The sequence below is a fragment of the Phalacrocorax aristotelis genome, chromosome Z (assembly GCF_949628215.1).
Source record: "Phalacrocorax aristotelis chromosome Z, bGulAri2.1, whole genome shotgun sequence".
Classification (NCBI taxonomy): Eukaryota; Metazoa; Chordata; class Aves; order Suliformes; family Phalacrocoracidae; genus Phalacrocorax; species Phalacrocorax aristotelis.
The window spans coordinates 51,156,656-51,286,880 of record NC_134311.1 but is presented as its reverse complement, the minus strand read 5'-3'; the positions used below and the strand labels follow the sequence as shown (position 1 = coordinate 51,286,880).

Genomic DNA, 130,225 nt, shown 5'->3' with positions numbered 1-130,225 from the left:
CTATTTGATCTAGCTAATGTAAAGTTGTGTTTAATACATCTCAGCAAGCTGCCCTATAGGGTAGGCTAGAGAAATGTGTCTCATAACCATAACTGAGATGGTAGACCTCAGCTAAGTAAAATAGTTACTATAAAGTGACTTCCCTAATTCATTGCAGAGCTTGTACATTCTGATACTGATTTTTGATGTTTGATTCTTCAAGGATGCTATGTGAACTTGAACATCCCCTCCTGCTTCCCAAAATGCTTTTTAAGGCCACAGTCTGGGTGTTAAAAATTATTTTGAATAATTATTTTTAATTATTTAATTATTTTTAGTTATTTTTAAATTATTTTAATTATTCCCAGAATACAAGAATGGCTTTGGAAATATCAGGACCATTTGTAGAAAAAGCACAGAGCCTTCTCAACACACAAATGTAATTTCACATCACCACATAAATAATTCACCTCCCAGACAACCTCTTCATTTCTACTTCCTCTTTGAGACTGCAACAGATGTTTGCATATTAAAGTAAAAGTGAAAAGTCTACTCCTTTTAGTTATTATCAGCCTTTGCAAGGCAGCGCTATTAGTGCATGCTTAGTATCATGGAACTGAAGTTGATGTCTTTAGCAAGCTCCTCCAGACAGCAGGAACTGTTACATTTATCTTCTCCCAGCAGGCGAAAAGGTAAGTTACTGTTGACAGTGCTGTATATCAGATAAGTAAGATAATGAAATGACAGGATATAAATTTCTTTTAAAATTCTGTAGTTGAACTCTACCATCCAAAATGCTACTGCCTGAATTCCTGAGTGGTTGGTAGGAAGCTTGAAATTATGCTACTTCATTAGAAAAGCAGGACGTGTGGTGGATAACAGATGACATGAAAAGACCTGTCCTCGCTAAATAAGCTCTAATTTGTATTTCTCTGACATCCAAACCATAACTTGTCTAACCTAATTCTAGTAATTTTACAAATTAGGCTTTTAGCTAAGTCTGTTAATTTTTATGAATACAGAGAGACAGGCCCACATGCTCATCTTCCAATGCTATGAGCTGTTTTGCCACAATTACTTTCCACTCATGAGAGAGGGAGAATACACACCTAACTGAAAATACTTTAGGTCATGAGAACTAGGAGATGAAATACTTTCTATCCTAACCTAAAAAATGCAGTTAAACACTGAATTTGTAATAATATTTTTTCCTTCAGTTAACAATCTTTGCATGCTACTTCAGTGTTTTTGGATATCTGGAAAATGAAATCCATCAGGGAGCTAAAGCAGACTCAGCTTCAGTAAGCTGCATTTTCCTTCCTGATTGGCAAGCATTGTTAGATGCTCAAAAGTGCTCAGAAAAGCCTGGTTCATGTGCACAGTCTAAATTGGCTTATTGGTATTTGTGGCGATTCATGACATGGACTCCATATTAATGCACAAGCAAAGCCAAAAAGCTGTTTCTTCACAAAAGAGCAGCCTTAATATAGTCTGCCTCCTGAGCTAGTGTTTTTCCCTTCTCTCCACCTCTGAATGTGTTCTATCACACTAGCTCCACATATGGTATAAACACAGATAAGCGCACTCTCTTGCTTCGGTGCTCCAGCTGTGCCCCTGACCTTCTGTCCCGCATATCAAGACCTCAGTTCTGTGTTTTTTATGGGTTGTTTTTCTATCCCACGGCTTGCGTCCAATAAGGTCAATGAGATCATGGGAGGCTACATTCACTTACTCCACAGGTACTTGAGTTCAGGACTCATTAATTTGAAAATGTATTTATGAACCAGTCTGATGGCCTGTTTTGTGATGGGGCATTTAATTTTGTAGACTATGAATGCTGTTGCCAATAACAATTACATTAAAAAATAACTAATAATAAGAAAAATAGAATCACTGCTACTGACCTGCAGGAATTGTCATGGAGCCGCAGGCAGGGTATGTGTCCTGCTTCCCTTTTGGCCAAAAAAGTAACTTTAATGTCCTTGAGTGACACGTAACAATGGAGCACCATCCAAGCATGGGCTGACCACCAAAATGGCAGAGGTGTTAACAGCGAACATCTGCTCTGGCAGATGTTAACAGCGGGGCTTCTGGTTTTGCTGCATCTTCTCCCTGATTCCTGGTCTCCCTCTTCATATTTCTCTGGTCTTGCAGTCTAGTTGACTGTCTCGGCCAAGACCCTGCCAGGTGCTGCCAGGTTCAGGAGATGCCCAAGGCAGGTCACTGACTCTTGGGCAATTGCACTGAGCTTTCTGTCTCCCTGTCCCAAAACAGGAACACATGAAGAAAACCTATTGTAGCCAGTGCTGGCTGAGAATGAGTAGAAGATTATGATAGTGACTGCAAAGTAACTTTGGGGTACTTCTTCTGTCAGGTGGGAAGAGAACAAGGAACACTTTTGTTTTCTTTCCAGAAGAGTAACCAATACCTGCAATGAAGCTAGATACCTAGATGCAGGGGAGGTATGTGTTCCTCTCTGACAAGTGAGGAAGTTGTGGATGGGGTAGGCAAGTAAAGGGCTAATCAGAAGAGAAGCAACATAGCAATCAAGAAAGCAAGGCTTCCCTGAGGACTTTATGCAGTTAGACAGTCTCCCTTGGTAGGACACAGGTATTGTGCAAAGGCATTTGCTGGGAATTACCATGACTCCAGCTGGGACATCCATCTTTTACAATGTCTCTGGCAGAAGGTTATCTTCTGTCTTTCCCACCTCAGAATGCCTATGGGCTCTGCACAACTTGCACATAATTTTTTTTGCTTTTTCTTTATTTTACCATTAATAAATCCTTTAAAAATGTTATTAATGGCAAGGTGTGTTTAAATAAATACCTCTCGCTAAATAGGCTATTTGTCTTAGCGTGGAAGGCCACAAAGCAAACAAGGCCTTTGAGACTTAGTGGTAGGTGGAGGGTGAACATGGAGTTAAGAGAAACAGTAGGCATAAGCACCAGCCAGGAAAAAGTGCCTTAGGAAGATTCAATTCCCCCACCCTCACATACTTACAAAAAGAGCACAGATCTCAGTTTGCTGCCATCTTTTCCCCTTTGCTTTTACTGAAGCTGTTAGGACATCAGGCAAACTCGATTTTAGTTGTAAATCATAGATCAAGGTCAACTCTGGCCCTATGGTCTCTTCTCTCCCCTGCAAGTGTCCACTCAACCAAATCATTGACTTCTGACAGCTGCCAAAGACGTCACTGGAGATTTTCTGCAAAAAGTTCAGGCTACCCAGGAATTACTTTATGTGATAGGCCTACACAGGATAAGTTCACTGTGGAGAAAAAAAAAAAGCATTATAACAGTGGTTTCGTTGAGATGGATTGCTCTGCACCAAACAGCAGGAGACATGATTTCACAGTCCAAGTCAGAGTGGAACTGGGTGGCAGGCAATCCTCATACATCGTACCAAACCAGCCAGGATTGCCAGGACTAAACCCACAGCCATTACTTCCGTGGAGCTAAAGCACAATTCCCCTGAGTGATGAGGAACTAACTGGAGACAAAAAAGTATGTGTCTTCCACCTGTAGCACCAGTGCATTTGAGAAATCCGGGAAGAGACCACTGTATCCTCTTTTACATCTCCCACTCATGATGTGGTCATAAATTAAACGATAGAGTGATGAACTGTAGTACCAAGTAACAGTAAAATGCATACAGACATCCATTGATATGTTTGTTTAATAGAATGGAATACTTCATGTTGGAAAGCAGCTCCTGGCAGTCACCTAGTCCAACCTTCCACTCAAAGCAGGGCCAGCTTAAATCCAACTGCCCAGGCTTTGTCCTATCAAGTTTTGCATATTTGCAAGGAAGGAGATTCACAGCCTTGCTGGGCAACAGTGTTTGACTACCCCCACTGTGATTGTTTTTTTCTCTTAAATAATACGGATATAGATGAAAAGTAACAGGAAAGGTGTTCTGCAAATATTAGGAAAACTTTTGAGGAATTCTTGTAAAATTAATCTGATGAAAGTTAAGAAAATGTAACTTCATAGTTTCATGAATTCAGGGCAGTCCTAGTAAATGCAAGTTGAGGTGCCAAGGTTATATACTGCTCTAAATGGGTATAAATCCAGCAAAAAATTATGGGTGTATTAAAAGCAGAATTTAAGCATACAAACTTTACAGAATGCTTTGAATGAACTTGTTTGGATGTACATTCTCAGCAATGTAGAGCAGTGACCTCAGACTACCTTCAGTATGAAACATCAAAATGAAACTGGAACTGCTAATAAATTCCTAAGAAACTTGGTGGTTTACTTTTAACACAGTCAGTTGTTTTGTGACATAAAGCCTGAATAAGATCAGCCTACAAGCTGTGCAATCTGTGCATGTTTTAAAGTGATCATGACAGTTAGATAGTTTCTGCTATCATGCAAATAGGATAGAGCTACTTTGTAGAACTTTGAAAATCTTAGCTGTTACATGAACCTGATTCTTCCAATGACTGCATAAAGATCTGATGTGAGTATAATGCTGCTAAAATGCAAATCTATATATATACTGTATTTCTAATGGATGGATTGTAGGGTTTTTTTCCTATTTTTTAATATTTGCTTAAATTAAATTTATTTTCAATTGATTTGTAGGGAGTAGACCCTGATTCTGAACCAGAGGTTGGATAAGTCCCAGAACCTAAAACACAGGTCCATATAACTTCAAACCCTGGGGAATAAAGAGTTTTAGAAGCTGAACCTGTCTTGCAACTCAGTCTTCTGTCACAGGCAAAGAGTAGTGCTAGTGAGCCTCTTCAGCTTATGCATTGGGCTGTTGCTGTTTGTAAATCTCTCATTCTGAATTTCAGGGAAGAGTTGTAAGGAGGAAAAAAAACCTGTATATATTTGTATCTATACGTTCCTGCTTACTTTCTTCTGGTTACTATTAAAACCCTTCCTGGAGATGGTAGGTTGTTTCGATTGTACAGCAAGTCTGGGCACTTTCAGCCCCTGCATTCCCAGGAGGAGTGCAGGCTAGGAAGAGGTTCTTGTGCTTCTCTGAAAAGTCTTTCTTTCTGTAGAAGCTGGGGATATGAAAGAAAATGAGTAGTGTATAACACTGAAGTGTTAGCCGGTATTGCTCGGTGCTGCTGCTAACAGCTGAAAGACATGTGTTCTCTAAAATACACAGATGCATTTTAAATGTAGTTAATGACATTTTTCTGTAACAAAGTTTCAACCTAATTTTATCCTAACATCTACAGCAAATAAATATTTATTCGAGGTTCTGTTAGAATTATGGTATTTGACATTGAACAAAGAAAGTGACAGTGAAAGTGATATAACAGGTGACAGTTAAATAATGCAAAGAAAGTGAAAATTCACAGCAAGGGTGAACAAAGAAGGAAGTGAGAAATATCTCTTCACCTGAAAGCTGAACTGAGATAAAGAGCAGACTGAAATAATGCAGATAGGTTGTCAAAGGTGACGTGAGCATCAGGTATAAAGCAATGGACCCAGCAGTAGATGGACTGCGTAGTGAGGTGGGCAACAAGGGACTGCATTAAAGGCACAAAAGCAGAGAAAGAACAGCAGGTGGGAGGGTGTGTGGGTGAGGCAGGTTGAAGAGAATGAGGGCAGATGACTGTGTCCACAAGACATACTGAGACAGGCCTGAGAAATGGACGTTGAACAAATGTTAATATGCATTGCTAGCTTTCTTATTTAATCCCTGAATTGGAAACAAAGCACCTTCTTTCTCATGACGTGATATAGAACAGATGTAGTTTGTATGAGGAACTAATGCTGCTGTTTTGTTGTTTATTTTCTGACCTAGCACTTTTTAACTTTTTGGGTTTTTTTTAAACTGAATCCTTCACTGAAAGGAAAATCAGTTCAGTCATTTCATGAGGAGGTTGGAAAGGTTGTGTCTTTTTGCACACATGACTATGTTGGAAGGAAGTTTTTGAAACCACAAAATGCACAGAAGACAAAGGAGTTTCAGTAACACAGAAAGACGAAGAAAGCAAACAGTGACTGTGACCCCTCAATCTTTTGCAGTGTACATATGTGTATGAGAAAACAGTGCATTTTCCAACAAATGAGCATAAATCTCAGTTTCACGCAGGAAGATGTGAATTACATCAAAATTAGCTTAGGCATTACAAACTAGCTTAGGCATGAGAAGCAGTAGAGTCAGATTAGCCTGGTGTTGCTCGATGCTTTCTTTTGGCCAAAACAAGCCAAGTAGGATGCCATGTTAGCACAGCTTGATTGGTTCTGGTATTCAGATGAGTTTGCCTTTCTGGGCATTGTGTTGGGCTTTATGCAGGCACTACCTTTGCAGTACCAAATACAAAGGCTTTAGAAGGAGAAGGAAAAGGAAGAATGATCTGAGCTGATCTCTGTAATGTTATAGAGTATGTTAGCAGCTGAGCAAAAACATTGAGTGTAGGAATGAACAAATCAATTACAAGATTGCTGTTTCAAGTTGGTAACAAAGTCCATCAGCTCAGGATTCCTCACCAGTCTTTCAGATCAGCTGCAATATCTTATTTGCTAAAGTGCACTTGACAGTTTGTGTGAAGGTAGACACAGGCCACCTGGCCAGCCTGGTGATGTTACCATCCTCCTTCCAGCTCCCAGCTGGAGTGCAGTGCCCCCACTTGCTTCCAGGAACTTTGTGAAAACACCTGTGTTATACCTGCTAAAACTGAGCGTGATCACATTATAAATGCTGTCAGTGTACTAACGTGGTCTGCAGGGAAATACAATACAAACAAGGGTCTGTCTACAACACCTACTTAACTTTAAAAGGACCAAGTACCCTTTCCTTAGTCCTTTAATCTTCTAATCTTTCAGACTGAAGTCTGAGCAATCATTGTGGACTTCTGTGTATGCCTGACTTCTGCTTTGAACCTGGAGAAGAGCCAGAGTGCTTAGAAGCTTGTTCAGATTTTCTGACAGTTCTGCTTATTCTAGTGGAAGATATGCTCTCGGTCTACAAAACTGTCCTTGCTTACTGCTGCTAAGTGTCATTATGTAAATGCTAAATGTGTTTACTGTTCTTAATTGTCCATCTGCTGGAAATCAAATATTTTCATAGCTGAAATGGTGTTTCCAGGAAAGTTTTATGCATGATTTGTTAGACTGTAAGGTCCCCAAATCAGTGACTGTACCTGTGGTTGTGTTTGTTTAGTGGACAGCATAAAGAAGATTCATCCTGTACAGGATCCTTTTTCACTCTTGTCTTGGCAGCAATCATAGAATCATAGCATGGTTTGGGTTGGAAGGGACCTTTAAAGGTCATCTAGTCCAACCGCCCTGCAACAAGCAGGGACAATCGTAGCAAGGTTACTAACCAAAGGTGGTGCCAGAGGGTCTTGTACTAAGGTCTAACACTAAGATGCCGCTAAGAAAAGCACTATGATCTTTCAGATACATGGATTAAAGGAATAGACTTGAATTTACAGTTCACGTTATTCATATGTGGCTTTCAATCGTAATTACTAAGGAGTAGATTGCAAAATATTCTGTGATTTCCATGTCCCTTTGCTTACAAAGCTTCTTGCAAACTCTTCAGTATTGTCAACGTTGTGAGAGTTGTCACTAACTGAGGTGAAATCAGACCTAATGCTTCTGATCAGACTGGTGCCAACCTGCCTTGTCAACTCACTGTGGTTCAGAACTTTGAGTGTTGCCTGAAAATAAGATCACAGGCATAACAATAAACACATGCCAAAGAGGTCTATATGAAGCACAGCTACTTAAAAGAAGTATCCCAGCGTTTGCTCAAGAGCTCCATGGTTTAAACATATAGCAGAGTTTGATGTTCCCCTTCTGCCCACCACTGTTATCTCCTGCAAGCATCCTTATAAAATGCAGTTCATTAGGACAAGCACCTCTTCACTTCTGTCTGTAGAACTGAATGAAGTCTATACTTCATGTTGAAAATTGAATAATATGTTGAAAACAATATTGTGGCCTAGAACATACAGCTTGGGCAATTTGAAATGGGAATGCCAAGCCTATATTTTCTGAGGGAATAAGAAACATCTTTCTCATTCCTTACCAGGAGAATTTTGGGCAACCACTTGAGCTTTTATGGGAACCTGTGCATTCCATCGGCCAAAATTTTTTTTTTTTTTTTTTTTGAGATGAGTGTTATAATCCCTGTGGGTGTGTGCACTGGGGGCAGGAGTAAAGTCATAGACATGATCAACTGAATCAAAAGGAGGAAAACTATACACACTGTCGTTTTGCCCTTTGGTGGAATCTTAGCAATTTATTATCATTGCCCTCTATATTTCCCTCAGCATTCACTAAGAAAACTTATCAAAATACGTTCCTTTTGGGCCAAAGAGAGTCAAGTGCAGGTTTCAACTCAGTACTTTCAGTAAAACAAAAAAGCTGTACAAAAGGAAAATATTATATTCCTCCCTTTCCCCATTCATATTGTCATGCCTCTGTTTTCTTTGTTCCCATTCAAATTTTTAGTTTTGTGCCCTACATCCTCATTGGAACTATTACAACTCATAAAAAGCCATGATGGTTTTTAGATGTGTGATGCTATGGTTTTCATCACATCAACCCTCAAAGGTTTTTCAGCTTCATTTTCATTATCACACAACACTGTGTCAAAACTTGCTTTTTCTTCTGCAGGTTGGTCTGGGAAATTCATTAACTGACAGGATCCAAATTGCTGTTGAAATGTCATGTGACTTCCTCATGTTTTCAGATGCAGATTTCAATTCCTGACTTTGCTGCCAAAACCACTAAGCATTGATTTTTATGGTGCAGTGCTCCTTAGTATATCCTTATGAAGCTGCAACAGACAGATGATGAATATGCTTTAGGAATGGCCTTTTTCTTAAAGGAAAAAAAAAGACAGTGCTGTGCACAAACTTTATAAGATTGTTGTGTACACAGTCTACTGCACAGCAGGGCATGACATACATTTTACAACAGATAGGGAGAAAATGAGGGCTATTCTGTAATAGAAAGCTCAGAAGAAATCACCTTCCAGATGCTAGTGCAGACCTTCTTTATGGAAATTCTTCAGGATGCCTGGCAGAGCCACATGATTAAATTGCATGGGTAGAGTGAACTGAAGCTGCGCAACAGGTTCATGTCCACTGGTAAGATCATGGAAATAAAGCAGGATGGCTTCTAATACAGATCCTTGCTGAACCCACAAGCATTCCATGACTCTGCTTTCAGTATCACAAGTGAAAATGTTTCCCTGTTTATGTTCTCCTACTTATTTATGGTATGTGTCATGTTCTTCTCACACTAATCCATCTAGTCAGGCAAGATTTACTCTTATTTGATATTTAATAATTATGATTGCTATCTGCTGGAGCTTTATGTATCCCCTTGTTTTTGTTCTATCCTTTTACTCTCAGTAATATGTATATTTTAAAAAGTCCCATCCCCTACATTATGCAAGATACATGCTCTGCATTCTCAATATGCCCTGAGCTATAAAAACAGAACAGATAATCTCAAATGTCCCACATGAGGCTAATCCAGGGATCTAAACATTGATGTGAAATACTATTCCACTCTTTGTTCAGTCCTTCCTTCTATGTCCACCTGCTTCTAGGTAGGCTGTGTGGAGAAGTAACTGTAGCAGGACACGGAGGACAGTAGATTTCTTTATAGTATTAACTGTGAAACACTGTGGTGGCTACATAATGACTGAAATTTAACCCAGCTGTCAGGGCAGTACAGGATCTTTTTTTCTGCATCCAAGAAATGGAGATACTGCTGCTGATATTGCTTACTAGCTCCTTTCTCACACAGCTAAAATAATAATGATTTAACACACATTAAGTAGCAGCGTCTCTCTCAGTCCTCTGATAATTAGCTTTCATTTACATGTAATAAGCCTGCTTACTGTATTTTGCATAGCCACCTTTATGGTAACATGAAGGTCACCTTTAGCTGTGACATCAAAAGAGTAATGTTTAAATTTCCAGAAAAAGTCCTCTAATTTTGGCTGCTAACTTTGATAAAGCTTGAGCCTGACTTCCTGAGGTACTGAGAGCTCAAAGGTGGAAACAATCAGAAAAATGCAGTACCTGAGAAAATCGGGGCCAGAATGTTTCAAGCTGAACCACAAATGAATGGGGAAGTAAAATGAAAAAACTTCTCCAGTAAGTCTAGCTCTGGGGAAATCTAAAATTGCTCCTTCTCTTCTTTACTTCCTTATGCTTATTTCTGGATCTCCTTCACTAATTTTTCAGATTACACTATAAGTTAGCATGCTTTATCCAAAGTAATTCTTCCTTCTTATCTATTATCTCAATGGATTTGTCGTAAACGTTCTCCCTGGATTTTTTTTTTTGTTTGTTTGTTTGTTTGTTTCTTTGTTGATCTTCATACAAATATAAACAATAGTTCACTTGCTACTGGAACAGGAAGATACTCCCTCTAGAACTGGACTTTCTCCTTTTGCATTATTTCAGGACTGTTGGTTTACTGTCAGTAATACAAGGTACATTTTATATGTCAGGCACTGTCACGTGCAGAGTGAAAACATTAGCAGCGCTAAGTCTTAAAATCTATTCCATTCTGAAGCAAACTTTAATTTACCCACCCCAAGATTTCCAGTACCTCACACTGAGTTCCAGCTATGTGCCGGTCTTGAGGTTAAAGAACTCCAACAATAAGTATCCTCATAAAAGTATGCAAACCAGTGTTGAAACAAAATCAGGGTTAACGATTCTGTAAACTAGATAGGTTTTAGTGCAGGCAGTTAAAAAAGTCTGCTTGTGCATGTTTATGCAGCTGTCCCACATGTGAGAAGCCAACTGCAATTGACTTTTATTATTCATGTGTTTCAATGAATTTTAATGAGTTTCAGTGTAAAGTTGTTATAAAAGCACTGCCCTGACAGACTATTTAAGACTGACTGCGAGCTACAGATCCTGAAAGCCTCATGGTGAAGTTGTGGAAACATTTTCCTTCCCTTCATCACCACAGGTCAGTGGTTTATATTCCATGCATGTGCATGGGTTGTTTTAATCAGGTTTTTCCTTGTTTCTAGTGGTAGTCTACTGTTTGTTTTTATATTTGCTGATTTTTAGCTGTGATGGGCTTTGAAGGCTAGCATGGCTTTAATCCATCTCAGCAGGAGAAGGTAGTTTTTGCAAATTCTCATGCAATCCTACTTTTCTTTCAGATCCACCTGAGAAAATGTTCCAGGTCCTCACAATGCTGTTGCTGGAAACACAGCTCTACGTGGTTTCAGGTGAGGGAGAAACTGCCTTTCAATTCCATCAGCTGAACCAATGTGGCCAATAACACTATGACCTCAGTCCATAGGCTTCAGCACCTCCAGCGATGCTTGCATGAACAGCCAGCAATGTCTGAAGCCTCTGCTTTGCAATGTCTTACAGAAGGCACTGTGTACTAACTGAGCACAGGACAGGTGTCCATCACTTTTCACAATCAGGCTTCTTTAAAGCATAGTGTATTAACAGCTGAGGCAGTCCAGCATTAGCAGGCATGGCTGTGAGAGGAAGGATGGCCAAAGCAACCTACGCCAATCGTAAATTAAACAATCTCGGTGTGAGGCAGAGTGAAGCAAAACCACATGTATTCCCCTGTCCATGCCTGCAGCAGGAGCAGCTTGGCTAAAACCCAGAAGGGGCATGGTGCTTTTTCATATTATTTTTTCCCCTCCCGACAGTTTTATTAAAGAGAATAAACAAACATTGCTAAGAGGAATTGAAGCTTTCCCTGTAAATATTTCACAAACACATGAAATCAAAGGAGTGCATAAACAGCTGCATGAACTTCCCTTTTGAATGTCACTACCAATAATTACAAGTGCTTCCGAATTAAATCTACAATATATGGTACATCCAATAAAGAAACTAGTAACAAGATATGTTGAATGATGTATCATAAATACCCTCCTTTATCAAGACACTTTAAAATGGGAAAATATTCCCATTTCAGGTTTGGTAAATGGCTAAGAAGATTATTTTGATATAACTTCTGTAATACTGTTGCGTATATCTGAGAAGATGCATAGGATCAAATGATACTCACCTGGTCCCAGGCTTGTGGAAGACTGTAATTGCTACATAGCAATTCCTGCAGGTTACACGTACTTATCCAGTGCAACTCTGTTTCACAGGAGTTACACTGGATTTTCTCTTTGCAAAGGATGATGAAATTAGATTTACTATTTCCACAATTAACAGTTGCTTTCACTAGAATCGTAGGACATATAAGATACAACGATACTTTCACAGAAATCCTCCACGTGTAATCACTGACTCAGCATTGTTATTTCTAAAATGTGAAGAAAATCCTAGCTCATTTTGTCTTTGTCTTGCAGACTCTGTAATCAACACAGAACATAGATCATTTGGTAGAAATACTACTGACATGGTAAAAATGTTAGCATGAATAGGGATGAAAAATGCTTAAAACTTTTAGTCAAAGCAATAACCATATGCCTGACTACATGACACCTTTTTGCCCAAGTTTAAGGAAAATCAGAAGGTATTTTAATACAAGAAATGCAACTGTTTTCTTTTCCTGCCATAGCTTTATTTACCATTGAAGTTCCTCAACAGCTATACATTGTGGAGTATGGCAACAACGTGACCATGGAATGTAGATTCCCTGTGAATGGCTCATTAAACCTAGGACTCCTGACTGTTGTTTGGGAGCAAAAAAGGCAGGGCCAGTCGAAATCAAAAGAGGTATACACACTCCGCAATGGGGAGGTGTTCCCTCCATCCCAACATCATGATTACATAGGAAGAACAGCACTTCTGCACAGTGAACTAAAACTGGGACGAGCTATGCTTCAGATCACCAGCGTGAAGATCACAGATGCAGGATCATACCTTTGTCTCATTGACTACCAGGGTGTGGACTACAAGTACATTACCTTGAAAGTAAAAGGTTAGTGGCTGAATTGAATATAAGTATATATTCATTGAGATGTCTCTCCTGAAATCCTACAGGTTTGTAGAAATTGATTAATTTGGAGGAATTTGTTTTTAATTCTCTCACTAAGACCCTGTGCTCAGCCCCCAGGTGAATCAAAGCAGTTGTCTTTGTGCTGGCTGGTCAATGGCCAGCTGAGATTCCTGTGCCAGTGATGGAGAGTGACTGCTCCCCCTCTGTCCTTCAACCCTCCTCCTTCTTCCTACACCCTCTTCTCCAGTGCCCCCACTCCCCACCTCTCTTTTGACCCCCTGTCCTGTTGGGCCACCTCTGGCCATTCCCAGAAGTTTCTCAGAGGTGCTTTAATATACTTACAAGACCTGCTGCAACCCCAAGTTACTGGGAATTCCCTGGGTGACTGCAGCTCCCAGAGCAAGGACATGTGATTTTTCTGTATTCATCAAAGCCAAATGGACATTTATAATAAAGGCATATGTTATGAATAGCATGACAGGCCAATCATTTGAAAGGCCTCCGGTGTTTCCCACCAACTTGCAGTATGTCCGTGCGATACAAGGCAGCATTAATTTCCCAACCAGGCATTTAAATAACAAGCTTTATCAACTGCAAAAATGGATACAGCCATTTTTAAGAACCACATTGGTTTTTCTGAATTGTCCTCACAGAAATTCTAAGTTCATTTTGTTCTAATTTGATTAAAATATCACAGTTGCTTATAAGCTATGGTAAAACAAACATTAAAACCAGCCTTTTTCATGAAGTGGCATGTTCAAAAAGTGAAAATAGAATCCCATAAGACTTCACTTGTTTCCTCTGCATTGGTAAATTATAAGTTCAGTGTCAACTGCTGCCTTGTATAAAGTAGTGGAGTAAGTGCTGTCAGGGTAGGTGTGAGAAGGATTGAATAATGACTATTGAATTGCCCTACAAAACATCCTTCATAATTTCAAATAAGCTGACCTCAGATACAGCCATAGACAAAATATGGCACTAGAGACAAGGAGGGAAAGCGAAGTGAGAAAATTACTATTGTTGCATAAAGTAATTTCACCCAACCTCTTCTTATGCAGCATCCTACAAGAGAATAAACACTCAGGTAATGAGAAAACCGGGTGAAGACAAGTTTGTTTTTGTGTGCCAGTCAGAAGGCTTTCCTCTGGCAGAGGTCTTCTGGCAAAATGAGCACAACTTCAATCTCAGCAGATCTGTAAATACCACCTATACACTGACTGCAGATGGCCTCTACAATGTCACCAGCACCCTGACATTCAAACCAAATATGAGTGAGAACTACAGCTGTGTGTTCTGGAATAAAGAACTAAATGGAGACACTTCAGCTCACATTTCCATTTCAGGTTTGTATCACCTTGAAATTGTACAAGACAGAGAAAAGAAACAAGTCAGTATTATTTATGCCTTTGAAGCCTCAGCTAGCTTGCATGCTAACAAGCCAGTCTGTCATTCTTCTGTATCTTTTAATTTTAGAGTAGGCCCCATTATTTGGCTGCCAGTACAGAGAAAACTTTTTAATCTGCATGGGTGTCTTCCCTGATCTAGACTCATAATTAATTGTCCTTCAGATGGGATACAGATCAATTGCAGTAGTCCTTACTCAAATGCCATGCAAATGAGGGATTTGATTGAATTTTTGTAAAGCTTCTTATAGTAATATTGCAGAATAAAATATTCATAAAATGAATGTATAAAATGTAAAAAAATGTAATGCTGATAAATTTTAAGGATTTTTTGTTCAGTCAGAGCAAGATTTGGAGAATCAGAACTGATAACTTTGTAAATGATGCCTGTTTTGTAAGTTATGAATTACTTTCTTTTCATGTTTTTGACAGCTTTATTGAGTACACAGTATAGCAGACAAAAATCCCTGATCTTATTTATCATCCCCATGTGTGTGATGGTAGCTGTCCTTCCCTCTGCACTAATACTCTTTCAAAAGAGAAAATCATTCAAGAATGGACAACCCAAAAAAGGTACACTTTACTTCAGAGAGTGGATCTTTTCACTTATTCTTTATTTTTCCTGTGAATCTCTTCTTGGAAATTTTAGTAACTCTAGGCATGCTTGTGTGACTTTGGTCACATTTTATTTCTAGATGAACTCTGTTCTAAAATGAAATCTTTGATCATTTGAGTTGGGTTTTATTTTCCTCACCTTGTTACTTACGTGAGACAAGGTGTATGGGAAGATACATTTTTTTAATCTAACCAGCTACTATTCTGAAAGAATGCAAACAAGATTTGGCTTGGGTAAGGGGGGGCTGTAAAAACATAGTTTGAATGGTGTTTTCCTTCATTGCTAGACATTGTAGCTATAGCATATGACACAGAACTTCTATATTTGATCTCCATTAAAGGCATATAACTAAAACTGTTTGGTGTACTGGACTATTAAGAATAGTATTTCTTTATTTGTCTGCAAGTGCAATAGTGGAAAAGTAATAAAGCAAACAGGCTCTTATTCTAGCCTTTTCTTGCATATCAATAGACTCCAGTAAACTCAGACAAATGTATTTATTGTCAAGAAATTAAAATCTTGCTATCAAAGACTTCAGAATTTGTTTCAAAATCTGTAAAAGAAGTGTAGAGAAGTTTATGTATTTGATGTGAGTTAATAATAAAATTAAATGTGCTTAAAGTCCAGTATAATCTAAAAGTTTGTTAAATTGCATTGTTTCTTTCAAATCCAGAAATGTTTAAGCTAAATTTGTATGTATTTACTTTAACAGACAGGAAAAGAAAATCAAACCCTAACGTGAAAGATGAGAAAAGTAAGCCACAGGCTTTTCTGTATTTATGCTTACAGCTTTTTCTTTCTTACAACTCAAATCTTTATAAATCTGTAGATGGCAACTTAAATAATGTTACATCAAAAGAGGCTAGTTTTGAATTTAAATTCCATATTTTTTTTTCAATTTTATAGAAATGCAGTATCTAACATTATGACTTTCTCACAGGCAAGTAAAAACTTAGAAACATTTGTTCCCTTTCAATGAGATACAGATAGCTGCATACATAGCTCGGTATACACCTCTGCATACTAACTGCAGTTCTTGTAGCCTCAGCTGAGTAGGATACACACAGAAAGCTGGTTGCTTTGGAAGACATCAAGATTTTTGTTGTAAGAGTCTGTTATGCTTTTGGTTCAGGCCTCAGGTTTTAACAACAAATACAATGATACCTCATTTATCTGGAATATTAGATAATCCACTGAGCCACTTCTCATCTTATGAGTGTGTGACTTTCCTAGACATCCAGGAATTTTTATATTGCAGAGGGAAGGTAATGCCTAAAAAAGTACCAGGATACACATAACTGTCTTGTACTAAAATTTAACTGAAAAAAAGAGACCACCATAGAAAACTATAAAGCAATACGGTAAGAAAGCTCTTAAAACCCCTACTCATGTACATCAGTTTTGTTACCTATAAACAGAAGTCTGATACGTTAATGTATTGTCAGGAGGGAGGCTGTGGCCAGTGTTAGGTGCAGCGGTATTGGGTTCAGCTGTATTTCCTTGGTGTCCAAGTAGACCCTAACATAGTCTATTTGTGGCCAGCCCCAAGGCTGCCTAAGGTACTCCAGGAATACGAATGATTCTCCCCCAAGAAGCAAAGCTGAAGCAAAACTGCAATGCAGCTGACTGAGTGGTCTGAAGAAATACATAGCGGTTTCTGGACACATAAGCACCTTTGGGCTTTTCCAAGGACAGGATTTACTTGAGAAGTTACTTGTGTTTCTCACTGCTACAAAAAAAAAAACCATCAGGAAGTCACCAGCTTAAAAAATAACTTCCACTGGTGAAATGAAAACTAGGCATTGTGCAGGGAGGGCATGGATTCACTGATTCCCTTATCACCTCAGACTGTAGTGCTTGCATCTTACCTGTACCTGTCCAATTCACTGCCATCGGTAGATATTACAGCCAAAATGACACTTGCAGAAAAAAACTTTCACCTTTCAGAAACTGGCACCTACTGTTGTCAAAGGCCTTTTCTTATTTTTCATGTGATGGTGTGAAACTTCAGTGGAATTATACCATATGCAAATGGACAACAGCTCAAGGCAAGCAGCAATCTGGAGGACAGCGTTGGTGCATGTCTAGACATAATTCCAGTGGAGGTTGTCTGAGCATGGCGTGGCTTCACGTGGCCTTTTGTATTACTGTTGTAGATTGTTTTCACTTTGTAGGCCTTAGCCTCCTCTGTGTTCTTAGTGAAATGAAGAAATTACTGAGGTAGCTGCTTTTGTGGTTTTGTTTTACTTCTTCATTTTATTGACCGAAAATCTTTGTGCAACATGCAGTAAGTCATATGACAAACATTTTTATTTCTCAGCATCATATATTTTTAAGAAACACTGGAAAGAACCTTTTTTCCATGATGAGTAGGTAGTTGAAGCATAAAAGCCACAGATACTTTACCAGAGAGGCTTGGAAATGACCCACACGGCCCTGGTTACAGGAACAAGGATTGCTCATATTATCATTTTAACTTAGAGCTCAAGCTGTATCAGTGCTGAACATGTCGGACATTTGACCTCATCACTGAAGTCCCAGTTCTGCAAACTTCTATTCAGATGCACAGATTTTACTGACAAGCATTCCTGGGGATGCTACCTAACCAGATTTCAGTTTGTTATCTCATTTATACAGCTGATAGTCAGTGATAGCTTTGACGTAATAGAAAATTCAGAATTTGGACCACAGATAAGAATCTGAAAAGAATGCAGTATGATGTCTTTGTAATTAATGGCAGCTTTAAGGTGCCACTGTAACTTCAGCACAGCCCAGGAAAGCTTGCATACAGTGAAGATAACTTTCACTCTGTTACTCAGTTGTTAAAATCGGGCTAGCTATTTGCTTAAATTATTGTAAATTTAAAAAATAATACTGTTCCATTTTCTTTCTTTAAGGAGATGATTTTAACTCTCAAACTGAGGCTTTATACATGACAACTGTCACAGCTTCAAGAGACAGTGGGAGTGTGGGCCTGTGAAAAATCGTCATCTCACATGCCGTCATTTGCACGTTTTGTATCTGGTTTTGGGGACTTCAGAGGAAAGTTACAGCACTTTAGCTTTGGGATGAAAAGTGAACTCATGGGGATTTATTGGCACTGCAGCAATGGAAAGCTATGCCTCTTCAGATACCAAGTCTGAAGTTACTGAGAATTATGCTGTCATGAAATGTGGTTTACTGTTCTGAAGAGGTTATCTGAGTGCCTTTGATACACTTTATTTTTGGACTTACTGTTGCTCAAGGAATTTTTGATTTAAGAATGCCTTTATTAACTGCTCCAGCCTCAGGAATGGTGCTTGGATTCAAACATCTTATGGGAATTTGAATAAAAGCTGTACATGCTATTTTACATCTAAACAGTCGTCTTTCAGGTGGAGACATCATTACATGCCCATATCTCATTTCCAAACTTTCCAACATATTAAACTGGAAATTACCACAAGTACCCATTAGTATGGCAATATATGGAAGATACTTCATTTCACAAAAGCAATAAGAGGTGAAAGTTAAATCAACGGACAGACCAAAAAAAAAAACCAATCCAAAACTAAAACCCAAATCAACACCAACAGTAAACCAACATTATGTCACAGAAGAGAATTTTAATGCACAGTCTATGTAAAACCCCATAAGTAAGTCAGGTAAAAAAACATGAATTATGATGTTACGCTACATGACAGTATGTTTGAACTGATTACTCAACAAAATTTCCTTTAGGAGGAATTTGGAAGCAAAAGTGAAAATGAAGCTCAGCCAGATTTCTCTACTGTTTATTTTTAAACAGTAATTTTAACTTTTCTCAGAGGAAAAAATGAGTCTTTTCTATGCCAGGCACTTACCTGGTTTACTTCCTATTTCTGGAATGTGTGAAAATGCCTCATTCAACTCTGAATACACTGTGCACTGGGCATAGCTTCTACAGCACCAGTTTTGAAAAAACACCCAACGGGAAAGAGCTTTGCATCTTAGATAGTCAACAGATAGTAAAGCAAGGGCAATGGGTAGGATTTGTCACATCATTTTCAAAGAGCACTTGCTCTGGGGAGCTGTGTTTTCTCCTAAGATACATGTAACGAGATTGAAGAAAGGTGTTCACATGGAAACTACTTTTGCCATTATTCTGCTCTTGAAAGAGTGCTATTGGTTTCACAGAAAATATTGTATAAGTAACGTTAAGGTTTTCTTCATAGCACTTGCTCTGGATTTAGATGGGAAGCTGCTTTTCCAATGTCATGTTGCAGCTATCTACTCCAGCACAAAGTGCTGCTGTGTGACCAGAAAGACAGCATTCACACCCTCTTTTGTTTCACCAGGGTAACTGATTTTAAATAGCAGGGCTACTGTTGATTTTATTTGTGGAAGAGAAAACTAAATCTCCCTCTCTGTCATCACCTCTATTTCAATACCTGTGTATTGTACCTTTAAATAGTCACTTGTAGCCATTGGATTCAGCTGAGACAAATCCTCGCTAGGCTTGTTATACCCTTGCTGACATGGCAGACCAGGCAGATGTCAGAGAATCAGAGGCAGCTTCTTGAAGCATTGCTTAGCTTCAGATGCAACAGCAGCTTGGGAATTGCCCTGGCTTGCACCGTGTAGCCATACTTAAGGGTCAGTGCAGAAGGTCGAGCAACTTTTTCCCATGCCAGATTTGAACTATGAGTCCCTTCTGTCATCCACGGTGAAAGACCTAACCCACTGTGTTCCTGGAAGGACTTCATTTTGCATTTTGCTATTTCTTTTTTCCTCATAATCATAAAATGGAAGTAATGCAAACTGAATTTATGTGGATGAACATAAATAGTGTATCACAGACTTTGAAATTAAATTATGGTGATTAACATTGTTCCTTACTGGAATGAAAGTCATCCTGACATTATCTCACGCTGCTGAGTAAAAGTAGCCTTGGTGTGGGCAGGGAAGAACAGGTGTGGGCAGAACTTCCTGCCCATTTTACAGGCATAGCAAACGCTACCCTGCTTTCCCTCTCAATGGTCTGTACACTGAAGATTTCACCTGGTGCCCCCTAGGTAGAGGCAGCTCAACTTTGCACTAGAATCCTTTGCCTATCCACTCCATTTCATATTAAACGAGCAATAGTACTATTACTGTAATAACCATAAGAATACCCAGAAATGTATCTTGGTTTGCAAATTTCTATTTTTACCAGCTCTCACTGGATACTCATGAACTGTAATAAAAACAAATTAGGATGATTGCCAAATCTTAGTATGCAAAAGTTAGCTTGTCAGCAGCATCATCAGTCTATATATGTCTGTGAACTCATGCATGAGTTGTTTTTTACTTTAAGCCATTGAGCATATGATATGTGTGTGATACGATGACTCTCTGTTCTTTCTGCTTCAGCTACTGTTTTACACGCTGTTATCTTGAAACAGCTGAAGTAAGAGTTTTCAGATACAGACAAACTGCCTGCAAAATGTTGGAAGGGTTTGGTTGTTTGTTTGTTTGGGTTTTTTATAGTTTTGAAGTTTACAATAAGTCAAGAACTGATATTATTAGACCATAAAATATTATATATTTTTTCATTTAATACAAAGATTAGTTTGTAGGGATTGATTTTAAACTTACCTGCACTCTCAACTGGCATTTTAGAGTGGCATAATGGATACCTTGCATAGGAAGCTTCCGTTATCTTTTCTGATATGTACCTCCTCTATTCATCTCCATATGTTTGTCCCAAGCAGGAGAATGCCATAAGTAATAGCACGTTAGTGTACTGTATAGCGGTATGGATTCAGTTAAAGTTGGTGGAATATTTATATGAAAAGATGTGCAAAGCATCCACTCACTAGTAATCAAAGTAATAAAAAACATAGTTCACTAAATTTTAATAATTTTAATAATTATTCACAACCAAGTAGAAAAAATAGGTTTTAAGTATTGAATTCTCCTTGTCTGGCTGTTGTAATTCTCTGACCTGCTTTACTCTGAGTGAGATATTTGCCGTTTTAGTACAGGAATGACTAGCAAATTGGGTGATTAGCCTTCCCGCTCATTCCTCACCTCTGCTGTTTACCATAGATTTTAAGTAGGTTCATCTGCGCTTTTCTACCACAGCGACATTTTTAGTATCTGTGAGTTGCAGCTTGCTCTGTGATTAGGAGCACAGAGGAGAGTAAGATTAGCTCTGATTTGTACCACATTTTCTTTCATACCGGCAGCAGCTTAAACCCACTCCATCTACTTGATTTCCATTAGCAGAGACATGGCTGAAAGCAACAGTTTACATCAAGTTAGTATCTTTGGGAAAAACTGAAGTGGAAGAGGGATTTCTAATGGCCAGTTGAAATAAAAGTCTTACAAGACTTACCTCTGCATAGCAGAAAACTACCAGCCGATTCTCACCATGGCATACCAGGAGCAGTTGGAAATGCCTGTTAAAGGTTTGGATTGCCTATGAACAAAACCCTATGTCTTAAGAAATGGTGCAGTCATCTTTTCTTACAGAATATTTTTGTTCACCTGACAGAAACATGCTGCTTATCACCAAACCCAGTATATTCCTACTTCACAAAATAGCAATGGAGAAAGGTTTTACAAACCATCTCTATACGGTAAAGAATCACCGTTACTGGAACAGATCTAACTTCAAAGTTGCCTTTTCTTTCTGTGGGGGTGGGGTCAACTAAGTGTCCTCCAGAAGTCCCTTCTAACCCAAAGTGACCTTTGATTGTAATTTTGTTGTTCAAATTAGCTTCCGTATCCTTTGTAATTATCTGAGTTATACTCTGATGAAAGCGTGGCCTGAAAGTATAGCCCCAGATCAATGACTGCTATCTGGTTTGACAAGGCATCCTGGTTTTCCTCAGCTTCTTGTCAAGTGTGCCCCAAAATACTATTTTATAGCCAGTGCACTGTAATATCTCACTCAACTTCAATATGCAACCATATGGTAAAAAGCTGACAGAGGTAAGTGCACCGTGCAAACATCGTTAGAAGTTGACTTGAAAGAAACGTTAATTGAGTTCAGATGTATTTACTTTTGGCTTTTATGTTTACTGCCCTTTTTCTGCAGCTGAGGTTTGTTTACTCACAACCCTCTTTCCTTAATGGGCTTTTCCAAGTGAGAAGTGAAATGTCTTTCATGCAAAGTTTGTGTTAAAAACCACTTTACATAAGGAAATAAACCAAACCATATGCAGTAGAAACTTGAAAAGTGGGTTTAAGTGTATTCCTTACACACATGTTTTTCAAGCAGTGGGGCAAGATGATTACATGAGTCTCAGCTGATGAAGACAGGGCTTTCTGCCGTGAGGTGCGAAATCTATCTATTCAGAAATTGAGATTTCCAATTGCAATGGAAATGCTCCTGGCAAGAAGATTGCTCTGCTACTGGACAACTGCATTTGTGTATGAAATCCACCTTCTTTCAGGTGAGATGATGAACATACTCTTCCCAGATCTAAAACAATTTTCAGTCTTAATGCTCCAGCTTGGCAACAGCTACACCAAAATGCTAAGTTGACAAATGGTGAAATATCTCTTTCCACCTTGTATTCATGGAGTGATAAAGTTAAGCCCGGCAGAACAAAGAAGCCAGATATCATTAAGGAGACATATAAACCTGAGAATGTCACTAAGAGAGGAGAAGCTTTTGGTGGGAAAAGGGAACAGAAGGTCAACAATTTTTGTTTCTAGAGGGACACAGAATTTTTGTGAGAACAGTAAAGTCAGATGAAGGACTGTAAGCTCAAAGAATTTCCTGGTTCACATAAGGAGTCATGAACTGCTGAGGAATGCTTCTGTACATTGCCAGAATATTGCAACCCTAGTCCATGGAGCCGTCTCATGCTGGTGAGAAAACTGAGGCAGCAAGACAGCTCTAAATTTATCAAGCAAAAGCAACATATTTAGACCTCCATGCAAAGTCTTTGATTTTCTGTATGTTTGCCATGCATATACCTCATACTCCTAAAGGGTTGTGAAGTAAACTCTAAAGCACAGACTGTAGACCTTGCTGAGATCTTGGGGAAGATGTCAGAGATGGAGCCTGTTTCTGGACTAGTTAAATGGTCAAAGCTAGGAGCAGAATCTGATTCAGCAAACTTTGAGATGGAGAATCTGGTGAAATCCTCAGCTGAGAAGCTTATTTACATTAATGTCTAAATTTCACAGATGGGATGAAGATTAGTATATGCTGTGATTCCACCTTCCCATATGTCCTGCTGTTGACATAGAATTAACAGTTTAACTTCAGAAGAGACCACTGCATGAGTTGTTCTAATTTCCCCTATGTTACAGTTTATGAAGGATTGTTCAGGTTCTTTATAACGAACCTCAAACTTCACCTCTACAAAGTTATTCAGTTTTCAAAAACTGAAAATGAGCATGACAATTGCTGCAGGAGAACAGAATATCAGAGCCCCAGTTGCCTCCACTGGGAGGAAGCTGGTTGGGTCAGGTATTCCCACTATTTCCACAATGCTGAGTTGTACAATTGTATCCCATATTGGAGAGAGGAAGCTGGAAAAAGCCCAAGGGTGTGAAAATTTTTCTTGCATCAGTCAAGACAGTCTTGAACAAGACGTACTCCAGAAGCCATTTTAGGGCACGAGCCAGCTCTGCTCAGTCAGTCGTTGCTGACCTTGTCCAATCTCTGATCTTTCAGACAAGGGTGACGTTATGCTGGAAGCCAAACTGTGCACTGGGATAACCATGTTCCTGGTGCTTCCAGATAACCGGCCACAGTCTGAAACATGGACATTTAGTTGCTCATCTTGCCTGACAGGAGAACTGCTAATGGGCAGAAGCTGATTCTTGATTCAAGTAGGGAAAGCTATGAAAAATTGTAGGAAGTGATTAGCAAAACTGACAAGCCAGATGGGCTCACAGACCCATGTAAAAAAGGCCAAGGATATTCTCAAGTCAAAGGTCACCAACCTATGCATCTTCTCTGTGTTAGGTCTTGATGTAAGTCATGCATCCTTTGTTGACCTGAATATTTTCAACTTCATTCTTTAATTGATCTGCCTTGGGTACCCTGTCAGTTACAGCAGCACAACTGGATATAAAACTTAGCTCCAGTTCTGGGCTACACATGTGACTTGCTCCTTGATATGTTATTTCAAAATAAGATCATAACTGATGTAGTTAAGTTTCCTGTTTCCAAGCCTGCACAGTTGTCCTTTCTGTCATTGCCCTTTGTAGTACTTCAGTACTCCTTGGATCTTGCCTGCCTACCTGCCTGAGAGGGAAGACAGGATTGCTGTTAAGAAAAATATCTCATTTAGGTTATTGGAGAAATAGTCCACCAGGATGGAAAGGAGTAGTTTACAAGTCAATAGCGGCATAGAAACAAAGGTATAATGTGGCTCTGTGCTAAATGCAGTGTAGAGATTAGGCTTCTTGAAAGTTACAGTAGGGAGGATCAGAAGCTTTTCAGCGAAAGTGGTAAAGCAGAACCCAAACTTGTTTACAGCTAGAGCTCGGTAAGTTTATGGAAGGGATTGTATGACTTGGGTCTTGTGACATTGGGATCCTGGACATGGTAATCACAAGACTTTCTCCAGTTCCGTGGTCCTGTCCTAGAGATCACACACACCCTTCTTACCACATCCTGATGTCCCTACCTGTGAGGACACCAGCTTTCCTGGAGTTATGACTTCTGAGACACTGTTTCCCACCCAGTAAGTGTTGCCTGTATTAATTTTCCTTTATAACACCCTTTAACAAACAAGACTAACAAGCTGTGGTTATCCACTCTGAGTTCCTACTCAGAGACTGCTTAAACAAAACAAAACAAAAAAAAGTCTGTTTTAATAAAAAAGTTTTGCCCTTGGTGTCTGACCAGACACTTGTTCAAATCTGGGTTTTTCCCAGGAGAACAAGAACATGTGCACTGCTTTGAGATATACTGAAACCTTACTTGTCATCAGAAACAGCTCTCTTCTTGCAGTGTCATGAAGTAAATGCTTTAGTAAAGGAACCTGCTGGTGGTTTAGAAACTGAAGCCTTATAGCAGGAATAATGAACAAGGTAAACCGTTCTTCAGACTTATGTGGTGACTGCTGTGAGCTAGTCACTCCCATGTGTAGGCAGATGCTCAGGCTTGCTCCACACCAGCCTTTCACTTCGTAGGTGCCTGACAGTGCGAGCACTTGTGCAGAGTCCAGGTATGAGTTACTGCCCTGCCAGCCGCTCCGAGTCTGCAGGCACTGGCCAGCTAATGTGTGTGTGTGCCATTCGCAGGCACAACACGGCATGGCTGTTTGCAGAATTGGGCTTTGCGCCATGAAGATACGCTCTGTGAAGGGCAGCTACAAAAGCATGTGAAACAAATTGTGCCAGGCAGTCTGTGGCATAATTTAAGTAAAACCTGTTAGTGTTTTAACAGGATACAGTGTCTTTTAAAAAATCCACTTTTGCTCATGAAGAGAGAGGAGGTTCCTCCTCTGGCTTTTGGAAGGCTGGCGCAACAGGATAAGGTTGTGTTTGTTTTCCTCCAAAAATTGGGAACTGGAGATCTCAGTGCTGCAAGCTGCTTTGTATAAGCAAATACAATATATTTACAGAAGCACACTGAAGTACAGCAGACTGTACTGCAGCAAATATACTTGAATGCAGGGTTCTATTTTTAATGAAGTGTCTACCCAAACAGCAGGCAATACACCCCAGCATCACAGTACTGTGTTTATTTGAACCTCTAATTTTGGCGAATAGCTGCTGCTAAAAGCAGCAGCAAAATAGCTGACTACGTTCCTGAAAAAGTAGGAGTAACTGCATTGAAAACTTCAATGGGTGCCCTCCAAAGGAACAAAGCAGCCTGTTTGGGCCCCTAGTATGAGTTCACATACAACGAGTCAGGAGAGGGATGACTTTTCTGTACTGAATTTTGCTATTTGTCATCTGATCTATTTTGTAAGAAGCATAGAATTTTCTGAGAAAGGGATTTAATTAGCTGACTTCATGGTTTTGTAAGTGAAGCACCAACACAGTATCTCATATCTGAGGGTCTCAAAGTATTTTCCAAGTGTGTGTAAACACTATCACACTATTTTACTGATGGAGAAGGCAAGCATGTACCTTAATAAAAGCAGACTGAAGGACATCAAAGGAATAAATGGCACATCTCTTGAGGTTTCACTACCATCCCCATGTAACTAGTTTCATTATCCTTGCAGGGCAAACTAAGTGTTAAGAGCAGGGCTGCCCCATGAGGGGCTATGAATCAGCAGCAGAGGGCAACCTCAGCACCATGCCCTCCCAAGGAAGGCACAGCCCCATGGTGCCTAAGCAGGACCTGGGCTGGTGACACAATCTCTCAACAAGCCCTTGCCAGCCAAGGTGATGAGTCATGTCCAAGACCCAGCCAGGGGATCCGGTTAGGTGTAGCCAGCCAGGCCCGGAGACAGGGCAATCTAGAGCATGGGCCCATGGTCCAGCCAGGAAAAGCAGTAAGTCAGGATGGCAAGGGACAGGGCTGGGCACAGACCTACCTACAGCTCAGCTTAGGCAAGACTTGGGTGCTGGGCATGAGTTTAAAGGGGACTCCTGGGCCCACAGGCAGAGAGTGCATTGGTAGGGTTGCCAATGAGGCTGGCAGGGGCAGCTAAAGCCTCCTTTTGCACGTAGCTCCCTGGCAATGAGTCCATTGCCTTCTGTAAAGCATCTCATGTTCATTATTACTAGTTTCAACAGCAGTCATCTTTGTACAAGACCAGAGCACCTCCTGTGACACTTATTCTTAGAGCAGCCACTTCTGAAGTATCTTTGCTCCTTCTGCTTTATAGCCCCGCATGTTGCTATTTTTAAATATTAAAGGGTTGTTTTTGCAATAGGGAAGTACAGATGCATAGAGCTATTTTATTCAAAGACAAGCATAACTATCTGTTAATAAAAATTGAAAGTTAATAAACTTCCAGTTGCTCTTCATTGCACAGCAGCATGATTTTTTCCTTAGGAAAGCAGGAACAGTCTGAGATCCAAGCAGAGATTTGGAAAACTCTGAGCAAAAATACAGCCAACTTGATCTCTGTACCCACTCAAATGGACTTTTCTCCCTGAAAATATGACACTGAGAAATAAAAGTTGTCCCAGTTTCTTTAGAGTTAAGCTCTCCTGAGCTGGCCACAGTGCTGCTAATAGATCTTATTTCAAGTTAGGTGGATTGGTTACATGCTTCAGTGACCTATTCACTTCTCTCTTTTTCAAAGCAAACTTGGTTAAATCTAACGAGGTGCCATCTCAGTGCAGCTTCCAACAGCTACAGGGCATGACTTTGCAACTTTGCTACTTCCACACCGCAGCAGACCAAAGGTGGGTAGGGCTGGTAACAGAACAGCAAGTGGTAGAGACCTTATTTGCACTAGTTCTGCCTTCACTGAACAACCATGCTCAGGCAAGGCCTTTTAACTTAAAGACAGCATTATACAAGGTATCATGCTATGGAGCCAAGTGATTTTCAGTTGAATAAATTATCAGCTCCAGTACTACAGAAAGACCTAATAGCAGAGTAGTGGAGAATTATAAACAAGATCTCATATGATCGCATAATTGACAGAAAAAAAACCCACAGCAAAATACAAGAACGAAGCAAGTACTATTAAAAACCATAATGACAGATGGTAACTATGATACTTTCCTCCCTGCAAAACAGGGAATATGCTGCTGAAAATCTGCAGCATGTTTTACTAAGCAGCTCTGAGAATGTGAAAAGAAAATAGTTTCAGATATAAGCAAATTCTACTGCTATTTAGTTATTTAACCCCTGCACTGGTTGTTGGGCACATTACCCTGGCATACTGTGTGTCTGTAACAGCAACAGGATTTCTATGGGGTTTCTAATCAGGAATTTGCTAGCAAATCAGTAAAGGTTTCTTTGTAGGCTAGGCTAATGGCTTTCAGGCCTATTTTGTCTGGTTCTCCTCCTCTCCCCTTGCCCTCCGCTGCATATTCCATATTTCAAATTTCTTTTGAGGAATATGTGCCAACAGCCACAGTAAAAGCAAAAATAGAATGACAACACACCTGTTAACGTTTTTACCTACATAACTAGCATCAACTGAGTCAGAGTATCACTGCCTGGCTGATGTCTCCAATAATCCCCTTTTGCTGATAAGTCTCTAAAGGCTTTACTTTACAAATATATAGATCTGAATATTTTATACTATTTGACTAAGATGCCATTTCAAGTCAGAATCTAAAAAATACAATCAGACAACCTGTCTGATGCCTAAGCCCTGTGCTTTTCCCAGGGATGTTGGGTGTATGTGAGGGCTGTTTCTGAATGCCATGAGAACGACACCACGAGTTGTTTCACGTAGGTAATGTTCAGGGAAAACAACACCACCACTGTGAGATCTGGTTTTCTTCTTCATTTTTAAAAGATTTGTGTGCACTAGCAGCATGTATGCATTTTGTAACAGAGAGACTCGGAATCCAGCTCTAGTATTATTACAGTGTTAATGACACCTAGCCCTTCTCAAACAGGCATAACAGTGGTACTTTCCGTTGCTATTGACATGAGGGAGGCTTGTATTTCACCTGTCATTTACATGTTGAAACATCAGATTGCTAAGTGGTTCCACCTATTTTGTCAATAATGACATTATAATGTCCTGTTCTTGGTGCAAAATCGTGTATTTCTGCACCTCTTTTATTCTTCTATTCGTAGAAGTTCAGTTTTCAGCTCCTTAATTCAGATTTTCACATCTCATTTGGAAGCTCCTCTTTAGACCTTTACAGCCACATTTGCAACCTAACGCAGTACTCCTCCTGCAACATGGGCATTTTATTTTGCTGTCTCAGTAAGAGAGATTTTGAAATCCTGTTCTTAGTGGCGGTATGAAAAAAGGAGGGATGAAATGTCAATATTTCAAGGACTGTTATAAAACCTAGGGAAGGGGATCACATGACATAAGTCTCTCAAGTTCAAGAATGTCACATGACCCAAGACAGCATGTGCACATGAACAAGCACTTATTTTAAATCTATCTTTTCTACAGATTTTGCTAAGCAATGGCATATCTGGTTTTCTCATGTATACAGTGAGCTAAATCCTGAGGGGAACTGAGCTCTTGCAAGTCCCTTTAGGTTCAACAGAAGCTGCAAAACCTGAACAGTTTCAAGGACTAGATCTATACACCGAATTTTTCTACTGACTTCAGTTATGCATGTCCTGTGCTTGCTTACAAGCCTTACAAGCTTCTAATTTATTCCAGGTAAAAAAGCAAAGATTGCAAGAGCAGTTCTGCCTGTGTGCCTTCCCATAAGCTCTCAGATATCTATCAGATGAATTAAACAAAATAAAATTTTGCAAATCCATCTATTAAAAGTTAATTCATAATTGTCAAATAATTTTTCATTTCAATAGAGATTAATTAGAATTTGACCTATTTGTACATGGTTTCTGGATAAAATGGATACTCTGTCAAAGACACAAACATGGCTGTTTGAAATGTGTTGTCTGAGTACAAGCTGAAGGAGGATCATTAGATACCATGGATGAAGCATGAGAGTTTTGCCTCATTTAATGTTGCAGACTGCTCATGGACTATGCATTATGCAACCTAAATGGAGGTATCGCAGAAATGACAGTGATCTTGATACTGGCTGATCCAGTGATTTTGGATAAAATCATAAAATGGGAAGAAAACACGTGTCTGCAACATAAAAGCCTACTCAAGAAGTGGACCCACTGACTTCCTCCTTCTGTTTATTCCATACCCATCCAAAGGCAAGCTTAAATACTGCAATAATTTCAGTTGGATACTCCCTAGGTCTTTTGCAGGAAGGGATAGTGAACACCAGACCCTTATTCATACTGTCAAGTCTGATAGATTTTGCAATGTTTCCCCTCATCTCCCCCTTCTGTGATTCCCATGCAAACACAAATCACACTCACATAAACATGGACATGCAAGTGGCCTGATCCAGTTCTTCTTCTCTGGCTGATCAGTGAAACACACGCGTGCTCTCACACATCTTACACATACATTCATATTTGCAGTCCTTTTCAGGTCACATACAATAACTTTCCACACCCTGTTCACTGAGCTTAACCTGGGTCAGATCCTTGTCAGCAGCCTGCAGTCCTGAGGCCTTTGGTCATTCTTGTTGCCTTGGTGCCCTTTCTGAGGTGAAAGGGAGAGATCACCAACAGTATTCAAGTGACAAGAACAGCCTGGACTTAGACACTGATGAAATAACATTCTCACTACTATCAGTAAAGCAATATTGAGTTGGCATTTGTTAGGGCAAAACATCATGACTAAAAAAGGGTTTAAAGGTTGATATTGTAGCCTTAGTTTAAGGGTGCATTAAAAACATGCCACTAAATTTCAATGTGTGAATAAAGAACTCTTGCCTTTGCAGCAGGGCACACTAAAAGTGCTGAAGTGTTTAACATATTTAAGTATCACTGAAGCCAATGTGAGTCATAGAGGCTTTTAAAACACATGCTTGCTAAACTGGAATCTTCTGACTAAACAACTTGCTCCATCTGTCCACTATCAGGCACATGCATTTTCAGTCACAGAGATTATGTCAATATATTCGGGGTTGGTCAGCAATTTTTGTTGACCTACGTAAGTAAAACAGGAAAACAACTCTTAATATGTAAGTATAGTATTCTTAATAAAACCTAGTAATTATTCTTAATAAGGCTGTAAATATGCCAGTCACTGAGACCTGTGTTTCCCAAGATTGTTTAAGAACAATTCGTGCTATGTTTCATCATGATTCCAGAAAGATGAGTAACAGAAACTTTTCTGCCTGAGCATGCCCTTGTTTTCCATTAATTGTCCTTTATTTACTATAAGTATTAAGCCAAGTCATAAAGCAGTACCCAAGCTGGAAAACTGGCATCCAGTGATACATAACATGCTTGCCAAAACAAGTAAACATCAGTGTACAGAGAGTTGTACTTTGTTCTGCCCGCATTCCAACCAGTTTGCTTCCCACTCAATATTTTTGTGGGTATAGTTGACAAAAGCTGACATGCTTCTTTTTTTCTTAAATAAAAATCGTATCACTGAAAACACTGAAAACAAGTGCTTTGATTACATTTAGGAAAATGTCTAACTCTATCAAGAAACTGCTGAAATGTTGGCACGGTTCAGTGACTTAAAAAAATGTGACTACAGGAGTACAGCCTAAAAGCAGAAGTTCATATAGCACTTCCCCTTTTATTTTGCTGTTTTGATGCTATCTAATTTACATCTCCAGAAGAACAAGCTCTATAGCTCCACACAGCGTTTATTTACAAATGTCAAACCTCTAAACAGGCCACAGGACAGTTAGAGATTTTTCTAAATGTGGATAAAGTCAACGAATTCTCTATAATTTTTCTTATCCATTCTTCTGTAATGGGTTTATTTAATATTTGTGAGCTCCATCTAAGAATAAAACTGACAGTATTCACACTTTTTGTGTGTGTTTATATTACCAGCTAGTCCTGATGTTGCATCTTTTGCCCCTTCAGCTGGAGTACAAGCTTCTGTTTGACAAACAAATTGGAATCTGTCTCCTTAACTAATTTACACACATAACAGTTTGGTGAGGCACATATTATTAGGAAGATTTTAACAATGAAGACTTAGGTGACTTCCCAGAGACCACACAGATGTCCCTGCATGGTCTCAGACCAGAAGTCAGAGCTCTTGGCATGTAATTGTCCTCACTGTTTTGAGCCTCCTGATTTGAAAACATATTTTGTTTGATGTACTGGGGATAAGCATGAAGAAGAGCAATTCCCTCATAAATACAGTAATGAAAAGGCTCTGCTTTATGCTGATGATATTTTTGCATTGAATGGGTTACCATTTAATCAATGATGATTTGGGATGAGCAATCAGTTTTCATGTAATTTACCAAGAGATAAATGATTTCCGAGTTTTGTTCCAGTTGCACCTGGAAGATATTTTAAGTCTGCAATAGATCATTAACAAATAGGAAAAAAAGCAGAGTTCAAACATCATTTATTTTACATTGCACTTGAACAGGAAACAGCTCAAAAACATGATGCTCTCTCTGACAGTGACAATTTCAGTTGTACTTGCAGCTGTATTTTAGGGATGTTGGGACAGCTTTCCTCAGTATCAACTTGGCTGAATCTGACCCAAGGCCCTTATAGAAAAAACTGATTTTTTTTCAGTGTAGTCATTGATAACAAGGAACTAAAACCTGAATTGATCGCCCATTTCTTTCAGGCACAGCCAGGTCAGTACAGACGGAGATGAGCTCCTAAGGGGAAGAAAGACAGGAAATGGAATTCATGTTGCCCAGGATGCTGTAAGGCTGTGACACACAAACTGATAGGGAACCAGGCTCTTGAAACAACCATGTAATTTGTTTGCATAGCACTTTGTGGATGCTCACTTACAGCACTCTGTGTGTGTTTCCAAGCAGCTTGGGAATAAAATTCCAAAGTTCAGATTATGATCTGCTAGCAAAATATTTAAAAAGAACTAGCTCAACCAGTACAAATATGTAATCAAAATAGAGTGGAGTTGCTGCAGTGCTCTTTGCTTACCAAATAAAAGCCTGCAGAAGGCACTGCCAATGCTATAGGCACCTCAATACACTGTCAGAAGTTATTTAACATGCATGCCAGTCCAGACAAGTGCCTACAATGGAGAGACACAGAAGACAAAATTAAGGTTAATATCAAATAATCATACACAAGAATATCCCTGTTTTTTATTTTTCTTTTACTTTGTCCCTTGTATCTGCTCAAGAAGATACTTGCAAATGTTTTTTGTATCTTGACACCTGTAAATCAGGATCTTGATTCTTTGATAGAGATGGTGTCCCATGCTGCAGATGATGTCCAACAGCCTACCAGATCAGACTCCTGCCTCCAGCATGTATGTTCTTCTTTACTGTTCATCTTCAGACTGGACACATTCTTCTTCAAATTCAATAGCAGAGTCAGGGCATGATCAATTACAGATAACACTGTTCATAACACAAGTGTTATAGATAACGTATCAATAAATATGTATAGCAATATAATTCAAGCGCACTTTTGTGAGTTTCAGATTATACAATACAGCAAATGTTCACAAAATTCCAGAAACACCTAGTAAAACCAATGATTTACACATATAACATACAACAAGTCTCAGTCATCTTAACTACCAATGTTTCCACATGCAAGAATGCCTCTCTCTCCAACCATTTTGTCCGCAATTCCATATCCATAACCATGTTATGCACCCTGTACTTCAGGTAGGGGGTATTGCCAGGTAAAAACATGCGGTCATCACCCAAAAAAAGCTTAATTCATTTCTTTCCACACATGGCAGTTTGGACTGTTCTTTGGTCAGTTTGTTTATACTGAATAGAAAACGTTTCTCCAGCACTGGTTTATACTGAAAATGATGTTAGGAAATGCATACCAGAGTAATTTAGCTCCTTCTACAACCCCCTTTTCCACGTGGAAAGCCATACATAGTTTGTATACAGCCTCTTTATTGTTCAGAGGTCATCCAATCCAATTAAATGATCTGCAGTTCATAATGTTGGTGCTTTTCTTAAGATGCTGCATTGTGTGTCCCAGAATCTAAATGAATAAACTTATTTCCTAATGCCAATACTTTAAAAATTACCTGTGATCCTGGATATTTCAGCTTCCTAGTATCAAATATCAAACACCTTCAAGGAATGCAATTCTCTAGACAGGTTCAGAAACTGCAATGGATTTTGGCAAAGTAATTGTGTGCGCAGAGCAAATACTTCAGTGGTAGGCTACTCATGAAACTAACAGCATATTTGTCAGTCACTGAAACACAGATAAGAAAGTCTGAAAGGAGATGATGTATTTCTAAGGATATCTTCACTGATGTAGAAGGGGGATTTTTAAACAACCAACCCTCTACTGAATTTATAGCAATTATGAAAACCAAACTGAAGTCCTCAGGGTTGTTTCTATATGGATTTTATTCCGAAGAACCCAAATCTTCTGCAAACATTGTGGTAGCTATGCTAAAGCTGATAGCTCATGGTTTTGACACATATATTTATTGCCATTGACAATGATTTATCCATTAAGTGATACATGTTGCTTTCAGAACTTTCAAATCTTCTTCTCCCTTCATATTCGGCTTTATATATTGTGTATGGCTGTTAATGTATGGGTGAGAGCTCTGCTTTCATTTCACTTTCTATTTTCTCAGAGACAAGTAGACATAAGAATGTATTTTGGACCGAAATTTATTTGGTTTCAAACCTAACTAAACCCTAACTATGACTTCATTGTAATATTTGTATCCACATATATTTCCACTCCAAAATTCACTAGCAAATTCACTAATTTACTTCCAAATTTTAGGTTTGGGTTCTTGAATGCTTGGTGAAAACCACTTCTGAATAATATACACATTTCCAAAATTCAGAATAAAAATGTGTCGGTTGTTCAGTTCATCCACTAAAAAAAAAACCAAACCAGAAACATTCTCACAGAACTCCACTGCAAAACTCAGGAAACTGTCTTCTAACACTACTGGTTTGTACTGCTGGTTAGTTACATAAATTGTCCAGTGAGAAACTGGAAACAGTACTGGGTGACTTCTGTGAAATGACACGCCACTATAAAATGGATGGTGAGTATTTACAGATAATTAGAGAATGATCGGAAACCTACAATTATTAATTGCAGAAACTTATAAATTATCAAATGGTAAATAATGTTGCCAAATGATTTTGTGACCATTTGTGAATAACAGCTTACTAGAGAAAACACGTGGAATGCATCCAATTAATTTTATTACTTGCACTTTCTTTGCTCAGAATTATCTTTTTATTCTATTTAACCATAGCTGGGTATGAAAATGGAAAAATAATTTTATAGAAGGTGTAACAATTAATCCAGAAAAACTGTACTGGTCTATTCCAGAACGATTGTTTTGTGTGGTAAAATATTGAAGTCTAGCTATTGTAAATGAGTATTGTCCCAGTATTTCAGCTCATATGCTGCATATAAGGACAGATTGCTGACTTTGATTTTGCAGTAACAATAGAATAAACTGTTCTTTCCTTTCTTTCTCACTGTCTCCTCACAGGAATACTCCTTCCAATGCTCTTGGCTGAATTCAGAAAATATCTGCAATAATCAGAGTGACTTTTCTCAGTGCTTTATTAAAACTCATGCTTTGCAGCTGACTAGCCTTAGCATTTAATCCACTGCTTTGGCGTTTTTTAATTTTCTTTTTATAATACATAAGATTTTCCTCTGGTGTTACAGCAAATAACTTCCCTTTTACTGGTTTTTGTTTTAAATTTCTGATACTAATATTTTGCTATTTCTTTGGATTTCATCTTTAAGGATGTTAACAACCATTATAACTCACTTTCTGAAATCATCTCTGTGGATGCCCTATAGAAAAATGAATTCAATATTTGCCCTACCTTTTTCTGTTTATATGGATCTGTTCTCAATGAAAAAGATGATTTTTAGTGGGTCAAAGGATGAGTTATAATACAGGCAGTTTAAATAACAGGCTAATCTATGTATGGCAATCTTCACATTTCAGTAGCAGAAATCTGCAAGGTAAAGGACTCGTCTGTTCCATAGCCAGTTTTAAGAAGTCAAGGTGACTTAGTAAGGATATTTTGATGTGCATAACACAGATGCTCACAAACCATCCTGCACCTTCCATGGTTTATTTGACATAATGCCTGCATCTTAAGGTAGCCTGACAAAAACTTCATGCCATTGACTATGACCATGCCTCACTAAGTCTTTCTGTAAGCTTTTTTTGCCTTTGAGCTATGTTGCTGGCAATGATAATAGTGGGGGGAGAGGTCTTTTAAAAAAAAAATTCACAGACAAGGACTGACCCTCCATCATTGTTCATGCAACAGCTGCAGATGTAACATTAGGTGAGAAGTAGGCGCACAATCTAAATGACAGTTCATGGCAATAGCTGCAAATCAACACCAGGAGTCTAACAGTGGCAACTGTGCAGAATACCCACCCTCCTGCAACATTCTTATCCTGGATCTACTTTTGCCACAAGCAGTGTCCCTTCCTTCCTTTCACTGGCCTGCTAATATCGAGATGTAGGTATCAAGGCTTATGATACTTCAGTGTCCCTGGATGTTCCCATGGCTCTGCATGAGCTCTTCTGTTTCAGGGCACTGCTACCCCAGGAGTGCGGTTTCCAAAACAGCATGACCGTCACTGAGTAGGCAGCTGCAAACAAGTTTTATCTTCAGCTCGGTGAACTTGATGACAATGGACAACTTGACCTCTGCGCATAAAAGGGCCTTCACAACTCTGTCAAGCTTTGTTGTCATATTCTTACTGCTCTATCCTGTAATTGTGCCTTGGCAGCTATGGCCAGATCTGTTCAAGAAACTCTGTGAGCTTGGTCCACTGCATGTATTTCATTTCTACACAACTTTTGCAACCCAGGGTATTTATTGTGAGTTACATTCCCATACCAAAACGCTGAGAAATGTGCTTATGTTTTTGCACTCAAGTACAAACAGCCTATGATTAAAAAAAGTCTCTTATTACCGAATTACCATTCCAGGCATCTAAATATGTTCTTGATTCAGCCCACAAAAATGTACCAAAAATGACATAATTTAGATCATATTCATATCACTGATATGGGCATTTTGATAGCCATACTTCTAACGGAACACTGCACCATCATTGTTTCTAATATCAGTTATGTGCCTCATGCCTCTCCACAGAGAAAGCAACAATAGCAGCAATGCAAACACTGCAAAGACTTCAGTCTCTTTACTTTTTTGCACAATGCACAGTTACAACAAAATCCTACGATGTAGTTCCGATTAACAGTTTCCTTCATTAATGCTGCTCTCAGCACATGACCTGGCACTCTTTCGCAGGAACAGCATGAGCTGGAAGCACGTTTGCCTCTTACACACACACATGCATTAGATTGCTGTAGCAGTAACTAATGAAGCTACAAAGAAGTACGAAAGACACGCCCAGGTCCCTTACTAATTATTTAATGGATTTTCTTTGTGAAAATTTTCTGTACTTCCATCAGGTAAGATGAACTCGGCAAAATGTAATTAATCCAGAAGAAGGATGATTCTAAAAGTCATACCTATCCTTCAAGATGTATTTTATGCCATTTACTTCGTAATATGAGGAATAGAAGGGGAGCTAATAAATGAGATGCTGCTACACTCCTGAGCATTATTTCCATTTCCTAATTTAAAAGGCTAGCTATCAAAAAAACAGGCCAAAAAGGGGTCAGAGAAGACACTATAGCAAGGAGGGTGTTTGTAGCAGAAGCACTGATTGGCACCTGTCTCACAGCAGGGAATTTCATGGTAGGGCATTTCCAAGTTGCGCACTTAAAAGTCTAGGGCACGAAATATCTTGGTATTTTGCTCCTTTTTTTTTCTAAGGTATATTACGGTTTTGCCTGGATTCGAATATACACATCTTTATAACTCACTTTTCTTTTTGTGTTTGTGTTCAGATGGAAATATTTCACTGGAACGCGGTATTCATATGGGGACAACAATCTATTACCAGAAAGATACCGGAAGAGAGCAGGCCTTAGGTGCAGAGACAGACCATATCCTTTGAAGAGAAGTGGGTGACTTGTGTGCAGTGGGACTTGTTTCGAGACAGCTCAGTCCAGAGGAAGCCTTCTAACAAGCAGTGCTGGGGGACTGGTTCAGTAAATGTTCCTTGTTATTTCTACCAGCAGTCATTTCCTTCCACACAGGTACTGCCCTTGCAGTGGTGTGGACATCTACTTTTAGTTTTCTTCCATCTTTTTTTTTATTGCTAGGTTATTTTTTGACACCTGTCCCTTAATGTGGTTTCCACGATTGCCCGAATGCTGTCATTCAAACGTCATGGAGAGAGCACAAGTGTGTGGTGTGAAGGGTGAAAAGCAGAAACTAAAGCAGCAGCTTTAGATGTAGCAAATAAGGCTTGTGAGTCTCCTCGTGTAATTGGAAAAATAAATTAGTGAAAAAAAAGGAATTTTTATTTTTCTAGACGAATCAGGTTTTTGAGCCAACCCGTCGCTGACGTACGCTATTTCCGACCGCCCCAGGCAGGCTTTTGACGCCAAAGCCCCACCGCCTACGCCCCGCGCATGCGCAGATCGACATGGCGCCCCCCCCCCCCGCGCGAAATGGCAGGCAACTCTTGGTACGCTGGCGCAGAACACCCCTCCCTTAGGCGCATGCCCATTTCGCCCTCCCAGCCCCCTCCCGACGCCGGCGCGCGCCTTTCCGCCCGGAACCTTGACACGGAGCCTCCGGGGGCCGGGGGTGGGGTCGCAGACGCCTCTGGCGTCACTTCCGCGCGGTCCCGCTGCCGGGGCCAATGGGCGCCACCGCGGCCGGCCCCGCCTCGCCCCCGCCCCCCTCCGCCGGCGGGCCGCCCTCGCGCTCGGGGCCGCGGCGTCTGTGCGCCGCAGCGGAGGAGGAGGAGGAGGAGGAGGAGGAGAAAGAGGAGGAGGAGGAGGAGAAAGAGGAGGAGGAGGAGGAGGAGGAGGAGGAGAAAGAGGAGGAGGAGGACGGGGAGTGGGGGGGGGGGAGGAGGAAGAGGAGGAGGAGGAGGAGGAGGGGGAGGAGGAGGGGAAGGGGGAGGGGGAGGAGGAGGGAGAGGGGGGAGGAGGAGGAGGAGGAGGAGGGGGAGGAGGAGGAGGAGGAGGAGGGGGAGGGGGAGGAGGAGGGGGAGGAGAAGAAGGAGATGGCGGCGGGGGTCTCGGCGACGACGACGACGACGACAACGATAATAGCGACCCGGAGAGCGGACGGGCGAGGCAGCCGCAGGAGGGAGGAGCCGCCGCTGCGGCCGCCGCAGCTGCCGCGGGCCCGCTGGGAGCAGTGACCGTCCGCCCCGCCGCAGGCCGCGGCCCGCTCGGCTCCCGGCCCTCCTCGATCGCGCCCCCGCCTTCGCGCTCGGTAGCTCCCGCGCCCCCCGTCCGCACGCCCGAGCCAGCACCGGCGGCCGGGGGCGGTGGAACCCCCCCCCCCTCCCTTCCCTCGGCGGGGCTGGCGGTGGCGGTGAACCCAGGGGTCCCGTCTCGTCGCTCCGCTGGGGATTATGCACAGCCGGCTCCGGGCCGGTGGTCTGAGCCCTTCCTCCGGAGGTCGTCGAGTGGGCAGCGGACCCTCGTGCCCCTCCCCATCGGCCGATGCCCCCGCCGCCGTCCGCCTAGGCTAGAGTGCACTGGGAGTCCGCTCCTCGGGAGGAGGGAGACCCACAGCCATGTATTTTCTCAGCGGCTGGCCCAAGAGGCTGTTGTGTCCTTTGGAGTCCCCGGAGCAACCCCTTCACATCCAGACGGATCCCCAGAGAGCTTTCTTCGCAGTGCTGTCCCCATCTCAGCTGAGCATCTGGTATTGCAGAGTGAGTATCCACCCTCCTCTTGGCCTTCAGATCCTGCCCTCTCACCTGTAAAATGTCTGTTTTTGTTCCTGTTGCAGAAAGGGTTGTAAAATCTGGGACGGAGCTTCGTTTTTTGGGAACCAGAGTGGTTAAGCTGTGATGTTTACTGATAGCAATGTAATGTTAAGAGAATACGTAAGATCAGTCCACTTGGAGTAAACACCTGTTACTCCTGAAAATGAAACTTCTAACCAACTTTTTGTTTTAACCTGGACTTTAAATAGCGCTTAAGCTTAATGTGAACAATGTCTGTAGCAATGCTCTTTTTGCAAATATACTTTGTGTCTTCTAGCTTCATATATTCAGTGTTTTATACGAAAGAACATGTGAATATAGGAGATGTGAAACACATAGCAGACTATAACGTTCTGCTGTAACACAGTAGGTCACAAACTTTTATTTTTATGAAAAGTTTAAAAGTTTTGTGGCCCTAAACAGGAGGATGGTTGTGGCTTTTGCGTGGAAGTTGCTGCTTTAGCAGCATACAGTTTGAGACTAAATGAATAACTGACATTAAATGCCTTGCTTTTAATTCACTTTGAAATAATGTGGTAACAGAATGCTGTTTGTCAGTTCGATTTGATGCAGTCAGTGAAAGAGCTGTGATACTGACTTGGAATTTAGATGCTGGATCCTTTTAAGGACTGCCTAGATTAGACCCTAATCTGTCTATAAATATCTTCAACTGTAGATAATTTATAGAGTTCATCTCTGGTTGCAGGAGAAAACTAACAATCCAGTTTTAGAAAGCTGATACTGAAAGGTATCAGATGTCAGTCGTAGCCTTAAAGGCTTGTTTTAAGTTACGCTGAGATTTCATCACTTTACCTTGTGTTGTGCTTTGTATGGCTGTTCAGTAGTTCCTGCGTGGGGTGCTGATGCTGGCTTTTTTTTAACCTACACAAGTATCCAACTACGACATACCAGCCCAGTAACTAAGCTGTGGGAACATCGTTGTGTGGCCTCTGTTTTCTTAGGTTTGTGGCACATAGCGTAGATAAAGTGTAGGCTCTTCTAGCTTTTGCTGGTTGTTAAACCTATAGTTGTCATCCATCAGCAGACTACAACTGATTTTCTTTTCCAGGAAAAGACAGGCTTGTAGAATGTTTCTCAAGATGTGACCTGTTGTCTAGAATGTAGTTTACGGTCTGTCCCTGAGGATAATGTTCATTAACTTACATGCTTGGACTTGTTTTGAGATGTTGTATAACTGGTTACAGACAGAGCCCTAAACGAATTCACTTGATGCAGGAAAGTTGAGCACACTTACAGACTTTTAAATACATTTTAATTCAGTGTGTTATGGGTGCTTTTGAGGAAGGTGCTGACTTTGCCAGTCTTGATCACTGGCTGATCTTAGACTAGAAAGGCTGTTAAAATCTTAGCACTGTTGTGGACATCTGGCTGTTAGCAAAATCCTGTAAGACAAATTTTTCTGTTAAGGGCATTTTTTAAGAGACTCTCTTGCATTATTTTTGTGTATATAGCTGGGGTTTTGAGTGTTGTTTTTTTGTTTTGTTGTGTTCTTGGTTTTTGTTTTTGAAGGTGAAGCTTAAAATCATATGTTGGACTTCTATAAAACAAACATTATTGTGTTCTAGAAAATGTTTTTATTTGTCATAAGTATCCTTGGAGCAAGGTGAAGTTCTGGTCATATTGAACTAATTCAATTTCTTGAAGTAGAAAACCTTCAGGCAAATGTTCTTGTTAAGACTTATTACTATCTCAACTATATATGGAAGGTTTCATGTAAGAATGAGGCAATGAGGCTGGTGAAGTTCTGCTTTGAATTTTTCAAGAACAGGGGCCCCTTCGAAATACTTCTAGGCATGTGAATTTACATTCACTACATCTATTTTTCAAATGAGGTGGTATTGTTAAAAGCTCCTTTTCACCTACCATGCACTAAGAGCTAATGCAACTAAGGAAAGTTTATCCCAAAGTGTGGATTGTTTTCTGGTTTGGAAACAATATAGGTATTAAGATTAGAAACTGGGGTAAATGGTGTAGGTAAAACCAGATGGAATTCTGTTAGTGTTTTTGAGCCAAAAAGTCCTTGACTATTTTACATATTATTTTGTAGGGAGAGATTGGATTGTGGATTGACCACTGATTCAGTGGTGAAAGTTTTTGATCATCCACCAGTATTGGTGAAAGATTTTTGAGCATGGCCCCCTGATATGTGTACATTTATTTATGAAGTACATGCTTGTGCTACTGTACTAGTATGCATGTTATCAAGCATAAACAGCATAGAAATTAAAAAAGAGTAGAATAGAATAGAGTATTTCAGTTGGACTCAATGATCATTGAGTCCAACTGCCTGACCACTTCGGGGCTCACCAAAAGTTAAAGCATGCTAAGGGTGTTGTCCAAACACCTCTTAAACACAGACAGTCTTGGGGCATTGACTGCCTCTCTGGGAAGCCTCTTCCAGGGTTTGAAAAGACAAAAAGAAAGGTGAAGTAAACAATTTTAAAATTTCTACTTTATAAATAGACACATGTTAAAATTTTTACTTTATTTTACTTATGAATGGTACAAAAAATATTTTCTTCTTGCACCCCAATGGATTGTATTAAATGCTCCCCACTTTGGAGACTGCTGTTCCAAGTGTTTTTCTTAAATTAGAAGAAGTTTTTGGCCTAGGTACCTCAGAAGATTCCTTGACACTAAGAGCCAATGAAACTGTTTTCACTGACAGAATTGAAAAGCTTGTCAGCTCATTCTGGTAATGTTAAGTACTTGGATGCTTGAAATGAGAAACTTCAATTCATGAAAGAAACTTTCTGAAACGCTAAAATGAGGTAATAAATGTTTAATAGATGGACTTGGGAACTAAAGGTGGCGTTTCATGATGAAGCTGTGCAGTCCTAAGTGCAGTCCTGGGTGTCGTGATCATTCCTGCTTGCACCTGTATTTTAGTGGCTCTTATGGTGGCCTAGTGATGGCTTTTACAGGGCTGTTCAGCTTATGGTTTTTTTTCTTCTTTTTTCAACTTATGGAGGGATCAAAGGAGCATTGTATTTGGCTCGTTGAAAGTGTTACTCCTTTAACAGTAGTGCCTTTTAAATTGGTTTTGTTATCTCATGAAATAAGAGCTTGAGGCAGTAGAGGGAATTCTAGATGTTGACCCACGGGTCTCTGGATGTTAAGGGAAGATGTATGCAACTGAGGAAGGAGGTGTGATAGATGAGTGGAGTTCCCCCTGTAAGTGTTGAAGGGTGAATTGTGTGCAACAAGAATAGTCTAATGACATAGTAGTATGTATAAATATAGTTCATCATTTCCTTTCTATAATCTTAACAAACTGGTGGCAATGACAGGAACAAGTACTGGCCTTGAATATTTAATGGAAGCTCCTGGAGGTTGTTGGACTGTCTGTTGTGACTCCCCCAGTCAAAACCAGTTTTGTAAGCTCTTTGAAGCCAAGAGTAGCTTGCCCCAGCTACTCATTTTGAGGAGCATTTCTTAATTACCTAGGTGCTTGTCAGCTTATGATTTACATTCTACCCTTGCTTCTAAACTTTCTTGCTTTTTTTGTGATGATCTGATGTTAAATCAGATCACCCAGAAGAACTACAAGCTTATGGTTTATAATGCATACATATCAGAATCCTAGATTGTCAAATAATCTGTATTCATTCTTAATGCTGAATAAGTCTATGTTCACTCTTATGTGCTTTTCAGTCTCTAGCTGTTGAAGTATTAGAGTTGAACTTGATACATGATTTAAGCATACACGTTATTTAAACAAATAGGACAAAAGAGGGGACTATGCTTCTGTTAGAGAAGTGATGTCTGTAACCTGGAATTTTGGCGTGCTATAAAAGGAGTTACTTGTGACACCAGTGCTTCTAGTTCATATGATATATGAATAAATATATTTAAAAGTATGCAGGTTTTTTATCTTTTTTATTACAGGTGGCCATTAAAAGAAAGAAAAACACTTATGTGTTTAGTGTGCTTCCAGGATTATGCTTTCATCTCAGAACTGTAAGCAGAATAATTTACTGAAGTATTGCATGTGGCCTTTTCCTAGATAGGATTAGATACAATCTCTGTAGTGTTTTTGTCTGAAATTTGATCGCAAAATGAACACCAGATGTCTTGACGATATAAGTGGTTGTGTACTGTGAACAATAAGACACAGATAGCATCGGTGCAAACTAAGATGTCTTGCCTCTTCTGTGTTTTTTCCTTTGTAATTTAACCCCTGAGATGCTAACGTCTTACTGATACCCATCAGACATTGATCTGAGATGGCTGTTTATTTTTATACATCACTAACAGTAACAGTTATGCTGTTGCTTCTATTATAAAGATGTGTTTGTGGTTACATAATTAAAGGAATCAGAAATACTTGTTAGACTGGTGGATTTATTAAGTGAAATGTAAAATTGTCATGTGAGTATTCAGAAGGCCTTACCAGGTTTTCATCTCCTGTATTAATAGGAAATAGGTGACCCCTGAAAGATATCTGAGAATTACTTGCATGAAGAGAAGCGTATCCCCAGTTATGAGTTTTGACCATCCCAATAGTTGTGCATAGCAGAGTTGTATGCCATTATGAGATCAGAGATGAGGTTAGAGAGTCTATTCTCCATCACATGCAATTCTTTTTAATCCAGATTTAAGCACTCGGGAATATTATGGGGCTGAGGAGCAGCAAAGGTCTGTAGAATACAGCCTTTCTTATTGGCAATGTTTTTGAGCATCAGGTTAACTGAAAACTTCTGCCTGGGAGAGGTAGGGACAGTTCTTTGGTTTTTTGAACACTTTCACCATAGCTTAGGCACAGCACAGTGTTGGGAGTGTCTGCTGTGTTTGTTGGATGGACACTCTGCTGATCCTAAGTTTTCCAGCAGCTTTTAAAACTGAACTAAAGGATTTATGTTTTTATAATTAACCCTGCTTTTAGAAATTCTTTTATCACCACCTTATATCTCCATTACTGACTAGACGGCTTTTTGTGGTCTATCTTTTTTTTTTTTCTTCTGGCCCTTACTAATGAATTTCCCTCCTCCTTATGCATGCATGTGTGTTTTTCTTCTTTGGGTTTTGAGTTTATAAATCTACAAAGCTTCAGCCTTTAAAGTGAAGCACAGACAATCAAATGATGAAATAAATGTCACCAGGCTTTCATTCTGTTTTCTCCCAGCCTTGTCTTTCTCACTTAGATCATAAGCTCATCAGAACAGCGTGGTTTTGATTTTTGCCTTGTGCCTACAGCCTAATGAAGCATTGAAGCATTTGTCTTATAAAACTAAACAGAACATTTGTGTTTTTGAAAGAAATTGCCTCTTGATTCTAAAGGGGATTAATTTTTGATGTCTAGAATACTAAATTGATGAGGACAGTAACAATTTTCCATGGCCATGCAGGTTCTTATAGTATTGCTACATTAAAAAATCCAAACCCCTACATAATACCTTGTTGTCAGCTGCTAATATTGTTGCATGCTCTAAGCAAATAAAAGGATCTTCTTCCTAGACATAACAGTTGTGAAAAGACTGCTAGTCTTGCAGATATTCAATATCTGAAAGCTATAATTAAATGTAAAAAACTCTTTGGAAGGTAAATTTGTAACAGTGAATTGGTGGCATTAAAGATGAGAATCCTTTGAAAGAGAGAAGGAAGTCTTACGGATTGCAAAATTTACTTGGGTTTAAAATTCAAGTTACTTTGGATTTATAGTTACAATAAAAAGAGCAAAATAAAAAATGGAGTTCAGAGCTGAACTTGCTGGCTATGAAGATGCTAGACAAAACATTTAGAACTTCTCAGTGTTCTTGGGTATTTTGGGGCAGAAATAATTGGATTCAGTGCAACTTCATCAGTATTTTTAAAAAAATCTAACTTTTTGCAGTACATAACAATTTGAGTATGGCTGTATCAACTGCTTGATGCAACATGCTTAGAATTTAGGCAAGGTTATGATTTTGCTATTCATATTTCATACAGGTATAATAACTACATCTTTGTTTTGCATAAAAATGATGGGAGTGCTGGCGTCTTATGGGAATATCCGCAGGCCTGAGCAAGAGTGTTGCCTCATATTTTAGCAATTTTTTGGGTGACTGTAAATGGCTGTGTTCCTGTCTTGCTGTCTTTCCTTCTGGGTTCAAGTGAATTGGTCATAAGACAGCAACTAGAAATAAAGGAGCGCTAAGAAATTTCAAGGTCTGAATACATACATGCTGTTAGGTGTTCACTTCTCAAACTTAGTCCGGTAGTTTTCCATTGTATTTTCTGACCTACTTAACTTGTTAAATCCAGTGTATGCGCAGCTTGTCATTAACCTGCAGCAGTCAAACCACAGAATCCAAATTGAAGGAAACTAATTTTTTTCATTATTTTATATTCTGTCAAACAGTGATTGTACTTCTCTCCAATTGGTTAATGTATCATTTTCTTCAAAGCCCTTTAAACATCTCAGTTAGGACAGACAGTTGCTCCTATGAGGGCTGCTGTTCAGGTCGGTACTACTTGTCCTGTTTAAAGGTGGCCTGTTTAGGATTTAAGAGTCTACTTGATTTGCATTTGCATCAAATGTGGTAGAATGTTTGTGTTCAGAGAAATGAAGTGGCAATATCCTGTGTCTAAGCTTGCTGAGAGAATTTGCTGCAGTGTTTGTATATCTTGGTAGATTTCTTCATAAAAACTATTTTATATGGTTTAGTGTTCTGAGACTAATGCTGCTTATAGTTATTGCTTAAAAAGGGGAAATGAGAAAGATGTTATATTTGGTCAGGTAGAATTAAATAAAATAGTAAGAATTTTAAATTATTTTGCCATGGGTTTGGTTTTGTGTGTTGCTTGTGATGTTTTTTTTTAATTGTTTGCTCAGGTATTTTGTCCGGATGTTGATGCAGAACTCATCTTTCTTTGTCCAAAGGAACTCTTAATGTAAAACAACAACTTATAATTGAAACAAAAGTGAGTTTTGAAGTAGTTTGAGTTAGATGTCTTTGCTACCTTACTCTTTTATGAACAGTCCCATTCCTCTGTTTCAGTATTTGTCATCCAAACGACATTTGCTTTCAGCTGTCTCTTGTCAATGTTGTAAAAAAAAGCCATGTTTTATGCTAAAAGGCATTGTTGAGAAGCGTAAAGGTTTTGGAGTAAGAGCTCCTGCAGAAGGTCATCTGTGAAAAGGTAGCTGAGGTAGCTGAATGATGTGTAAGAAGGGAAGGAGACAAAGTATGTTTAACTGTGGGAACAAGAAGTTAATTTTCTCTCTTTTTCATCAGCATTAACTAGAGCACTGGAGAATCCGTTTACTCTTTGGTAATGAAATTACTATATTCTTTTTAAGGCTATCTTTACTTTTTTTTTTCTTTTCACCATTTTTGTGAAACCTTCACTGTTCTGTTCATAAGTGAGTGGCAGATTCTGTTTTGCCTGACCTTACGTTCCCCCTGAGAGGCAAAATGTATGATACCAAAATGCTGTATTTACTCTGCACCAAATTGTAAAATGCCAGATATGTGTCTTATCTATTTTGGGAAGCTTTTGCTAGTTTTAAGTTGCAAACTGAGTAAAGACTTGCTTACTCACTTCTTTCTTCCTTAGTCTTCTTTCTTAAAAACTGAAGGTGTTTACTTTGTTCTGTAGACAATTTTTTTAAAAAAAACCCAACTCTCTATTTGTTAGGTGACTTGCTATGTTTTCTGGAATCACCAGTTTATCCAAAAGCTGCAGCTCTACCATTAATATTTCAGCAAACAGATTTTAAGCATTAAAAAGAAGGCAGATCAATATCTTGGCTTTTGTGTGACAGTGTGCATTTCGTTAGTTGTGTTTAACTAGATTTTCTTATAATTTTAGTGGCTGCATGCAGAAGTGTGAAGAGGAAAAAACTGTGGAGTTTTCATGAAGCTGACATTGAGAGTTGTTTTTTCCAACAGAAGTAAATGTGGAGATTTAGGGAAAATTCTGTGTAGTAGAATCTAAAGCCCTACTGTTTCTGTACAGGCTATGAGTTAAATGTCTGAAACTAACCAGATAAAACTATTGTACTAACTAGGCCCTTATTTTTGTTAAAAAGTGTGTTTAATGGTGTGCTCTGCCTGGGGCAAGTAATTAAAATTAGGTTGATATACTCCTGTTTATAGAACATACTCCTGTACCATTATATATCTTCTATCACTCCAGATGTAGTAAATTACTTCAGATGTAAAATGACCATTTCTCTTTCCCTTACGAGCAAGGAAGGATATCGAGCTGCCCTTCTAACTTTGTTAACCCTGTAGCAGTTCACGCTTTTGTGGGAAGCTTGTAAACAGGGATAAAGTTTGTGTGTTAGGGTTTTCCTCACATATGAAGTAATGCTTTTGAGTTGAGGAGCATGTGGAAGTAAATAGTATCAGTGAAATATTTATCGTTTAACATTAGCTAGGTAGCCTTTGTGGCCTATTGAATTAGAAGTGGGTCTGCTTCCTCATAAACTGCAAAAACATAAAAATGATGGCTTGCATTCGTAATGTTAACTCCTTTAGTCCTCATCTGTAAGGCACAAAATGAGATCAGTCAGAAATCAATCTGTGTAAATTTTATAGCTGCTGTGTATATAGAACATTCTTCCAGGTTCTAAGGTGTAATAGCAGCTTTCTCATTAATAAATGCCATGAGAACGTTACAGTATAAATACTGTCATTGTGTTCTGTAAAAGTAGCAATATAGGAAGAAAACTGTTGTGCATTAATGAGCTTCTAAAATGTTTTGGGTTTTTTTTTTGCCCACTGCTAAAATGCTTGAATCACAGAATTGCTTTAAGATCAGTCTCCAAATCTGCACTAATGATGCAGATTACCAGGATTGTTCTGTCACAAGGCACTTTTTCTCTGTATATCTAAGGCAGCTACGGTGGGTCTAAGCCAAGCAGTGAAAGGCTATGTAATTCATGAGAACAATCAATGAGAATCTCGTAAGAATAATTACCTATTATCTATTTAATTTAATTATCTATTTAATGTTAGATAATTTGATTTGCAAATATCTGCAGAAGAAGCCACATGAGTTGAAAAAGCTAGTGTAAATAGTTCTTAAGGTAAAGATTAGTTTGCTTGTTATACTTTACAGTATAAATATCTAACTTTATTTTTGACAGTTCAGTACTGTGTGGTTATGAAATTCAAGTAATAATGCCATTTACAGATTGGAAAAATCATACTATGAATTTACCAAGACTAACACTGCCTGTGTGACATTAACTAAGCTCATAATTTATATGTGTGGTGAAAACATCTGATTAATTATATTTTTCTTTTTAAATTAATTTTTAAGTCTACTTTGTCTAAAGGGAAACTGAAGCAACTGATTCCAAATATGATGGTAGTAGATCATCATCAGACCAAATTCTGGGGTGGCAGACAACCACATGATTTCTGGGTAGAATTAATGTGTTTGGGTGGTTGTACCAGCTTCTGCTGTTTGAGCAAGTAAACTAACAACAATAGTATGTTGCCATCACCTGTGGTCCTAGTGGTGGATGACAGGCTTTTCTAAGAGGTACTTTCAGCAAAAAGAGTGATTACTGTTTAGCTTTTTGGTTCCCTTCCACGGGCTGGAGAAGTGTGCTCTTTTTGGTACAAAGTTTGCTGCTACAACACTGAAGGAAAATTGGGATTAATAAAGTTAGGGAGAGCATCTGTTAGGAAGATGAGGGGAGACTTTTACAAGAAGAAAAGTGTGGCTTGTTTAATGTATTTGAAGGCTGAGGAAGTACAGTTGTCATGTAACCATATATATATATATATATATATGCGCACATATTTCTCCATCCCTACCTCCCAGTGGTGGAGGGTAGCAGAACAAGGAATACTTGTCTAAGCTGAAAGCTATTATTGGTTGCAGAGCAAGAAAGTACCAACAGTTCTTAAATATATTTAAGGAGGAAGAATGCTTCTAAGCACTGGAGCAAGGAAGGATATCTTTCCATTAGGTTTTTGTGTCACAGCTCTCAACTGCTTTTGTGAAAGGGAATGAAGACCAAAGTGTTACGGTAGCTTTGTCTGGGCTTCATGACCCAAAGCTCTCCTCCATTCCCAGGAGGAAAGGTGCTAATGGGTGCATCTTGTCATACGCAAAATCTTTTCAGCAAACTGTAGAGGTGGACTTTTTGCACACTTTCTGGCAACCTTTTCTTGAAGAGATATAAAATGGATTTCCTGATTATTGTTCTCCGTAATACAGTGGCCCATCCATTTAGTAGAAACCAAGCAAATGGATTGCGCTGAATACTCTCTAGAATATTTCATCCTAGTTAATCTGACGGTCCTTTTCATTATAAGAACCTGCTTGAGGTACTTTTGTTCATCTTAAGCATCTGTTGTCCTTTGTCTAACTTGAAACTACTTCTGTGTTCTGTAATGACTCCTTTCTGGGCAAATGAGGTATTTTATTTAAATGTCCTGGGTGAGTGAGATTAGGAATGACAGTGTGGCAGGAGTTCAGGAGTTCTGCATAAACTCCGTTTAAAAGCACCATTGTGTAATGCATTGTCAAATGTGCACTAATTTTTTAACCTCCCTCTTCAAGGGAAACGTGTTGCTGCTGTTACGGAAACATAGTTGTTTTCAGTTTTTTCACAATATAACAAACATCCCATTCCTTCTAGATATGACATCTAAGTTTTTGTTTTCTTCCAGCCTAGTGTATTAATCGTGAGTTACAAGGAACCATCAAAAGCAGCTTCTCAATTTGGACCTTATAAACAAGCAGAATGGCGGCCTGACAGCACCATGATAGCTGTTTCAGTAAGTAGGGTTTTTACTTCTTACTGCTGATAAACTATTGCAAAGACTTTTGTGTTACCAATTTCTGCGCTTATACGAACTTGCAGATTATATATATATTTATCTAGTGAAAATATGTAAAGTACCAAGGTTTTTTTGGATGATAGAAGGTCCCTTTGGTAGTTTTAATTCATTTTTTCCCCTGAAGAACGAACTGCAGTTCTCTATATTAAAATAATGTTTAGATGTACTCGTGAGGGGTGATCCGGCATCTCATTACGTTAGTAATCTGGTCACAAAGCGTAAGGGAACTTATACATGTGAATGAAAGAAATAGTTGAGGAGTTTGGTGACATAACCATATTTAGCTTGATAAATAGGGTTTACAAGATGTTTCAGAAAGGTGGGTCTTAAGAGGATGAAACTGTGGCTCTCTTAAGGTGTGGTATCGTTTGGTGATCAAAAAAAATTGCAAGGCACCGAGAACACAGAAACAAGGGCAGTGATAGGTGATGCTCCCGTCACAGAGGTGATAGACTCTTCTGTTAAGAGCCTTAAAGGTAAAGGTGAGATCTTGTCTCACGTGGAAATACAATCTTGTTCCGTAGTTGATGCTGTGCTCACAGCAGTAAAGTTGACTTTTTCAGCACCAGTATTTAAAAATTTGAGGTGCAAGGTAGACACAACAAAGGTGAGAGTAGAGTTTATAGGAGTCAGAACATGGGATGATATTCTTGGTGACTTTTGGTCAGGGCTTACGTTAGGACCAGGTCTTTGGGTAAGTTCCTTTCTCCAGCTTTTAAAATCAAGGCTGTTGTACTTAAGAATTTCTTGTGAGACGATGCAGAAGAAAATAATGAAATATTAAACCTCCCCATCAGAAGTTGCTTATATGGAATTACAAACTGGATAACTACTGTATTTGTTGGTACCCTGACTTCAACTCCAATATAAACCATTCATTGTGCTTAAAGTGATACCTGTAATGCTTTGTGGTTTTAAACCAATCAGATATTGTTACCTTGGTGGAAAATACCAGATGGTTTATGGAATAGTTCATTGTTTACCAGTATCATCATGACTTTAAATCAACTAAATTTCCTATGCTCCGGTTTTCTTGTGTGTAATTCAGGGGTAGACTTTTCCGAGTAGTTGGTTTAGAATGTTTAAATCACCTAAAAGGACCTCATGGAGTCAATGCAATAATGTATTTCTGTTAATGTCAGATTATATTTTGACTTAGGAAATGCTAATAGTTGCCAGCAAAGGCAGAAGGGAGACTTCTGTAATATTTACTATGAATAAAAAATAATTTTCCAATTTTATAATACAGCATGTAATCACAACTAACTAGCTAAACATATTTTAATTATACCATTATGCAGTAGTTCAGAAGAGATTTAAATTGTTATATTGAATTACTTTGCATATTATGTTTTTTCGGTGAGGTTGTGATCCATTTGCCCATGGTTCAGCTGATAGTCAGACTAACTTTAATTTCTGCCAGTTTAGGTTCTGTACCTCCAAGATTTTCTGCAGCTAAATGTATAGTGTTCTTTTTGGCAGATGATGTCAGAATCTAAATGCCCATAAAGTCTCAGTTCGTAAACTTAAGTTTTACAAATTAAAATTAAATATGGTCAAACAGTTTATAAAATAGCAAGTGTCATGAGATTTCTAATATTCTTCAAGTTTCTTATGTTTATATTGCATCTCCTAGGTGTATATGTACAAATAATATAGCCAAGCATGTTATGGTAGTTTTAACAGTAGTTCTGTTCTGCAAGTTTTTTTAATATGCTTTTGGAATATATATGAAGTGTAATTTGAAAGAGTTAATGAGTCCTACTGAAAGACCACATCTACAAATATTGGTGTTTCTGTTATAGAGACACAGGGCGGAAAGGCAGTTTTGGGAGCTTAATGAAGGTGTTTCTGCTCATGCACAATACTTTTATCCCCAGGTAAAACTGTGAACTTTTTTCCAAGAGAATAAACATTTTCTCCTTTTGTGACTTTTTCTTAAGAAGAAAACTAATGAAGGAGGAATAGCAAAGCAAGTTATTAATTAAAAAAAAAAGAGAACAGATTCTACTAGTAGTTTTGTTGAACTGGATTAACTTCAGTTCATTACTGAAGGCCTGTGCAATAGCTAAAAATACTAGTTTGAAAGCTGAGTTAGGTGATTTAGTTTCTCCCCTGTTACTACTTGTGGTCTTGAGTTTCTTGATTTTAGTAGTTTTATGTAATAATAAAATTATGCTGTACTTTGTTTTTAAGAAGGTGAGAGAAAGGCTTAGTATGTAGTTATCAGTCAAGTAGTACATTAATTTTTTTTTTTAGATGACATAATGATGGGGAACGTAGTCTGGATTGAATGTCTGCTATAGCAGTGATATAGAGTGTTCTTTGCTTCTGACTGCCAGAGTGTTCAGAGCACCTCTGTGAAAATAAACCGCTTTGCAGCATATGCTGTGAGGTTATTATTTGTACTGAAGGCAGACTTTGGTCTAGCATCTAAGGCTTTATACAGTACCTCAAGTAGCTTGAATGGTGTTCAGTTAAACAAACTGTCATGGTTTAGCCCCAGTCAGCAACCAAGCACCATGCAGCCACTCAGTCGCTCCCCAGTGCGGGGATTGGGTTGAGAATCAGAAGAATGAAAGTGAGGCAACTCATGGGTTGAGATAAAGACAGTTTAACAGGTAAAGCAAAAGCTGCCCATGGAAGCAAAGCAAAACAAGGAATTCATTCTCCGCTTCCCATGGGCAGGCGGGTGCTCAGCCATCTCCAGGAAAGCAGGGCTCCATCATGCGTAACAGTTACTTGGGAAGACAAATGCCATCGCTCCAAACATCCCCCGCTTCCTTCTTCCCCCAGCTCTATATGCTGAGCATGATGTCATATGGTGTGGAATATCCCTTTGGTCAGTTGGGGTCAGCTGTCCCGGCTGTGCCCCCTCCCAGCTCCTTGTGCACCCGGCAGAGCACGTGGAGCTGAAAAAGTCCTTGACCAGTGTAAGTGCTACTTAGCAACAACTAAAACATCTCCGCATTATCACCGCTGTTTCCAGCACAAATCCAAAATACAGCCCCATACTAGCTACTACAAAGAAATTTAACTCTATCCCAGCTGAAACCAGGACACAAACTTAAGCAGTTCTCACACTACTGTCATCCCCTAGCAATTCTAAGTTCATTTACCATTGGTATCTTTGATTTTTAAACTGTTGCCTCATTTTCTAAATCGATTTTTTTTTCCCTGATGTTTTGGAGTTTCTTCTCTCATATTGCTGCATGTGTAATTTTTCCATTGTTACAGGGAGATATTTTGTTTCTTGTCTAGATGAGCACATAAACCAAGGTAGCAAATTCTAGTAGTTAAACTTGTGAATTGGGTTAAGATGCTTCAATATAGAAAAACATACAAGGCATTTTAGTCCTTCCCCTGCAACAGGCAGTCAGTCCTCTGATACAGACTGCTCTTCAGTGTGCTTTCCCATAGCTAAGGCAGGCCTTTAAACATCATAGCATACAAGAAACGATGTAGTGAAATCCCTTGCAAGTACCGTATGTTTATATTTTTGGCTGTCAGAGAAAAGAATGGTAAGGGAACAGGTGACAGTGATGTTTACCTTTGTAAGTCTCATTGCAACACAGACATTTCTAAAGCAATGTAGAAACCTGTGTGAATGAATATGATCAATTTGCAGGAAGTGTACAGTTGAATGCTTCTGCATTTCATCCAGCTCTTCATGGAATTTGAGGTTCTATTTAGAAATGAACCTGTAACAATAACAACTTTGTTCTTTGAATACTGTTCAGTAAGGCCCTTTGTACCTTAATATCAGTATAAAGATACTTTTCAGTATTGTTTTACTTTTCCTTCCAGGGTAATATAACTTACAGGTTAAATATTTAATGATGTAATGGAAAGAATGTGTAAAGATGATAGAAATGAGCATGTTTCTTTACCACATAATACCTGAATGTTATATTACTGCACACACAAAACTTTCCATTTATTTTCAGCTCACCATTATGGTTTAGATTTTGTTCTTGTATGAGAAATATCCTTGCTTTGAATGAGAACAATTGTGTTTCTTGGACTTGGAAGCCAAAACACAAATTTGTTTCATGACAAAGCAGTATGTTTGACTGGGGAAAGACACAGCATCTGTGAACTGATAAACTAAGCTAACAAGTGTTACTTTTTCCTTTATTCAAAGAAAAGGGAAGCAACCTTTCAAAGCAACTTGAAACCATTCATTTCAGTGTTTCTTGTCTCCAGTAATATTGCTTTGGGTATGTGCCCAGCCCATATTAAAAATGATTGGCTGGAAACTCTGTGTAACCGAAATGCCTTTGCCAATTTGCCTGAAGAATAAATTCTTTGAACAACGAACCTTATTGGTCGTCTGCCTCTCCTGTGCTTATACAAACACTGACCAGCTTCTAGTCATGACTGGAACATCTGATAACTATATGATTTATATTTTTTCCTGAATAGCGTTATAGTTTGAAGTCAGTCTTACAGAATGACAGAATATGACTTGAGATAGAATTGTAGTAGATTTTTTTTCAAACAGCAGCAGATTTTGAAAGGTGGTGTGGTATCTAAAGATACGGCTTGACGTGAGGATTTTCTGAAAACTGCCTGCATGTCTGACATTGAGAGGCAGTGCTTAGCTTCTTTGCACTCTGTAGTATCCATTGTTGTCAAACACCTGGATGTCTTTTTCTGAAGGCTTGCTACCTTCTACTACATGCTTTCTGCATTAATTCTCTTCATTGTTGGGAATTAGGTGGCCAGGTTCTAAATATCTGATGTAGCTGCCTGGTTTTATGTATTTATATGAATCAGAGGAAAATTTCTGCCAGGCACATATATCAACAGTGGAGTTTTTCCATTTTTCTACCCACTGAGTGATCTATTCAGTGGGCTTCATGGGCTAGTATGGATTTTACCTAGAATGAATTTCAACACACAGTTTTTAAATATATCTGAAACTTGATATGAATGTATAGTTGTGTTCAATATATGAGACATATGTAGAAATTGCAAAGGTTTGTCTAGATTTTACTTGTGCAGATAGACTAGATATATATATCTTATCAGTGTTTCTCTTTCAGACCGCAAATGGATACATCTTATTTTTTGAAATCCCATCAGCAAGAGACAAATATCTCTATGAGCCAATGTATCCCAAGTAAGTATTTTAAACTTTCTTTGCATCCCCACAGTGTGAAATAAATATGACTAGGCAAGTCCTAAGCATGTTTTATGAATTAAAAAAAAAATCCTTCCAAAGTATGTTTTAAAACTTGATGAGTATTTGAAGCACCATTCCTATGAGTTAAGAGTCCATTCAGAGGAGAAGTTGGTCTAATTGGTTTGCTGTGCGCTGGTAAGATTCCTATGATCCATCTTACAAGCTCTCAAAATCTTAAATAGCACAGTTAAAATTGTCTAACTTTATAATCTGAGATACTCTGCTGAATTCATGATCTGTAACAAGCTTTAATTCCTTTTGAGTAACTCAGCTGAGTAAGTAACGTTTCTTAGGAACTATTAGGGTGTAATTTTTCAGTAGATTACTCTGCTCCCCAACTTCATAATAACTTGGAGATTTTTTAAACAAATGGGGAATAAACTCTCAATATTTTGGAAAGAATATGAATCATTTTTAGTAAGAAAATACAAGTATTTTAGCTGCAGTGTGTTATGTTGTCATTACAATCTTATTTTCCTTTCTGTGAATGACAGAGTACATTTTATGTGGTAAAATGTGAGTGTATGTTGGATACAGTTGTGGTTGACTTAGTTGACTTTGGTTTTGGCAAAACTGGAAACTATTTAGGACAAACTAAAATCTCACGAGGTGTAATTTTGTGTCTATGTGTGTTTAGATAGGCAGAATCTGTAGTCATTAATTGGATCAAATTTGTCCACAAGAGTAATAAAACACTCTTGATTTCTCACTGGCTAGAGACTGCTTTTTTTTATATATCTCTATATATACCTCTATCCCAGCTGAAACCAGGACAATCATTATGATAATGCTAGTCAACTTAAAATTAAGTTTTCTTCATAAAATGAGTTAAAGTTGACTGATGGGTGTCTCCAAATGGACATCTATGAGGAGTACTGGATAACCTATGATGTCATGTCAGATGAAACCATTTTGATTTTTTTAAACCATAACTGTTAAACCATGAACATTAAAACAGAAATCAGATCTTCAGGAGCATTTAATTTAAATCTCTATTCTTTTACATGTGTTATAGGAAGAAATGACTTGGCAGGTAGCAAAAGGTTTTAAAGTGAATTTAAAGTGAATTTAAAGTGAATTCTTGTGTTATTGAGTGGAAAATTTTGTGTTTGTTACTACTATAATATATCTTTTGGCCTCTAAAATAGCCCTCAAAGCTCTGGAACTAAATGGAATTTACTGTTGCAACTTACATTTTTGGAAAACAGACAAGTAAGAGTAGTGTAGACAGGTTATGTTACTTTTTTTGCCTTTTCTGAGACCTGAATAGCATTTTTCAAACTAACTTTTCACATCTCACTGACTGTCGTCTGCTTTTTTTTTTTCTGATAACCTGTTGAAACAAAAAAAGTGATAATATATCTCCAGCTGTACATAATGCAAAAGGCTAAACTATAGTTTATGGTATGTTCTTCTTGTTCTATTTGGAAAGTTGGGGGTTTTATTGGTAGAAACAGAAAATATATGTAAAGATGTATAAAACGTGCAGTAACAGTTAAAAAAGAAGCTTTGAAAAGTTTTACATGTGCTACGTGTAGGAAGGTTTGAAAATATCTCTTAAGCAGTTAATGACTAACCTAAGTCTTAACTTTTATATAAAACATCAGTAGTTGATTTCTGTTGTCAACCTAAAAGCATGTGTTTTACAAAAGAGCTGTGTGTTGAAAGCTCAGGACTTTAAGATACGTTTGTGTAGTCCAAAAAGGTATAATGCTGATTCTGTGGATGAATAAGACAAGGTGTTTGTCCGTAGAGTATTTATAACAGGTTGCTCACAATCTCCCAAGACTAATGCAGGTACTTAACTTTAAGAAGATGATCATCTCACTGAATTTACTGGGATTACTAGTCTGTCTATATTTAGCCCTGAGCTTTGAAAACCTGCATAAAATTACTGCCGTACTGCTGTCCTGGTTATATAGATCAAAAGAAAGACACGAGTATTTGTGTGTGAATTGTCTGCTGTGATTAACGTCAGATTATTTTAGAAGCTATTAAAATGGGATGAACTTCCTTTTGGTGCAGATACAGTCCACTGCCAGTAGGCAGTTTCACTAATTTGTTTTGTAGATCAAATACTACAAAAACCAACCAACCAACCAAAGAAACCCAACCCAGAATGAACAAACAGACAAACTAAAACAAAAGTGTAAGGTCATGCACCTGGGAAAACGTAATCTGGGAGTGCAGCACAGACTGGGATGCACCTGGCTGGAGAGCAGCTCTGTGGAAAGGGACCTGGGGGTTCTGGTGGTCAGGAAGCTCAACATGAGCGAACAGTGTGCTGCTGTGGCCAAGAAGGCCAACAGGGTGCTGAGTTGCATCAAAAAGGGCATCACCAGCAGAGATAAAGAAGTCATTATCCTGCCCTACTCAGTGCTTGTTAAGCCACACCTGGAGTTCTGTGCACAGTTCTGGTCCCCACTATACCAAAAAGATGTGGACAGGCTGGAGAGGGCCCAGAGAAGGGCCACCAAGATGATCAAAGGATTGGGAAGCCTGTCATATGAGGATAGGGTGGGAGAACTGGGTTTGTTCAGCCTTGAGAAAAGGAGGCTTAGAAGGGATCTCATCACTATGTACCAGTACTTAAGGGATAGCTACAAAGAAGGTGGAGACTCCCTTTTTACATGGAGTCACATGGAGAGGACAAGGGGGAATGGACACAAGTTGCTCTTGGGGAGATTCCGATTGGACTCGAGGGGAAAATTTTTCACAGTGAGAACAGTCGACCACTGGAATAATCTCCCCAGGGGAGTGGTTGACTTGGCCACGTTGGACACCTTCAAGAGTCGTCTGGACAGGGTGCTGGGCCATCTTGTCTAGCCTGTGCTCTTCCTAGAAAGGTTGGACTAGATGATCCCTGAGGTCCCTTCCGACCTGTGATTCTGTGAAAAGCCCAGAATTGAAACTTTCTTCTGGCATATGTTCGTTTTCCAAAGACATTTCTGCTGGACTGAACAACACCAAATTAATTTTTTTTTACGCTGAAACCATTAAAAATCAGTGAAATGCCTTGTATGCCACTTGCCTTGTGCTTGAAAGGGGACATCTTACTGTTTACTTCCACTGTAACAGTGTGTTCTTGGCTCCTTCCTCTATGTTGGCAGCAGTGATCATGCAGCTGTGCCTTAAGTAAAGTCGGGTTGCTGACCCGATGGGGAAACTAAACCTGCCTGTCTCCTTTCTTTACCCTTTTTTGTCGCCTTCCCCACATTCCAGTATCTTAGCTTGCAAGTTGGCATATAATAAAAGGCTGGCATTAGAAAATGGTGACCTTGAAGAAGGACTGAGTAGCAATGCTGTGAGATTCGAAAACATGGAGTGATTGCTCAGTGATACTTGTGTGATAATTCTTGTATCATAGTTCATGACAAAGCAATTGCTTGCAACATTTTAACTCTCCTGCAAATACTAATTATGACTTGTCCAGCTCCTGTCTTATGTGGTTATTTTACCTATGTTAGGCAAAGTCAGTGGGAGGGTGGTGATTTTTCCAGAGAACATAAAGGTGAAAGGCTGTCCTTGCATTAGTGGTGTGATAGGTCAGCTGCTGGAAACAGGTCAGCAAATACAGTGAAATGGGTGGACAACAGGTTCAAATGTAGGTCTTCACACTTTGCATATTTGAGGTAAAGGTTTTTTTGTCTACCGTTCATCTCGTTGGACATGTCCACGACATACCAGAAAGTTTAGATGTTGTAGAGTATTGTCAGTTGTGGGTGTTTTTTTGTTTGTTGTTAGCTAGTGAGCATAGTTCTGTCAGTGCTCCTGAGTTCGATATTATTCTACTTTTGAAATTATGAATATTTCTTCTTGTTGATGAAGTGTCCGTATCTACAAACTTTTTGTAAGCAGAATGAAACCTGTTCTCTTGTATCCTTTCTTTAAATAATAAAGGCCAGTTCTGGCAGAAACGTAAAATGTCAATATAGTGACTATAAAAGTAAAGGAAAACTCTCTTAATCCAAGTTCAGCTTGAAGAGAATTCTTAAGCAGTACAGGTCAACATAATGAGGTGGTTATGCAGTGGGAGTACACAGCAGTAATGTCCGCAGCTGCACCAAAATCCTGGTGCAAGAATTTCTAGTTTACTCAGCGTCCTGAAGTTGAACTTGTGGCCTGGTTTGATCCCATACAAATTTAAACATGGAGAAAGGTTGGGTTTAAATTATTCTGTCTACTTACCTCTCATTTAATTTAAATGTGTATATTTTACTGTAAGTTAAAATGTCAGAAAAGCAGGTGATAAGGTATATGACAGACAGCCACTTTCTTGACGTTAATTATTTTTGCAGTCTTCCAGACTGGGACATTGGTAGCTGCAGTGGAGTTACAGCTTCATGTGGTAGTAGTGTTTTTTTTAAAAAAAACCTCCTTTAAAATTTGCTTGATAATGGTTTAGCCTTGGTTTGAAGAAAAGGACCAGAAAAAGTTGCTGAACATAAAGATGACTCCACATTTGTCCATATGGGACACACGAGGGAGGATCTTTGTGGAGAAAAAGTATGGTCCTTCCAGTTTATAGCTGTTACTACACAGAGTTGTTACTCTATATGGCTGTTGAGCAAGATGATCCAGAAGAGCTTGCCTGTATTTGATCTGTTAACAGAACTATTCTAGCATACAGTTATTGTGTAAACTGTAATTACACTTGCAAAAGTTTTTTGCTGGTACAGCTTAAAAGAAATACCTCAAAGTGTTTTTTTTAAAAAAAGGCAAAACCCAAAACAAACAAAAAAACCACACAACAAAAAATCAACCAACCAAACAAAAAAACCCAAAACAAACCAAACCACCCCACAAAACTACCTGGGAAGTGACTGAAACACTTTTGCGGTTCATAAGTCAATACACATTGCAGTACAAATCACCATACAATTTTCTGCTTTTTAGGGCCAAGTCACTCTGTTGTCTCCCAATCTAATCAACACAGGTTTAGTAGAAGAGCTAAAGTGTGAGTTGAGGCTAAGCTCTCATCATGTTTGAATGCAGGAGTCTCTGCATACCCTTATCTTTTAGTAGTGTGAAATTACTTTCCAAAATCAGGTTACATGAACTCCCCTGCCCCCTGCTATTGTTTGTTTAAAAACAGACAGAATCAGAGTCTAGGCAAATCTATTTCCTGTTTAAAAATGCCCATTTGGCATGACTTCCTCCTTTTCATATCAACCTATTGTAATGGTCTTTATGTTCTGAAATTCAGTGTTTTAATGGAAGTGCTGGAATACAAGATTATGAACATTTGCTGCTGGAGCCCACAAAACCTTTTAAGTTTGTTCTGTCAATATCTGAGGGCATAGCTCTTACAAAATTGAGAATATGTGAAATCCTTTAAGATGGTTGAGTGGGTAATTACTTTTAAACGCTAGCTATTTTATACCTTTTGAGGTTTAATCAGTTTAAAATATACTTATTAGATATGATAAGGTTTAAGGAACTGACATGTTCAGCATTATGCACATTTTATGTAAAATCTGTTATTAGATTAATGTGGTAAAACAAGTGTTTATGATATAAACATAGGATTCTGTCATTAATTCTGAGGATGTATTGTTGCTGGAGTCGATAGTTTTTTGTTGAATTGTAATATTTTAGGAATGTTATGAATTGCAGTTGTTTTATGGAAGGAAGTATTTCTGGCTTTGTTGATATTTGGCCAGGAATTGCTAGTCTGTTCTTGGAGTGAACATTCATGCTCAATGAAAGCCTATCCTGCTTAATTTGTTAGACTAAAAACAGGAAAAGAAGCAGCAATTGTGTGGTTTTTTTGTTTTTTAAATTGAGCCAGAACAGTCTGCAGCTTCATTCCAGCTCTTAGAGACTTTGCTCCAGATCAGACCAGACTTGGAAGAGAATCGGTATTGGCCACTAGCCCACATTCTGGGGTACTTTCCTGCAGCGAGCACAAGTACAAAGTCCTGCTTCAATTAGTTCAGTCTGATTTTACTACCATATTACTAAAGTCATTACAAAATAAAACATGAAGAAAATGTAAGATAATAGAATAGTGAAACAAAATTAATCTCCACCTGTAATACACTTAAGAAAAGCAGCAGTGCATACAAGCAAATTTGTAGCTTTGAAAGCTGTGGTAAGGTACAGCAATATTTTTTTGAGGTGTTTCCAAAGGAATTTGTACTGATGTTCCTTTGTTTCACAGTGAAGAGGTGTATAACACCATCACAGAAGCGGCTTCCCTGTACTGAACTGATAGTTAGTTCTGTTTAGAGTTTTGTCAAGGAAAGTGACTTAAGATTTGTCATTTGAAGAGACAGTATGCGGTGACTTAATGGTGAGGATATTCTTGCCTTTAGAAAAGACAAAACCTAAAAAACCTTACATGGCTAATAAGTGAAACGTGGTGATTGGAGATCCTTTTGCCTCAGATTTCTTCATGTCCTCAAGTGGAGCCTGCATTTGTGGGGTGCAGTGGGGGGAAGTGATACGAATGTTGTTTAAATTTAGAATGAGACTTCAATGCTATAGATTTTAGGTACCTGAAAATGCTTTAAAAATTGAAGTTGTTTTCTAACCAGTCTGGGGATGCGAACAAGCTAGTGTTTATACCCTGGTTTACAATGCTGTATTGTTGCTTATACATCTGGTTACTGTATTTATTTCCTACTCTTTCTGGCACTTTTCAAAGCTTTTTCATTTTCTATAGCAAGATGTTTTATAGGTGCCATAAACTACCTCATCAGTGTGTTTTTTTTCTGATTCAGCAGAATTAAGATTAGTTGTGTTCAAAGGTTATGAACTTTAATCTCTGCAAGGGTAACTGATGTGTACAGTTAATTAACTTATTAAATAATTTTTGTTCGGAGTTAAGTTTGTGCTAAACTCTAACAGTGTGGTTTTACCTGTAAGTTGATTTTGGCATTGGTTGGAAAATGTATTTTTAAAACTAGATTAGTTGTAGAACTTTTGTTAATCATTATGGCAGTTGCTAGCCCGTGATGTGGTTTGGGAGGTTTAAAATGTTGTAAAGAAATCTTTGCAATTGGAGCAATAATTTGATAAATCGTCTAGCTTTTTTACATGAGTAGTTGATTAATATGCTAGCTAGTTATTTCTCTTGTCAAACTAGAGAAACTGTAATTACTCAGTTGGGTAGACGAGGCTGTACTAAGAATTACTTTTCTAAACTCTTATTCATTCTTTAGAGTTGTTTCCATAGACTCACTTTAAATTTTTGTTCATCCAGCTCTTGCCAATCTTTGTGTATATAGCTCTGGGTCCAGCCAGAGACATTTCATCTTTGGCTGGTGGCTGCCTGTAGTGCATGGTGGGAAGGTGCAGATTTAGGGTTGAGAATATGCTAGTCCTATGCATATAAAAACTTATAGTGTAACTTTTTCTACTTGTTTAAGAACCATTCCTAAAAAGCATGTTGGGCAGTGAATTGTTAGTGGAGAACCACATGTTTAGAGGTGATGATGCAGGCTGTTTGAATCAGGTATAAAATCAATTAAGTCCTCAGCTGTACAGACAATTCACTAACTGAAGTCTTCACGTGAACCATTTTAAAACAGTTAATTAACATTGTGTAATTGTGCTGATGCAACAACTATAGCTGTTGTCAGTTTTTTGCTTTTGGTGCCTTCAAAGAGAGCAGCTCAGAATTCTTGGTAGTGTGAATTCATTTGGAAACATTGTTTGCCCTGTTTTTCTCATATGTATAATGCTTTTAATAGTTGAAGGTGTTGGGGTTTTCTTCCCTCCCCCCAAAGTACTACTGAAAAAATGGTTTTAGCAGCAACAATTAAGATTATCATAGCCCCAAAGTATTATAAAAATATTTTACCTTGTTTGTATCAATTACTTGCACTAAAGATATTTACTGATGAACAAATCTGGAGTCTCTCATAATTTTTCAGTAAAATGTCTCCATTACTTCTCAAGCAGCTGCGATTTGACTAGTAGGAATGGATGCTACTGACTTGTTTGTTTAGGTTTTTTTTTATTAGTACTATATCTGCCATTGGCCATATGCTTTTTTGGAAGCGTAGTATTTGTTGACTGTGAGAGCATCTCTGAACTTTTCGAAACTATTATCCATCCATAACAGCTACCTATATAACTATGATTACCCCAGATAGTAAGGTGGAAACTTAATCTAATGCTATTTCTACCTCTGGAATGGAATTCGCCAGTAATAAGCAGAAAACGGTGAACATTGTTTCGAAAAACTGAGTATTGTTTTGAAATACTTAGACTAAAAAAGATTATGTGTTATATATCTTAATTGCAAATTATAGAGAAGTCCTTAAGTACGTCCTTTCAGATTCTGCTGTAATTAACTTCCTAAGTATTTCTTAGTTGCTTCTGCTAGCAGTAACGAAGTCTGGTAATGATATTTCTGAGTGAGTTTTGTCCATGAATCATGCTGTATCGCGTAACTGTTGTGCATGTAGTGTGCTGCTAGAAAAATTATCTGGCTGGTGTCCTGTTTCCTCCCTGAACCTCCCTTCACCCCAGGTAACAAAACTCCAAGGAAATTCTTCCTCCCAGTTCAGGGCAGTCTAGCTAACCATGCTTTTGCATGGTGCTGCCTCTTTCTTGAATTTAGGATGTCTAAGGTTTGGGGTTTTTTTTTTGTGTGTGTTTTTTTGTTTGTTTGTTTTTGGTGGTGGGGGTAAACACACTTCTCCGTTTTCTCATTGTTGCATCTTGCATCATAGTCTGAGCTTACAGTTTTTTCTTACAGGGGAATAACTGGCTCTGGAAGTACCAGTTTGGTTCTGTTAGATCAAATGAATAAAAAAATTTATTACTTCATGCTAAGAATTTAGCAGTTCACTTAATTACAGATGCCTCTTTCATTTTGGGGATGTTAGGTTAGAACTGAACAATAGGAGAAGGTTAACATGGGGAAAGCTGAGAGAATGGGAGTTTGGCAAAAGAGGGCAACCCTTTAATATGGTCTTGTATTTACCATTCCTCTTTAACCTATTTAAAAGGTGATTCATGAGATACAGTTACATAGGCTTTCAACATCTGAAAGACATTTTGTTACATGGCATAGTGCTCTATTTTCTGTGAACAAGCATATCACTGATGACACGCTAGACAGGGAACAGAGAATGAACCTGGTGATCTAAAAAACCCCCTTCAATCTTCAAGTCAAGATCTGAAATTTCCCCATAAACCTTGTATTCCACCTTTAAAAAACAGTGTGGCATTCCTAATCTTTCCAGGTTTGGGGTTTTCTTGGATTGCAGATATAGTGGGAGATTTTTCTCAATTCTGAGTGGTACAGAGACTTTATCCACAGGTTTAATTACATTAAGAGGTGCCATGTGAATAGAAGTGAAGTAATTACTTTTGTTTCGACATGCAGCTGGTTGGTCACTGGAATGTGTCCATTCTTCTCAATTCTTGTGCAAAAGTGAGTTGCCGAAAGTTTGGCTGCAATGGTAGCAGATGCTGATGTGGCAATCCAGACCAAACATTCTTTCCGCCTTCCGTCAGCAGTGCACATTCTTCGTTTAAAGGTCAAAGTAACTTACTAGTTAAGGCTGACTCATGCAGATGTGGACTGTATGAACGCAGTGTACTTTTGATTGCGCCCCCTTTGCACCCATAGCAAGGGTTTCCTTCTGAATCAATGAATTTGATGTAATCGCAGGCAATGAGTTAGAATACTGACATTTTGGGGTTTCAGTCATGATGGTAGTGCCTCTTAGTGGAAAAAGGTACACTCTGCAGATGGTAACAAACTTGCTGAAACCAGCTTATGAAACTGAAAATATTAAAATATTCTCGCAAACTATTTTTATCAAAGGTATTTAAAGAAAAAGAAGCCTGTCCATGTGGAGACTTGAAATTCTCTTCCAGCAAAAGATGTTTTTTGAACCATGTTGTTCCCATTCTGGCTCTGTAGTTTGTGCTATGTGGAAACACTGTTTATCCTTGGTTGTGTAGCTCAGCAGGCATATGTACATAACAGTAACATCTATGCATTATACAATCCTTTAATCTCAAATTTAGTCATTTGCTTACAAGATTCAGTTGTATCACTGACTCTTAATAACCCAGAGTAATTTCATCTTGCTTGGGAGTATGCTATCTGGACCTGTATGTCCATATCGGTTGAAAGGCATGTCTCCAAACATTTGTGTTTTTTGAAGTGTTTCTCCACCCCCCAGGATGCTGCATTGCAGATAGTGACATAGAGATTTGAAGGAATTATCCTGTATGATATATTTTTTAATCTGTGAAATCTGACTTTAAAATATACCAGGCCAAATGAGGTGGGTTTGGCTTCATGAACTTCAAGAAATGCAGCCTCATTTACCGTTTAAAAAAACCTGCAACCACCCCTCAATGCTAATATTAACTAGTAACATTTTTCTTTTTTTAATTATTATTTTTTATTATTTTATTTTAGGCTAGCTTACATGAAAGACTATTCTTTCCCAAGACAGCTGTGTTTGTAACTAATTTTCTTTTGAAATGCAAAACAAACATTTTAATAATTCAATGTTTATGCAAGTTATCATCTGTGGGTGGTGGATTAACTAACCTTTCAGTAATTTTTCTCATATTTCTCTGCAATCCTTCATGGTCACCATGGTTTTGTTCTGGAAAGATGTTACTCCTTCAGTCTGCTAACTCTAGAATGTCAAAGGGTACCTTGGTCTTACCTTAGCTAGCATGTGTCTTTGTCCCTGTAGCATAAGAAAAGGGGTAATATCCATCAGAAAAACAGATACAACTTTTGTGTTTTGCTATAAAATGGTAATGGCATTAAAGCACTTGATATCACCTGATAGAACCAAGGCAGGAAAGAGATTGAGGTGTCCTTGTGGTGTCAAACTTACCTAAAACTACAGCTGCTTTGTTTTCTGCCTCGTCTTAGGCAGTTGCATTAGGCACCCTGGTGTAAAATAAAGGAATTGTTTTGTCAGTTAAAATCCAGGTAAAGTTTACATAGACTTGTGTATGTATCTGTTGTTTCTGACAAATGTAGTTATACTAAATTCTTACTTCTCTGCAATGCCGGTTTCATGCATAGTGTGCTCTGTTTACTAGCGTAATGCTTAGGTCATGGATGGGCTGGATGACATGTTACAATGCTTATGATTGAGGTCAGTTTTCATTTAAAAAAAAAAACTTAATGAAACACATGGCACATCTGATAACCCAGACAAATAAGGAATATTGTAATGATGTTGTATTGAGTTTTAAAATAACTGCATTTAATTAGAGAATGAAATGTGAAATTTAAAATGAGGAAAATAAAAATTTGGAAGTTGATACTGTGTAATGGTCTGTTTAAAGGAAAAGAATCACTGCTCAGTCATCTTTTTTCTTAGTAGGTCTTTGGTTTATTAATTTGCTATAGGGAGATATATTCTTATGAATTACTGTAATAAATGTCTACCTGTTGGGTTATGCATGCTGAATTAATAGTATAAACATTGATCTGGCAAAAGGAACTGAAGAAACATGAACATTTTCCAGGCTAAAATACCTGTAATGCATCTTGGAAAATAATGAATTGGAGATACTTAAAAATTCAACACATTTAATTAAAGGAAACAGTTGAATACCATTTTATTGAATCAGAATTTGCATCAATACATATCACTTACTTTAGAATTAAGATGAGCTACACAGCTATTGTACTGTTTGTTCATTGTCTTATATTGCTTACATACTCTTTATTGGGCATATAGGATGATAGGACTAAAATTGTCTCCTAGATAGTAAGTGCTGCTTGTGGCAGGTTGCACCTGAGTGTCTGGCATATATATATAGGGGAAAAAAAAACCCACAGGAATGTTGGGCAACAAGTCGGATTACAACCTTGGACTTCAAGAGGGCCAACTTTGACCCCTTCAAAGACCTGCTAGGAGGAATCCCATGGGCTAGGGCTCTAGAAGGCAGGGGAGTCCAAGAGAGCTGGCCAGTATTCAAGGACCACTTCCTCCAAGCTCAAGATCGGTGCATCCCCAGGAGGAAGAAGTCAGGCAGAGGAGCCAGGAGAGCTGCATGGATGACCGAAGAGCATCTTGTGAAACTCAAATAGAGGAGGAAGGTTCACAGTATGTGGAAAAAAGGACTGGCCCCTTGGGAGGAAAATAGGAATGTTGTCAGGGTATGCAGAGATGCGTCGAGGAAGGCCAAGGCCCACTTGGAACTAAATCTGGCGAGGGATGGGAAAGATAAGAAGGGCTTCTTCCAATACATCAGCAGTAAAAGGAAGACTGGTGATACAGTGGTTCCACTGCTGAACAAGGCAGGGGCCGTGGTGATGCAGGATGCAGAGAAGGCAGACTTACTGAATGCCACCTTTGCTTCTGTCTTTACTGCTAAGACTGGCCCTCAGGCACCCTAGCCCCCAGAGGTGAAAGGACAGATCTGGAGACAGGAGGACTTCCCCTTCATTGAGGAGAATGGGGTTAGAGATCATTTAGGCAAACTGCATCCTCGCAAATCCATGGGCCTTGATGGGATGCACCTGTGAGTGCTGAAGGAGCTGATGGATGTTCTTGCTGAGCCACTGTCCATCATCTTTGAAAGGTTGTGGAGGACAGGAGAGGTGCCCGAGGACTGGAGGACAGCAAATGACACTCCAATCTTCAAAGAGGGCAAGAAGGAGGACCTGGGGAACTATAGGCTAGTCAGCCTCATCTCTGTCCTTGGAAAGGTGATGAAACAGCTCATTCTGGAGGTCATCTCCAGGCATGTAGAGAAAAAGAAGGTTATCAGAAAGAGTCAACATGGATTCACCAAGGGGACATCATGCTTGACCAACCTGATATCCTTCTATGATGGCGTGACTGGCTGGGTTGACAAAGGGAGAGCAGTGGATGTCGTCTATCTCAACTTCAGTAAGGCATTCGACACTGTCTCCCATAGCATCCTCATAGACAAGCTAAGGAAGTGCGGGTTGGATGAGAGGACAGTGAGGTGGAGAGAGAACTGACTCAACAACAGAACTCAGAGGGTCGTGATCAATGGAGCAGAGTCTGGATAGAGGTCTGTCACCAGCGGTGTTCCCCAGGGGTCTGTGCTGGGTCTAGTGCTGTACAACATATTCATCAATGACCTGGGCAAAGGGACAGAGTGTACCCTCAGCAAGTTTGCTGATCATACCAAGCTGGGGGCAGTGGCTGATACACCGGAAGGCTGTGCTGCCATCCAATGAGACCTGGACAGGCTGGAGAGCTGCGCCAAGGGGAACTTCATGAAATTCAGTAAGAGCAAGTGCAAGGTCCTGCACCTGGGGAGGAACAACCCCATGCACCAGTACAGGCTGGGGGCTGAACTACAGGAAAGGGGCTCTGTTGAGAAGGACCTGGGAGTGCTGGTGGACAGCAAGCTGACCCTGACCCAGCACTGTGCCCTTGTGGCCAAGAAGGCCAGTGGTATCCTGGGTTGCATTAAAAGGAGTGTGGCCAGCAGGTCGAGAGAGGTTATCTTCCCTCTCTACTCTGCCCTAGCGAGACCACATTTGGAGTACTGTGTCCAGTTTTGAGCCCCCCAGTTTAAGAAGGATGTGGAGCTGCTTGAGCAAGTCCAGTGGAGAGCTACCAAGATGATCAGGGAGCTGGAGCATCTCCCTTATGAGGAAAGGCTGAGAGACTTGAGTTTGTTTAGCCTGGAGAAGAGAAGACTGAGTGGGGATTTCATCAGTGCCTATAAATATCTGAAGGGTGGGTGTCAGGATCATGGGACTGGACTCTTGAGTGGTGCCCAATGACAGGACAAGGGGCAATGGGCTCAAGTTGGAACACAGGAAGTTCCACCTAAACATGAGAAAAAACTTCTTTCCTGTGAGGGTGACAGAGCAGTGGAACAGGCTGCCCTGGGAGGCTGTGGAGTCTCCGTCCCTGGAGACATTCAAAACCTGCCTGGACATGTTCCTGTGTCCCCTGCTCTGGGTGTGCCTGCTCAAGCAGGGGGGTTGGACAAGGTGATCTCCAGAGGTCCCTTCCAACACCTACCATTCTGTGACTCTGTAAGTCAGTAACTCGTATCTCTTTTGGGGTACATCTTGTTTCAATTGTCGTATATCTCTTTTAGAGGAAGCCCACATCTGAAGGGAACGCCACATTATAAGGAAGAACAATGTGCTCCTTCATTAAATCTAGAGATGAAGAAAGTTCTGGACTTGCAAGCCTCTATCACAAGGTATGCTCACTAATCATGTGTTAAGAATTTTTCTGCATACACCAGTTACTTGTTGAAAAGTGAAGGGGAAACTGGATGGAAAAAAACTTCTAGTAAGTTTTTAGACTTATTAATACTAAGGACTAACAGTTAACTAATAGTAAGGTACTAATAATAAGTCTAATGAGGTAAAAAAGTAAATTGCTGTTTAAAAATCGTTTCTGCACTTGGCTATACTGGTATTTTTGGCATATAGAAGTACATGGCACATGGATGTTCAGTGTTACATTATGTTACTATAAATGTGTTTGTCCTTGGGCTCAAAGTATGGATTAGAGATTTCATGGAGGCATAGGTACTTAACAGCAAAACTGTACATTTCAGCATTTCTCTAGCTGCCTGCAGAAGGGGCCCTGTTTGCCCTGAAAAAAATTCTGGTTCACCACTTCTTTTTTTTTGTGGTGATTGCATTCCATAAGCTTTGAACATGCTAAATATGTGTGTGTGAAAAGTTGGTGAGCCTACAGTGTTGGGGTGGGGTGCGAAAGTAACAAAGTGTAATTTGGGAAGAGGCCCCATAGGTGCTAAATGGATGTTGGAAGAAATGAAGTATATACTGGAAAAAGCTTTCCTGGGAAGCTGCACATTGTTATCCGCATGCAAATAGTTTAACAATAGTGTTTAGAATTTTGGAGATGTTTGGGCAAGAATTTAGGAGAAGTCTAATTTCTGCTTCAACAATTAGCTTAGTCCATGGGTTAGAAAGTGTTATGGATTATTTACAGCCTAGGCAATATTGGTAGTTATCTAGGATGGCAGCAACAGTTATCACTGTTGGCAGCAATGTCTTAAGTTTAGTCTAAAGTATTAAAATGGTCCTCAGCAGTTCATATTCCAGTTAAACAATTACTCTAACAATACAAACCTGTTCATGAACTCTGATTCCTGAGGAAAAATAGAGGCACATACCGTATTTTGTCAGCTTGGTACTTTTACTGACTAGAGGACTTCAGCACTTAGGTTCTATGTTACCTGATGTAACTTCTCAACATAGTTGCTAATACAAAGAGGCAGTAATACGGTGTTTGTTACATTAGGTGATTTTTCTGTGACATTGATTTGAGAAGCAGTTTTTTAGAGAATGACAAATACATTTGTTAGTTTGCAGTCCATGTTAGAGGATCTACTTGTTGCTACTGCTGATGGATTTCTCCATCTCGTTCACTGGGATGGTGTGACCAATGGAAGGAAAGCCATCAACCTATGTACAGTTCCATTTTCTGTGGACTTGCAGTCTTCTCGAGGTAGGTATTGGGTGGGTTTGTTTTTTTTTTTTATTGCTTATGATAGTTAACTATTGGAGAAAAACTGTCTAATATAAAATATTATCTTGGCTCTCAAGCAGAGGTGAGAAAAATGTGCCTTTAGTAAATGCGAACAAAACAACCTGTTTAAGTTGGTTTTTCCTGTGAAGTAATAAGTAAGCAACTGAAATGGTCTGTTGGCTTGCAGTATCACTGTGTGCATATATTTTGAAATTACTGATACCTTCTCAGCAGGTTCATTTTTGGGCTTTGAAGATGTTTACATCAGAGATATGGAATACTGTGCCACGCTTGATGGTTTTGCTGTTGTTTTTAATGATGGCAGAGTTGGTTTCATCGCACCAATGTCAAGTAGATTCACTGCTGAGGTATATTTCCTTTAGTATTTCTAGTATGTACTCTACAATAAACATGTTTTCCCTGGTTTGTGCATTGCAGTAGCTTTCTACTTAAAATTCTGTTCAGCTGCAAAGAAATGAAAATTTAGCAACTGCTTAAGAGGTAACATAAGACAACTATATTTCATACTGTAATTTGAACTAGATTGTTCTAGGGCTAGTACCTGTCCATGGGAGAGCATAACTGAGAGTAGATCCATGATGGTTTTAGCTGGGATAGAGTTACTTTTTCTTCACCATAGCTGGCATAGTGCTGGTTTTTGGACTTCGTATGAAAATAATGTTGATAACACCCTGATGTTTTAGTTGTTGCTGGGTAGTGCTTACACTAGTCAAGGACTTTTCTAGCTTCCGATGCTCTGCCAGGTGCACAAGAAGCCGGGAGGGGAGGGGGCACAGCCAAGAGAGCGGATTCAAACTGGCCAAAGGGATATTCCATATCACATGAAGTCATGACCAGTATATTAACTGGAGTTGGCCAGGGGAAGCAGCAGTCATGGCTTAGGGACCGGCAGCATTGGTCAGCAGGTGTTGAGCGGTTGCATCACTTGTGGTTTTGTTTGGTTTGTTTCTTTCCCCGCCCCCCCACCCCCATTTTCATTTCTCTCTCTCTTGATTTTCCTTTTTATTATATTATCATCATCATTATTATTATTATTATTATTATTATTATTATTATTATTATTACTACTACTACTACTACTACTGTTTTATTTTAATTATAAAATTGTTCTTAACCCATGAGTTTTCTTGCTTTTGCTCTTCCAATTCTGTTCCCCATCCCACTGGGGTGGGGGGAGTGAGCAAGCAGCTGTGTGGTGCTTAGTTGCTGACTGGGGCGAAACCATGACAAGATCTAATTTTTGTTCATTGCTTCAAAATGTCATTGCACATCTGAGGTATTCTTCTGTCTCTGTGACAGACTTCCTGTTCTAGTTGTAAGTCAGGTGATAAGAAATGGTTTCTCCTGTGGCAAGGTATCATAGGTGCTATTTCTATGCACCTATTTTAGCCGTAATCAAGTCTTAACTCTTCTCATAGTGACAAGCATACTTCAGAATTTGCTTTAAAGGAATCTTTTCCAAGTTAGTTGCTTTCTTACCTGTAGTTCAGCCTACAAAATGTGCTATATTTGTCATTAGATCTCTTTATTTTAGTTACAGAATACCCAGAAGGGTTTGTGTAGTCTCTCCCAAACTCCTTCACACACTTAAAATATCTGCGGTTTCAGCTATTGCAGATGCAGAATTTATTTCTCTGTTCTGTGTTTTTTCTTCATTCTTAGTACCATCTACTGATTTTTTGTTTGTTTGTTTTGGTTTTTTATGCAGTATCAGGGATATTCTTGCCTTATAGGTATTGACTTGCTTTAGTCATTCAGAGCTCTGATAAAATTTCCTTACATACTGGCATCTTTCTGTAATTTTTATAAAGAACTATGAAACCACTTTTACAGATAACTGGATTTTGTTCGTCTGAGCCATGTCAGTTAATCTTGACATTTGCAGTAGAAATTTTCTGAGGTGATGAAGGTCAACTGGCAGATCAGTAATATGGCATACATGGGTAGCTGACTATCATGAATATAAGCACTGTTTAACCAAAAATTCTGTGAATTCCTTTCTTTACAGCAGCTCCATGGTGTTTGGGCACAAGACATCATTGATGGAACTTGTGTGGCAGTAAATAACAAATACAGGCTAATGGCATTTGGATGTGCCAAGTAAGTTTTTTAAGGGTGGTTCAATGGAGGGGGGAATTGATTTCATTATAAAGCATAAGTTCTAGTTTCTTCTTACCAAGTTGTTTTGCAAGAGCTGTAAAGATGAAAATGATCAGTCTTCTAGAGATGGTATAATCTGCTCTATCAAGGAGGTAGGAGGGAAGAGGAAAGAAATGACTGCCAGCTTGAACTGCAGTCAAAATTGATGGCTGCTGTTCAACTCTGGAAAAGAATAAAAAGGTGACTGGACCAGTAGCAAAGACTGGAAAGTGCTGCTGTCCCAGTTAATCTCAAAGTAGGATTATAAAGTCAATGTTAAGCACTTAAATGTAATATTTGACAAGAATCAGCACTGCAAACCCAACTGAGAAAATGCTTTGTGAAGTGTTGATTTGGTCAGGAAAGATGTTGCTTGTTCAAGTAAATGAATATTTATAAACTGAATCTTGTGAAAGTGCTTTTAGTAGTGGTGTTTTGCTTACTGCTCCTTCAAGACAGTTCCTCCTCTATGGTCCTTGGTTGTAGTAACAATGCGGTGTGTTGGTGTTTGCCCCTGAAACATGAATAGTTACTAAAATTCATTGATCTTGGTATGCATTAGTACACTCCTGATGAAACCTTAGCACTTGGTCAGTACTGACATCCCTCATGGATTGTCTTGCAGTTTGAAGCCACAGTTACGTGGATTGTGTGTGCATGTGTATTTTCAGAGAATTAAGTATTCTTATTGCATTGGTTATTATCAGGCTGGTGTTTTGGGTCCTCCACTGTATCTTATAAATTTGTTTCATAAAGTTCTTTAAGTGTTACTTGACACAGTTCTAGATAAATGTGCTTTGTATTGGTGGGAAAAAAGCAGCTTTTATTAACCTCTTGAAATTGATGAAAAATCCAAATGGTCTGTAGTCTAAATAAAGCACATGTAATCTCTTCCAGCGGCTCTGTGCAGGTTTATACAATAGATACCACTACTGGTGCCATGCAGTTTTCTCATAAATTGGAGCTGACACCAAAACAATATCCTGGTGAGCTACTTTCGTTGCTAGAATCTTCCAGCTGTTTTTAGGATAGTAAAGAATATTTTTATACTTGGCTAGTTAACAGCGATTTGTTGTTTCCATTATCGTTGACGGGATTAGTATTTACTCTTGCATGTTTGTAATAATTTACTCTTGCGCATTTATTCTTTTAGCTGCTTACTTTTGATGGACTTTTGGATGTGTTTCATATGTGAGGGTGTGGGGATGGTAGGTTTTTGGTGTGGTGTTTTTTTCTTTTTTTTTTTTTTTACTAAATCTTAATCTGAATTAGCAGTTTACAGACAGTGCTACTTCTGGTTGTTCCTTTTTAAATGCTGCAGATCTTACTAGTTCCTGCACGTAGTCTAGAGATTCCTTTTCCGTTACTCACCTTGGAAAATGAGAGATTATTTTCAAAGCTGATAATGCATATAGTAGAGGTGTGAATTAACTTGAAACAATGACAATGTCAGGAACAGGAAAAAATTGACTAATCCATCCTGCCTGAACTGCAGTGAAGAAAAGCTCAGTGGAATTTTTCATATAGTAGAGATGAGAATTGCAGGCTTGAGAGTGAGGAATATATAAAGTTGGTAAATTACATCCTCAGCTGAAAATGTGTGTGCCTATTAGGTATCAACAAAAAAAATCAAATCTGTAAATAACAGAGTTTTACAGTTGTGCTGAGTGCCAAAGGAAGATGTTTCAAGGGTGAATATAAAATCTTCTTTTGTCCTAAAATCCATTTTGCCAGAATTGCAGTTCCATGGTTGTGTCATAGCACAGTGTATTTCTGGCCCATTTGCAAGTATTCTTAGTCTGCTATGAAACCAAACATGTATTGGAAAGAAAACATGAACTTTTCCTTTGCTGCTTATTAATTTTAAGATGGTCAGTTTGATGAATGCAGCAAAGAAGTTAATTGAAATATCAAATATTTATTTCCATATATTTTTGTTTCTACTCTTACAGTGAAAGCAGTTGAAGGACATTTGATGTTTTTCACATGGTATTTTACTGTCTGTTTTTAAACAGATATTTGGAATAAAACAGGACCTGTTAAACTAATCAGATGGTCACCTGATAGCTGTGTTGTGATGGTGACCTGGGAATGTGGAGGCTTATCCTTATGGAGTGTTTTTGGTGCTCAGCTTATCTGTACTTTAGGAGGTGATTTTGCGTGAGTATCTTTAATGAAATTGGAAAATGTTTTATTAGAAACCTTTATTTTTCTAATTAAAAACATTTAATTAGAAACTAATTTACCTAATTAGCTTTTAAAAATCTTTTTCCATTATAATTCCTTAGATATTGGAACCATTGAATAGTATTTAGGAGGGGATCATTTGAATATAAATGAAAACGTATGATTTTCTTTTTGCTTTTACGCCAAAAAGACCACTACAAATTACCCTAAAGGCAGGTTTAAGGAGGCAAATATTAGAATTCCCTCAGTGCCAGTACATATCTGCTGAAAATGTGCTCACATACAGAAATCACAATTCAAACGGTTTATGCTAGGCATCTGACAACTGCATTGCCTTTTATACCATATCATGGATCAAACAGGCTTTATAGTTTGAGGTGAGGTTCATTACAGAACCATATGACAGTGCAAAGATAGGAAGATAATTTCTTATTTTGATGAATTTTTTTTCTTCTAAACTTGTTCTCTTCTGTTCTGTTTTTAAGGTATCAGTCTGATGGTACCAAAAAGGACCCTCTAAAAATCAGTTCTATGGTAAATATGAATTTAAAAATACTGTAATAGGGCTGTTAATTTTTAAAATTATTTTTAGTAAAACAGATTTTCAGAAAGTCAAACTGGCTTTCTTTAGCTTCGTTACATTTAAAGAGTAAGATGCTGCTTCTACACTTCCTAACACCAATGTTGTACTGAAGGAAGAGGGCAAAGGGCACAGATGACATGGTTGGGTTTTTTTTTTCCCCCACATGTATAGCCTGATAATGAAGTGTGCATAATATGCCTTTCTGAGCTTTGCTTTTAGTATTAATAATGAACACTTTTGGTTTTCCTTAATCTTTTTCTTTTTTTTTTTTTTTTTTTTAAATCTGGTGGTGTATTTCAGAGTATGGTGAGACACAGAACAATGCTAATTGTGAACTTATTTCCCTAAAATTACTAGCTTACCTTTAGCCATTGAAGTAGCTTAACTCGGAATATGAATTCAAGAGAAACTTAACTGCTGTTGTTTTAATACAAACTAATTAACATGAAATCCTGCTATTCTGTCAAATCAATAGATGTTGATAAATACCAAACACAATCTTCAAGGCCTCTTTTGCAAGCCACGATGAATTTGTACAGTACTCTTAAAACATTTGATTTTATTTATGTAGAGCTTAGTTGCTATGAAAATTGACAGTGTTAAACATGCATCCCAAGTGGATGTACATGTTTGCAAGGACAGTACAATGTACCTTTTAAAAACCCCTGAAATTCTGATACCATTCTAGTTAATGAACAACAACCAATATAATTTTGGGGATCGGGATTTTTTCATACCTGATTCTGTTTGTGGATTTTTTGTTAGTTGCTGTAAGCTGCAGACTAAACAGTTTTCATTACTTCTGTGGATGTCTTGCATAGTTACTTTTAATCAAATGTAATAATGTAATCTGTAATATAATAATGTAATATAAATTAATTAAATGTTAATCAACATTTTTACATAAAGAATTTAAGCTAGATTCTTACTGTTCTTTGTGGGTCTTACTGCTATGGGTTACTTATGATTCCTGTGATGATACCTTTTAGAACACCAAACTCTGCTTTTTTGCCAGGGTCACGTCTATCATAAGATCAATTACAGTACGTTTCTGTACTTCTTGTTTTCTGAGAATATATAGTGTTGGTTTGGGGTTTTTATTATTGTTACTCTTTTATATTCAGACCTGGGGATCAGAAGGTTATCATCTGTGGGTTATTGATGGGAATTCTTCTTCAAACATGAAGCTGGAAAGAGATGGAAATAATGAAGCTCGCCAATTTGGTATTCTGCAGTTTCATTTCATCAAGAGTGCACTCACTGTTAATCCTTGTATGGTAAGTTTTTTGTTAATAAATATATCCTTATTTCAGAGCCTTTAAAATGGTACTTAAAAAATACTGCTATGTAATACTTTAACATAAAATCTACTAGTACATAGTACATATGTACATAGTGATACAAAAACTGATAATTGCCTTAATGCTTATTTTTCATATTGTTTACATAAAACCTGTTAATATATTGATCATGTGTTTTCCTTTGTTTTCTGTACATGGAGTTCAAGGTTGCTTATGTGTTTTTCTTGTTTTGGTTTGGTTTTAATGTAGAGTAACCAGGAACAAGTCCTCCTTCAAGGAGAAGATCGCTTGTATTTGAACTGCGGAGATGCAACACAGGCTCAGAGTTCCAGAAATCCTTCATCACACTCTGAACATAAGCCTACGAGGGAAAGAGGCCCAATTTCAGATGGCAGTTTAGATTCTCAGGGTTTAAGCACTTTACTAGGACACAGACATTGGCATGTTGTGCAGGTAATTGTTGCTCATTGCCGGTATCTGCTCTGTGCTTGTGAGAGATAATAGAACTAGAATTTGCAGCTGATCTCATAATTCTCTGCCATACCATTTTCCTCTAGTATGAGCTCATTGCCTTTTTATTACCTCTTGGATTTGCCCTGGTACAGCTTTTTCTTATTGGCAGATGGTAAAGGAATGTTGACCATCTCAGCCTTGTGGCTATGAGTTTGCATCCTAGCCAGTACAAAAATCTAAATGTTTTTGACTTCAGGAATGAGTAGTTAAATTACTTCTGTATCCTTTGAAAGGGAGAACAAGTGTAATGTGCAAGAAATCCTTTAGGGATTTGTTCTTTTGCTTATGCAAATGGCTTTAAGCAAATTCAAATGACGAATACAGCTTTCGGACTTGGGTTGTATTTTCAAGCAGTCTTAGGTGGCATCTACTTAAGCATGTAATTAAAACTTCACAATTTCAAGCTTGCAGAAAAGAATTCTTACCAGGGGTAGGAATGGGACAGATTCTATTTTCTCTAATATGGGGGAAAAATTAAAATAACTTTTAATCTGTAATTGTAGTGTGTGTTCTTCCACGCTTGAATTGGTAGATACTTTTCTAAAGAAAGGTTTTTAAAAGGACCCTAAGATATGTTTTTCACATAGTAAATGAATTGGTATTATTAAACAGCATTTGGCTTTAGGCATGTATGTCAGGTTCTAAATACTGTTGAATATCCACTTTAGCTGGCCAAGTAGCTCTTCCGTCTTCTGAAACTGGCATAGGAGGGGGAAGTCATCATTCTGTGTAGGAGTAAAACTAACACAATTGGAATTACTGTGCGGAGCAACATGCCCATGAGAACAGCCAGTGGCTGGGTAGCGAGAGCACCTACCTGCCTTGTGTCAGACCAAGGACTAGAGTTTGAACCTGGGTTTGTATCATGAAGAATCCAGGATCAAGTTTTAATTTGACATAGCCCAGTCAAGTGTTCTCATAACAAGGCTTTTGGGCATGCTGGTGTGTATTTCTGATGGGATTAGAAATTTCATCCCAACACTGAAAATCCCTCCTGAATGCTGTATTTATCAAAACCTTTGTTCCCATGAAAGGTTCTGACGGAGAAGAAATACCATGGGGACAGAGAAGAGCAAATTTTAACCATTAATCTGTAATGAAGTATTACCTGTTGTATGTTGTTATGGATTTCTATATTTTTTTTGTATTAAAAACAGGCTAACATTTAGGCTTCAGTAACTTTCTTGGGGCAGGGGGAAAGTAATTGTATTTAAAAAAAGAAATCCCCAAATTAAAAACCTTTAAGCCAGTGTTTTGGAAAAACATGGGCACTGTACAAATTCCTTTAGAACATTATAACTAATCACTACTTTAACAGTGCTTAGTATAGTAATGTGGTTTTGGTTTCCTCTTCTTTTTTTTTAGATTCATAGTACATATCTGGAGAGCAACTGGCCTATAAGGGTGAGTTATTTTAAGAATATGTTCTTGCTTCTTTAAAAGTATTGGGTTTTTATAACTGTCCCATAGGGTTGGATGAGTTCTGGAAGATGAAATCACTGTTTTAAAGTACAGAAAGAAGAATATGTGTTGGGGCAGTAAAGTAGAAAACATGAAAATACTTTGCAAGTTTGGTCTCTGACATTATATTGCTTTGTAGTGATGTACTTGGATAGGATATGTAATTTAAATAAGTTCCCTCCTGAGTTCTGGGTTTTTTCTCTTTGAACAGTTTTCAGCTATTGACAAGGTTGGACAGAATGTAGCTGTTGTTGGCAAGTGTGGTTTTGCACATTATTCTTTACTCACCAAAAAATGGAAGCTATTTGGAAACATTACCCAGGTGAGAGGTTTTGGCACTTTATTCGGGTATACTGGGGAGGTTGCATTTGTTGGAATGTGACTCTTGGAGAAAATAAAAATCTTTTTCAAATAAACAACCAGTAGACACACTTGGGATTCAGGATGCTGGTTTTGCATGTGTTTTTCATAAAATGGCTGAAACACTTGTCTTGTGGCTTTGGCACAATAATTTATGTCTGATTATTAAAAGGTTTCCAAATCTGAGTGTGTATAGTCAGAGACTTACTCCCATATGTCTTATCTGAGAGTCAGTGTGAGATGTAGCTTTGGCTGCCAAGTTTGTAAATTCTGGCAAGAAGCAGAAGGCTAATTTGAGAGAGTTCAGGAATGCCAGTAGCATAGGAACCGTGGAACACTGTTTTGTAAGGTGGTGTTTGTCCTTCACATGTTATTCTTTAGTACTTCCATTTTTTAAACGAGAACTTCATATACATAGATTGTCTTGCCCCTGTCAGTAAAGCTTACAGAGATCATGTATGGCTTTCAGAAGTTAACCATAAAATGTACAAGTGTGTGTGTATAAGTACATAAAAATACATATATATTGTTTGCATTTTTCTTTTCAGGAGCAAAATATGATGGTAACAGGTGGCTTAGCCTGGTGGAATGACTTCATTGTTCTTGCATGCTATAATTTAAATGATCATCAGGAAGAGGTGAGGTATTTTGCCTTAAATAAATAAATCATATTTAGAATATCTGATCTGTTCTACAGTAGTATTATAAATATGAAAAGCTTGTTCAGTCACTGAGGCAAGCTGCTCCAGAGCTGGCCTGGTCCACAGAAGAGTGGCAGATCTTTGGCACACAGGGGATTTTCCTGGCATCAGCAGATGGCAGCAGTGAGGACAGTTGTGTGGGGTGTGACCAGGTGGACGATCTGCTCTGCCTGGTGACAGAGCTACGAGAGAAAGCAGAAAAGTTAAGGAGCATCAGGGAGTCTGAGAAAGAGACAGACTGGTGGAACGGTGCTCTGCCCTGAGACGGAAACAGGAACAGTCACCAGAAAAAAACCAAGATTGAGGGGATCCTGTATCTTCCCCCCACCAGGCTGAAGGCAGTAGCTTGAAGGAAAGGAATCAACGGAGGCAAGTCCACGCTCAGGGCAGCAGGTGAACTGTCTCCTTGCCCACCTTGCTGTCCCAAGAGCCTCCATCCAAGAGGTATGGGGCTCTGGATGTTGAAGGCCAGTCAGTGGATGATGTGGATGATTGTCCATGTAGACCAGAGGTGTTGTGTAGGCCTTTCTGACCTTGGCCCCATATCATGACCACGAGGAAGAAAAGACAGGTTATAGTTGTAGGGGACTCCCTTCTGAGGGGAACAGAGGATCCAATATCCTGGACAGCCCCTCCTCTTAGTGAAGCCTTCTGCCTCCCTAGGGCCTGGGTTAAGGACACGGCTAGGAAACTTCCTAGGCTGGTATGGTCCTCGGACTATTACCTGTTACTGCTCTTCCATGAGGGAGGTGATGAAGCTACAACATGTAGTCCAAGGGCAATCAAAAGAGACTTCAGGGCCTTGGGACAGTTGGTAAGAGAATCTGAAACACAGGTTATTTTCCCTCTACCCTTCCAGTTGTGGGCAGAGACATTGTAAGAAACAGATGGAGCCAGGCTATTAATACATGGCTCCATGGCTGGTGTCACTGCTGCAGTTCTGGTTTGTTTTTTTTTTTTTGATAATGGGATGGCCTACACAGCAGCAGGCTTGCTGGCTTCTGATGGGATTCACCTTTCTCAAAGGGGGAAGGTGGTCTTTGCTCACAAGCCATTGGGGCACATTGACAGAGCTTTAAACTAGACCTGGAGGGGGAGTGGGTTAATATCAGGCTTGTCTGTGGCAACCCATGGGATAACACACCAAGGTTAGAGGAGCAGGGTGCTAGCAAGGGCCCTCAGCCCTGGCTGCACTGCAGCAAACTTGAAGTCTTACAGAGATGAGCCAGAGTATCCTGAGGTAATAGGATGTGATGGAAACACTAGTGAAACACCTCAAAGGACTTAAGGGGTGTTCCTCTAAGAAGGTGGCATGGCCAACAGCCCCGCTGAAGTGCCTCTACCTTCTTAAGCCAGATAATAGACAGACCTACCAGATGGGATGCGATACTGGACCTGATGGTCACCAGTGCAAGTGAGGTAATCGATGACGTCAAGACTGGAGGCAGCCTGGGCTGCAGTGATCATGCATTGGTGGAGTTCACAGTCCTAGGGGACATGGGTCAGGCAAAGAGTAAACTCAGGACCCTGAATTTTAGGAAAGCAAACTTCCAGCTGTTCAAGGAGTTAGTCAATAGGACCCCCTGGGAAACTGCCCTCGGGGACGAGGCAGCAGAACAGAGTTGGCAGATATTTAAGGACATTTTCCATAGAGCACAAGGGCTCTTGATCCCCAGGTGTAGAAATCAGGAAAGGATGGCAAGAGACTGACGTGGATGAGTTGAGACCTGTTGGTCAAACTAAAGGGCAAGAATGAACTGCACAGGCAATCGAAGCAGGGACAGGTGTCCTGGAAAGAATATAGGAGCTGCCCAGTTGTGTAGGGATGGGGTCAGGAAGGCCAAGGTGCAGCTGCAGCTGAACTTGGCAAGGGAGGCAAACAATAATAAGGTCTTCTACAGGTATATCAGCCAGAAAAGGAAAGTCAAAGAATGTGTACCCCCCTGTGATGGACACAAATTTCAAACTGGTAACAAAAGGTGAGAAGGCTGAGGCACTCAACAATGTTTTTGCCTCAGCCTTCACTGGCAACCTCTCTTCCCCCATGGCATGAGTGGATAGACCACAAGGCAGGGCGTGGGGAAGCAAAGTCCCTCCCACTGTAAAAGAAGATCAGGTTTGAGACCACCTGAGGAACCTGAACATGGGATGTGATGAGAAGGGATGTGACAAGATGCATCCCTGGTGATCCTGAGTCCTGAGGGAATTGGCTGATGTAGTCACCAGGCCACATGACAGTCAGGTGGAGTCCCTGGGGACTGGAAAAAGGGAAACATTGCACCCATTTTTAAAAATGGTAGAAAGGAGGGCCCTGGGAACTACCAACCTGTCAGCCTCACCTCTGTGCTGGGGAAGATCATGGAACAGATCCTCCTGGAAGCTATGCGAAGGCATATGGAGGACAGGGAGGTGTCCTGAGGCAGCCAGCATGGCTTCACTAAGGGCAAGTCTTGCCTGACCAACCTAGTGGCCTTCTATGATGGAGTGACTACTTCAGTGGACAAGGGCAGAGCTATGGATGTCATCTGTCTGGACTCTGTAAAGCCTTTGACACAGTCCCCCACAGCATCCATCCTTCTCTCTAAATTGGAGAGGTATGGATTTGATGGGTGGACTGTTTGGTGGACGAGGAAGTGGTTGGATGGTGACATCCAGAGTAGTGGTCGTTGGCTTGACATCCAGATGGAGACCAGTGTCAAATGGTGTCCCTCAGGAGTCCATACGGGGACCAGTACTGTTTAATATTTTCATCAATGACATAGGCAGTGGGATCAGGTGCACCCTCAGCAGGTTTGCTGATAACACCCAGCTGAGTGGTGCGGTTGAGATGCCTGCGGGATGGGATGTCATCCAAAGAGACCTGGACAAGCTTGAGAAGTGGGCCCATGTGAACCTCATGAGGTTCGACAAGGTGAAGTGGAAGGTTCTGCACCTGGGTCGGGGCAACCCTTGGCATCAATATAGGCTGGGGAATGAAGGGATTGAGAGCAGCCTTGCGGAGAAGGACTTGGGGATCCTGGTGGATGAAAAGCTGGGCAAAAGCCAACAATGTGCACTTGCAGCCCAGAAAGCCAACCATATCTTGGGCTGCATGAAAAGAAGCATGGCCAGCAGGTCAAGGGAGGTGATTCTGCCCCTCTACTCTGCTTTGGTGAGGCCTTATTGTACTCTCAGTACTTCCAAGAAAGATGGGGACAAACTTCTTAGCAAGGCCTGTTGCGATAGCACAAGGGGTATTGTTTTTAAACTAAAAGATGGTAGATTCAGACTAGATATAAGGAATAAACTTTCTACTATGAGGGTGGTGAAACACTGGAACAGGTTGCCCAGAGAGGTGGTAGATGCCCCATTCCTCGAAACATTCAAGGTCAGGTTGGACGGGGCTTTGAGCAACCTGATCTAGTTGAAGATGTCCCTGCTCATTGCAGAGGGGTTGGACTAGATGACCTTTAAAGATCCCTTCCAGCCCAAATTGTTTGATGATTCTGTCATACATAGGTGGCTTTTCGTCATGTTCAGAAATTCTTTATTAATATGTAAGTAATTCTTTGCAGAAATGTTTATTATTGCTATTAAAATCTATTTTCTGCTGACTACTATGAATCTACTAATTGTTCTGAAAACTTTGTGAGATTTTTGCTTGTTAGCACAAAGCCTGTTTGGAGGTATCTGGTTACTGTATTTTGGGACACTTTGGTAAGGTTTTAAATTAGATGGCCAGAAGACCTTTACTTACTCTTTGCTTTTTAAAACTAATGAATAAGACTCCTTCCTTATGTTTTTTTGTCAGTACTTCAAATTTGGCTGTGCTGTTCTTTAACTACTTTGGATGCAATAATATAATGCAATGGATAAAACATTTGATGAAACAAAAACCCAGTAATGTGTCTTGCTGGAAATCCTTGACAGACATTCTACAAAAAAAAGAAAATAATTGAACATGGAATTTCTATTAATTTGTTGGTAAACAGAACCTGTATTCAAACTACTCCTTTTCCTTGTAGCTGAGAATCTACCTGCGAACGTCTAATCTTGACAATGCATTTGCACACATCACCAAAGTGCAAGCAGACACACTACTACTGAGTGTCTTCCGGGACATTGTAATATTGTTCAGAGCAGATTGTTCCATTTGCCTTTACAGTATTGAGAGAAGGCCTGAAGGGTGAGTGTCTGTATTTAAGTGCTTTTGCAGTAATGGACTTGTAAATCTGTTCTCAGTCTGAGTAGATTCTCACAATTATATAAAGTTGTTTGATAACTTGTGGAGTCAGATTTTTAAAATACAGAAGGGTAAGTGTTATCTGTATGCACAAGTGATAGTTCATGAATGTTGCCACTTGCAGGCAGACAGATAACACTAGGTGTGGAGGTAGTGACCGAGATATGAGTGTTTTCAACTGTCTGTACAAACATGTTCTGACTGATAGGAATTTGAAACTGAATGCAAATAGATTTTAAAGGTGCTTAAAAGGCACCCACATATTTGAATATTTGTAATTAAAAAATGTTTCTAACATTAGAAGTAGGAACTGGTGAGGGTGGTGGCAAAGTAGCAAAGGTGGACAGAAAAAGTTTGGTCTGTGGTGTGGTTGTGGAGAGCTATTGTGGTGCCAAAGAAGTAGCAACATAAGAGCCAGATACTTTCAGACAGCTAAGATCAGTGAAACTAAGGAGGAGATAAAGATTCCCAGATAGTTTTTTGAAGTGCCTAAGCAGGTGATTTTTCTTACAGTTGTGGCATCTTGGTTTCAGCAAGAAGGGACCTATTTTTTTAGCAGAAAGCAAGCTGTTGATCCACTTCAGAGGAAAATATTTTCAATGCTTTTCAAAGAAAACTCCAACAAAATCCAGACCCTGGAACTTTCTTATTGAAGGGAGAATAAAGGCTTATTTGGAAGTATATGATGTTGTCTTCTATCCACTCACAGCTGTATTCCCCAAAGCTGTCAAGATTAAGTAGCCCAGCTTAGGTATCTTTGGTAATTTCATATAGAGTAGATACGTAGGCCTGTGGGATTCCTGATTAAACAGAAGTCATTTTGGTCTGTAGAGTAAACTGTTTGCTGAGGTTAAGTTGCTTATTTTCTTTAGGTTTACTTCAATACATTAATTTTTTTGTTAAACACTATTTTAAAATTGCTAAACGTGGTCATCTTTCCTTTCAGTCTTAACCCTACTGCCAGTATCCAAGTTCTTCAAGAAGTGTCCATGTCTCGGTACATTCCTCATCCTTTTCTTGTAGTGTCTGTTACGTTGACATCAGTGAGGACAGAGACTGGCATCACCTTGAAGATGCCTCAGCAGGTAACAACTCTTGTGGTCAAAATTTAAAAGAATCGGTGCCTGGATTTGTTAGCTTAGTCCTCAAAGGTTACATGGCTGATAAATGAACTGTAAATTAGTGGTGCTTCTGTGTAGTAAAATGTATAACGTGTTTTTTTCTGGTGCTTGTTATATAGACATTTTATATGTGAATTGAGGGTGGAAATAAAATCTAAACGCTTCCTTCTATTTTATATCTTCTCTTGTCATCTTATAATGTTTGGGGCCAAATCTTGGAGGACAGATTAAACTTAACAGTGACTGAGGTGTGAAGGTAAAGCCCTGTCTTAACTCCAGGGAAATATTTGGGCCACTGAAAGTACAGTGCAAAGAGAACTTGGATTTTTATTGTCTGTGCTGTAAACAAATTAAGCTTAACCATGTGAGTAGCTGCAGTATGAAGTGTATTTTCTCACCACAGCAGCTACCTTAAGATAGGTTGGAAATTGTGTTGTCTCTGAGGCAGGCCTGTAAGGCATGTGAAGATGTGTGTTTTTTCTCCACATACCAAAGCATCTGGCAGACACAAAAGCAATGACACAGATGTAAAATCTGAAGGTTTGTGCTTGCTTCCTTAAATTCATTCTAATTTAGTGTCCCACAATGCTGAACATTTATCTTGAGACTTTGATAAGGTCTTAGACACGGGCATAAAAGGCAATATGCTTGTGGTTTTCTAGTCCATCTTGCCATGAGACAGTGTCCTTATTCCTGAGTTACCTGACCTATGGTGTTTCATAATTTTGAGAAAAAGCTACTGAAACTTTTTAGAGCACTAGTAATATTTCAAACTTAGCTTCAGACTGAATAAATATTGCCCCATGTCTTTCTAACTGAGAGCCCCTATCTTCAAACTTTGTCAATGCTCCTGATCTTCAGAAGATTATTATTAATGTTAGCACTGAATATGCCACTGCACTGTAGACAAAGCATTGTGTCTGACTTAGCGGAGCATGTCAGTCTTTTCAGTGTTGTTACCTGTTAGTGACCTTAACCCCTAGTGCTGCAAATTTACTATACAGGCCCTCTACCCATGTATTTTAAAACTAAACTTCATGCACATCATGGTATTAGCTCCAGTCACTTGCTTTAAAATTAACATGAACCAGATCTTTAGAAAGAATACTTTGCTTTCTTGATATACCTGACTAGAAAGGTTTTTCTTTAACTGCAGCTTCTAAAAGTGCAAGATGCTGTACAAGTGTGGCTAAACTCTGTTTTTCGCTCAACCTTTTTGGCTTCTGTATCCGTGTTAGTCTTTGCAGTCAGATTCGGGCAAACATATAGTGGTGATACTGATAATACAGAGCTTTATTTTTCTTAAAATACCTCTGGATTGCCCATGCCAAGAGGCATAGTTTGAAAAAGGCCGTATCAAATAAATGCATGGAATGAGCCTTATGAACAAGAAGCTTTCCAATATTTACTCCTTTGCACAAGAACTACATAAATGAATCTATCTGTAGGTATGTAGTTCTCCTTGATTTTTCTCAGTCCTTCTGCACTGAATTTGGTTGTTAGTCATCTCTGCACTGCATTGCAGTTGATTTACTCTTTTTATTCTGGGTTTGTATTGTTATGGGTAAAACGATGCATTCAAAAAGCTTGAATAATTTGCATAATACTCTTCTATCCTTAGGCTTGTGAGGCTGAAAGTATTATGTTAAACTTAGCAGGACAACTCATCATGTTGCAGAGGGATCGATCTGGACCCCAGATACGAGATAAGGATAATAATCCTAATCAAAGAAAGCATGTGAGTAAATATATGTGGAATATTGTATATGGCTTCAAAGATGTGGTCAGTGACTGAAGCAGCTGTGGAAGGGAGTGGTCCAGGTGTAAAGAAAAGAGGTCTATAATGCAAGGCAGTGTCTACATTTACAGGCTGAATTGTTAGCTGGAAGTAAATCACTAATCCTGTGGTTTGCATTTTTTTTCCTCTAAAAATCTGTGAAATGTTACTACTTAATTGTGTAGTAACCAATGCTAAACTACATACTAAAGTATTTACTATATGTGTGTGCTACTTGTATTGCACTTAAACGTATGAGTTTTAAGCATAAAGGTCCTGTGCAAAATTTGGTATGCACTAATGACAGAAAATCTCCAGTCTATCTAAAACTGTTCTGTATGTTTATAGAACATTTTAATTTTTTGCAGAGTATGTTTACAAAGTTCCTTAAAATAACAGTAACAGACATCAGTGACTGAACTTTTCAATTCTTCTGTGCTGATGAAAAACACTTTGGGAAAGTCTGAAAAGTTTAGGTGAAGAGTTGTTTGCAGTTCAGTCAAACACTAGTAAATTTGGTGTTCGTAGTTAATTTTGTGAGTTGTAGGTTGGACTCTTAGGCTAACTGAAGAAGCAGAGAGCAGGTTTTTCTTTTCCCTCCCTTATTCTCACCCCTCTGAATTCCTGATTAAGTATAAGGAGGCTAAAAAAAAAAAAAACACCAAAAAGAAAGAAATGCCTTTTCAGTTAATGTAAGTGGTATTTTCCCAGGTGCTAGGCTGCAGTTAAGGGATAAGCAGATTTGTGTCTTCTTTGTTAGAAGAATAAAATGTTTGGAGAGAGTAGTTTTTGACTGAAAAAGAGTTCTTGTGAAGAGAGGGAAAAAAATAAAAAAGGAATAACAAATTCTGATTTTTTTTTTTTGCTCTATTTAAATAGCTGCCTTTTTGTGCTCCAGTTGTCCTAGCCCAGTCTGTTGAAAATGTATGGACTACTTGCAGGATCAACAAGCAGAAACGCCACTTATTGGAGGCTCTGTGGCTCAGCTGTGGTGGGGCAGGAATGAAAGTCTGGCTTCCCCTGTTTCCCAGGGATCATCGAAAACCGCATTCCTTTCTGTCAAGACGGATCATGCTGCCTTTCCACATCAACATATACCCATTGGCTGTTTTGTTTGAAGATGCCTTGGTTCTTGGTGCTGTTAATGACACTGTGCTCTATGACTGTTTATACACTCAAACCAGTGCTAGAGAACACTTAGAGGTTCTCTTTCCTTTCTCCATTGTTGAGAGAACCTCTCAGATCTACCTCCATCACATTTTACGCCAGCTCTTGGTTAGGAACCTCGGTGAACAAGCCTTGCTTTTGGCCCACTCCTGTGCCACATTACCATACTTTCCTCATGTACTAGAACTGATGCTTCATGAAGTGCTGGAAGAAGAAGCTACCTCGCGGGAACCCATTCCCGACCCTCTGCTTCCCACTGTGGCAAAGTTCATTACAGAGTTCCCCCTCTTCCTGCAGACAGTTGTTCATTGTGCTAGGAAGACAGAATATGCCCTGTGGAATTACCTTTTTGCTGCTGTTGGAAACCCGAAGGACTTATTTGAAGAGTGCTTAATGGCCCAGGACTTGGACACAGCTGCCTCTTATCTTATTATCCTACAGGTAATGGTACCTCATATTTTGCAAGAGAGGTGATATTTACTACTGTTGTAGTATTTAAAAAATATTGTCATACCAAAGTCACGCATATTAGACAAATATTTAAGTTTTCTGGTGAGATTATGTCCAGTTATGAACGGTAGGAATATCATACAATGTAAATAGTTTACTGTTATAAAGAGGGAAATAGTAGCATGAAATTTGAACATGAACCTGACATGATGTGGCTTGACTAAATAGGACTTCTGTTGCTTGATGACAAAAGCAAATTGCTTAATTATGCTTATTACTTGCAGAATATGGAGGTTCCAGCAGTAAGCAGACAACACGCTACTCTCCTATTTAATACTGCCTTAGAGCAGGGGAAGTGGGATCTTTGTCGTCATATGATTAGATTTCTTAAAGCCATTGGCTCTGGAGAAACAGATACACCTCCAGCTACACCAACAACTCAGGTTTGTGATGAAATAATAAATACTGTGCACCAAACCTTGTATGATTAATCTAGCTATTATATAGCATGTTTGATCCTTTGACCGGGTTTTCTTGGTTTTAGGAACCTAGTTCAAGTAGTGGCTTCGAGTTCTTCAGACATCGCAGCATTAGTTTATCCCAATCAGCAGAGAATCTCCATAGCAAATTTAACTTGACAAAAACACTGAGTATGCCCTCTGGCCCATCTGGAAAAAGGTAATTGGTACTAATGTCCTCTTACTGCCCACTTTTTTAGGTACCGTACTAGCTCTCTTACCGATTTAAGTTATAGAAGTGCATTATATGATAGAGTTAGATTTGTCATAGTCTCCTTCCACATCCTTCTGCATTTGTCTTCTCCTGACTTTTGTAATGACTTTGACTCTCATATGTTCTTGGGAAAATATATTCCCACACATGGTAAATATATGTGTGTGTATTTGTATGTATATATACACAGGCACACATACATGTTTATTGCTGACCAAAAGCCTTGGAATCCACTGGGTGCATATGTAGTAATTTAAATAGCTGGTGAGATCACATGCCATGTATTTGAAGGATCTGTTTTGCTGAAAGATATGTCTTGAACAGCTCAGAGTACTGCAGCATCATTGCATACACTGCACTGTGATACTGTCCACATCTTGATCTGGCAGTGTGTTGCCAAGCTGTAGATAAAGCCTTTTACACCTTGGGGTGAATCCCTCTTAAACTGCTGTGTACAGAATTCACATTGTATTAATGTTGAGAAGCAGCACTGAGCTGGGATTCATTATTATCTTGGGTTTGGCTTTTTTTCCCCCATGTAAGACCTTCAAAGCAATGTTAGTACAAATGCAAATTTGTACTTTTATTTAGTAACTTTTATTTAGTAATTTTCCTTTGAGGATACTATCTTAAGAGCTTTGATATGAAAGGTCCTAGGTTAGTACTTGACTTGTTCTCTAAACTAGTTTCTCAGAAGTCCCTTTGCAATGGGCACCTGCCTTTTGTCTCTCCTTTTTTTTTTTTTTTTTTTTTTTTGCATTGCTTATAGTTCAATACTCTATGGGCACTGCTGCTGTTGTAACTTTCTTCCTTATTTCACTTAACCTGTTGAGGCAGTGGGATCTTTTAGGGAACATAAATAACAAGGAATGATGGAAACTGCTTTTGTTGGTATATAAAAACCCACTACTACACTAGTCACTTGATATACTGTGGTGTTGGCCAGCAGGCTTTAGGACTCAGTTTTTTCAGTCTTAATGTCATTATTCTTTGGTCTGTCTGTAGGTGGAGTAAAGACAGTGACTGTGCTGAGAACATGTACATTGACATGATGCTCTGGCGGCATGCTCGGCGTCTGCTAGAAGAAATCAAGCTGAAAGACCTTGGTTGCTTTGCTGCACAGCTAGGCTTTGAACTGATTAGCTGGCTGTGCAAGGAGCGAGCCAGAGCTGCCCGTGTGGAGGATTTTGTGTTCGCTTTGAAAAAGCTACACAAGGATTTCCTCTGGCCATTACCAGTCATGCCGGCTTCATCCATTAATTCACCTTTCAAGAATGGAAAGTACAAGACAGGTGCTGTAACATCTGAGTTGATTTGGACTAGGTTTCCCTCCTGCAGTCCTACACCCATCAGTCTGACTCTGTCCTTCGTCTGTTCAGCCAAGCAAAGAACAGGCTGAGGCTTGCCACCTGCCCAGGTTTCTCACACAGGGTGTGTTTTTTTAAGGGGTTCTCTTTAGCACAGACAGCACCTGTTCTGTAGTTTGATTACACTAGTGTTTCTGTTGAGGTTTCTTACTTTCTGAGGTGCACTGAACTGGATAACACTTGTGCAGATGTTGAGTTGAACATGGATATTGTTCTTTGATGTAAATTCTGCTACAGAAAATTAGTAAAATCAATATTCTTGTATAGGCTTTAAATGAGGTTTTGATGAAGTTTTTTTTATATTTAAAAGGGTAATGTTCCAAATATTTGAAATTTGCTGTATATTAAAGTGTAAGAATTTTGAGGACTTGCTGTAAACTTCCTTTGTATTATTAATCTCTCAGTTCACTAGTTTATCTTCTGAAAGTAAAGTTGATACTAGCTGCCAAGTCTTCCTCTTTTTGGTAGTAGCAGCCCCATTAATTAGTTCTATTGATGCTACCACTTTATCAGCTGATATTTCTTTTATGCCAGTGTTGACATAAAAAGCTGATCAGAAATTCTTGAAGTACCTAAACTTGCTGCATCCCCTTGCTTTTGGTGATCCCTCAGCAAACTAATTGAATATTGATTTAGATAAAAGTTTTAGCTTCCTAAAATGCTTGGAGAGGACTTTCCAAATTTCCTTTTTGATGGTTACCTGACTTCGCTTTGGTGGGTTCTTCTTCTTTTTTTTTTTTAGCTGTGGGGGAGCAACTGCTAAAATCTCAGTCTGCAGACACCTTTGTAAACATGGAAATGGACACACGGGTTTCAAACACACCTCGGAGTCGCAGCTGGCTTGGCACCATCAGCTCCTCTCAGAGAGAGATTGACACAGTTTCATCCCATGGGCCACACATGCAAGATGCATTCCTTTCTCCTTTGCTAAGTAAAGGTTAGTGACTCATCCTTCTGTCTGCTTATTGGAAAAATGCACCTGGAAATACGCACTTGCATGCCACTGCTGTATTATTGCTTCTCAACTGCTGATAAACGATAATTTAGAGGAAAAAAGGGCTGTTGAAAAGTGAACTGAAATTTTTACAACAGAAGGATAATGCCCATGTTATACATCTTTAAGTCCTTGAAGTAGAATATGAAACTGATATTTGCTGAAGTTCCTGTCTCTGTTGGTAACTTGAAATTTAGTATTTTTTCGAGCCGGCTCGGAATAGCGTTCTGAGGTTTTTTTTCTATCTTTGCCTCTTGCAGGGATCGGCCTCTTGCACAGGTTGGCGCTGTTCTAATGTATTAACTTTGTGCTTTTGGATTTCTTTAGACAAATACTGGATACGTTCTCTCTTGAGGAAGTTGAAGAAATTATAGTCCTGTATAGTTTTCATTTTTCCTATGGCTTTATATGAATTGCTTTTCTAACAGCTCAAATATATGATCAGCTTACGGAAATAAAATGAGGAATTTTATTCTCTATGCATCTTTTCTGACCACAGTCAGAGACAGGAAATGTTTGTCTAACCATTCATCTCTATTTTTACTCCCTCTTGTCCTGAAGCGTAGAGCGATGTTTTCAATAGTGTCTACGTCATGTGATTTCCACTTTATTAGGGGAAAGATGTAAGTACCTAAGCATGAACTACAATCTCCCCAAGACGGTAGGGCCTCCTGTGAGAGTCAGAGCTATTTAACAAGTTGATGGGCTTTATAAAATGAAGGAGTGAGGTTCTCTCCTGTGCTTGGCCACTGCCTCATTGTATTTTCACTCCTGTTTCTCTTGCTTACTACTTCTAGGGACTTCAAGAATGCATTACATTTAAGTAAGTTTTCCACAGAAGTCTGAAAAAAAAGCATAATATAAATGGGGAAAATTTATTTCTCTCTTCATTGTACTACCTGATTCTGCTGTCTTCCCCTACCACTGTTTCTGTAAACAAGTGTCTCCTTTTTTTCTGAGCTGGATGAAGAACTTTGAGTTCAATGGACTTTGGTATGCATTTTGAAGCAGTTTATTTCTGAAGAGAAACTAAATTAATAGTCTTTAAAATGTTGTGGCCTTAATTCTAATAATAATTATTTCACAAATAACTAATCCAGCAGTGGCATTCATGGGCAAGAAGGTAATAACTGACTTCCTAACATCTGACTTCCTAAACATTTTCCACAGAAAAGATGCATCTACTTTGATACGGAAACTGTTCTGGAGGGTGGGTGCCTTTATGACTCACCACTATAATGGTTTTACCTTTGCTGTTACTGTTCCTGCGAAAATTCTGTGACTACATCTACTCTTCATGTTTTTATTAGAAACACTTCTCTTTATAATTAGTGCAGGTAAATATTTACATTGCCAAGCATTCAGAGTCTTCAGGGTTTTGTATGAAGAAAAGAACGTGCTATTGGACCTTCATTTTTAACAAAGTTAAAGAAAGCAGTATCTTTAGACAGACTGCAACCCCTCATACAGACTTAATTCTATGTAAGAAGCTGTCACTGTGCTCTTACAATGATTGCCAACACATCTTTAGGATGCCTTACTGATATTTACTCTGCAGAATGATTTTTATTTGATAGAAACACTACTGCATTCATGCAATAAAAGTTCTACCATACTGTGTGACAAGAAGAACGCTGAAGTGGGATGGCCAGTATGCCTGAAGTAGCTTCTTAGCACTGTGATACACATCAAAGCATTACTGTGTAATTTTTCCATCTCTACAGGAAGTAGTTCAGAAATTCTGAGTCTTATTAAAGTAAGCAGTTTCTTTTTCCCTTATGGTTCTGAGTGTTTTTGATAGGTGACGAATGCAGCATTGGTTCAGCAACGGACCTGACTGAAACAAGTTCTATGGTGGATGGTGACTGGACCATGGTGGATGAAAACTTCTCCAGTCAAAGTTTAACTCAGTCAGAGCTTGAACATATCTCTCTAGAACTGGCTAGTAAAGGGCCGCACAAGTCACAGGTCCAGCTGCGGTAAGTAACGTCATCTTTGCATTTGAAAGTTAAAATTACTAGTACGCAGCATTAGGAGGAAAGAAACACTGTTTACAAAATCACACTGGAATTTTGTCTTCAGAGTGGAAAAAGAAGTAAGTAGACTGTTTTTCCATGTAGGTACTTGCTACATATCTTCATGGAAGCGGGATGTCTGGATTGGTGTGTTATCATAGGCCTTATCCTCAGAGAATCTTCAGTAATCAACCAGGTTTTCAGTATAATGCAATCCTCTGATGTTGATGGAGAAATCTGTCAGAATATCAAGGCTGGCCTATATGCTGTTGACAAATGGGCTTCTACAGATTGGTAAGTGTATTTCCCACCATCATTTTCATTCCAGTTGTAGACAATTAGTTACCTAAAAGATAAATGAGTTATCTCAGCCCTAGCTGAAACAGTTATTTAAAAGCACTTCTGCATAAAATTGTGGGACAGTCACTTAATACAGTTGTGATCAAACTGGGGGGGGGGGGAACCAAACCAACACATGCCCCAGCTTTTATTGTTTGATTATCATTGCCTTTTCCCCTCTATTTTAAAAAACAACAAAAAAAAAACACAAAACAAAAACAAACAAACAAAAAAAAAACCAAACAAAAAAAAACCCCAAAAAAACAAAAAGATGTTTCTGTACAGGAAGGACTATAGAAGATAGTCATTTATATTAAACATCTGCCAGGAAAAGCTGCTTTTCAAGCATATGACAGGAGTACTATTTTTTTAATTCACTCATGGTGTTCTATACCGTTATTTTCCCAGCCCTGGGTACAAGCCATTTCTCAACATCATCAAACCACAGATCCAGAAACTAAGTGAAATAGCAGAAGAGCAAGTACAGCCTGAAGCTTTTCAGCCAGTGAATCCTTCTAAGGTTACTGAACAAGTGAACCCCAGAACTGAGGAAAGCAGGACTTCATCTAGCCACAGCACTAATCCTCAGAGTGATGCTGGCAACAGCAATGTGAGCAGGCATGAAGAGGACGAGTCTAAGAAAGAGGTTGAGGATTCATTCCAAGAAGGCAGTTATGACTGTATTGTGTCTTAAACGGAAGATGAGCAACTTCCCAAGCATCAGGTGTGAAAGGAAGCAAACCAGCTCTTCGACATGCTTCCATGTTTTTGGATTTGAACTCTTTTGTTTTTTTTCTTTTTATTTCAGTCTTGAAATCTTTAGTGGGGATAACTAAGCAGCAGTTTCCTCTAATGACGTCAAAAGGAGACAAGATTGTTTGGGGTTTTTTTTAAGCAATCTTCAGACTGCAGCTTTAGGTTTTGATATTTAATAGTGTTGAGAGACAGTGAATACATATGGAGGCAGGTTTAGCTAATGTTCATCAGTACCTTTACATAACCAACACATGTTCTGGAGAAACTACTTGTCTTTCTTTGAGATTAAAAGGTGAAGAGGGGATTAACTTTAAAAACCAATATCCTTTGCAGCTTGCCTGCCTAAGAAATGTCTGATCAATGCAGCTCAGATTGGTTTGATATCGATATTTTGTATTAAAGGACTGTAAAATATATTGTATGTTTTTGTGAATACTCTTGTACAAATACTCAAGGTTGTACCATATTTGAAGGTACCAATATGTATTGTGCATGTTTCTAGATTACTAGTAAAGTTAAAGCAGAGTTGCACTTCTTTCTGGATGAGGCATACTTTACTGACCTAACATTGACACAAGGTGGCTTACCTGTTTTTTACTGCCAGTTACAGATCTTGTAGTTGGGTTTAAGGGATTGCTGAAGGTTATTTATTTCACTGTAAATTCTTTTCTGAAAAAATGATTTTTTAAAAATGTAAATACCCATCATATACTCTTGCTATGGAAAATTAGTTTAACAGCTCATACAAACATTTTTCAAACATTTTATAATATGCATACTTGTAACTAAGACATTTAACTTTCATACACTGTTATGGAAAGCTGGCTGCAGAAGTCTGTTGCTTTGAGGTACTTATTTTTTCTAGCTGCTGTCCCTATGTAATAACTACCTGTAACAGTATTAATTTAGATATTAGCTTGTTTGTACTGTGCAATCTGAACAAAAATGCAACATTACTCATTTTATACAAAATAAACTAGTTTATTTTTTATAACATCACTTGATAACTGACATGGACCAAACTAGTCATCATAGGGTAGTTACAGCATCTGTTGCTTTTCTAGTGTAGTTACTGAAATGCACATACATTTAAACTCTGAAAATTAAGAATATTCACAATTAAGTTGAAATAAATTGTGGCTTTATTGTCTTTATTTCCTTTGTAGATAAAATCAAGTGCTTTAAAATGTACAAATATTAAACTGTTGCTTTAGAACGGCTTTACTAAGCCAATAAAACCAGTACAAGTGCAATAATTGCAAAAGTTACTTGGAAAGCTGGAGATTTTAGTGAATGCAGCTTGAATTTCCATTTTAGAGTTGAAACTAATCTTGAAGTTATAGAAGGAAATCCTTCAAGTTCAAGGGTCCCAGCATTAAGCTTAGTCTGCATTGTAGCTACTGGTTACAGATTAATGTCTATCATACCTACAGGCCTGTTGTGATCTGACATCAAAATCCATTATTGTTATAAGGGGATACTTAAAGCTTTTTTTTATTATAAAAAACCTGCTTAATCTATGTTAAAATAAATAAAAACTGTGTTTCAAGTTAATATTTTTCTGTGGTTCTGTGGCAATGATATAAGCCAAGTCCATCCTGATCAGCCTTCTGCTGTTCAGGTTTTGGAGCTGTACAAGTAAACACATATATTAACTGATATGCTAACATTCTTAATATTAGTATCTTACTACTGTGCTACTGTTGTTTAGCAGTTAAATCTTTTTAGCTGCAAAATTTTAGAAGTTTGTACTTCTTTAGTAGTAATTCTCTCTATGCAAATCTTACGTGCTAATTTTGTATTACAATTTCACTGCTGTTGTACCTGTAATTAAAAGACAAGTGTATTCAACTTTACTTGAAGTTACTCCTGTGGAAAATAACTATTTCTGACTTAAAGCCATTGACAGTAAATAACCAGAATTCAAGCAGGTTGTCTGAGAGAATCAAAGTTCTCAGAGAAACTGCCCGATGAAGATTGTTTTAGTTTGCCACATTATACCCCTGTGGCCTGTTTTACAGGATGAATGTATCAAGCTTTGAAGTTAAAAACTACTTTATTAGTGCGTCATTGAATTTACACCCACCTCTTGTTTGGAAAAGAGGTGTACTGGGTTTCGGTGGCAAGGATGTGGTAGCATGGGGCCTGCAGGGGTGGCCTTGGTGTGTAGAGCCCAGGAGGTGCCCCTCTGTCAGACACAGCCAGTTGCAGCAGACCCGCCAGGGGCCACAGATGAGCCATCAGCCAAGCTGGTGCTTCCTCTCTGATAAATTTAAGGAGGGGTAAGAAATGCTGCGCAGCAGCTGTGAGAGAGGAAAAAAAGATGTGAAGATGTGTCCTGCAGACAGCCAGGCCCATAAAGAGGAGCAGGAGCCACTGCTCCAGGAACTGGAGCAGAGATCCCATGCAGCCTGTGGATCTGTACAAGCAACTGATATACTAACTTCTTAATATTAGTATCTTACTTCTATGCTACTGTTGTTTAGCAGTTGAATCTTCTTTAGACCATGGTGAAGCAGGCTGTCCCCCTGCAACCCCTTGTGGAGCATGTCAGAGTAGATATCCACGCTGTAGCCTGTGGACAACCCCTGTCATGGTTTTAGCTGGGATAATTTTTTTCACTGCAGCTGCCGTAGTGCTGTGCTTTGGACATAGTACGAAAACAATGTTGAGATAAAACACACATGTTTTGGTTGTTGCTGGGTAGCACTTGTACTAGTCAAGGACTTTCCCAGCTTCCCATGCTCTGCCGGGTGCACAAGAAGCCGGGAGGGGAAGAGGCACAGCCAAGAGAGCAGATTCAAACTGGCCAAAGGGATATTCTGTATCATGTAACATCACGCCCAGTATGTTACCTGCGAGGAGGTGGCTGGGGGAGGCAGGCAGCAATTGTGGCTTGGGGACTGGCAGCGTCATCGGTCCAAATTACAGTCTGATCGTAAGCCCTCTCTATCAAGTCACCCAGAAGAAGAATATTTTCAAATAGGGCCCTGAGCAACAACAGGCCTTTGAACAGATTAAACGAGAAATAGTTCATGCAGTAGGCCTTGGGCCAGTCTGGGCAGGACAAGATGTAAAAAATGTGCTCTACACTGCATGCGGGGAGGATGGCCCGACCTGGAGCCTCTGGCAGAGAGCACGTGGGGAGACCCAAGGTCAACCCCTAGGGTTTTGGAGTCGGGGATACAGAGGGTCCGAAGCCCGCTATACTCCAACTGAAAAAGAGATATTGGCAGCACATGAAGGGGTTTGAGCTGCTTCAGAAGCGGTTGGTACTGAGGCACAGTTGCTCCTGGCACCCCGACTGCCAGTGCTGGGCTGGATGTTCAAAGGGAAGGTCCCCTCTACACACCATGCAACTGATGCTACGTGGAGTAAATGGGTTGCCCTGATCACCCAGTGGGCTCGAGTAGGAAACCCCGGTCACCCAGGAATCTTGGAAGTGATAATGGACTGGCCAGAAGGCAAAGATTTTGGATTATGACCAGAGGAGGAGGTGACACATGCTGAAGAAGCCCCACTCTATAACAAACTGCCAGAAAATGAGAAGCAACATGCTCTGTTCACTGATGGGTCCTGTTGTGGTGTGGGAAAGCATTGGAGATGGAAGGCTGCTGTATGGAGTCCTATATGGCAAGTCACAGAAACTGCTGAAGGAGGAGATGAATCGAGCCAGTTGGCCTTAGACATTGCTGAATGGGAAAAGTGGCCAGTGCTCTATCTCTATACTGACTCCTGGATGGTGGCAAATGCCCTGTGGGGGTGGTTGCAGCAATGGAAGCGGAGCAACTGGCAGCGCAGAGGCACAAACCCACCTGGGGCGCTGCATTGTGGCAAGATATTGCTGCCCAGGTAGAGAAGCTGGCTGTAAAGGTACGTCACAGGGATGCTCACATCCCCAAGAGTCGGGCCACTGAAGAACTTCAACCAGCAGGCAGATCAGGCTGCTAAGACTGAAGCGGCTCGGGTGGGTTTGGACTGGCAGCATAAGGGTGAATTAATTCCAGCTCAGTGGGGCCATGACACCTCAGGCCGTCAAGGGAGAGATGCAACATGCAGATGGGCTTGTGATCACAGGGTGGACGTGACTACGGACACTATTGTGCAGGTTATCCACGAATGTGACACATGTGCTGCAATCAAGCAAGCGAAGTGGGTAAAGCCTCTGTGGTACGGGGCACGATGACTGAAGTATAAATATGGGGAGGCCTGGCAAATTGACTATATCACACTCCCACAAACCTACCAAGGCAAGCGCCATGTGCTTACAGTGGTGGACACAACGACTGGCTGGCTGGAGACATATCCTGTCCCCCACGCCACTGCCCGGAACACTATCCTGGCTCTTTAAAAACAAGTCCTGTGGTGACACGGCACCCCAGAGAGAATTGAGTCAGACAATGGGACTCACTTCCGAAATAACCTCTTAGACACCTGGGCCAAAGAGCACGGCATTGAGTGGGTGTATCACATCCCTGTCGCACCAGCCTTCAGGAAAATTGAACGGTACAATGGACTGTTAAAGACTACACTGAGAGCAATGGGGGGGTGGGACATTCAAGCACTGGGATACACGTTTAGCAAAAGCCACCTGGTTAGTCAACACGAGGGGATCTGCCAATTGAGCTGACCCTGCCCAGTCAGAAATCCTACATACTGTGGAAGGGGACAGAGTCCCTGTAGTGCACGTAAAAAATATGTTGGGCAAAACAGTCTGGGTTCTTCCTGCCTCAGGCAAAGGCAAAACCATTCATGGGACTGCTTTTGCTTGAGGACCTGGGTGCACTTGGTGGGCACCAAGGGGTGCCCATGCGGGAGGATGGAGGAGTCTGGTGTGGTTCATAGGGATTTGCTTTTGGGTAAAAACAGACAATGACCTGAATGGTATACTATTAATTGCTATATAATGTTGTATGTCATCACTACTATGGTTGCTATATGCCATATCAATGGTATCATGGTGGGAATCTCCCAAATTAATAAAACAATGAACTTTCATTGAACCAAGCAAAGTGCAGCGGTGATAAAACAAGGAATAACAGTGGCAGCGGTGATGGAACGAGGACTGACTTCAGCATGCAACGATCCAACACCACACACAGCCCCTCTCTGAAAGACTAGTACAATAGATGGAACCCAAAGTCATGGACTAAATGAACTCAATGGACATTTCACAGGCATTTTACAGGGGTGGTCCACGGAGTAGAGGAATGATAAACGAAATCTGTATATTCTGTTAAAGGATGAGAAGGCAGGTAGGGGTTGTTGAAATTGTATTGGATAGTATGGGACCTGAGCATGATGTAAATGATATGGAATAAGGGGTGGATACTGTCATGGTTTTAGCTAGGATAGAGTTAATTTTCTTCACTGCAGCTGCCATAGTGCTGTGCTTTGGACATGGTATGAAAAAAATGTTGACATAACACACAGATGTTTTAGTTGTTGCTGGGTAGCGCTTGCACTAGTCAAGGACATTTCTAGCTTCCGATGCTCTGCCAGGTGCACAAAAAGCCGGGAGGGGAGGGCGCACAGCCAAGAGAGCAGATTCAAACTGGCCAAAGGGATATTCCATATCATGTAACGCCATGCCCAGTATGTTACCTGGGAGGAGGTGGCTGGGGGAGGGAGGCAGCAAGCGCAGCGTCAGTCAGCAGGTGGCAAGCGGTTGTATAATTTGTGGTTCTGGTTTTTCTTTTTTTTTTTTTTTCAATTTTATTATATTATTGTGATAATAATAATAATGATTATTATAATAATTACAATAAAAATAATTAAACTGTGCTTATCTCAACCCACAAGTTCTTTTGCTCTTCTGATTCTCCTCCCCATCCCCCGCGCGTGGGGGGAGTGAGCAAGGGGCTGCGTGGTGTTCAGATGCCTACTGAGGCTGAACCACAACAACCCCACACCAGAGCAGGTGGATGAGCCCTGAAGGAAGCTGCAGCCCACAGAGAGGCCACACAGGAGCTGTTTTCCTGGCAGGAACCGTGGCCCATGCTGGAACAGCCTGTTCCTGAAGGACTACCGCATCAAGAGGAGGATCCACATTGGAGCAGTTTATGAAAGACTGTAGCCTGTGTGAGGGACCCCATGCTGGAGCAGGGGAACACTGAGGTGGAAGGAGGGAGCAGCAGAGAGGAACCTTGATGGACTGACCATGACCCAACCCCTGATCCTCTGCACCACTGTGGAAGAAGAGATAGAAGAGTGAAGTTGAGTCTGGGAAGAAAGGGGAGGTTGGGGAAGGTGTTATTGTATTTTTATTTGTTGCTATCCTACTTTGTTTTTGATTAGCAATAAATAAATTAACTTTCCACAAGGCCAGTTTGTTTTGTCTACTACGGTAACTGGTGAGTAATCTCCCTGTGTTAACCCATGAGGTTTTCCATCTTATTTTCTCCTCCTGGTTTGCTGAGGACAGGGTGTGAGAGAACAGTTTGGTGGGCACCTGGCAGGCAGCCACAGTTAACCCATCACAAAAGGTTTATTAATCTACAAACATGCACTATTACCTCAACCTAAACATAGGAAAACCAGGCCATTTCATCAGTTGGGGGTCAACATTTTCTATGAAATTCCAACTCACTATCTCTCCTCTCCCTTTGCATATCCAGCTCACATAAAACTGGCTCCTCTGGTTCCTTCCAGCCTGGCCTACTTTGTTTAGCATTTAATGGCATAGAAAGATGTCTGTTTTCCGCCTCCACCAGTATTTGCATATCATCAAGTTTTCTTGATCTGGTTCTGATCCTGTACAAAACTAACAGCCTCTGAAAAACAGCAACAATGCTGGCTTCCTTGCTACCCATTTTAAAAAAAAAAAATGTTCTCACACAGGATATACTTGGAAAACCACTTAAGTCGAATCACATTTCTGAGGATAATTGTTACCATCACTTTTAGAATAGAATCATTAAGGTTGGAAGAGACCTTTAAGATCATCAAGTCCAACTGTCAAGCCAACACCACCATGTCTCCTAATCCACGCCCTGAAGTGCCACATCTACACATCTCTTAACTAACCCCAGGGATGGCAACCCCATCACCTCTCTGGGCAGCCTGTGGCAATGCCTGACCACTCTTTCAGTAAAGAAATTTTTCCTAGTATCCAATCTAAACCTCCCCTGACATAGCTTGAAGCTGTTTCCTCTTGTTCTATCGCTAGTGACCTGGGAGAAGAGACCAACACCCACCTCACCACAACCTCCTTTCAGGTGGTTGTAGAGAGCAAGAAGGTCTCCCCTCAGCCTCCTCTTCTCCAGGCTGAGCAACCCCAATTCCCTCAAGCTCTCCTCATAAGACCTGCTCTCCAGACCCTTCACCAGCTTCGTTGCCCTTCTCTGGACATGCTCCAGCACCTCAATGTCCCTCTTGTAGTGAGGGGCCCGAAACTGAACACAATATTCAAGTTACGCCCTCACCAGTGCCGAGTACAGGGGCACGATCACTTCCCTGCTCCTGCTGGCCACATTATTCCTAACACAAGCCAGGATGCTGTTGGCCTTCTTGGCTACCTGGGCACACTGCCGGCTCGTGTTCAGGCGACTGTCAACAAACACCCCCATGTCCTTCTCCACTGGACAGCATTCCAGCCACTCTTCCCCAAGCCCGTAGCCTTGCATGGTGTTGTTGTGACCAAGCTTGACAGCCTACTTGAAAGATAGGTAGCAGTGACTAGATATCTCTAAACAGTCATACTTCCTGCTCATCTCAGCTTTATTTGTGGCATGTTCTCAAGCGGCATCTGCAGCTTTGACAGAACCATAAAGTGTCATAGCCCAACAGAACCTCTTCTGTAGTGAAGAAGGAAGCCTGACTAATTTCTAGGACTAATTTATCCTCAGAGACTGGATCAGATCTTCATGAACACTGAGAATCTATGTTCTATCTTCAAAAAGAGGTCACAAAACTTCACACTGTCTAACCACACAGTTTGTGACAGCACTCAGGGTTACTGATCTTGCACAGCTTTTTAATCATCCTTCAAAGGCCACATATCAAGTTCTAAGATGGGTCATCCTGAAGGCTTCTTCCAGATTATTATTAAGAACCAGATCAGGTTTAGCCCTCAAGGAAAAAAGTACTGAACAGCATTACCATGCAGGTGAACTCTTCAGCAGCTATGTGCCACATGCTACTATTAGCTCTGTATGGACTTGTTAGATCTTGTCTATTTGATATGTGTTTTTCCAACAGGTTTGCAACCCAACCTAGATTGAACAGATATTAAAGACAGGTCTTGCTAACACTAAACAGCTCCGCTCAGCTCAACAGTCTGTACTTTTTGTATGATAGTCAAAATTCTCCTGTTCAGTGCACCTATCCCAACATTTCCTTTCTTCAAATGCATACTTCTACGTGACAGGCAATCTGAAGGTACGGTCACACTCTAATGCAGTATTAGATTGTATAACTACAATTCTCTACCTGTGATCAAAAATAAATTTGCTCTCAACTCTCAGTTTTGCAAAGAATACATAGCTTCACTACCAGTGACTCTTCCATACCACATCTTGTTTCAAGAAGAGCCTTCCACCACAGGCAGCCAGCCAGGGCCCTCGTTTTAATGTTTCTCAGCTCAGATAATCTTTACATTCTTTGGCAATAAATATCTTCCACATAGCTCTAACTCTAGCTGTCTAACTCCATTATCACTTAGCAGTATTTCTACTCCAAGCTTAAGTAAAACAGTGCATTGTGTAAAAACAACCCAAATATGCCTTTAATCACACTGAAAAATCAAGTTGCACTGAAGTTTTGCTTTTATTTAGAAAGACATTTATAACAAACTACAAATCCCTCATAATTAAATTTAATAAAGGTCAAACCCTGAGTTAGCAGAAGTTATTGCTTCAGTGAAGTTGCAGAAATTGCTAACAGGCATTTTTTATATTTTTGGCTCCCAGTACAAATTCTTCACAGGGCACTTTTTCGAAGCTTTACAGAGGCAAAACACAAGATAAAAATCAAAACAGAAGACAATTGTAAATATCAGTGCAGCTTTAGTTAACTAGCTGTGCACCAGCTAGAGTACAGTACAAAACATTTTTTGAGATTCAAGAACAAGAGTTATGAACTAAACTGTTTTCCAAATCATTAATAGCACTTTAAAAAAAAAACATAAATGTGTAATATAGGGACTGTAGTTTCAAATCAGATACAACTGAGTGATGATTAATGCACATGTTAATGTAGAAAGACCCACTGGTTTTCAGATACTGATGGCCAGTTCATTATGATTACAGTAATTAAACCTCTTGCCCTAGCCCATGAGTCAGTTGACAATCTTTGTGAATGTACCTCACAACAAATTAAACTAGTTCTTGCCGCTACTGTACACAACTACAGGATAATTCAAAATGAAAAATACCTGATTGGGGAGCTGCTGCCCATCACAGCTCATACAAACTAAAGTGTCACAAAATTTCCTTTCACATGCCCTGCAAACCTTCCAGTACTAGCATACTTTCACACAAAATTCTGATGGCTGCACAAAATCTGCTTTGCATGTGATTGGGCAATACTCACAAGATTAATAAAATACTAATCTGCACAATTTGTAGTGTGGTATTGATGTCACAGCATGTTTTATATAGAGCTTGAAAAAAAGCATGAAGTAGTTTCTTCAGGTACACATAGTTCTTTGATTTCAGAAACTATTACATTGCATGGAAAAAAACTGGGAGTATAAAATAACAAAGACGTCAGTGGCTTCTGAACTCAAAGCTTGTCAATTGAAACTGGAAGATATTCTAAATCACTCACTGCCATTTATAGAACCCATCCTGTGGAAATAAAACAAGAGCAATCCAGAGATATTAGACATTTTTTTAAAGATTACTCTTGGTATTTTTCCTTGTGGAAAGCAAGCCGTATTTTAAGAAACAGTTAAATGTATCAGCAAAGTGCAATTCAGTCACATTACCACAAGTCTCTCCGGAGGACGTATCACAAATCAGCCAATTCTAATAAATTGGAAGATAACTTGAAATTTAAAGTAGATTAATTATAAGACATCCACATCAAGGAGTGGGGTCTTAGCACTCTTACATATAAGAGAGAAGTTTCATTCTTATATGCTGATACTGAAAGATCCCAACAGAAACAAAACTACAGATGATCATCAAGTCAAACCTACCCACTCAAGTCGTAACACTGAAGAGACAGGCAAAAGGGTAGGAGCTAAGTTTTTAACAGAAACGTATTATTTGGAAAAGATAATCTAGATAAATAATTACCACATTCCATCATAACACTCATTTTTTGGCATTGTGTGTTTGCCAAGGACTGGGAATGCAAGCATCCTACACAAGCATCATAGCTTTCAGTGACTTCATCCAGTGACAACAGTAATGTTTAGGAATTTGCCACCTCTGCCCTGCACCATGTGAAAGAGCATCTTTCCGATGAAGGTTTTACTTTAACAGGACGGATAGGATTGGTAGGCAACAGTTCTCATATGGGCATGAAGTACAGCCGTATTTTATGTAGCATCAAAATAATTTCATTAGGCCTTTTCATTACAACTGCCATCATATTACGCTAACGCTACCCCCTCAAATGCAGCTGTCATATTAAGAAATCCCCTAGTCAAACCGCCATTTCAGTGGAAGAACCAAGGTAAACTGTATTCACATTGACACACAGTATCATTATATCCCCAAGATAGCAGTAGTCTTTAAATAGTTATACTGCCAAAGAAACACCATTTGTCGCCAGAGAACTTTAAATTCTTGTGAAAGTCTCTTGCACCTTGTTAGAACATGTTTGCTACCACAGCATTCTGCATCAGAGATATTATCCTGTGAGTGCTGCATTACTGTCAACATTAATAGAGAAAAAGGTCGTAAGTACAGGACCAACCAGAAGAAAATGTCCAGTCTGGAAGCCTCTCCAGTAAGGCAGAGAGTTGAGGCGACTTCTGATCTTCCCCAAAAAAGTAATGTGCTGCTATGGCAAGGGAGACTATTCCATCAGAAGGCTTTTCTGGGGCCTGAAAGTGAGAAAAGGACAAAAGAGTCTTTATGATTGTTTAAGGCTTTTAAACATAAGATCAATCCAGATGTACTTTTCTACAGACTTAATATCTATGCAACAAACTTCATCCTGCAATTCTTTGTCCTATGCATTAAGACACTTTGTATCTTCAAACATATCAGTCTGATTACATAAGTTCAGTTTGAATTGAACTTGCAACTAGGTATCTAAATCACAGTGCCTCTGACTTGTTACATAGCTTGTACATGCTTTAACTTCAACGTTTCTGTCAGCTTTGCTGACAGATCAAGACATGGTCTCCAACATAGCATTTATACTGATCCTTCTATTGAAATCCTTAAGGATGAAAAGCCTTTTCCGCCTAGCTTTGCCATTATCAATCTTGCAAAGCTTGTCACACTGCCGATTCCTGTCTGCCTTTATCAAGTACCCTCAGAGGAATTTTTTGGTTAAGTGTTTGGACTGCTTGATCCAGGAAGGAACCAGGGACTTTCTGAACTTGTAAGGTTCTTGTAAGTTACTCAAAGAATAAGGCACTGTTAAAACTATAATAAAAACATACAGATCTGCAAAAAGTTCTTTGCTGGCAAGTTAACGGGGGAAGAGGTGGTTGGATATCATAAATCACACTGGAACAGCAATGCTGGAAGCCTTGCTTCCAACTGAAAAATAATGTAAATGAAAATTTAGAAAACAAAGCTTTTACAACCCTCTTCAGCTTCAAGGCAGATAAGTTTCCCACCAAGGACTCCCTGTAATTCCCCCAAACCAAGCAAACAAAATACATGAAGAGGAAACTACTCACAATATGAAAAAGAACTCTGAAATAACAGTCATAAAGATAAAACTTGAGGAACTATAAGGCTAAGGTCAGAGAAATTCAAACTTTCAAACTAAGACCATGGAGACAGCCAAAGGAGAATATCTTCTTTGTCTGGCAAGTTAGTGTACTAAGCATCAAAAATATATGTGAGCTGTCATCAAGTTGAGGGACAAATTAAAAGACGACAAGCAAAATTATGATCTATCGAATAAAGCAAAGCTTAAGAAAGTTATTACGACATTTTTCACATCAGAACACATAAATGGTGACAACAGGGCAGACCAAGGGATCACCGGGTTTCTAGCAGCAGCATACTCACTGTCAGTTCTATCCAGAAGCGCCACGGTGTAGCCTGCAGCCCATGGGAGTAAAACACAAAGTAGTCTCCTCCTAAGCTAGCAACTGGCGTACCATCCCCGAGTGACCAAGTGGACAGAGCCGAACCTTCATGTGGCCGAACATACAAAGACATGTGGCTTGGACCTGCAGGCAGGGATATGTATCTAGATGTATCAACAGGTAGAGGTAGAATAACTGTCCATTTTCCTATATAGTAGCATGTTGCCTGTGTATTACTATTTGTGCCTTCCAAAACATGATACAACTGTCTTCTCTACAGAAGAGGCTTCAATTATTTCTAAGTGGTAAGATAAATGAGATGATGGTGTAGGAGAGGGACAGAGCTACAAAATGGACTTTTAAGAAAGGACTTGCTATAAAAAGATCAAAGCTTACTCAAAATAGACAACATTATCAGTCCCCCAAATAAAAATGGCAACACCCATAGCTTCCACTGTTATGAAACTGAATTAATTCATGCTAATCTCACAAAGCTCATTATCTTGGGAATGGCATTAGAACCTGCAGTACTGAAGTCAAAACCTGATTTGTTGTAGGCATAAAAATAAACACAAATATCAAACCAGAAGGTTCAGTCACTTACCAGATACTTCAAAGCTTAGCCTCACAGAGTTCCAGGGCATCAGCTCCTTGGATAGAACTTTGAAGTGAACGGGGCTACTTGGAAAAATTTCTGGAGCAGGAAGATACCAGTTTTTCCTGTAAGAGACAAAAAGAAGTTTTAACTGACTTTCAGTGCAACACTCGGAGATACTAAGTATAAGAAGCCAAGAAGTTTTTTTTGTATAGTATAGCTAACTGTGCCGTTACTAAATGAAATATTCAAAAGCTACTTATTCTAGCAAAAGGCAGGTAAAATTAGCAGCTTGTGGCCAGACAAGTATTTAAAGGGCATATTAATAGAAGAATAGCCACCAGTGTGTTCATGCATTACCTTCATCGGCCTTAATTTACAGAACAATAAAATAAGAATATTTCCATCTTCAAATGGCTACACTTTTGCTCACAATTCTTGGGGTATGAGAAACAGTCACAGCAGCTGTTTTCTTCTGTGGACACCAGCTACTCTAGCCTTCCTCTGCTGTCAGCTGGGGTGAGGGGGGATGGAGGAAAGAGTCATACACATGTCTACTCTGAACTGCCCTTTAGAAGGTCCCCCCTTCACCTTTTTGTCTGCTGGTGCTGACATCAGTTTTCCATACATCAACTTCTACAGCTCCTGCAGCAGACCCAGCAACCTCTTGTAGAGATTCTGGCAGAAGACACTACACCTAGACAGAAGTTTAAGTGTCTTCTGAAGTGGAAGGATTATTTACTTTTAAACCAGTATTAGCCCTACTTATTCTTCCCTTACATAAGCAAGATTGCATAAATGGCCAAGGTGCTTTGGCAGTAAGTGCTCAAGTGAAGCTGTGTTCACACCAACCGGAACATGAAATGCACTGGCAGAATCCAAGGAAGGCCACAGAAAGGAGCCTGCTCCTCGCATGGAGTTCTAATGGTGTCATTGATTTCAGGTACGTGAGGAGTTATGTGAGATATTCCGTTATAATCAAATACATTAATCCATATGCCAGAATCACTTTTAACCACATTTCCATCTAGATCATGAAATCTTCTGCTTGTGTGCTAGAAGAATAAAAAAATAATAGTATACACAGAAAGATGGAGCTTGTGCAGTTCACAAGAGTCAGAAATGCAGCCTCAAGCTGTGCCAGGGGAAGTTTAGGTTGGACATTAGAAAAACTTATTCACTGAAAGCGCTGTCAAACATTGGAACAGGCTGCCCAGGGAAGTGTTTGAGTCTCCATCCCTGGAGGTATTTAGAAGAAGGGTAGATGTGGTGCTTGAGGATATGTTTAGTGGTGGACTTGGGAGTAATAGGTTAGCAACCAGACTTGATGATCTTGAGGGTCTTTTCCAACCTTAACGATTCTATGATTCTATGTCAATCCTTAAGGTTTACTGCATTTTCAGTATGCACTAAACAAATATCTGCATATTTATGCAAATGTAGAGAGAATTACTCAGATAAAAGAAACATACCATAAAAACACCTACATTCATGTCATAGTTTTGACTGGGACAGAGATAATTTTCTTCACTGTAGCTGGTACAGTGCTGTGTTTTGGATTTAGTATGAGAATAACGTTGATAACACACCAATGTTTCAGTTTTGCTAAGCAATGCTTACACTAGTCAAGGACTTTTCATCTTCCTGTACTCTGCCAGGTGCACTAAAAGCTGGGAGGGGAGGGGGCACAGCAAGTACAGCTGATCCAAACTGGCCATGATGACATGCTCAGTATATAAACCGGGGTGAGTTGGGCAGGGAAACAGCAGTCGTGGCTCAGGGACTGGTGGTGTCAGTTGGTGGGTGGTGAGAGGTTGCCATCACTTTTTTTGCCCCCCCTGGGTTTCTGAGTCTCTCTCTCTTGTTGTTTTCATTATTATTGCTATCATCATTATCATTATTACTACTACTATTTTAATTATGAAACTGTTCTTATCTGAACCCATGAATTTTCTTACTTTTGCTCTTCCGGTTCTCTCCCTCGTCCCACTGGGATGGGGGGGAGTGAGCGAGCGGCTGTGTGGTGCTTAGCTGCTGATTGGGGCTAAACCACGACAATTCAGAAGGTGACTGTGCCTGTAAGTATTTGTTCATCTCCCATCACATTCACTTCTTGAATTACCATTGCTTACTCAACTCTCCCACTTAAAACCCCCTAAAAAATCCCTGCTTTTTTGACACAGATGAGCTGAACACAGAGACTGAACAAGGGAAACATTAGCGATTCCTTCAAACCCAGGAATAATTGTTACAGCTTTTAAATCAAGCACAAAAGGGAAGGTTACTCTTTTTGGGGTGGAGCAGAGGTTAAGCTTTGAAAAAACTAAACACTCTTGCAAAAAGTGGCACAAGCAATACAATATGCAAGGTTTTTCTTACCTGGAGAAAGATTCGCTTAGGCTTTGGATTAGCCCCATCAGAACTGTAAGGAAAGAAGATTCCACTACAAACGAGAATCAGAGTGACTACAAACACAGTAGTTAAACTTAATAGCGTCGTTTTTGTACTTTTGACAAGGTAAATGAAATTAATCTAGAAAACAAAAAGACATCCCAGTTATAAAACTGCAAGACTTAAGCAGTAAGACACTATTCATGTAACTCAAATCCAATTATGGAACTGAAAATATATTAAAAAGGAATCATTGCAAGTACTACCTGACACAAGACACTTCTTTGTAATCTCAGTATTTAAAACCAAAAGGAATATAGTGAGTATTTCTCAGAGCTTTCAAAAATTTCCTACTTTTAAAAACATCTGCCAACAAAACCCTAGAACCTTTGTCGCAAGGGCAGCAGAAAAAAAAACCTCAAGTGTAGTATACGTATTGTTCAGCCACATACTATACTTCACATAAATGAATGCCTGTTCAAACTCCAGCATTAAATAGCATATTTTATCCCAATCTCTACTACATCATCATACAGCAGATACATTTTTGTTACTCCTTCTTCGATGACTTTTCTTTGACTAACACAAAACATGGTATCTTTGATCTAGAAGTTTCCGGTAACATTTACGATACTGTCAAATTATCATTAACTTCAAATATTGATTTAGAAAAACTGATTCTAAACAACATTTGCAAATTCTACTTACAAAATAGGATGACAGAATAATAGTGATGACCAAAATAATTCCTGCCAACACCACATCTGGGAGAATTTCTGAACCACTTCGTCCCATGATAGGCGTAAACATTTCAAATACAGTCCAACTAAGATACATCATATACAGATAGGGAACAAACATTCCCAGCATGTACATCATGACAAACTTCATTGTGGCACCTATAGGGGACAGAAAAAAAAGGGAAAAGCTTAAAAGGACATAAACACACAGCTTTACTAATATATCCATATACTGCTGCAAAGCCTGACACACAATACTGGTCCTCATGGAAAGGGGATCTCATTTTGCATAGCGAATGCCAATATAACGCTTGCAAGAACACCACAAAACTCTTCTTGTATCACAAAAAAAAAAATTTAAACAGGTGTTCTGTCCTAAACACATTTAAATATTACAGTATTTTTTAAACAACCTTTACTGTCCCTCAAAGTATCTGATCACTTATTAATAACCCCATATAGTATCATTCTTTTTAACCTGAGACACAGGATGTTTTTCCATCCATTTTTTTTAAAGAGCTTCTCCGTACTTTCAAACTGTCTTTAGTTCAAGAACATTTTTTCTTGTTACAAAAGCATGACATGGTTACTTTGACTATTCAAATTCAAAGTTTGGGATTTCGTTTTGCTTAAATAATAGAGTTTGAGGAAAACACTCAGTATACAACAGTAGGGGAAGATATTTTGAAATACAACCTCCCCCCCTCAAAACTCATACCTTTTTGGCTGGATTCTTTATGGATCAGCAGCTTAGTGAGTAAAGGAAATGCTACCCATAATGTACAAATGAATGCTGAACAAAGGCCTACATGAGTAACCACAGCCAATGCTATAGACCAAATCATCAATGAGGCATCAAAAAAAATATCTCCCAGGTACTGCTCATTCATACTCTGTAACAACAAAGCAAATACACTAATTACTGAGCATATTCCATGTATCACATGTCACAAGAACACACAGAAAAATCCTTATTTCTTGGACAACACCACATACATATTTTTAAAAAACATACTTCTTCAAATACTTGGATGAAGCTGGAATTGGCTCACAACTTCAGTTTCCTAAATTCCCTTGCCCAAAGCTTGTACCAGCAGCTGAGAAGATAAGTAACAGCAAGCTGAATGACTAAATGTTACTGCACCTAAAACCTAAACCTAACAGGTTCAAGTAGTTGCCTTCTGCTCTGAAAGAGTGATATCTGTCAGGTACCTCAAGGCACCACATCAAGGCCCTATTTGTTTTCAATACAAAACCATTAAATTATCAACTAAACATACGAGATTGTTGAAAGCTATTATTATGACATTATTACGCAAGTTAAATTGTGTTGGTTTGTCCATAAAAAAGAATTCTAAGCAAAAGAGGTAGCTAGACAGTAATCATGAAAAATGACAGCAACAGAAACACCAAATCCTCACCAAGCCTTGCAGGGGCTTAAATGACCTTTACTTACTGCAGAAAAGAACACAGACTATCAAGATCTGTGTTCTATCTCCAGCTGTGGTCAAAACAACTAAATCAGAATAATCATAGACAGATGGTGACTCCTCAAATTTTTACAACAGCTTCATTTAGAAAGGTCTGAACAGCACAGATTACTGTATTAGAAGAGGGCATGACAGAACTAGAAATTCTGGTAGATGAAAGAAAAAAGCTCTCATATGAACCATCTAAAAAAAAAGCCATATTATTTGCTTAGGTTATGAATACAAATGACAACACCATTAAAACACACATAACAAGAGAACAGAATAAAACAGAGAGGACTGGAATTCCAAGTTTCACAACAAAATTTAAATGATAAATTAGATCAAATAAAGAATAAAAATATTAAGATATATAAGGAGGTACCACACCAAAATAAATTATTAAATTTAGGGAACCTGTCATACGAGTATATTCAGAGGCAAGAATCCGGTAAGATTCAAAGAATGTTCAAGTACATATGTAGATTTTGTAATTATCAGGAACATTGAAAGGTATCAAAAGACCTAAATTCTCCAGCTATTGCTCTGCACTCTTACCACTGAAGTGATGTCAGGAAGGAAAGGTGCAGATAAGGAAAGAAACAGTACTTATACTGTATTCTACTAGGCTTTTGCCTTTTTTTCTGAAGCAGCTCCTACATGTCATTAGCAGGGAGAAAGCCTTAAATCACAAAGCTCTTAACTCTCTGATTTAGCAGAGCATCCCTATACTTAGATAACGTAATTTTTACAGCACCTTTTAAATACTTCTGTCCAATACAGAAAACTTTTTGCACCTTTTTAATCAACTCAAAAATTAAGTCTTCCAGAGATTAACACTACAATACCCTTCAACATTAGCAATGAAGTCAAGCTCACCTTGTAAAAGAACTTCTTGGCTAGTGTATGCACAAGAATGAGCTTAGCCGCAGCTGCAGTGCCATACAGAAACACAGAAACATAGAAATGGGTGTACCAAGAAAGAGACCGTCCAATGATGGAGATGAACACTGCCACTATAAGGACAGTCACCAGTGTGCAGACCCAACTTAGCAGTGTTAAGCCGAATGCAGTGAAGAATTTCTTCAGGTTATGCATAGCTATGAAGATGAAAGAAGTTGTTTCATTCAACAGTCATATGTTCTCCAACAGATTATCATCAAGACTGTAATTACCCCACCGCAAAATTGCTTTAATGACCAAAATAAAATTGCATGAGGAGCCCACTTGGAAGATTTCTTAACAGCATGGTCTAAATCATTTAACCTATTCCTTTGCAAGTCTTTTTGCACAAAACTCCTATGGCATGCTGCACACAATATTTATTTCTGAGATTTATCTGAAAAGATGCCTTAATTGCCTGAACACTTCTTAATCTAATTGCTATTCGTTAAAAAGTAATGTGATTGATATTTTTTTTTATGAACTAGACTTACCTCTAGTTTTGGGCTGTAATACTTTTTTGCTTAAATAAATAAAAGCAACTACTGCTGTAATATAGTTCATGATGGTGCCAACACGAGCAGGGTAAGCCAGGACAAATAAACCAAGTACATCGAAGAACACAACATTTCCATGTCGATACTCAAAAGATTTAGCCAACTTATCTGATGTTGCTAGATATTTTAGGACAGCTAGAATATTGTCACCTATTAAAAAAAGCAGATACAAACATAACCACATCAGGGTTGATGAATTAATACACAGCATTCTTTTAAATGTAAATGTTCCTAAAAATAAAACTGTATTGAAGTATCCTCAACAAAGATGTGAATATACAACTGACTGTTCTGAAATAGGTATTTGATGGTATGCACTGCACAGTATTTTCATTAGTTAATCTATACAGCTGCCACTAAAATAAGTATACTTGGGAAGCTTCATGTTGCAATGAAGGGACTAGTCAAGCTTTCAGCCCATAAGCCCTTCCTCAGGTCTGGTATTAAAGCATTGGACTTTAAGGCTAACCCATAGAACATTTTATAATTTCCTAATCTTTCTCCTCTTCTCCTTGCTACTAGTTACCCCTCTGTTTCAATGACTATGAATTACCCGCCTTTCCTTCCCTAGATGACTGTAAGGTAGGAGACAAGGAGGCTACTTTCCTTTGTATCCTACAGGTACCAACCCCCTTCTTTCCCATAGTACAGCCAAGACACGTGTAATCAAATAGGAACAATTGTTCTCAATTTTCATTTTGCTTTTACTTGACCTGTAAAAAGTGCTTACTGGCTGAAAACTTTTGTCTGGGTAGTTTGTTTTTGGTTTTTTGGTTTTGTTTTTTCAGCTGTGACACATTTAACAAGACATGTTCTATGTAACCAGCATGACCAGTAAAATCATCTTTCCAAAAAGAATTTAGAAGTGTTACTTTCTGTCTTGCAACTGCATTGGCACAAGAAAGTGTTTAGAACTCTTATTCATGCTGATCATCTAGGCTGGCTTCTGCATAAACTTAAAGAGGGAAATGGTCAAAATCCTGGAGGCATTTATGATTATGTTAAGTTTTTCCTGGAAAACTGAAGGTCTTACTGTAATTTTCTTTACTGCAGCCTGTCAAATAGCTTGCTATGAGCTCAACCAGTTAGGAGAAAATAAATCCTGTTTATCCAGTCTGTGTGCTACCACATAAGTTTGATTGAGATCCATTCTAGAACAAAAACCTCTGTTGGCAGATCAGTCTCTATGTCACCACTTAACCATAAGCTTCTCATGATGAACATTATCAATAAGGGACTTACTGAGAGAAAAAGAACACAGAATGTTGAACAAGCAGGTATCAATGGCTAGATTATAACCTTATTAACCTTAATTAGGTTCCACAGTTACTTTCAAATCAACATCACTGGATGCTGACAAAGTTTATCTTCCCAAGTTGACCAAACATATTTCCTTTGTATTTTAAAGACATGCACTCAGTTAATTCTTTGTTCTTTAGAACATGTCTAGCATGTTCTAAATGTGTAATTAAAATTATTAATTTCTTGTGATGGTAGTCTTACAGCAAAATGAAAAAGCAGCTACAACACCACTCTTTAGTAAGTTACCAAATTCTTGAAATCCCAACCTGCTCTCTGGATGGAATCTGTTAAAATTCTGTCTGATGTGTCATATTCTGTGTGATAAATGTAGCCATTTTCAATAAAAGCCAAGTCTATTCCTACAAAGAGAGAACAAGCACATTTGAAATTATGTAAACCTACAACCTCAAAACAAACATGTGAAAGCCTCAGATATATTTCACACAAATTGTTGCTTTACTTCATAGCCCACTCACAATCCTTAAAGATGAGCAAAACAGTCTGCTTTGTTGAAGGAAGACTAACAGGGATTCCATGTGTATTTAAAAAAGGACACCTATAAAACATTTTAAAATATCTGTCCTTTCCAATGTATTGATTTGCATGACATCTGTACACAAACTGAACTCTACTGGAGAAACACATGAAAATTCTTTTTTGAAGCTGAGATGATGAAGATGTACAAGGTGCTTTCCAAACATTTACAGTAAAACATCAATAGAGATCCACACTGAAAAGTAGTAAAAAGTAGCACTGTGGAACTATAGAACCACCGTCTCAAAATACCAGGTGTGTTCTTTTAATTTCTAATTCATGAACAGCTTTTCAAATAGCAAGTGTCTGAAAACTCTTAATTTAAAAGTCCAAATAATTTGTAAAAATAAAACAACAACAAAAGCTTTTCTGCAAGATTAATTATACATTCAGTGTATCCCAAACACACACCCCCTCAGCTGCATATGCAAAAGCTGCTATCTGCAGTCTCAATCCTCACAAATTTGCAGAAGTTTAACAAATCAGACCTCAATTCTACCAGTGGACAAAAAGAAACAAACTAGTTTAACTCAATTATTGCATTCCTATTTGTTTAGAAAAAGCAGAGGTCAGTGAAAATTCATTTACCATACGATACAGGTACAATTCCAAACAAATTGTACAAAACCAGATACTTATTTTCAGGCTAGAAGCATACTTTGTAACAGTTCAGAATATGCCAACATGTTTTGTTCTAAGAATCAGTTCAGGAATATAACTTTTCTTGAAAGCAACTCCAAGGACAACCTGTGCCAGACAGCAAGAATCTTACAGAAGTTTACATTCTTTTGAATTGTATTTGCATTGCGGGTTCCACAGTTTTTCCCACTGGTCATTCTCTGCAGAATGGAGAGCAAACTGTAAACAGGTTAGCAAAACCGAAAACTGCTGTCTGGTGCTTGACTATGACAAAAAGAAAAGTAACAAAAATGCATTCGTCACTAAGTCATTATCTTTAAAAATGATGATTTGGGTTTATCCATTAGGTACAGACATTTAATATCCGCAGGGAGATTACTAGCATCATTAACAAAATGTTTCAAAGCAGAATATTTAATAGTGAACCGTTAATTCCTGGAGCGTTTTCCGGATTTTCAGGAAATTTTTCTTCTATGTAGTTTCTTTCTAGAAAACAGCAGCCTCCAAAAAACACCCATAACAACCTACACGACAAATCAAATCTGAACGCTTTTGCCTTAGGAAAAAAGCAGAAAAAAATGCTCCCAAATGGAAAGACAAACCAAATTTCAGGACCTTCACATAATGGTCTGCGGAACAGTCTTTTTGTTATAAATATAAGATAAACGATTGCATAATGCACCTTGCCATGTCTTCTGGTAACATACCTGGAACATTGCCAAAGTCCCTGTAGATACGGAAGTCTGTATCTGCTGGGATAATACCACTTTGAAATATTTCCTGTGCCACCACAGAGGCAAAGGGATGTTTGGCTGCAACTACATAGGCTTGGACCAACCAAGGATTCTCAGGTCCTAACAAAAGATGAGCAGAAAGTTCACAAGAAATACTTTTTGAACTTCAGTTAAGGTACGTATCTTTATGGTAACAAACAAATAACACAAAGGAACTCACTAGAGTTTTAACATTGCTGCCCCACAGGGTATATACTAAGTGCATTTGTGTTGGCTGAATGACTCACACTTGAGAAAAAGGATTAGTTATGCTTGCAGAAGAAAAAAATAAAACCACTGATGCCTTGAGTGTTCAGTGGCAGAGTGGATATGCTATCTCCCAAAAAAGACACAGCACTAATGAAGAAGTCACAACCTTTAGCAGGGTTTCCAATTTATTACCTAGGTACCACACCTCAAAATTGTTGTTTAAACTCTCTCCACTAAAGCATTCGATGCAAGCAAATAATTAAGCAGCTCCAGCAGAAGGAAGTCTGCAGCCCAACTAGGATGGAGCACAAGTTTAACTGCAGCCTAAAAAACACAGAAGTTGTGCTGCTTCCTGAGCAGCAGATGGAGTTCTAATGCCAACATCTTTGTGAAAATATTTCAAAATAACTGCTGTGAAAATTAAATGAAGCATATAAAAGTATGAGTATGCAAGATATGCAAAATATCCAAATCTGGTTTTCTCCTTATTACCTTGATGCAAAAGGGAAACACAACTTCTGTAATTCTGTTCTACACAAGCTTCCCACTTATGAGGGAACTTCTGTGGCAGTGCTTTAGCTTACATGTATCTAAAGATGTAGAGCAAATAATTTGCTGCATGGGATTGGAGAAAAGGCACTGAGGTTCTCCAGTCTTCTGCTTCCGAATCACTTTCAATAGTCCTTCAGATATACACTGTTTACTATCAAATTATCCTAGTGTAGAAACTGGGCACAATGCAAGCTCATACCTGTTTGAAAAACAAGTTCTTTTCCGCCTACACCTGCTGCCTCCAGGTTAATAAAAGCTCTAATTGACTTGGCCCACTCATGTTGTGTAATGAAGCCGTGACTAGCCTTGATCAGAAAACAAAACAAAAAAAAAGGTCAAATATCTTCCAGACCAGCCTACATGTTATTTTCCGTCAGGTATGATCATAAGTCAAGACTGGACAAGGCAGCCAGATAATTTACAATACAGATGCAGAAAATCCATGTCTTCTAATGAAATTAATATAGACAATATTTTTATTCTATGTATATTTTTCCTTTTGAAATCAAATACGTTTTCCTCAGAATGTTAAGGCTGGTATTTAACGGATATTTCAACAGATTCAATACACACCATATCTGCAGTTACTCTTTCCTTTGTCAGTCTTAATGCACAGCTTTGACATAAATTTTATAATTCTGGCATAGTCTCACCTGCAAAATATTTTCTTCTGCACCATTAAATAAGAATATGATAGCATGCTGCAGGGACTCTGATGATTTTGAAAGTGTGTTAAGTATTTCAAGCATCACTGCGCAGCTAACAGCATCATCACTGGCACCTTAAAATAATCAGCAGGATAGTACAGCTTACAACAAACAGAATTGCAACAAAGACCAGAGCTTTATGCTATTGCAGTAACTTAATCTAACAGAAGTACAATTACGTCAAGCTTTAGTATATTTTCTGCTACTGCTTGCACCCTTTGTCTATACTAGTTAAAAGCAACAGAAGAAAGAAATATTTCTGAAGTTGAGCACACAAAGTACAAGATATCAGATCCAATACTACTGCTCCAGAAAAGTAGACTAACCAGGTTACTAAGCCAGCAAAGTGATAATTATTTTTCTAAAAACAATATGAATAAACAAGGACATAATTTCACTCCCAGCATCCTCAAATTTTAAAAAAATAAACATTCCCACACAAGTCACCCTAAAGCATTCCACACTGTTAAAATACATTCAAGTAAGTGGACAAAACTCAAAGTAATGTAAGGCCAAGATTGCAAAATAAAGCAAAGGAAACACTATAATTCACACCTTTAAAGTACTATAACGTATACTCTCATTTTTTAAGAGTATAGTATTTTCATGGTCAGATGCTTTCCATCACCCTTCTTTCTTCACAGTAAACCCCTTTTGTTCCAAGTCCAGTAGTCTGTTCCCTTTGAGTTCCTCATCCAACACTATTCTAGACTTACCCTCACTTCCTTGCAGCCCCTCCCATGCCCCACCATTTTTATCTAGATTAAGCATCCGTCTTTTAGCCAAGGCTTCCCATTGCCCCATTTCCCTCTCTTTGGTGGAAGCTGTAGCATCGCCCTACCCCACTCTAATCAATAAAATCGGGGAGCAAAGAGAGAAATTTAACCTCATTCTTTTAGGCCTGGGCTGCACATATGATGCTGATGTGCACTGAGATGACAACGACTGCATCGTTAGTCAGGCCTCAACGTGCTATTAGGGCAGACTCACTAGCTGCTAAAACCATTTAATTTACACAGAAAAAGCAGCTTTTCCGAAGCTAGTGACTTTACAAAATTTAAACATATCTGGCCTTTCCATGAAAAAAGCACATGCCTGATACAAACACAAATCTCAGTCTAAATTTTAGCCTCAGCTTATTGTATGGAAGTACTTTAGTATAAATAAACAAAACCAAAATCTTTCCCATATGTTATTCTCTAATCTCTTTCTCAGAAATTAATGCCTTGTTCTGCCCAAAGCTTTCCAAAAAGCCCCCCATAATATATATGATTTAAAGCCCTGATTATACTGCTACCTGGATCAATAGTCTATTCTTAACTACTCTGAGTTCTTTTATCTAACTTATGCTGTGTTGAAAACTCAGCAGAGAAGTGATTATAGTTTTCACTGAGATTAATCACTTATCCGCCTTGCTGTGAAGCTAAAAAAATGTTACTGGTTTCAACAGACATCCAGCTTTACATCTCATTAAAGCGGCCATGTAGCCATAGACTATGGCACAAGCTCACAGAAGAAGGATCATCCTCAAATACTTCATACACAGCAAAACTGATGGGAGATTAAAACAGATTTTATGGGAAACATCAGTAACCTAAAAAACCCATGTTATCAGCTACCTCTGCAACAATAACTTGAATGATGTTTCTGCCTTGAAGTTTGTTAGAAACTAATCAAATAGGCCATATAAACTGAAAACAAGAACCATTAGAACAAGAGACACGTTTTAGGAGTTTACAGTATATGTTTTTCCTTCACAAGGTACTCAAGCTTTCTAACATTGAAGCTCTAATGGTTTACTCATTTTGAATGCATAAGGATCAACAGCAGATTATAGTTGCCTATCTGATTACTCATTCTCTGGGTGAGGCACTCAGGATCACCAAGTCCTGCTGATTCTGGTTAAATAATGCATTTTTGCTAATGAAAAAAAGCTGTAAGCAAATAACTTAGAGAAATACAGAATAGAAAACAAGAAGTTCTTGCTTAGGTTATGTGCACATTTCACACTAAGAAAACAAAAGACAGAATAGTTTCTCACTGCTGTGCTAAAGGGCTAGGCTGCTTTGTGATTAAGGGGAAGCATACAGGCTGATTTCTAGCTCCCTCACAGATTTCTGCATAATCCTATACAAATAACTGATATTTTTTGGCACCTCTGTCTCAGGTTGGTGAAATATTTTACTGTCGGAGTAACTGTAAAGAAAGTAATTGATGTAGCCTTAACCCTGTGTTGCAACCCATAGAAGCAGACACACAGTTTACACAGAGCATCAATTTAAAGACAGTTTTCAGTAATTATTGTATTATGCTTGTGAAGTATTCTTTTTAAGTCTAGGCAGCCATATTTAGACTATAAATACAGTAATTAGCATCTCTGCCATTCCTAAATCACAGAGTATGTGTAATAATCATGCAGTTGTGAAGCTTATGATTGAGGAGAAAGAGTAGTTCTCCATACTATTCGATTGCAGAAAAAAGGCACAAAGAGTACAGCAAGTGCTTTGGTTCCCTAGCTAATACTCAACCGTTTTCTCAATAATGAAGACTATTTATATGTGCTAAAGAACAGAACATTCACCCCCAAAAATAAAGTATCATGTGAGGTGTAAATGAAGAAACTTCAAGAAAAGCTCCACTGCTGGTGACTGAAATCTGTAGGTACTTTTCAACTGCAGTAACAGACACACACCTGTGGCTGAGCGTTACAACAAATGTTTTTGTGCGGTTTTCAGCTCCCCACCTTCCCGACACTGTTAAAACCATGTATTTGCAAAGCTGTTTACACCCTTGCTGCAATAATTATTTAACATGATTAGATTTATAAAAATACAGAGGGACAAGAATAAGAGAGTACACAACAGTGAAAGTAGCAGCGGGAGAGATGTAGACATTACCAAGGCAACAGTACCTTAATCCTTCATCACTATCCACTCTTTTGAGACAGTAGCTTTCAGTGCGGGGGGAGGGGGGGGGAGGAGGCGGGGGGGGAGGAGTGGCATTGTTTAAGGATATCACACTAAAAATTTGAGATAAGGTACAATACTGGTAAAGAGAGGGGAAAACACAAGCTGGTTAGTGAGGGTGGGAACAGTCTCTGGCACAAAGCATCCTGTGGAAGCAAAGCCAGAATTAAATTGGTACAGAAGTATGGAAAGACCTGACCGACAGGCGGAAGCAGCACATGAACTACATGCATAAGCAGTGAATTACAAGAAAGACAGAAATAACCAAACTTTCTAGAAATCTAAATATGCTAACTTGCTGCCTACCAGAAAGTGAGAGTGAAATCCTGACTTTAATAGGATCAGCCTATTACTCTAAAAACTAAATCTCACTGAAATCGAGCAGACAAGTTGACATATGCAGTACCGTAGCACATGGTTAAAAGGCTACTTGGTAATAGAAGACAGTGAGCCAAGCTCTGTGGCTCATGTAATAGACAGGAACGCAGAATGAACACGTGGACCTACCTGGAGTATTTGGTACGGAATCAAAGTGACAATTAGATAACACTGCATGCTCAGCTCCGTTTCGGGGTTCCAGCTTCACTACGACATTGGTTATGTTTGCATAGTAACTAGTGAAACCTCCTAAAAAGTCAATGCTGAAGGAGCCTGTGGGCCTCTGTACATCTACAGAGATCTTATGAGCATCTGTGCTTTCTCTTTCTATTGCCCTGATTTGGTCTAAGAGGTAGTTAACTGTAAGAATTTCATTTGCTGGACTTCCAACTGTTCTGGGCCCAATTGCTGTTATATTGTCAAGATAGCCCCTGTAAGAGACAAATTACACATTGAGCATCAACACATTCAACATTTAGTATGTTACTTACCTACAACTGTAACATTTCTGCACATTATTCTATTTTAAAACTCACAGTAAGGGGAAGAGACTAAAGCTATTAGAAGATGTCAAAGATCATTACGGCAATGGGTGCATAGTATGGTCTTTACTCAGGGCTCCTCATCCTATCTATCCCAATATTAAACCAAACTGCTAGTTTTCTGGTTTTAACATATCAAACCTTTTGGTTTGACAGGAGGATGAACAGGGAAGCTAAAGATTTTTATCTTCAGCAAGGTCCTGCATGTGTGTATGTGCCCTTCCCTGAACATCTTGAATAAGCACATTCTGAGCAAGATTTACACCAACTAGAAATTTGCAAAGAAGCTTTCCCGGGCACTAGGCACTTTGTAATACTAGAGAATCAAACTGTGGAGGACGCATTGTTTGACCGCCCAGAACAGGACACTTCAGAGGCAGCCCAGTCGAGAGCTGGAGCCCCGGCGGTATTTTTGCCCGCTTCCTGCAGCGCCCCCGCGAGCCCCGAGCCCCTGCCAGGGCAGGGCAAGGCACGGGCGCTGCCCAGGGCAGGAACCCGGCAACCGAGGGCAGCGGCCCGGCCCGCGCCCGCACTGGCCGCCGCGGGTCCCGCTGACGGGGCCGGGCTGCCGCCGCCGCCAGCCGCCCGCCCTCGCTCCTCCGGGGCCCCCCGCGGAGAGCGAGCGGCCGTTGCAGCTCCCGCCACCCCCGGCTGAGCCCGGGCAGACCCTGCCCCGCGGCCGGCGAAGCACGGCAAGGCCGCACGGCTCCCCGCCGCTCGCCCGCCGCATCCCCGGGGGGCGCCGCCGCCGCTACCGCGGGCAGGAGGGGCGGCCCCGCCCGGCCGGGCCCCGCCGTACCTGGCGCGGGAGGCGCTGAAGCCGGGGCGCCCGGCGGAGGGCGGCTGCCGCAGGAGTTGCCGGTGCGAGACCTGCACCAGCGCCCGCAGCCCCAGCAGGTACAGCAGCACCAGCGGCACTCCCCGGCTCTCGGCCAGCGCCAGCGGCCGCCGCCGCGGCCCCAAACACTTCTTCCCGCCCGTCTCGCCGTCCTCCCGCGGCGGCGGCGGGCGGTGCCGGTCGCGGTGCCGGTCCCGCTGCTGGTCCTGCTGCTGGTCCCGCTGGCCGCCGGTCGGGCGCAGCCGCCAGGCAGGCGGTACCGCGCCGTGATCCATCGGCCACTCGCTCTGCCGCCCCGGGGCGCGATGCGGAGACTGGCGGGGGGAGCCAAAGGGCGGCCCGGGCCCCGCCTCGGCAGGGCGGGGCCGGAGGGCGGGGCGTCCATTATAACGGCTGCTCGTCACCCTGCCGGCCGGTAACGGTCGCTTGTCGCCTTGCAGGCCCCGGGGACCCCTCGGTGCTTTGTCGTCTCACTCAGGAAGGTGTACAAATCCTAGTGTTTTCACGGCTTTTTTGTTTGTTGTTAAACCCGAAAGCGTGCGGAGGCGACCCTGGTGTCAGCGGGGCGGGGTGAATGGCGCCGTAAGCCGGCACGCCAGGGGACAGGCGCGGTGGAGCCTCGCGGGCGTGACGTCACGGCACCTGCGGTCCGTGGCGTTGCCGGGTTTACCCCCCTCCCCGCCCACTGCATTATATTTTTTTTTCGTTTCGTACGTGACCGGAGCTCAGGTAGCCCGGGGTGAAGTGCAGTACGTGCTGGGGGTGCTTGGAAATGGCAGCTTCCAGTGACGCCGCGCCGAGGAGAGCAGCCGTGAGCACGGGCGCCCGAGCTGTGACACGGACCGTCACCCCTGCGGCGCTCCACTTGCCTCTCTGGGGGAGCGCGCTTCTGCCTGCTCCCGCGGTGCCTTCGGGTCACGCCACGGAGCGGTTCATTTTGCTTTGCGATGTATCTGGCTACCCCTAAGAGACGCTCCTCTCTTGTGCTCTCTGATGTCATCTGGAAACAAAACATGCAATGACGCGATGCAGAGCAACGGCTGTTTCGGTATATCCAGTGTTGCAGATAAACACTGAACGTTGCTGCCACATAGAAGCTTTCTAACGGGAGCTGCAATACCCTTTGGGATGAAAAAGTCTGAGGGAGTGGTGCACTCAAATGTGATGACTGTGCTCTCTGCACACCTCAGGTGCTCTAGTAAATTTCCATATTCTGGCTTCAGGAGTTTTCTTGTTTGCTTTGCTGCTCCCTCAGTACATACAAGATTATTGCTCACAACTTATGATGCACGACTCCAGGTTATGCCACCATATTTATGACCCAGTAACATAGTTCTAGGCTGAGAGCTTTGTTTTATTCTGTTTTGTTCAATTTTTCTTCCTTCCTGCTTTTGTTTCACTTACCTGTGTTACCTCCTTCTGCACAAGCAGACCAACGTAATCCCAGATTTGGTTCTCAAAAGTAGATTTTACATTAGAAACAGCTGTACAATGAAAAATTCCAAAGACAATGTTTTCTTAAAAGTACAACTGCATAATTAGTCCAGTGAAATTCTTGCAACAAAAATAACCAAAGCTAATTAAAGGTGAGCCCCCTAAAATGTGATGTAATAGAAAGTGCCCTTTCAAAATGTCATATTAATAATCTGTATGATGGTCAGGTAGTTTACTAATACAGATATGAAAATGTGGTTTTAAAGAAAGATGTGGCCAAATATTCAGTGCAGATCTGCATTTCTCCTTTGAAATTCTGAAGCAGGTCTTAAAAGTTGTATGGAGAAGTCAACCAAGGAATCAAGGATGGACTTTCATCTTTTATTTTGATCTCATATATCAGATCATCAGTGCTACAGTTCTGGGGACCACCACTCCTGACAAACTTGCCTAAGCAGCTTTATGCAGGGGCAGTTCCGCTCCAGCATTACATTTTGCTGCATTTCAATTTGACCATGTCAGAACAGGCCCTACATTACTGATCTGGAGGGTAACACACAATTTGAGAAAATAGGAGCTACACATCATTCATTTATTTTGGCTCTATGCTTACTTGAGGATTAGATCTGTAAAAGAATTTCAGCCTTTTCTTAACGGTCTTTTCCCTTTCATTCTTCAGACAACATTTGAACATTAAAAACCCCTCAGTTAAGAAAAAGACCCAACTATACTGATTTTGGTGACAGCCATACTCTACAGGTCAAAACAATTTTTAATATTCTGTCAGTTTAAAATTCAGAAGTAATTTTCTGCTTTACATCAGCAAGACTTCTGATGTTTGGAATACCGACAGCCCTTTTATCATCTGTTCGGTGCACACCATTTGGGAGGGCACTGCACAATGTGAATTAGGCTGGAAGCATGGTGCATACACGTTTTGACATGACTGGAACATCAGGGTCAAATACATCAACAAATACAGTGCCCTTTATTGCTCTGTTAGTCCGGAATGACCCATTTAAGATAATTGGATCTAATTTCCAAACAAATGATTCAGCACAGATTTGGTTTGACTTCATGTCAAGAAGCCTGATGCTTAACCTAGTATCTTGCAATTCACGCTGCTTCATTTTGTCAGCTCACAACAAAGGGAAATTCCTCATTCACTGAGCATGAATTACACTTGTAAACTATGTTTTAAGCAGAAAAAGTAAAAATCCAGTCTCTCATCCACAGGGACTATAAGCCTGCTTTGTTTTCTACCTTAGTAGCAAAACTAAGCTAAATGATAGCAGGATAACAGTCTTCCTTCCTCAACGAATAAATACAGATATGAATATTGTCTAGGTTAAGGCCACCATCAGCTATTTAGGGTAAAAGAACTAGAACCCTATCTTCAGAAAAGCATGTAGTTTTTATTAAAAATAAACAATGATGAAGCATCCATCAAATAATAAGTCACATTCAAATGTGACTTATCTGTGGCACTAATTTCTTAGCTTCGGTTTTCCATCCATTGGATTCTCCTATATCACTGACTGATAAATAGAAAACACCACTGTTACAAGATTTCTGGTCCGCTGTAGGTATTAATGCATCAAAATCAAGACTCCTCTTACTTTCATCTTCAAGCTTGAGCTTTATAAGCCATTACTTTTCCAGTCCTTTCATTCTCCTCTTAGCTGTTCTCTGGTGATTTCCAGTTTTTCAGTATCTTCCCTGCATTTCTGAACCAAAAGGAGAAGTAGTATTCCAGTGCCTATGCCAGTGCCAAATATAAAGGTAAAGTAATTGCTGCCCTGCAGGAAGGCAGGGCCTTCTGTTCTAAGTTTGTTTGCTTTAACAATAAGCATGATGTCACAGTTTTGAAGTGTCACTTTTGACCACCTTGGAAATCTGTTTCTGTCACTACAGCATGTTCCAGCCATCCACTCAGTGTCCATTGGCTTCTCCGGCAGGCAGGATCTTCCATACCAGCTTTCAGTAAAATTGGAACTCAGCAGGAAGCAGAAAACCCTGTGAGGAGGAGAAACCAGATTTTACATGCTGAGTTTCCAGGGCCTATTGTGTTAGCCTTTCCTAGTGACACCTGTGGGTTTGGAAAAACCTTGCTTCCCTGCCCTGAATCCGCTGTTGGACCACTGAGCATCTGAGCCCTCCTGCTGCAATGGAGCTAGATCTTTGCTCCTCCATCGGGCATATGATTGTCTTTTCTTCAATCATATACCCATCAGTCACCTCACTCCAGTAGCCGTAGCGTTGTAACTGGAAGCTCATACTGAACCAATTTTCTACCCTGTCTTCAAGGGTTTTTTTTGGTTATTACTACCCACAGTCTACCCTGTAGCCCGCCTCTTGACTCTGTATACTGCAAGCTTGAAAACGTTTGCCTTGCAAACCTGGTAAACATTCAGTATTGCTCTAAATCAACAGGTGCTCTCCTTCAATATCTGTAGCTATCCTAGTGTTAAAAATGAAACCAGGAAGAATATTTTAAGAACTCAGTGCAAGAATCCACCCTTGTAAAAATACAGGACAGCCTTGTGTAGCCAGTATTCAGTTCAGATGTAAGCAGCTGTTTACTTTGAGACCTCTTCTACACAGGTGCACTTCATGCTGTCAAGGAAGTTTGCCTTTCTCCTTCTTGTTCTTTATTCCCTCACTTTATCACATAACTCCTCAGTACAGCATCTCACCATGGATGGTGTTGTGTGTGGTAGTCTAGTTTAAGAAAATGGCACAGGGAGTCTAATAAGTTTGTATCCCTTGCTGTCTGTTCTCTCAGCTGAATCCTTGCAAAAATCTTTCCCAGATATCAACTGCAGGGCATTTTAGGCTCATTTAGCCAAACACATCCATCTCTTTCCCGAGATACAAGGACAGAAGATGCCTCATCAACACTCCAGACACAGCCAAGAATTGGGCATTTCCACCAACATCCTATAATTAAAGCAGAAAGATTAAACCCTGGTCATTTCAGAACTGGAAGTGAAAGAACCACCCACAGATTCTAAGTTGATAGGGTTCAGGCAGACTGCTGTTTGCATCAGCACTGTACTTAACCTTTTTGTTTTGATAAGCTTAAGCGGTGCTTTTCGCTCTTCCCTGTTTAGCCATACTCATTTTCTGTGCTCCCTTTCTTTCTTACCCTGTTATTTGGTAGTGGGAGCTGTAATCACAATCAATAATTACGTAGAGAAAATGGCTGATTATTGCTTGTTGAAAGACAAAACAAACAACCTTTCTTCAGATAGGCATACCCTCCCTTCGGAGCGAATTCAGGCTGTATGTCACCCTCTCTCCTGTGGATACTCTGCCCCCTTTTCCATGCAGGCTCAGCATTCCCTTTGTTATTAAAGAAAGGCCAGGACTTGATGTTAACGGGGGTGTGTGTGTGTGTGTGTGTGTGTGTGTGTGAGGGAGGGGAAGGGGGGTGGTCAGCATCCCCTGCTGTGATTTCAAGACAGAATTCTCTTTCTTCTTCTGCTCCCAGTCTGGAAAGATTCAATCAATCTTAAACTAATAATAATTTATTAAGATGATAACAGGATAACCAGAACCCAGTCTAAATACAAGCCATTTATTCTTCCTTTATTTATTAAATATCTCACCTTGTACAGTCTTACAGCTTCTGCCAAACCCTAATCACTCAGTCGCTTGATTGCTACCTCTCTCTGCTCTTCAGCCCCTCTGATATCTGACAGCTATCACTGCCAGTCATCCTACCTCCACGAAACTCAAGCACAGAAATCGCTTCCTTCATCGGCCTAACAATGTTTTGCAACTGAACCACCTCCCTGGTTCTCCCTCTCTAATCACATAAAGATTAATCTCTCTGGTTTTTTTTTTTTTCTTTCAAGACCTCAAGTCTCTCCACACTCATCTACATTTCTTACCCAGTTTGGTTTAGCATCCCATGGCAGTTGTTTTGGCAGTAATGTCAGCCTGCTTATTTCTTCAATAATAGTTTCCCAGTCCTTTCCCATGTTAACATCTCTCCTACACACAGACCTCAGACAGTTCATGTGCAGACCACCCATATTACATCAACAATCATTTAATGCCACAAACCAGAGAGAGTAATTTTGATTCAGTCATTTTGATAAATATTCTCTAAGTTGAGAAATCATGTGACCTGGCAATATTTTATCTTGCCTTACTATCTGTTTATATAATGCTCGCAGAAAGCTTTGGTCAGTAAAAAACAAGAGTGCACATGTAATAAGAACTGGTAGTTCCAGGTAGAGGGACAAGCATGATCACCACCAAGGATTGCTGAATGCAGGAGGCATGGTTCCATAGGCCACCTGTCCTTCCACCTGAGCACAGCTGACTGCTAGGAGGCTTTGCCAGGCTCTGTGTGTATTTATGGCAGGCTGGCCTTTTACATTTGTGCAGTTCATTTAAATAAGAACTGCACTCCGGAGACTTGTTTCCCAGGTTTTATATACACTACAATAATATTAAACAGCCAATAGATAGATACATTGTAGCTCCTCTGAAAGCAGCTGTGTTCCAATTGAGAAATCAGTGAAAAACTCTGGTGGTGGAATGACTTTGAAATCAATGGAGCTGAAACCATTCACCGCAGCAGAGAACACAGTCATTAATTTCAGTTTTGAGATTATTGAGAAAAAGGTGTTTTGAAAAGCACATATAGCCAGCCTCTGTTTAAACCATTGCCAATTTTCTTCTACAAGCCTAACAGAAAAGGCCAGGACACAGCTAGCTCCATGAATTATTAAATAATTGTTTATGACTCAGTTGGACAGAATTTAAGCATAATCTCCTCTTAATCATGAATCACTGTTATCCTCTGAAGTATGGATGTTCCTGGCAGATTCTCATTTCACTTCACACCAAATATCTCTTTTACCAATCTACCTATGAATGTATTTTGCGCTTACTCAAGCACTTAAATTGGAAGCTAGCCCTTGGACTTGGTGAAAGCTGAGCTGACAAACTAGATCTGAACAGAAGTGACTCTTCTTGCCACCTGGAATAAACTGTTTTCTCCAATGTATGGATGAAAACCTGAAAGCTCTCTTAGGAGTATTCTAAAACACTTGAATTCTAAACAAGGAACAATGTAAGTATTTATAGAAGTGCAGTCTACATTTTCTTCTCATTTCTTAAGGAGAAATGAGAGAGGCTTAGATTTAATTTTGACATGTAAAATGTGGAGAACAATAGCAGATTAGGGAGAAGTACTGTACAAGCTGCAGGAATAGCATAAAGATTCCATACATTAACAAGAAGTGAAAATAATATTTTAGCCTGATCAGCTGAGCAGAAGCTGCCATGGTAGTAATTCATAATAGTAGTTCTGGATAACCGAAACTAAATGATATGACTAAAGATTAATTGTATGTAGTAGGAAGGACTGCAGAAAGTCAACATTCACTGTACTATCAGTAAGACCATTCTGTTTTTAAGCCATGGTCATGACAGGCCATGACAATATTCCTTTGCACATAATTTCCAATAATTTCAGTGAATATACTATTAAAAAAATAATCTGATGGTCTGACCAATTAACTATTCCAGAGATCATTATTTTGTCCATAGGGACGAACCTCCA

General features: G+C 39.6%; 3 protein-coding genes across 7 annotated transcripts; 2 read left to right on the top strand and 1 right to left on the bottom strand.

The window, feature by feature from the left end:
* Nucleotides 1–4,297: 4,297 nt before the first annotated feature.
* Nucleotides 4,298–18,412, top strand: LOC142050136 (programmed cell death 1 ligand 2-like). The gene is made up of 7 exons (XM_075078485.1): nt 4,298–4,443; nt 11,101–11,169; nt 12,480–12,842; nt 13,919–14,203; nt 14,696–14,836; nt 15,592–15,633; nt 17,777–18,412. The coding sequence occupies exons 2-7, from the start codon at nt 11,115–11,117 to the stop codon at nt 17,857–17,859; spliced, it is 969 nt and encodes a 322-aa protein (XP_074934586.1). The 5' UTR covers nt 4,298–4,443; nt 11,101–11,114; the 3' UTR covers nt 17,860–18,412.
* Nucleotides 18,413–38,914: 20,502 nt separating this feature from the next.
* On the top strand, nt 38,915–96,466 carry RIC1 (RIC1 partner of RAB6A GEF complex). 4 transcript variants are annotated; one of them, XR_012658078.1, is made up of 26 exons: nt 38,915–39,207; nt 49,899–50,006; nt 55,118–55,194; nt 69,295–69,402; nt 70,543–70,685; nt 70,938–71,074; nt 72,736–72,827; nt 73,764–73,852; nt 74,882–75,026; nt 75,539–75,587; nt 76,761–76,913; nt 77,187–77,390; nt 78,816–78,854; nt 79,123–79,233; nt 79,820–79,909; nt 83,977–84,137; nt 85,141–85,279; nt 86,937–87,053; nt 87,972–88,700; nt 88,994–89,152; nt 89,254–89,387; nt 90,447–90,872; nt 91,551–91,745; nt 93,604–93,781; nt 93,923–94,111; nt 94,565–96,466. XR_012658078.1 is itself a non-coding variant. In XM_075079464.1 (26 exons), exons 1-26 carry the CDS (start codon nt 39,067–39,069, stop codon nt 94,848–94,850), a joined length of 4,257 nt encoding a protein of 1,418 aa, XP_074935565.1. In that variant the 5' UTR covers nt 38,915–39,066; the 3' UTR covers nt 94,851–96,466. The 4 variants fall into 4 exon arrangements, 3 of the variants coding, with proteins under 3 accessions (XP_074935565.1, XP_074935566.1, XP_074935564.1); XM_075079464.1 differs by having other exon boundaries at nt 70,941–71,074; nt 90,447–90,733; XM_075079465.1 differs by having other exon boundaries at nt 72,739–72,827; nt 90,447–90,733.
* Nucleotides 96,467–96,888: 422 nt separating this feature from the next.
* ERMP1 (endoplasmic reticulum metallopeptidase 1) lies at nt 96,889–123,672 on the bottom strand. 2 transcript variants are annotated; one of them, XM_075079467.1, is made up of 16 exons: nt 123,172–123,672; nt 121,960–122,261; nt 118,433–118,560; nt 117,979–118,084; nt 116,952–117,098; nt 115,338–115,430; nt 113,707–113,919; nt 113,150–113,370; nt 111,520–111,694; nt 110,770–110,960; nt 110,050–110,202; nt 108,523–108,725; nt 107,680–107,795; nt 107,056–107,219; nt 105,779–105,908; nt 96,889–97,215 (listed from the first exon to the last, which is right to left on the bottom strand). In XM_075079467.1, exons 1-16 carry the CDS (start codon nt 123,483–123,485, stop codon nt 96,989–96,991), a joined length of 2,883 nt encoding a protein of 960 aa, XP_074935568.1. In that variant the 5' UTR covers nt 123,486–123,672; the 3' UTR covers nt 96,889–96,988. The 2 variants fall into 2 exon arrangements, with proteins under 2 accessions (XP_074935568.1, XP_074935567.1); XM_075079466.1 differs by lacking the exon at nt 96,889–97,215 and having other exon boundaries at nt 103,655–105,908; nt 123,172–123,547.
* Between the last annotated feature and the right edge of the window lie 6,553 nt (nt 123,673–130,225).

Bases quoted from the DNA above. Each gene is read 5' to 3' on its own strand.
- LOC142050136 (XM_075078485.1), top strand. From the start codon at position 11,115: ATGTTCCAGGTCCTCACAATGCTGTTGCTGGAAACACAGCTCTACGTG. The intron at 11,170-12,479 runs GTGAGGGAGAAA...TTCCTGCCATAG, and splicing joins ACAGCTCTACGTGGTTTCAG to CTTTATTTACCATTGAAGTT. The intron at 15,634-17,776 runs GTAAGCCACAGG...TCTTTCTTTAAG, and splicing joins TAACGTGAAAGATGAGAAAA to GAGATGATTTTAACTCTCAA.
- RIC1 (XM_075079463.1), top strand. From the start codon at position 39,067: ATGTATTTTCTCAGCGGCTGGCCCAAGAGGCTGTTGTGTCCTTTGGAG. The intron at 73,853-74,881 runs GTGAGCTACTTT...GTTTTTAAACAG, and splicing joins GACACCAAAACAATATCCTG to ATATTTGGAATAAAACAGGA. The intron at 89,388-90,446 runs GTAATTGGTACT...GTCTGTCTGTAG, and splicing joins TCTGGCCCATCTGGAAAAAG to GTGGAGTAAAGACAGTGACT.
- ERMP1 (XM_075079467.1), bottom strand. From the start codon at position 123,485: ATGGATCACGGCGCGGTACCGCCTGCCTGGCGGCTGCGCCCGACCGGC. The intron at 108,726-110,049 runs GTAAGAAAAACC...TTATTCTTCTAG, and splicing joins CTAAGCGAATCTTTCTCCAG to CACACAAGCAGAAGATTTCA. The intron at 105,909-107,055 runs GTGAGTATGCTG...TCTCACTTTCAG, and splicing joins GCTTCTGGATAGAACTGACA to GCCCCAGAAAAGCCTTCTGA.